Here is a 144179-nt window from a genome sequence, read left to right on the forward strand (position 1 = left end):
GTTTGTGATGATAGTTTTTATACAGTCTTCTTCGTGTGAAACTATCAAGATATTATGACCCGCCAAGTTTTTACTGTGTGGTCACATGTGATGGAAAGTTAAGGAGAATTATATACTGGGAAATGACATAAGCCGAAATATTTTTGTTATATAAGGCGGGGTTCAGTAGTACCGGCTTTATGGCTCTCCCTATTGTTTTCACTTATTGTTTTATGTTGATAGTATCAAAGATATTCCATTTTAATCAAAATATTTGGTTTCTTTATATGTTCATTTTTCAATTCAGTATCACTCCAGCTAAGAATCATTCAAAATATGATTCATGGTTGGAAAGCCTACATATTTTTATTTTTGACATTTTTTACAAAAACGTTATAGTAAACAGAAATTAACTCGTGGTTTTTCATATAACCCATGTTCATGAGAGATATGCGTTATATAGAGTGTACTGTTGATTGAATTCAAACTAAAGGGAGATAACTTTGTAAATGACACTAAAATACACTGGAAACCATTGGATTTTCAATGTGAATTATCTTCTAAGAGCAGGCAGATTGGAATGAATGAATATACATTTCATCATATAATCCTATCAATAAACTTAATAACAAAAATAAATATGTGTAGCCTTTTTGGGGTGTATCACGTATTACAGAATTTGCATGATTCTTAGCCGAAGTACTACTAAGTTCGCTTATGTTCATGTTAATGAATATAGCACCAGTACAACAACGACGCCAATGAGATCCAGTCATCAGAACAAAACCAGAAATGTATAAATTTTTGAACACTTAACTATTAGTGCTGAAACACGACTTAGGAGTATGTTGAAACAACTAAACAAAACGAGCTACAGTTTCAATTATAAACGAAAAAGGTCATATTGCCCATAAAATTTCCGGAATGTGGGCCTATAATCTTATGTAATGTTTGCACTAGTTCTATAACAACTATTATTTCTAAATCTAAACATCCATCAACTCGGCATTATGTTGGTACTTGAACATTTGTTACCATCGAATTCACATTTACTCTAGTTTAATTCAAGAGGAACCATTTATCACAGAGGATTATCTCCCTTTTTATCCATAGATATTATTCAGATCCTGTAAAATGTATACGTATTGTTCTATATAAAGACCGAAGTGGTTGAGGTGTACTTTTTAACATCAACCTTTCGTCTTCCTCCTTTTTGACACTGTTTGGAAGACTAAGTTCGAGCAAAAATCAAAGGAAGTCCATGGATAAAGACAAGACAAATTAAGTTTAGTGTTTTCATGACTAAATACTCATTCCCATTCAAAACCTAAATTAGAATTTATTGAATCGACAACAATACCAACATTCTTTTATTAATTAGACTCATATTATTGTCGATTCTATCCGACGTACGCTTAATAAGATACAGTTACAATTCTGTGAATGGATAGACTTATCTTTTCTAAACAAGGGAAAAATGCCATATTTCCCGTACTTGCCAGTAATAATTCTTTTACATCAATATTCTGTTTAACAAGAAGGTGTATTTTCACGATTTTGTAATACTGGCTCTTTTTACTGTAAAAAGCAGTGTTTTTACAATTATTTTCTTGACCCAAATCACCTTGTATTTTCATGTTTTTACACGAATGAAATATTTCACAAAGCTCTATTAACCGTTTATTAGTCTTATTCTTATTTCAAATATTTAAGTTAAATAAGTACTAATGTAAAAACTGCAATTCATGGATATCATTTTGACAGAAAAAAGTATTTCAGTAATTAGTTTCATAATAGTTGTAACTTAATTTTGGGAAAACAAAATTAAAAGCTACATACAGTTAGATGAAGAATGCTCTTTCAATTGATTAAAATTGTGTAATACACAATCGAAGCGAAAACCCACGAAATAAATAAAGTAATTAACTGATTAACGAAACGAAAACTAATTAAAAATAACTTTATCTTAACCCAAACAAAAAATTTAAGTCACAAAAAAAAAAAAATGACCAATGTGCCTTGGTAAAAGACATCAGAGCATGCTTAGTCATCACCGGTACATCAAGACTATGTTTCTACTTTTGATGCAGTTCAAGTTAACCACCCATCTTTAACAAAATAAGTTTTCCTTTTCGATATTTGTTTAAAAACATTTCATTTACCTATTAAGTGTTTAAATTGGTTATTTTTCAAATCGAAATTTTCTTTGGTTTTAACCCAACAGCAATGTGCATATACTAGCATGTATAAACGTTGATATAGGCAGTTCGCATCCTTTTGTTGAATGCAAAAAGGTCACTTAATTGATTTTGCACTCTGTCAAAGTAAATCAAGGCTTTATGACATCATTTACATTATTATACTAGATTTGAATGAATACGACGAAAATACCCTGCACTTCACGACTTAGTCGAGAAATTCTAAACATGGCTGGAAAACGTGACTTACATATGCCTTTGTCGGAAAATTTTCGGCTATATACTGCTATTATTTCGGTAAGCAAAATTGAGTGGTTTGATCCACATTAGAAAAAGCTTGACTTGATATCAAAAATCAATGATGACAATACAATTTTTGGTGGGTTAGGACACACCTTCCTGTTATTATTACCTTCATTTGAATTGAAATGGAGAATAGAAAAGTTGTTGTGAAAAGTATATATTCAAATTCTAATGTAAGTGGTATTTTCAAATATTTTTACCCAGCAACGTAACCTTCTCACAACATCACAGGTAAATATCCTTATCATTTTTTGATTAAAAAAATCGCCCGTAAATTAAACAAACTGGGGCTTAATGTCCAGTGTTCTGCCCCTTTCCTGTTAAATTTGAATTAAAGGCTTTATATTAAACGTACACGAGATCAATTTGAATTGCCGTTTCTTACGCCTGAATGTATTCGTAAAATATTTCTGCATAGGAAATTAAGATTTTAGGGATAATCAACCACAGGTGGTCATATTTAAAGTTACATTTATTTCATTGTAACTTAATTTTTGCCATAAAAGATGAAATAATGAGTCCTCCTCTTAATAAGTATCAAAGAAGTCTCGCTATTATATATATCATATATTATATATAGGAAATGAGAACAAGTATGGAATATATTTCACGAAGATAAGTCAACACATACAACCTAATTGTCGTTGATATGAATTCATATCGATGGTATCAGATTTTGATTATTAGATGCAACCCCTTAAGCAAAGTAGTGGTAGGTTTAACAGAGTATAATAACAAAAGTCCTTCCAGAGAAGAACGAGATTTCAAAGTATAAACTTTTCTAAAAGGTATATAAATATTTTGAAAAACGATCCTTCTTCATTAAGTATTAATTTGCTTCACAGATTTATATTTATATAGATTGTTATATATACGACCCGCAGTGGCTCTAACAGACTTGGATGTAGATTTGAAAAATTTATATAGATATCCACAAGTCGTTTATTCATATGACTTTACTCTGTAAATAAAGTGAAGTGAAATTTGATAGATATTGGATATATTATACACAATGCTTCTTTGTTTTTAGATATTGACTCTATGGCATGGTCAACAGTGACCCACGAGAACTAGAACGTTGCTTTGAATTGAGTAGAATTAATATTCAAGGAATAATCTAGGGAACCAAGATTCTAGCGGAAATCAAAAGAATGTAATCCATGGACAAAACCAGACATGGGAAACAGACACACAACAACAACAACAAAAAAAAAATGTAATAAATAATACATACAAAGTAACAAAAGTAAATGAGCAAATCGGACTCCACTATAAACTGGGAGCATGGACCAGGTTCACCGGTAGGGTAAGCGTCCAATGCCTTTCTAGAAACAATTGCCGAGTTGCTTGAAAGGTCATTTACATTAATGTCCTCTTCTTAAATAAAACCGAAAAGAAAGTGTATATATCTTTGGGTATAATTCACATAATGTTGTTTATAAAAATTGACTACATGCAAATACTCACTACCACATTCTATTTATTACACAATATGTCTTAATTCTTTAATCTTAGGTCATGTCTTAGATATTGCGCAAGTTGGCAGAACCTGCTTTGACACATATTATAATCAGCTCGAATAGACGATACCCTTGACAAACTAGATTAAAGCTTACAAGTACTATATGAATTTTTTAACACTTTTAAAACTTTTTTCTGTCTTCGCTTACTTCGGTACCAGATGAACCATTTCTTGTTTTTAATTTTTTTTAATGTTTGTCTCTCTAACTCACTGTTTCAATTTTATGATTTCACCTTCCAGTTTTGGATACCGCACTGATTTCACTTGAATACAAAAACCTCATTTTGTATCTCAGAGCTATATAAATACTTATCAACACTATAGCATAGATTAGTATTTTAAAAATACAATGTTATGCGTTTTTGTGCGCTTAATTACTTGGTTCATAATAATCGACTAAATTTTACATTACGCTGTTTCATATTTCGTATCAGAAAGCAATTTACTTCATACGAAAAGTATAGAAACGTTATTTCTACCGCCATTGATCATAAATTAATTACCGGAGCTAGTATCTGATATTTCCATGGATTATGACAGGATTTTGATTTATCATTCTATAAAGGTAGGCAAAACGATCCACATAAAGTTCTAAATGAATAAATTGCAAATACTAAGAGGGCAAAAATGTACAGAAAAATGAGAAGTAAAAAGTGAAAAAAATCATCACGCCTATACAACTTCTTAATTTTGGAATGACATTTTAAGACGTGATCATATCTACTTATACGAAAGATTTTTTTTTTTATTTCAGACGTCAGGAACTTTTAAAAGATGCACCATAAACATTATAATAAGCGATGTATCGCAATCATTCAAATCTTTTTGCATCTTAAAAATAAAATTTCATTTTAATTGATTGTTCAATATTCAGCAACTATGAAATTATCATCATAATTGCACAGTAAGCATAAAAAGGCATTTCAATATTACTATGTGTAAATTGTCAATTAACATTAAAGTACTTGAATATTCATTTTTATTCTCTCCCTCGTTACACTCATCCGAAAATAAATCTTTTCTTCGCTAATATGAAAGTAAAAAACCAAGACGAAATAGGGTTGTGCGTTCGTTACAAGATCGTATGTCAAAGAAATGGGAGTGATATTAAAATTAAAGACTGAGGTTCATGGAAACTAAAATCTGTTGTTGAAGACTATCTTTAATATATCCGACTTTGGACTTGTCGGAAGTCCATCTACCGTGGACTTTTAATAGTCTATCTGGGACTTTGTTATTGGCTGCTGCAGATACGCCCCCACTTCTAAGGCTATGTAAAGCGCACTTAGAACTATCTAAGCCTATTTCTTGAAGGGCATTCAAAAGAACTTCTCTCGCTCTAGTATAAGAAAGAGATTTATCTTTATTGGTAGCTAAGTATTTCTGTTCACTTTTAAAGACATTTACATCAGTAAAAAGAAAATTATCTGAATGTAGATCTAATCCTGCAAGTAAAATATATTTTCTCAACCAGTGTTGCCAGTTTTAGGTATGATAACGGAATTACTACGTCGATAGATATCAGTCTTACTATTGGGAATTTTGATTTGAATGTGTGAACTATGCTATGAAATATGGGACAAACGGATAACTGACAATTCACTGAATCTTAAGAAACCAGAGAACCCTAAAAGACACAAAACGCAAATACGTAATCTTACAAGGTTGTTTTCATTCCGAAGTATAAAATTGTACCAATTTAGACAAAATCTCGGTAGTGATGGGTTCTTTTTTATTCAATGTTTTTGAAAGAATACGTTTACCTCCCTCAAGAATGAGATTAAGAAATTCATCAGAACAAGGGTTGTTAAACATTTTGCTGAACGAGACCGTCAAGGAAAAGAGCAACAGAGGATACCGAAGCTGGTAAATGCGAAAACCTATGAGCAATACACCATTGTTTAAATTTTAGAAAAATAAGTCATATTTTTTTGTTTGTAGAATCTGCTTTAGATTTTTTCACAATATGGGGCAAAAGTTTCAAATGTCCGAAAATTCTCTGTGGTTCCGAAAGGCCTGCAACTTATTCCAAGTGGCTCCGAATGGTAGTACCTGTAATAAATATCAGAATAATAAATGATACTAATCAATAAAAATAAGAAACGCAACATTAAACATCACAAGTAAAAGGACCCCAAATTTTGTCGAAATAAGCGAAGATATGATAATTCACACTCCAGTCATCAAAATTAAACAGTTTACTGTAAAAATCTGCTTCTTCGTTAAACTCACGTGGTACCCAAGCTAAGGATAAGTCTATATTAAATAGCAAACATGTCTTATAAATAGATACAGGGTTTCATACTACCTATATGAGTTATTCTGACAACGTTCTGATTATTATAATTTCACGAATTTATTACGGAGCTGTTCTCAAAAAGTAAGCAAAACTAAATCTACAGCTTTTAATTTTCTATTAGTAGAACTCTGGAGTTTTGTAAAATCGTCCCACATACAGTGGAAAGTCTGATTCACAGAACCTAGCATCACTCCTGCACCAGCGAGATCGCTTGCATCCGTATGAATAATACGTTCCGGTTCACGAAGCCAAGGTGAATTTACATGCGGTGGAAAGGAAAACACGCTACGAAACCAAAATTCTAACTCCGAGCGCGCCAAACCGTTAAGGTGAACCGGCTTATCCCAGAAAAGTTTCTGAGTAATTAACATAGATATTTGCCGGGTAAAGAACTGACAAATGGGACCGTACGCGAATCGTAATGAAATAATATATCGTACAACGGATGCAAGCTCTCTAGCTGTAACTACCTGCTTAGAACGTATGCAGAGAACCTTTTCACGCAAGTTTTCTAACTTTTGTTTTGGAATATCTATAGTACCGTCTCGAAGATTCCACCTAAAACCTAGCCAATCAATAATTTGGGAAGGCTCCCAATGACTTTTCTCTTAACCAGAAAACCTGCTTCATAAAGATCTTTTTGCATCACCTTAGCTATTTTTTGACAGTCATCTAAACTATCACAAGTCCGCCCATCGTCAAGGTAAACAATATCCTTTATCCCGTTAGATCGCCAATATTTAACTAGTGGTCTTAACACCTTAGTAAAAACAAACCTACCAAAAGGTAGAACGCTAAAGACAAAATATCTGGCCTTTGAACCAAATTTCCAGGAGAAACCCAAATAAGTATAAAATTCTGGGTGTATATTTATATGGTGATATCCACTAGTCAGATCGAATTTAATCATGTAATTGCCTTTCATTGCGAATGATAAACCTTCTGCTGTACCTTCAAATTTTACTTTTCTCTTTTCCAAACAAGCGTTAACATGACGCAAATTCAAGATTAATCAGGGATTTCTACCGTTTGGCATAGAAACAGATAAAGGGTTAACACAATAAGGAGGAAAGGAAGTTTCATGAACAAGATTTTTCTCTAATAGTTCTAAAAATAGCCTTTTCAGTAAAATCTGACTGATCTAAAGCGCGCTTGTTATTTTTCAATATAACTCTATCTGAAATAGTAAACAATTCTATCTTATACCCATTTTGGACAATATCTAGAATGAAATCAGAAGGTTTTAAAACTTCTCTCCAAAATATTACAGAATTTTTCAACCTGTCTTGCAGTATTTTTAATGTTTTTAACTTCACATTGTTCTTTGAAATTGTACAGTAAATACTCAACTTGTACAAAGTTTGTCGTCTGAACTGGAACTTCAATGCTTGTTGTCTGGACGGGTTGCTGTAGCACTTGGTGGCTGTCTCTGCTGATATTGATGGGTGTATGGACAGAATTTAGATATGTGACCCGTGAATCCGCACGAATAGCACAATCCGTTGAATGTAGAACCGAATGCTGGCCTGTAACTGTTGACATTGTTGTAAATCGGTCTTTGGGCAGGACAGGCTGGTTGACGAGGGTAGAAGCCTCCTGATTGAGCGCCAAGAAAAAGCTGCCTGTTCGACATTCCATCGAATACTCCTGGATTGGATTACGCTGGTGCAGACCTAGGATAAGGAGTATAGCTCTGTGTTTGTCGCTTTCTTGGCGGCTGCACGTTAAACTGCTGCGCAGATTTTTACTGCATCTTCGGGATCATCAGCAATGTCAGAATCAGTATATTCTTTAACTGCATCTTAACTGCATCGCAGCCATATGTCTTTGACGGGTCCTACACTGATTCATCAGAATTGGCATAACACTACACCCAAATAAAATTTAAAATAAAAAAAGTATTAGCAGTTTAGACTTTCTGCCATGAAAAAAGCAAGATAAACATGGAAGAGTTGAACTAGCTGAACTGGTTCGAAATACACTACAATAACAAAAGTGACAAGGTCATTCTCAATCCTGGGTTGGAGTTTTGAAAAAAAAGTTTTGCAGAAACGAATGGTTCTAGTTTTTTTTGTCAGCGGATTCCGAATATTCATTGTGCAAAATATCTCCACAGTAAGTAGAGTACAAATCAGTCAAAAGTTAAGGTGTGTGTTTAAATTCATCATCAAATGTCTTTGGTATAACACAGATTGTTTCAGTCATTATAAGACAGGAATACGTCATATAGACCGTTTTTGAACATTACAGAGTTAGCAATGTAATATGGGTTCATAACAATAAAAAAAACTATATATAAGCGTCATGATTTTTGCTATTGGTCTTTTTCATATCCAGGTGCGAATTGTAGTCGAAATCAAGCATGTAAAATCTCCAGAATAATACCTTATTTCAAAATATTCTTTGAATTTCTGTTATGGTACCATGATGTTAGTGTGAAGCATCAATACTGTAATATGCATGAGGTCTCCTTGTTACTGGGTTCTGTGTTAAGAAGAGTCATAATGCATGTAAAAAAAAACATTACCTTTGAAGAGTATTGACAAGTTTGATTTATTATCCACACGTCAAATATTGATTATTATGGTATATTTTTAACCAAGCAGCATGACACTGTCTTCAATGTTTATGAATGACGTCATTTACGTTTACTTCTGGGTTTTGGGGATGGCATTTCATAGACCCGTGCAGGTCCGGGTGTCAAAAGAATAGGCCTGCAGCAGCGCTAAGCTTGTCGTAAAAGGCGACTAAATAATGCTCAGAACCATAGCCGGGGGCTAGGGCGCTCTGCACACAGAGCAACTGGGTTGTGTGCCCCAGGTGGTGGAATGGGGTACCCCTGGCGTGTTACATGCTGGGGTTGTCAGGCTATAAAACGGAAAACCTGACCGCAAACAATAGTGGTGCACCGTTTTGGGTAAGATGCCACGTTCTTCGCACGTTAAAAAAACCCTACTGTAGTATTCTCCCGGAGTAGGAACCAGAGGGCTCTGCTACAGGAGGCTAAATTGCCCGACTCTACCCACCTCTCCCTATTTCCAGTGGCAATCAAAATTGCTCGACCCCATTGTCCTTGTGTCCCGTCCCATTTTTTATTTCATCATCATTTCATGTTCATTTTATCATCCACTTCATGTTCATCGCCTGAATATAGCTGAAATATTGCTGCTCGGGCGTTAAATCCCAACAAACAAACAAACAAACTAACAATCTTTTGATAAGTTTTCAAGCTAGGTTTAAGTTATATGTTGATCTTGATATTGTTTAATGTAAATGTTGACTCCTAGATTGATAGCAGTTTCGATATTTATTCCGATATTTCAAACCTATAGATATTTGGGACCATGGACTATTTGTAGTGATGTATTTCACCACTTCACATAGCAGCAGCGTCAATGGAAATGCTAGCCGATTAATTTGAGTTTTATAGAAAAAGAACGAGTTCATGGAAGAGAACCAGAGGGATCTTTACACAACTATGAAATAACAATAGGGACATATCATGAGTCAAGGTTCTTTTGTTTGCTTATATGTAATCATTATCATGAGCCAGTGTATGAATAATTTCGAAGGTATAAATACGGAGCAAGTTCGTCGAACATGGCAGATTGCATTTGGCTGCAGTGCTGTCAACATCATTTGAAATATAGGGAAACAGCCATGGGAAGGACTTAATGCTGCAAGAAACCATCATTAATGCAATCCCCCACCACACCGATAGTGTCGTTTGACGTTTATTGCGTTTTACAATATCATACGATATTTTCCGCCAATATAGGAGCACCACCGGAGGAATTCAATGGAAACCTGACTTGGAAATTAGGAACTAGGAACTATTAACTTTAGTTGGTGAATACCATTAGTATTACATTTGGACTAGGATGAGGGTAACATAACAAGTCACACAAGGCGTACATTTTATTAAAGAAACAGAAACTGCTATCACTAGGAGTCAACATCATTCTGTTATTATCCTGCTGAATAGAACACGCATTTATTGTAATAAATTAATCGTTTATTTTTAATTGGTTTGTTCAACATCCATATGCCTACAGTATACACAGAAACGTAATATTTAAAACCGAGAGCCATCTTATCCAACGGACCACTCGCCATACCTGTTACAATACAATAACAATCCCTTAAAAAAGAAATGTTTCATCATGCAATTATTGAACTTTTTACTATATGTTATATGGACCAAGTTGTTATACCTAGGACGCTTACCCAACCGGTGCATCTGGTCCATGCTCCCAGTTTTTAGTGGAGTCCGAGTTGCTTATTTGCTTTTGTTACTGTGTATGTACGATTTTAGTTACTTTATGTTCTTTGTTGTGTATGTCTGTTTTCTGAAGTACCCCTGAAATATATAGTTCTTGGTAGAGATTCCTCATACTTTGTAAGAAATAATTCCAAATCATCTTCCAAATATACAGAGGAAGATGTTTACAAAATGCTGGAATTTTTAATCGACAACATATTTGTCCAGTGTGGTGGAGATGTTTTTCAACAAACAGTCGGCATTCCAATGGGAACAGATTGTGCTCCTTTACTTGCTGACCTATTCCTTCACTCTTATAAGGCTGACTTGACAGCTGATCTGATCAGAAAGAAAGAATATCGTTTGGCTAGATCCTTCAATCTCAGTTGCCGCTATATAGATGACGTATTATCTTTAAACAATCCTAATTTCGGGGATTTGATACATCCCATCTACCCAAAAGAACTTGATATAAAGGATGATACAGACACTGTGAAGTCAGCCTCATATCTTGACCTACACTTAGAAATCGATGATAAAGAAAAACTATTGACCAAACTTTATGACAAACGTGATGACTTTTCATTCAGAATTGTCAACTTTCAACAATCAGTGGCAACATCCCTTCGGCTCCTGCGTATGGAGTGTTCATGTCACAACTCATACGTTATGCCAGAGCTTGCCGAAACTACGCAGACTTTTTGTATCGCGCTAGAACTCTAACAAATAGGCTTCTGGAACAGGGTTATGTTGCTACAAGATTGAAGTCATCACTACAGAAGTTTTATGGACGTCATCATGAACTCGTGGATCGTTATGGTGTATCCATCAGCACCATGAAAACTGATTTATTCAACGGGTCATAGTTTTCCTTTCCTCGTTTGTCTACCCCAGACTTGACTTTTTATGAGCAACTCGGCGGGTGTTTCTAGAAAAGCAGAGGACGCTTACCCTACCGGTGCACCTAGTCCATGCTCCCAGTTTTTAGTGGAGTCCGAGTTGCTCATTTACTTTTGTTACTTTGTATGTATGATTTTAGTTACTTTATGTTTTTGTTGTGTATGTCTGTTTTCCATATCTGGTCTTTGTCCGTGGATTACATTCTTTTGATTACCGCTATAAACTTGGTTCCCTTAATTACTCTTCCATGTCTGGTCTTTGCCCCTGGATTACATTCTTTTGATTACCTCTATAACCTTGGTTCCCTTGATTATTCTTTCTAGAATATTAATCGTCTTTCAAACTCCTGGCGTTCCAATAGAGTACCATTTAATTTAGATAGGGGAAGTAAAAAGCAAAACATACACTGAAATCCAAATATCATCTTGAAAAGAAAAGAAAATGCACTATTAATACATAAATGCCAATGGGATAACTTAATAAATGTCTTTTGTGTAACAAATGTCGTCTTTGGTATAAGATAAATATTACAAAACTCTTTTTCCTTCAAAAGGAACCCCGCAAATAGTATAATAAATTTTAATTCGCAATTGAGAAGTTAATTGATCAAAATTTTAGTTGTGTTTTTTCAAAATAAACCATATGACAAATGAAATGGATCATTAATGCATAAATGTCCATGGAATAACAAAATAGTTGCCTTTGATGTAACACAACCTGTCTTTGGAGTAATAAAAATTTTGCAGAAACATTTTTCTTCTAAAGTACCCCTGAAATAGGGTTAGGAATATCTGATTCTTAAATAAGAAATGTGTAGATCGATAAACATATAATAATTATGAAAAATATAAACTTATTGGTAATCAAAAGTACGTAATCCAGGAACAAAGACCAGACATGGAAAACAGATATACACAACAAAGAACATAAAGTAACTAAAATCATACATACAAAGTAACAAAAGTAAATGAGCAACTCGGACTCCACTAAAAACTGGGAGCATGGACCAGGTGCACCGGTAGGGTAAGCGTGGACAAACAAAATAATTGTCTTCGGTCAAACAACAAACAAAATTGTCTTACACAAAGTAAAATAATATACAATTACTGTATCAGCTTTGGTTTTATAATTTCTTCGGTGTTATCTATTATAAAGTATTGTTTCTTTGTTCATTTCTTTTTCCATCTTTAAATATACAGCAATTCATAAAAAGTCTTTCGTCTAATGTATTTAGTTCTTTGAGTAACATTTTTTCTTGTTACCAAGGACCGTCACACCCTGGATAAATATAAGAAAATTTCCATTCAATATTTAAACAACTGCACCCTTCATAAAAAAAAAACCACATGTCACCAATTGCTATCATTTATTGTGATATTTCATTAATGAGGATTAATTAATTTAGCATTTTATTGACTGTATACCAATGTTAGACCAAAGACCGTATAAAGAAGTACGCAGTCGGTTTTATTCACATTTTTTGACTTTGAATCATTGTAACATTTCTGCTGCAATTTGATTATGTTGGATTATGGGGTAGATGAAAAACTATTTTTTGAGTTGTTATTCAAAGCAAGACAAACCATGCCCCTCAATTTCCTTGGGTGCTATAACAAAGACAAAAAAATGGGGGCATGTTCAATGGCAAAAACATGTTTATAAGATATATAAATTTTTGGAATGTTACAAAATCAAATTTAGATATCAACATGCTAAATTATTGGCTTTATGTGTAATGTTTGATCCATTTTTAGATTCCTAGACAATTGTAAAGATTGAAAATGCCTACTTATCAGGGTGAAAATATTATTAACCATATATATGTTATGATTTCATATATTTTCCTCATATTTAAGCCAAAACACGTCAGAAAACATAAAGTTTGTATATTTATTAAATAATTTCCATCCACCAGCCTACAGGGACAACACCATTGCACTTTCTTTTTAGAATGACTCATCTCACTCTTATCTCACTAGCAGGTAAAATCAAAATGTCTTTTAAAAAAAACAGAAGAATTTCGGCAAACAGAGCCTCACAAAATTAAAAGAGAAAATTTCAAAAGAGAGAAAAAGTATCAAACATCGATAGAAATTTCAAGAGAAAGAACGCAAAGACATTCCAGTTTAAGAAATTAATGTTCATTTACACCACATACATGTAATAAGCTTGATGGGAAATTGCAATTTCACTGTATTTCGCTCTCACCGGGATTCGATTTCTCATGGTTAAACAAACGACGTTTGTGACGTAACATTTAAATTTTTATTTACGTCTTGTTTTTATAGACAGGGAAAGGAATAAACGTACAACAAATTTTGATTTATCAGTGAGAGAAAGAATCATACTCCGTAAAAAATTCAAGATTTTGAAATCTCAGTGCGCTTTAACGCACTACGAGCGAACATTCTTCGCTGTTCGCGTGCTAATGAAAACAGGAAAAAAAAATTATGTTAATAATACCAGAAAGTTATACCTAAAGTATATAAATAACAGCTGAAAAAAAATTAAAAAAAAACCAAAAAAACAAAACAAAAAAAAACAAAAACAATTATTGCGTTTACAAAAATAAACGAACGCTACTAACGTGCGTTTAATTGAACACTTTTGTCTTGCGCCATCATCCGTTTAAATTTACGCAAAACGCTAGGCAACGCACGATAAACGATTCATATGGAGAACGTAAACGTTTCAAGGAGTGTAACATGTTCATGTAAGTGGAAAATTATGTTTATATTTGAATTTATTATTGTCTTATGAGGTATGATTTATCATGTTTAAGGGGAAATGTGTTTTAAGTTGGATAACTTGTGCATGATCCCATTGTCGATGTTTTGACAATAAAATTTGTAAAATATTAACAAAACATCGTAATGTCGTAACATACTTACAGAAAACATTATAATCAAAATATATTTTATTCATGTTTTACAATAATCGAGAAAAAGAAAATAAATTTCACCTTTTGCTCAGGAATGACGTCAAAGGTGCTTATACCTGATGGTGTATGGGCGGCCCAACTAATAACAAACAAAGCATGTACAGGTATTGAACCGAACATTTACTCCTTTCGAAAAAATATTGACAGGCTATTACAACCATTACTGAACATAAACAAACTGACGGAAATAATATCAAATATTGCTAATTATTGAGCTATTCATTCGACGGGTTGTTGTTAAAAGAGTACGTTCCATAACTTTTATTGCACATTTATCATTACATGAAAGAGCTAGCTTTTTGCATATTTTAAGATAAAATGATAACCAATTACTGACGGTTATAATTTTTATCATTATTTTACAATTTCCAAAGAGTGCTTTTGAGTTAATTTTCTCATAAAATATAGCGACATGAAATACCGAAGCGTAAACATTTATCCAAGTATATCGAAAATACCTGAAAAAAGAAATCGAGTCCTTTCACATACACTTTGTAGCTAGAGACAAGAAAATGAAACGTAATCCCTACATATAGAAGTAAAATAGTTAGTATAAGAAACACAAGACAGCACACAAAATAAATAAATTACTAAAAAAAATAATAATTAAATAAATAAAGAACTTGCAATATGAACTCACTTATTGGTGACATCAGGTGCCCAGGATGGTGGGTAAGCATGTCTTTCTTTCTCGGAAAAACGTCTGGTTTAGGAAACAATAACGTTATGTATTACAACATATGTGAAAATAAAAATAATATAACGAAACTTTACCGATTGATATATTTATACATTTTGAGGTCCTAATAGTTGTCAAAGGCATACCACAATGCTTTATAAGTATATACATTGATGTTTTAACCACCTTCAATAGACAAAGATAAATATGAAAGTCTATTTCTGTCATCGTAATAAATAAATGTCGCGAAAAATTATCTCGAAAAGTCGTGATAATTTGGGTATTTTGTCGACATAAATGACAATTTTATCTCAAAAAGTCACGCTAATTTTTCGCAATAGTTAAGATAATTATGTCGACCGTTCGATATAATTACATGAATTATCGCGACTTTAAGGGAACAGACGACAAATTGTGCCTTTGACATTAAATATTTTCACGATAAATTATGACAACTGTATACTAATACAACGACTTTATGTGCTAATTATCATGACAAATCGTGATATATTATCTCAACTGGTCGTAAAAGTTATGAGGTCTAAGATATCTGTCGACATAAACTATCGCAATCTGAGAATTTAAAGTTGTGAAAATGCCAAGTAGTGTTAACAACAAAACATATGAGTTGCGATATATCATGTTGATTTTTTCGTGAATTAACTTGGCTTATTGACTTTATATCTCGACAAAAGCTAGTTTTTCGTGGTACGTTACGATAACTTATCACAAAATTTCGCGTTCGTCGAAATATTACGTCAACAATTTAAGTTATTTCACAAAAAAGTCAATATGATTTATCACAATGTATACATTTTGTAGCTGACACTACTTGGCATTTTCATAACTTTAAACTACAAAATTGCGATAGTTTAATGTCGACAGATATCAATACGTTCACGACAAGTTGAGATTTTATCACAATAATAAGCTGTTATGTCATGATTATCGCGGAAATATTTATGTCGAGGCTACATATTGGCATGACTCTCTATAAGTCGTGATAATTAACTGGAACGGTCGACATAATTATCTTAACTATCACGAAAAATTATCGTGACGTTTTGAGATGAAATTGTCATTTATGTCGACCAAGTACACCAATTATCACGACTTTTCGAGATAATTTTTCGCGACTTTTATTTATCTTGATGACAGAAATAGACTTCCATAGATAAATATTTAAATATCATGTTAATGAAAAAATGGTATCTTTAAATACCATTACACTCGATTACAAAAACTCCACGCTTAATTAGTAAATATGTCGTGTTTATTCCTAAGTACATTTTGCAATTCAGGAAAAAAAAGATAATGAAATAACATAAAAACATATTTTATAAAATTATAAAAAAGCAAAACAAAAACAAAACAGCATTTTAATGTCTCCCTCAAATTCTTTAACATTGATTTATAAAGATATGAAGGTATTAGAGCTTTTACAATGTCGTGCCAATGAAACAAGTTAAGGAAATAAATTTCAAGTCCAATAGGGCAGTCGGATAAGGGTTAAAACCAGCCAGAAGAAACTAGTAGGATTCGACTGACTTATTCATATCTTAAGTGCAATTAAGCTTCTGGAAACAGGGTTATATTTCTATAAGATTGAAATCATCAGTATAGAAGTTGTTGCTTTGTACGTATTATTTTGGTTATTTACATGTATGTTCTTTGTTGTGTGTGGCTGTTTTCCATGTCTAGTCTTTGTCCCCTGATTACATCCTCTTGATTCCGCTAAAATCTTGGTTTACTAGATTACTCTTACTAAAAATAACATTTGTAATATATGTGCAATTGCAGGTACATAAAGACCGTGATTCAAGCAGCTACAAGAGATTATTAAAACAATTTAATACCACTGGAACAATTTATTATATATTCTAATATGGCGTGTTTCAAGGCTTTTTAGACAACAGCCATGATAAAGATAAGTGATAAATACACGATAAACATTTCGTTCAACACGTAGGCTCCGTCTATTAAAAATATGAATAAATTGGTTCTTTTAGAATCGAAATAAATAACGGAAATTCTATTTTATCATTGTTTTACCACGAGCTGGTAATTTTATCGTTATAAAACCCTCTTAAACATGTGAATCAGTTTATTGTGTAAAAAGGGGAATCGTTTTTCTTCATCTTGACCTTTAACAAAAACTGGTTAAACGAGTCTATGGCAATCAACATCTAAAATGATGGCCACATGTCTGTATAATGATCAGGAAGGTTAAAAAAAAAACTGGTTCAGAAACTGGAGTGTCAAGAATTGTTTTGTAAAGGGAGTGTAGTAATGTAAGACGTATAGAATAGAGTTTAGTTCGAATATGATGAAGTCCAAGAGATTTTTGCATGAAAGGAAGAAGACCATCTTTGGAGACATTATGCATGTTAGGATATGTACAGTGGCGATGGCCATTACTCCTTATCCATCTTTGTTATTTGTCAAATAGATTACGTTATCGTTATATTTGCTTGCAAGGTTTCCTAAACTTTGACGCTTACCCTACCGGTGCACCTGGTCCATGCTCCCAGTTTTTAGTGGAGTCCGAGTTACTGATTTGTTTTTGTTACTTTGTATGTATGATTTTAGTTACTTTATGTTCTTTGTTGTGTATGTCTGTTTTCCATGTCTGGTATTTGTTCCTGGATTACATTCTTTTGATTACCGCTGTAACCTTGGTTCCCTTGATTACTTTTTGCTATACTTTTTATGGTTGATAAAATTATTTAGAGTACTTTCTACACAAAATTTATTATTCTTTCACACACTTCAGTCGTATTCTGGATGTCATACGTTAATGGTAATTATTACCCCCTTTTCCTGTTTTTTTTTTGCCCTTATTTCCTGTGTATACGTTTTACTTGTCACTTGTGTCATACGGCGACATAGTTATTACACACTTCTTCCCCATATCCTCCTGTGTTTATTGCGCCAATTTTCTATGTATAGTCTGAAGTCCTACTTCACGGGTATACCGTTAGATATATTATCTATATGACCAGTGTCGCCTGTTTTTCCTTTTCTACTTTTTTATGTTTAACAGTTCAAAGCTAATTGTAATTATTGTAATAAATTACTAAATAATTCATTATTATTATTATTATTATTATTATTATTATTATTATTATCATCATCATTTTATTCATTTTGTTTAACTAAAGCTATAAATCTGAATATAACTTTTTATACTTTATTATATTCACATGTTTTTATTCTGTTCCGTTCAAAACTATTTTTATTGCAGTAATTATTAATTCAGTTATTGTTTTTTCTCTTTTATCTTTTCTTCATAAAACATATATTTTATCTCATTTTTTTAAAACAATAGTCTTAAATCTAAATTTCTTTTTTATAAAGCACTTTCAAAATATTCCGTGCAAGACCTGTCAGGGTAGTCAAGGACGTTAAAAACCCTAAGTGGTATAGAACTCTTCATCACTAGCGCTCTCAAGAATGGAAGACCACATTTCTTTGACTGCACTTAGCCAAGTCATGCTTACAGGACGTCTCGACCTTTTAGTGTTATTTACAGATCACTCAGATCCCAATTACTCAAATAGACCATTATTTCTGGATTTCCTTGAAGTAAAAGTGTTAATTAATTGTAATATATAACAATTACCATCGGATTGCTTATCTTTTAGACACACTAACGAGTCAAACAACAATAGTATTTCAAATTTTCATCATATACTAAAGAGTCAGCAGGTCATTAAAAATATTTTAACATACATGTACAATTCATGTTAAACCATAGTCATGAAAAATACGTTACATCATAATTTTACAGTAAACGTATATCATTTTTAAAGTTAAGGATAAATTTAAAAAAATATTTAGTTGCACATTTTGATGCTTGTCTTGCCGAAAATTAAATACTTATTCAAAATTCAAAATCAAATTACTATTTTAAGAAAAAAAAATTAACAAGTGATACTGTGTTTGCAAGCAAAACACAAATTCGCCAAAAACCGGCAAATGGTCGGGTTCAGTCAGATTCTCAAGCCGCCATTGAATTAGGAATGTAATGTTTATCTTAAAAATCAATTTTCATTGAAATCCAACAAAGTTTAAATTTTGTCTATTTCGGAGGGCATCTTGAAAAAAATGGCGGATGTTAGACAAAATCTGAAGCAGCCATTGAATTAAGAATATCATGTTTACCCAAAATATCAATTTTCTTTGAAATCGAACAATGTTAAAACTTTGGCGGCCATTTAAAAAAATGGCGGCTTTTTAGACAAAAAAATTATGCCTATGATGTCAGCTAGTCAAGAACAGGATTTCAATTATTTTTCATACATCTAATGAGTTCCACTAATTTCATAGATTTCTTTTTCATTTTTCCGGGTTTTATTTTGGTGGCCATTTTGAAAGCCATAGCCATTTTGAAATTCCGGAAATGGCTCGCACGTCCCCTGATCTTGCTTGATTTTTGAGCCAAGTTTGGTATGAATCGAATAAACCGTCTCCGAGGAATCGCCAGGAAATCTTTACGTGCAGAATAATAATAATAATAATAATAATAATAATAATAATAAGAAGAAGAAGAAGAAGAAGAAGAAGAAGAAGAAACGGATCAAAAACAATAAGGCGACTTAAGTAATATTATAATCAATATTATAAAAAAGTCCCCTGATCATGTTTGATTTTTTTACCTGCAGAAGTATAATAATAATAATAATAATAATAATAATAATAATAATAATAACAAGAAACGGATCAAAAACGCAAAAGTTCGTTTTGGCGACTTAGTTAATATTATAATCAATATTATAAAAAAGTATATTGGAATCCACGGGAAAAGTATATCATCAAAATAGCCCCACCCCAAAAATGTATATTAACTATTAAAAATGGTCTATGAAATGTAAAATTTACTGCCAATTTACATGTATCTTCCCCCTACCATTTGATAACAATGCAAACTTGTGTTTTCAAAACAATTTACACCTACCCCTCGAACTCCAATAACATTTTTCAGGTAAATTTTCGGCAGATCAAAGCATTTGTCCCCAGGGAATTATCCGGTCGTTAAAATAAAATTTTATTCACAAGCTAATTCCGACATGCAGGTAAACAAAAACACGGCTTGTTAGCGGTAACCTTTTCTAAAGTACACTCTTTAATTAAGGATATATGTCATATCAGAAAATATTTTTTTATTCAAATTTCAAGATACAAAAATATCAATAAACATATATAATAGCATTACACAAATTGTTTAAAAAAACAAACATAGTATTAGCGAGAATTTACAGGAGTTATTTTCCCCTGTCTCAGTGCTTGTGATGTCATAAACATAAACAATGGTGGACGAAACCGAGACTCTATATGTGTCATACCACTATTTTCTGTCTCCGTTACTCTCTATGCTAAATTCAGCTGTTTAATAGGCTCAAAAATTGTTTTACATCATTTTTATATCAATTTTAGTTTTCACAGTAACCATGACAGCAAATTTTCAATACTTGTATGTGCAGGCGACTGGTTCCCGAAATAGTAATAATACACATATACGATAGAAAAAAGTCAATATGCCATTTCTTTGCGATGTAGTACCTTGCGCATTCACTTTCCACTGTCTGAATCGATTTAACCATACTTGTAAAAATCGCAAACTTACACACTTTAAATTTCTTGTACTGAAATTTTAATGACAGCGGGGATTGGAAAAATAACTTTTTATAGGAGGCTCTAAATCCAGATATTAATTGTATATAAAAAGTACTAGAAATCAAATATTGATAATAAAATAATGTTTGAATGAATTCGGAAACAAATTCTAACTCTGCATTCCAAGTTAACGTAATACGTAGGTCTTATTTCCAGAAGCTTGCATACATATTTGAAACAATTGATACATATTTCACAAAGTCGCGCTACAATATATTTGTATATAGGCATCGTAAAATACCGAAAGAAATCTACAATCACAATTGTATCTAGTTGAACTAAACTGTAATTGAGCAATAACAAATATGATCATAAAAGAGACAAGTCTTTGATCATGTCATGCGATTCCGTTTTTGTGTCTATACCTAGACTATACCTAGAATCAAAATTTAATACTAAAAATATTAATAATATCTACGTACTCTTATAGCTTACCATTCCGGTCAAAATTGTGGGTTTCAACAATGATTGTGTAAAATAGATTTTTATTATATGATAGAAAATAAAATTATCTTTCAGAATATGTAAATAGATATTCACCAGAGCTTATGAGTTTTCATGAAATTAAGTTCAAAGATAAAATTTTGTTCTCCCCTCGAGCGAATTTCAAACCCTTTGGTAAACTTTTTGGTACCTTAATAACACTATTTCCTAATATTTTTATACAAGTAGATAAATCTTATCAATACCTTTCATATTCAGATTTTTATTCTAGGTATTGTACTTTTCAAAATATGATCTTTAAAACTGTCAAAAACCCTTTCGTTTTTTCAACCCTTCCGCGTTTTAGACCCTCCCCTGCATGCTTACGCATTTGTAAAACATTATTTTTTGAAACATGAAACGTCCCCAAAGAAACAAAATGTATCTGACACATAAACGGATTTTTAAGATGATATGATTTCATGTGTAAATTGACTCAATTCTTCAAAATGATGGGCAAAAATAACTAGAGACTGTAGAGAGCCTTAATCGTTCACCTTGTCAACAAAGTCTTGGAAGCCTTAAGCAGTAATTCATAACTGAACTCTTGACCCTACTGTTCTTTCGCCATAAGTATTGTTTCATCGGTAGAGAGCATCTTATGTATCCAGTCGGTTCTCAAAATAAAAAAAAAATAGTTATCTCGATGGTCATTTTTGGCTCCTCAATGACAATAAATCCGACATCGGTCAAAAGATCATTATGAAAATTTCGGCATGGGTGTGTCTCATTGTGGTGTTTAATTTTACTCTAGCACAATCAATTTATTAACGAGTTATTTCTAAAAAGATATTCCATTTCATCTTTATGCTTTATTTATTAAAACAGTGGCCATGATTTTAGCCAAATCCAAAATCCCCACGCAATAATTTTTAAGGATATCGTAAGGAACATTCATCTCAAGTTTGGTTACAATCCATTTTGGATATTCAGAGGAGAGGATTTTCAAAGTTGAGAATGTACAATTCGGTAAAAGTCCATTTCAGGAGCCATAACTGAAACTGTTAATGGATTTTTCTGAATATTTCGCATAGATCCATCTCATAATGAAAAACAATTTTACTTCTTGCCAGATTTTTGCTAAACTTTTATGAGTTATTTGAAAAAAAAAATTCAATTTAACTTCTATGGTCTATTTTTAGTAACGACAGTCACGTTTATTCACAAATCAAAAATACAAATGGTGATTTTGTGCGGAAAGCTAAACCTAAAAACAATCATGCCAACTTCCAGTCCATTTTAATAGTTGCAGAGATTTAAAAGAGTTAAAAAAACGAAAGCATTAAAAATATAAAAAACGTAAGAGAACCTCAATAACTCCAAAATCAGTCCATGGATATTCACGGAAAATTTTCCACAGATAGATCTCTTCACGCTGAACACTGATAGTTCATGTCAGAAGTTGGCTCAACCTTACGGTTTTAGAGATATTTCCTAAAACTTATGTTTGACTCCTATGTTCTATTTTAAGTGACGGCGGCCATACTTTCTCTCATGGATAAAAACACAACAGTCATTTTATTAAGATCATACTTAATTTGGTTGTAATCGGTTCATTAGTTTCAGAGGAGAAGATATTTGAAAATGCATCAACGGATAACAGGCGACGACGACGGAAGCCAACCAAGTAATGGCAAAAGCTCACGTAGCCTTTGATATAGAAACCGCATCAGGCTATACGTTTTCTGGACGAAGAACGCAGTGAATCAAGTTGCATTGTTGAATTAATTTCTTCTAAATTACTGACTATGCAGTTACCTACCTCATCCACTTTGCAAACGAGGCGCCTAACTTTCAGCTACCTGATCTGGAATATATAAAACTTCTGATGGACGGTAACTGTTCCATCCGAATATAACAACGACCTCTGTCGATCAAAATAGCTCCATCCTTTGTTTCCACCTTACGGTAAAACAAAAAAAAAAAAAAAAAAAAAAAAAAATGGGACAGCTTTCCCAAATATGTGTCCTTATTTTTTTTTTATTTTCCTCACAATAATAATTACCCCAGCGCAATTTGAGTGACCTGTTATTTATCTGAGATTTGGTTGATTCAGTGTCTTAATTATTTACTATGCATATATTAAGAATCTATATCAAGTTGTTGAGAAATCTGATGATGAAAATCCACATTTTACACGAGTCTTAGCAGGTACTGTAATTTTAATATTTTTATACTTGAATGTTTTGAATCGTTCTTAAACAAACGTAAAGTACGTGAAGACATGTATTTCGTTTCCAATTAGAAATTATTGTTGTAATCTATAAATAGAAATACACTATCGTTGCCATCACTTGGCGTCCGTCGTCGTCGTCGTCGTTAACAAATTTTCAAAACACTTGGAACCAAACTTGGTATGAATGTTTCTTGGGTTTCTTGCATAGAACTAATGTGGGGATTTTTGATACGTCGAAAAACCTGGCCGCCGTTACTAAAAATACGAAATAGTGGTCAGACAGTAGTTTTCTCATATATCTCCAAACCCGTTAGTTTAAGCCAAATTTAATTAGATAAAAGTGTTCAACATGATGAGATCTATCTGTGGTCAAAATTCCAATTTAATCTGTTAAGCCATGTTGGAGTTGTACCATTTTTCGACGTTTTTTTTTTCGTTATTTTAATATTATTTCCTTAAAAAATCTTCTTTTCTGACACTACTTGACCAATTAAAACCAAAATTGTAATGAATGTTCCTTGGGGTATTCTGCATAGAATATATGTGAGGATGGCGTTACTAAAAATAGTACATAGGGGTCGGACAGTAGTTTTTCGCATATATCTCCAACACCGTTAGGTTTAGACAAATTCCTTGAACGAATTATTGCCCCTTGAAATGGGAAAAATAAATTTTTTACAGTTGTCTGTCAACATCTTGAAAACTATGATAGACAGAAAGAAATTTTCGATTGCTAAAATGATCCTTACGATAAGTCCTACCAAAGCCTTCTTGAGTCGAAATTGCTGGACATTTTCTTGTTAAATTCATTGCCCCAGAAAAGCAAACTTTAATCAGGTGAGAGATTCAAGCTCATGGTAGCCTCTTCATAAAATGGTTTCGTAATACTGTTGTTAAAATGTGTTTTTAATGAACTTGCGTACTAATTTTTCAGAGATGCAAACTTAACGAATGTCTTAAATGATAACAGAGAAGGTAAGGGGTGTGCTTCTATTCTAACAATTTAAAGTTTATTTACATAAATCAGGTGAATTATATATTTGATATATGATGTTTCCGGTTTAAAGTGTGTGTGTGGGGGGGGGGGGTCGCAATGGTCTGTTTTGTTTGTGTATTTTCTGAATACTTTAGAATTTGTATTGTACTTTTGATGATTTTGTGGTTTTTATGTCAAATAACTTCACAATATAATTGACATTGTCGACATTGTGAATAATATCTCTTTATCATAAATGTCAGTTTCAAAATAAACAAATTTGAATATTTGAAGACATGTAGATCGATTTATGATACAAAACGCATGTTTGATTGTGTCCACTTCATGTATAAAATGAACACAAGTGTCGTTTTTATCTAGTGAAAAATAAATGAGTAAAAAAGACTAGACATCATTTGACAAACGTGTATTTGTATGAGCAATTTAACGGTGTTAAACTGATACTGTCAAAAATTATTGAATGACAGCAAACGTTTAGATAAATATGAAAGGAATAAAACTAACGAGTCAACAGCAAGTCTCCTGGAAAAAAACATCATGCTGATCGTCACGTAAATAATAAAAAAGGGCGGGCAGAAATTCACAGAAAGAACTTCATATTTAAAGAAACGAAAAATAATTCTAAGTGGAAGAATCTCTTCAACGGGGTTATACGACTCCGTTATTTTGTTGATAAATAGTAATCAAGGGCACCAGGATTCTAGGGGAAATTAAAGGAATGTACTCCAAAGACAAAAACCAGACATGGAAAACAGTCACACACAACAAAGAACATAAAGAACCAAAATGAAAGATTAAAAATTTTTAATGAATAGAATTTAAAAATCGACCATTTTTACCAAAATTTATACAAAAGACGACGTGAATGTCATAAAATCGATTACTTTACTGGAAATCACAGAAATATTCAATACGTAATATATTTCACACACTCACGAATACTGTATGATGTAAGGAATTACACGCTTGGGAATTGTTTGTCGAACGATATACATTTCGCGGTCAAAAGTTTTGTATTTAAAATGAAACATCACTTGATCAAAAGAAACACCCAATACAAACACCAGTCCCTTTATAACACTTTAAGTTCACTTCCCAACCAATGGAGTCAACAAAAGGAATGTCTGTCAAAATATCAAGGGATGGTGATATCATTTCACATCTGAAAAAAAAAAAATAAACCGTCGATAAAAATAAAGTTCCGTAGGCATAGTTTGTTATTTTAATTGTTTGAGGGAAGTTAAGTTAATGTCATTCAAGAGAAAAAAAACCTAACAAAAAAAGTAGAAAGTAATTATGTGTTTTGTTGGAGACAAATCAATACAGGTACATTTATTCGAATATAATTTACAATGATTTACCTGTGATTACTTTTACTGTAGTTAAACCCAATACACGAAGAATCCATACCACACATCAAGGCACAACCAGTTTGGTTTATAGACATTGATAAAGTAATGTACGACTCAACACGGACGTTCAAACGTTGGCAGTCATTGAAGAAACCTTCAAAGTTATCTGAAACTGCAACAATATCATTTTACTGTGAGAGGTTACGGTTTAAAACACGTGTAGAGAATCTCGAAAACAATATTCGTATAACTGGTATACTTCTATTTAGCAACAACTTGGTCGATGCCACTGTCGTGTACCAAATATCATCAATAGTGTTCATCAGTCTCGTACTCGGATTTTTTCCCGATATTTGCAGGGTAAAAAAAAATTCAGTCCTCACAATTGGATTTTATTCCTTCCTTTGAACATGGTAGAACTTCTCGGCGCTGCTACGGTATTTTTGGGTTTTGAGTACGTCATAGGTAAAATTCATTTTCTTAATAGATCTTCCTATGTATGTGGTTACTATGTATACAGCACAACGAAATTTGCATTATAGTTATATATAGTGTGTGTTTTCACATGCATTTTAATATCTGTTTGACTTAATTTTTGATAAATACCAGATCTTATGGATATAGCCCTTCACATTATTTATATAGTTAAAACGACCAAGATAGAAAATACCATAAATAGTAATTCATGTTCAAACCAAAAAATCTTCTTGTATTAAACTTGATAAAATAATATATCATTCACATATGAATAATAAATTATTTAAGACTTATCATTGTATTTGTTTGTGTAGATATACATATTTTGTTATAGTTATGTTGAGCGCAAATCTGCAATCGAATTTCTCCTATCGATCGATATTTACTGAAGTGAATTATTTGATTGTTGTCAAATCTAGGTCAATCATTACATTATATCTAATATAATCGTCTTTTTTGAAGATAATATAACATTTATAGTTCATATATTGGTTTCACATAAAAGATCCTTTAACAAAAGTGCAAAAATTAAGAACATGCTCTCAGAATCGATGATCAATTACAGAAACATGTTTTATTCAGAAGTATTAAAAGTCATAACATTTAAAGGAGCATCCGTTTATGTTATTGTTATGGCACAAGACTAAATTCACTCAAGTTATAGTTTAAAGAAATACTCAAGTTACAATAACTATGATATTGATTAAGGTTTGGCTAGGTCGAGATTCAGGATACTGCCATGTATGTTTAGTTATATTTATAAAACCTGACATAAAAATAAATTATAATAGATGTCAAAGCACATCACGACGCAAAGTAAGGCATAAAACATTTCACCGTAAAACATGTGCTTAAAGAACATATAATTAAAAATAAAACGAAGTTTTATGAAGCAAATAATATGTATGCAAATATTTTGTAACTTCAAGTGCTATTTACTATTGGATTGCTAAGGGTAACTATATTTACCTTGGGCTTTTGCAGTTTTAATTGGCAGATGATTTCAACTATAATAACTTTAATAAGAAAAAAAAAAATGTGTAAGTTTGTATACATTTGAATCTATTCCTTATTTTGGTGGTCACAAATCAAAATGTAACAATTTTCATTTACATATGCCGAAATGTAATGTCATACTAGATCGCCAATTATATATATGACTCGAACTCGTACCGCGGTGTTGCCATAGATGTCACAGCGGTACGAGTTCGAGTCCCGCGGAGTGAACGACCAAAAAATTGCATCGCAAATTTGACAGTTCTAAAATCGTTAGGAGTTTTTCAGACCTTTCTTTACGTTTACATATCTTCCCTGTATCAATTTGATCCGATGGAGCAGTATAGCGAATAGAGTCGTCACATTCTGAGATGTTGTATAATATTGATTTGTTGTGACATGCATCATTAATTTGATCCTCTACCCTACATAATAACATCTAAATGAGCTGTCTCGTACTACCATACATCGTGTACTTAGTTACAGCCCTAGATTAATCCTACGAGGAGGAATGACCTGGCCAGCGAAAGCTATATTTTTATATAACCTAGCTGGCCGAGTGGTTTAAGGCGCTGGACAATGTGCAGGCGTTGTTGCCATATATGTCACAGCGATACAAGTTCGAGTCCCGCGGAGGGAACGACCAAAAAATTTGCATCGCAAATTAGACACTTCTAACATCGCTGGGAATTTTTCAGACCTTTCTATACGTTTACATATCTTCCCTGTATCAATTTGATGCGATAGATCAGTGTAGCTTATAGAGTCGTCACATTCTGATATATATATATATATATATATATAATATGACAAACCATTTATAGGTATCTTCCACTTTCCAGTTCCGCCATATCCAGTGGATATTCCTATTCCATTTATATCGAAAGGCTCAAGATCTTCCCATTCTGCAAGAATGTTATTTCCTACAACATCCCCAGTATCGAAACTTACAAGACCTTGTGACCAACTTGTCCAGAAAGGTTTATACTCAGTACATCCAAGATGACTTCCGTCTACAAACTTTGAAGTGTTCAACGACTGTTTCCTAATGCGTATCGCAGACCAAGTGTTTATACTTCCCCCAAGATAGATGTTATAAAAAGATAGTGATGAGTCAAAAGTTTCTGAATTAGCAAGATAAACTGAAGTGTCTCTGCACGATTTCACCTCAAATGTTAATGAATTAACATTTTCTGCTTCTAGACCATAATTTTTTAGATCAGTTGCATATTTTAGAATATCCTCCGTATTTCCGTAGCCTTTAATTCCAATGTCCGGCGAAACTATATGAAAGACTACTTCTATGGCACCAACAATTAAATGATGATCAATATTATCTAAAACAAATAGTTTTGGATTAGATAAAACTATCAACATTAAAAACATGAAAATTGTTCATTGTAATAAAAAAGGTCAACATCGTATAAAATTTTAACAAAAATATTGATCTTGACCAAAAAAAAGAAAAAAAAACAAACAAACAAAAAAAAAAAAAAACAAACAAAACAAAACAAAAAACAAAAGATAAAAAAAAAACAAAAAAAAGGAAATGTGTTCTTTTAACGATAAAATATGGCATGGTGTATAATATTCTTTTTTTAATATTCATAATCAATGTGAAAATTATTTGTGAGACGACAGTGAATAAGATAGTGAAAATTATTCTTACCAAATAAGTCATTGAATCCAATAATGAGAACCAAGCTCCACCATATTAACTGCATATTTCATTTATAAGCATCACTAATTGCTAATGTAACGAGAGCAATTAAATTGAAAATGACAAGGAACGAATTTTGAAGTGAATAAACAATTCAAATTGACAACTTTATACTATTGGTATTAAGACATACTGATTGGTTCTGATAACTTTCTACCTAGAAAAGAAACGAGCTTATTTGTATTGATTCATGGAGCCATTGTAAACACTTTTGACACAAAATACTAAACACGACAAGTGATATATAGAATATTAACCTCTTATTTCTTTTAATTAAAACTTAAAAAAAAAAAAACCCACTGAAGCCAAATATGCAGAATGAAAATAAAACACATTGAGTAACATTATTATACCATATATTGAAAGAAGAGAATATTTGGACCTTGAACTAGTGCACATGTATAAGATACTGACAGTATATTTCATCGAAAGAGTAGCCAACATAACTTTGATACATTTATATGCCATGACAAAAAGTAAATCCGTAACCTTTTTTTAGAAGGGTAAAAAAAAAACAGTCACAAAAAAATACTATAAATTAATAAAACAATAGATTTTCCTGGTGGTTGCAATTAAAATTATGTATTCACTCAATATTTAGATTTTTGATTGGCCAACTATAGTTTCCAAGTTAAGTGGTAGTGTTTGTGAGGAATAGGCAAATGGGAAAAATAACAAACATTCATGTGAAACCCCCACCCCTCTAACTTTGTAATATCATGCAAAGACCATTAGTTGATCACTGCATCGCTGGCTTTGCTCAGAAATTGTTCAATAGAATTTTAGAAAAAATGAGGATGTTGACAGAGTTATCTGCCCTTAAAATGTTCATTTTCAGTGCATTTCAATGAAATTGTTACTCCATGGTCCATCATGTATGAAAACTTTGTCTATTTTCCTTGATTCTGATGGTGCAAATAGTCAAGTTACACTATCAAAATAATGGTTTTTTATACCATGTTTCACCTACTGTCTGACTCTTACAGGGACTGACAATTTGCTTTGCTAAGTGAATTTTCCTAGAGATAAAACGTTGTAAAGATTGTGGCGAAAACCTTAATTCTTATGGACAACTCAGAAAGAAATTTTATTGAATGAACTTGACAATATTTGAGATAACATTGAATGAAGCTTTTAATTAAACCTGAATTATTTATATATACAATTGTACTCCAACGAAGAAATTTTCTTTGTACAGAAAATAAATAGTTTGTTTGCACAATGAACAAGTAAGTCGATAAAAGCTTTTTTGTCGGGTAATAAAAATAAAAAATAGAAATAACTAAGTAAATAGATAAAAAAATAATTTTTTAAAGTCAATGGTTGTGTACAGACTAACAATCCTTAAATATGGTATGTAAATAAATCAAAGAAACAGGAATAATACTTCAAGTAGTCATTGATTACTATAAAGGTAAAATGAGGGAAAATATGTTTTATATTTTAATTTGTCAAATCTTCTGAAAAAGGATTTTTTGTTAATCTGACTTTCCATAGGTTATTCATATGACACATGACATATTTTGGTCACGTGATTGTTGTTTGGGAAGCTTTGCAAATTGCAGACCATATCGATTGATTGCTTTTATGTGTATTTTCTACATTTCTAAAAAGGGTTAAATAATATGGCATACAGAGGTTTTGAAAAAGTTGGAAATATTCTATGTTGAGCTTAAAACTTGAAAATTACCTGGAATACAGGCAATCCGATCTTTGTTGTTGTTTTCATGAAGCAGGCCAGGTTCAGTGTCGGTTATCTCTGACCCAATCATGTACAATCAGTTCCATACAAAAAGGGATATACATAATATATCAGAACTATTTATTCCTTGGGAAGATGGTACAGCAGTATAAAAGGATTTTAATTTTAGGGTTTTAGTAAAACGACCCACAAAAGTTCCAAATGTATCAATTGCAAATAATAAGAGGAACAATGTACAAACAAATCGAGAAGTAAGTGGTAAAAGGTAGAAAAAGGTCTCGCTCAAACAAATTCTTATTTTTGGAATGGCCTTTCAAGACGTGATCATATACTTAATTGCTTCGTATATCAAGGTGCACCACAATTTTAAGCGATGCAAATCTTTTTTGTAATAATAAAATTTCATTTTGATTGTTCAATATTAGGCAGCTATGAAACTGTTACCTTTATTTCACAAGAGGGCGATTTATTTTTCACCGTGTTTGAAAGATGAAATGCATTTTGTTCATATTAAGAGTAAATACTCTCTACATATTAACGTTTTATAATATGCATTTATAATGAATACGCATGTCATCAGAGATAAATATGTTTTTGAATCATTTAAATCACTATTAATGCAATGTTTGGATCTAAATAATGTTTAAAATATTATAAATTTTCCCCTGAAGAACACATAGGTTAAATGTTACTCATGGCATACCTAGATGAACAGAAAAGAATAAATTTGAGATGCATGTTTCATAATAAAAAATCCAAATCCGAAATCATTCTTTGACTGATTCTTAAGCGATTCAGCAGAATTGACATAACACTACGCCCTAAAGATATAAAAAATAAATTTAAGATTAATGTATCAACACATTTTTTACTTTCTGCTATGAAAGTGTAATCAAGGGAACCAAGGTATAGCGGTAATCAAAAGAATGTAATCCAGGGACAAAGACCAGACATGGAAAACAGACGTACACAACAAAGAACATAAAGTAACTAAAATCATACATACAAAGTAACAAAAGTAAATGAGCAACTGACTCCACTAAAAACTGGGAGAATGGACCAGGTGCATGAGAAAGGCGAGACAATCATAGAAGGGTTGAATAAGTTGTATTGGTTCAATAGCTCCATCTTCCCCTAGCAAATATACTATTTTAACAAAAGAGACATGGATATTCCTACTTTTAGCCATGTCAAATTTTCGTATCTTACTCTTATCTCACTTTTGGGTAAAAAACAAACGTAACATTTTACAAGGTCAAAAATTAATATACTTTTGTGAATTTGGGATGACTGTGGTCAGGTTAACTCTTATATAATAGAAAAATCAACTTGAGGCAGTATAATAATAACTTGTATGAGCTGTTACTTTCAGTACGATGGTGGTTATAGAAAAATCTGGCGGAAGTCATTAAAATTAGAGGGAAAAGAGAAAACTAATCTTATATATAAAATGTCTAAAGGTTAAATTTCAGAACATTTTGCAGATTTATTACCGCAACTCATTTCCGAGACTACTAATTATTTCAAAACAATCCTTCTTACCAGTAACATTTAAGTTATGGAACAATGTTCATACATCACTAAGAGTGTCCGCTTATTTTGAAATATTTAAATATGATCTTAAAGTCAAATAATAACAATGAAACAACCCTTTATCCATTACAAAGTGGGAGCAAAATATAACAAATACTAAAAACAGGAAACACGTGTAGTGTAAATAAATGACCTGTATCATATTTTTATTATCATTCAAAGCTTTAGAACTTGCTGAATATTTTTCTGTATATTGGTACAAATAATTTATTAAACAGGCCGCTTTAATTCAATTTGTAGAGATGCTATTCTAATTGGGCATACAAGTAAACAATATGAAATTAATTGTGCAATTTTTAAATTGTGAAAACAGGACTCTGTACCTTTCACCAGGGAGTGTTATTTCCTTATAATACACGGACCATTCGTTCATTCATTTCTTTATTTCCCCATTATTGGGGAACATGAACATCGATAGAACATATTTAAACATAAGTGAACTACACATATAGAAAAATGTTACATGTATGTATGTAATATTATAAATGCAACAAAATTTATCATACATACAAATATCACATATGTATGACGAGGTTGAGTGAAGTAAGAACATATAGAGAGCATGCTGACAGAGGTAAGAAACTTACAAACAAAATATAAAACAAACAAAAAAAAAACAAAAACAAACAAAACAAACAAACAAGACAAAACAAAACAAAACAAAACAAAATAAAAGACTAAGTCCCAAGAAATGCTGACAATATCACACCGTGACTTAACAAGAACGCAGTTCTTTATCGTAGGCTACAGTAGCCCTTACAACGTGGGTATAACACAATCATTGGAAGGAATTCAATTTACCTTTTCTCAGGACTGTGTCTGGCTATTTTCTGAGCAGAATGCAGTATAGTGACTCGTCATCGCTCTCACCCAATTCGACATAGAGTTCAAGAGGAAGATTCTCGATAAGTTAATCCCACCAAATGTTGGGTAAAAGAAATGTAAAAGTACAATCTATGCATGCATGAATCATTATATCAAGAAAAATTCTGTTACATAATTTGCAATGCTAAGTGTTTCTTTTGGTGTAGATAAATTAGTTTTGCGATGAAAAATGTATTCTTCACTTCCATACAGTTTGAGGAATAAGACCATATTCTAGCGATTGAGATTGAATTGTGTATTTGTTTAAAGCGAGAAGAATCGTCATGATCTGAAACTCTGTTATTCAAATCAGAATCGTGCTTTGGTTTATTGCATTTTTCACTATTCGTTTCCATTTTTGTTTGCTTGGAAAATGTCCGTCTGATATAAATTCTTGTAAAAAGTTTAAAAGATAATATTTTTGGATAATATCCACAATATCAGGAATGAATCAATATGACTGCTTCCAAGTAAGAACGTGTAAAGCCTGTTCAGAAACACTTTCTTCAACAGATGGAAATATTTAAATTTCAAAGTTAACCGAAGAAGTACAATTTACGTTTTTTTTTCACATATTATGGTACGAAGTCCAACCATACTTTCACATATATCCGAACGAGTAGTTATAGGAAGTCTCTGACCATGTTTCACAATAAAGTGTTGTGGCCTATTCAATAAAATGATATCTTTTGACTTCAAATTATTCCACATTTCACATTCATATAATAATATGGGAACGATAACAGATTTATATAAACTTATATATACGATAGGGCTTGAATGTTCTGATCTTATCTTCGCTATACTAAAGTATGCGTTCTGTGCTTTTTTACATTCAGCAGAAGTCCTTGATACGGCACTAAATTAACAATTCAGTTTTATTTCATGTTATTATTTGATCATTCTCTCCTTATTTTTCTTCATTACACTCCATGAGATGTTTAGGTTTCCCGCACACTCGAAATCACAACGCACACAAAGTGCTAACGAACCGCACCTGTGTATAAACGAACGCTCATATCGTGATTTTTAAACGCAAGATTAACGAACGCTCTCAGCGTATATTTAAATGACAATAAACGAAGTCTTATAGCGTACTTTAAAACGCACCATAGACGAACGATAAAGAATAATAATACTTACAATTAATAAAGAAAGAAATTATAATAAGAATATTTTATAGATAAATAGTACCAAAAGTAGAAGTTAAAATAAATAAATAATACTGAAAACAACAAATAATGAGTTTACAAAAACAAACGACCGCTAACGTGCGTTTAAACGTGTTTAAGCGCACGCAAAACGTTCAACAAACGCGCAGGGTTGATAAATTGTTTCTGTTCCCATTGTCAAAGTTTTGACAATAAAATATGTTTAAAGTAACCATCTGGAAAACATACATATGTATGAAAAAAAGAAGACATCGTGCATCTTAGGATGTGTATAGTGGCGATGGCTATGACTCCTTATCCGTCTTGAATTTTTGTCACATAATTTCATTACAATAACGATTTTATTATTTTTGCTTGCAAGATTTCCTAAACTTTAAACGTTGTAATTGCACAATGACATAATCGCTACGTTCAAAATAGATAAATTTGCATAACATTAAGTATTCAGATAAAAAAAAATGCGATTCATTTTAATCATTTTATTAATAAGAAAATTATAACAGCATCAATTAATTTTGTTTACTAGAGTAACAAGTCAGAGCACACATGTTCAATTAGTATCAGTAATATTTTTGAGAAACATGAAATAAGTGAATGAATCAATTGTTACAACTGTACATACAAATTGTACATGGTTCTGTGAGTTACTTAAAAGTGAATATATTAGCTAACACTTATTCTAGAAATAAACAACCAATACAAACACCAGTTTTATTAAAACATTTGAAATTGATATCCCAACCAAAGGAATCTTCAGTAGGAATGTATGTTAGAGTTTCCCGGGAGGGGGATATCAACTCGCATCTGGAACAAAAGCAATGACAAAGGTTAAGAGAAAAGGTGCTGCAATGGTAATTTCAAATCTTGTTCATATTGCTAGTATATCATAACTAATAATAGGACCGAAAATGATAACAATAAGATAAAGAACATTTTAGGAATTTATGTCAAGCACAAAAGAGGGTTAGCTGTATATTCTGAAAAGTGGCCCGTTCCAGTAATTTTCAATTAATTCCTATCAGCATCCAACATTTGCTATTAGTTTATTCTATGTAAGATAAGTATTGGATTGCGTTCGAGATTTTTATTTGTATAAATATTATATTACCTATATGTACATGTACATGACGCTTGGAAAAAAAAACTGTGCAAAAATTTTTAGACATGGGGGTTGTTTTGCCTTTGTTGATATCATGATCACAAAAAGTGTTTTAGTGATCGATATGAACATTCTATCTCAAAGTTAATACTTTCACAGTCACTACCGGTTAGAAAAAGTCAGGTCAACTGGGGTAAACAGGTGTAAGATGGGATGACATTATCGTCGGGACCAGGAATTGAAATTTTTTTCGATTACCACAATGAATTTTCAAATGATATCTATATTACAGAACGTGATAAGAATGAATATGATGAATAAGTTGACGAGACCACACAACGTATTCATTCACTTGTAACATGACGGATGGCAATGGAGGAGAAGTATATACTTACCCATCTGGAACGCTTAAATTTGCTCCCAATTTTTGTGAGAATAAAAATTGCAAGTGCTTAGGTTTTATACCTCCTGTTTTATCTTATGTATGTAAATTTCGTCTTTACTTTTATTCTACATCGTGTATGTAAATCGTTTATTTTGTTACGATTTGGCTCGAACCTTGGTTTAAATGTCTCTGAATATGTCCTTATGCTTGATTATATGGAAAGTTCAGCTAATAACCAAAAGGAAAAACTGTACAGCTTCGTTCGTAACTTATATTATGACGTTATGACTTTATACCTTCTTACATTTGTTTTTATATAAATTAAATAATAGTTAAATCTGTATTCATTTTCCGGATTATGGTATCGCCTTTTTCTTTTTTTTTTTTTTTTCATTTTGTTAGCTTTAATGAATTTGAGCGAAACTTGCTTATATAGTAAAAGGAATAAAAAGGAATACACCAGTAAAACTTGGACAAAGAACGTGAAAACTTATTTTATGGATTGTTAATTGTTAGTAGTGATTCTACTTTATTATTTGTTGACAGGCCTATCTATTTTCCTAAATGATTGCATGTGCAATCTGATAATTTCTGAAAAGTTTGATTATTCATGCTGCGCATATTTAAGCTAAAGTGGATCCTTCAACATTATGAAACATTTTTTTCTATTCGAACAAATATAGTTAACCTCTAAAATTACATGACTACTGTATCAACTTAAAGCAAATCTTTATATTTTATTAAAAAAAGTCAATGACAAACACCCTTTGTCCTAATACTTGTAATTTCCGTTTAAATTGTATATTTTAATTTCAGTTGTAGGTAAACATTTCTGAATCTAAAGAATGAATTTCAAATTTAAACTGAACAACAATGATTGATACTATATAAAGACATGTATACCTTTGTAAACTTTCGCTGTAGTTAAACCCAATGCATGCTGAATCCTTTCCACAAACCAAACCGCAACCAGTTTTGCGAATCAGCGTAGTTAGAACGATAAACGAATTCACACGTAAGTTAGATCGTTGACAATTTATAAAAAATCCATCGAAGTTATCTGTGACTGCAACAATAGAAAAAAGGATGGAATAAAAGACCGAAAAGAAGCCCAAACTCGTACCTCTTCAGAAGTCTACATTTGTGAAACGAAAAGATTTAAAATATAAATAAGTTTTCTAATATTCTTGTTTGAACTGAATAATACTCACAAGATATAGAAACAAAATAATTAAGTTACAATGCAAACACAATTAAATCATTAATACAAAAAATGGGACGTTTCCGAGTTTGGAAATTTGATTATGATCAAGTTAATATACTGTTTCTGATTTCAAAACATACAGAAGTGAAAAAAAATTGCAGTAAAACGTCAATGAGAGTTGGATTCAAAACAAATTAGAATAAAACAGGCGTGCACTGTTTTCTCTTCAAAATATTAGGGTTGCACGGAAAGGTCCCTCTGTTTGGCTTCTCTGTAATTCGGTGACCAACCTTTGATATGTTGTATATTAACGGACTTCCGAACATGCATGCAGTTTATCAAATGATCATTCTTAAATTTTAGCTTGGTCGTCAAAAATTAGTACCGTGGGATTTTTCTAAAAAAAAAGGTTTGTCTGACAAATAACTGCTCATTAAAAGCTCGATTATTGCCTGTATATTAATTAAGTCTATCTTATTTTGTATGTGGCATGTACGCAATTGTTTTTTGATATTTCAGTTTTAACGATTTATTGTGTCCTTTCCCGTAAACATCTGTTTTCATACCATTTAAAGACCTTTTCTCTTAATTTCTGTCCCTCCATCATTTTGATATTTTGTAAAGGAAAGTAAATTCACTTGTTAGCTTTTGTTTTATCGAAAGGTAACACTATAATAGAACAACTTGAATAGACTTTCACCAAAACATCTTAGGCAAAATTTCAATCTGTATTTTCTTTGACAAAAGAAATAAAAAAAAAGAAAAATCGAAGTACCAATTCTACTAATCTACTATCAAATTAATTGTTCCGATAACCTTCTCATACATTGATATAACTTAATAGTTTGTAAGTACCGTTGTTTACAGTTATTTCTAACGTAGTCATACCATGTTTTCTCAATAAAAATGGAAATGTCTTCATAAAATAAAGCATTTATTCGCTAATATCATGCGACATGCAACTCTAGTTTCCCCTTTTTCTACATGACATCTAATCATTCTCGACTGATATTTTATAGTGACTTTGTAAGTGATCTTGATTCGTAGCTTCACGAAAATGAGATATAACTGAAACCATAATTTGAACTTTTACCTATAAAGGTCGTACATCTTCTGTTTTAAACCATTTTACTCTTGAATTTATTTTTTTGGTTTTAGTTATTAAAGAAGCAATATTGTCATCATGTGTATTCTCATTTAACCTGAATTAGCTTCTATTTAGAATAAAGACGGATTGTATTTCCCTTTTCTGTTTCATCACAACTGTTTTCCATAGAGAATGAAATACTGAAATTACATGTGCATGTATAACCACCTAACGGTTTACTCCCTTCAGTCACGATATGCCTGAAATGTGACCTTTTTTTTTAAATAAAAACATATACTTTAATTCCACCGAAAATGCCGTATCGTCGTCTTCAATCTGATTAACTGTGTGAGACTTAAATCAGAGGTATCACGGTCTTTGAATGGCAACAAAACTAATAGAACACTTTCCAGTTTATCAAATCAAACAGGTTACATGTATGTACATACATGGTCTGTGTATTTGGTCTTATTTAACAAATATAGATCCAACAGATAAACAAACAAAATTCAAATCAGACAATCAATATCCTCTGTTACACTGTTAATAGCAAGGAATATATGAGTTTTTTGCTGAAGAATGATATCAGTTATCCGAAATATTCAATGTAAATTTTACCATCTTCTGGTGATGTTAAACATATTTAGACGTTTATTTAATTTATTGTTATGTTTTGCATCGTTTTTAACGATCCGTCACCCCCGTAAGAGTAATTGTTGACTTTTAATTTGACGATTAATATATATATATATAATATAACAAACCATTGACGGGTATCATCCATTCTCCGCCTCCACCGCCATACCCAGTTGAAATACCTATACCATTAACATCAACAGGTGTAGAATCTTGCCATTCGTCAAGAATATTTTCATCCACAACACTTCCATTGCCGAATTTAATTAACCCTTGTGACCAACTGATCCAAAACGTTATATATTCTGAACATTGCAAATGACTACCGTATATCCTTTTTATGAATTTTTTTGTACCTATTTTTTTACGTATCGCAGACCATTTATTATCACTACCACCTAAATAAATAACATACAATGGACTAGAGCAGTCAAATATGAGCGAATTAGTCAGATAAACAGCAGTGTCTCTACACGACTTTACTTCGAACGTGAATGAGTTTATGTTTTCTGGTTGCAAGCCATACATTTTAAGATCGATTGCATACTTCAGAATGTCCTCTACATTGCTTATCCCTATTGGTCCGATATCAGGTGACACCACAGGATAAACGACTTCTAAAGCCACCACGAAAGTTGTATATTTTGCATTGTCTACGAATAAATACAAAATATTGACTTTTTTAAACAATCATGACAGTTGTACATTTTCTATCGAAGCTTTTTTCTTTATACTTTTAGAGTACAATATCTTTACGCGTTTATTTTCGAGTTTTAATTGCATTTTATTCTTTATGTTGTATACTTGGTACATATATACAGGACCATATTGTAAACTAGTCCACGGACTAAATATGCTATTCTGTTTTAAAAAAAGAGATTATTATTATCATTATTATTTGTTCTAATGTTATGAAGCGAAATCAAAATATATAACGATACATATTCTCAAAGTCACACCAAATTGTTGTCAGATCTGTAAGTGATGAGAATTATATATATACAACAAAAACCAACTTCTACGTTTAAGTTAGTGCATTACTAAATTTCAAAGCATACTACAGACAAAAGAATACTTAACTAACCTCATATAACAGACTTCACTGTACACTTGTTTCAAGGAATAATCTCTCATCAACAGTTTGTACATAACTTGCCGTTTGTGTCAGAAATATGAATTGAAGACTTACATTTAATGACAGTGGTGATCGGAAAAAATATCATTTTACAGGGCAATCTAAATCAAGATTTTAATTATACAAAAAGTACTCAAAACAAATATTATTTATAAAAGAATGCCTAAATTTTGGGAAAAAAACATTTCTTACCCTGTATTCCAAGTAAACCTAATACAAGGACATGTTTCCAGAAGTTTGCATTCATATTTGAAACAGTTGATACATATTTTACAAAGTCGCCCTATAATATATTCGACATATATAGACATTGTTAAAAACCGGAAGGTAATTGACATTGACAATTATATCTAATGAAACTAAACTATAACTGATAACTAAAATATGATCATAAAAGATACATTAAGTCTTAGTTCGTGTCATGTCGTTTCCGTCTTTTTATCGTGTTGGCCTGTAGCAAAATCAAACTATACGGTTATTGAATACTTTCTAAGACAAACAACAAACAACAACAACATAAGGGAAACAAAAACAACCACCCCCCCCCCCACAAAAAAAGACAACAAAATAGGAAGCAGAGCAAAGCGTGGTAAAATAATACATTTGTTATTTGTTCAACGGTTGACAATCGTAAAACGAATACTAATTGAACACATCAATCTGAAGGATATATATTTTTTCACCTACACTAACCCGCACTGCATGCTTACGCATTTGTAAAACAATCTATCATGGCAGACACGTCCCACAATGATGACAAAATGTAGCAGACACATTAAAGGACACATTAGATGCTATGATTATATGTTCAAGAATTTAAATGGATTAAATTCTTCAAAAATATTTGGTAGAAATAAAGATACATAAACAGAATCAAACTATATTTTTCCTTACGAGAAAGCAGTGAATCTAGATGCATTTCTTATAAATTTTGAATCTATGTATCTTACTATGCAGTACCTACCGCACCCCTTTTGCAAAAATGCGCCTAATATTCAGCAAACTAATCAAGAATATATTTTTATAGTTTGAACAAAACTTCTGTTGTCGTAAGCATGACAAGATGGACAACAATGGTTCCGTCTGAATAGACGACCTCTGTCGATTAAAATTGCTCCATCCAATGTTTAGGCAAGCCCTGCAAACAGTAATACGATTGGCGTCATATTGCATTATTCGTTTCGTTATTGCTGCAAATGACTTACGCTCTTCGTGTTCTATCTTTGATGTTCACTTTTGCAAGTCGGCTTTAAGGTGAACAGTACGATAGCTTTCTTAAATACATGTATGTGTCCTTTATTTATATTTTTTTTCACATCGTTATGAATAGTATAGCTCAATCTTTAGCAATACTATTGCTTTAATGTGTTTTAATAAAAAGATGTGTACTAATACTTAAATGATGGGAAGAGTAATTGTAGGAACTTAATATAGGGTACCGTGCTTCGTAAGACGCATTTGAAGTTGGCTTGTTTTCATTTGGTCATTGTTCGACCCGTTCTCATGACGTTAATGTATATCATGAGTAAATTTCCGAGTGTGCAAATTTACCTAAAAGTAGATGTGCTCAGGAATAATCAAGGGAACCAAGACTATATCGGTATTCAAAAGAATGTAATCCAGGGACAAAGACCAGACATGGCAAACAGACATACACAACAAAGAACATGAAGTAACTAAAATCATACATACAAAGTAACAAAAGCAAATGAGCAACTCGGAACTAATAACTGGTTGCATGGACCAGGTGCACCGACACCATAATGATCCACGAGTTCATGACGACCATAAAACTTCTGTAGTGATGGCTTTAATCTTAAGCTACAAAGCCTGTTCCAAAAGTCTTTTTTTAAATTCTAGCACGATAAAAAAAGTCTGCGTAGTTTCGGCAAGCTCTGACATTCATACATACAAAGTAACAAAAGCAAATGAGCAACTCGGACTCCATTAAAAACTGGGAACATGGACCAGGTGCACCGGTAGGGTTAGCGTCCTCTGCATTTAAAAAAACATAAAAAAGTCAAGTCCGTGGTAGACGAAAAAGGAAAGGAAAACTATGACACGTTGAACAAATTAGATTTCATGGCGGAGATGGATACACCGTAATAATCCACGAGTTCATGATGACGACCATAAAACTTCTGTAGTGATGACTTCAATCTTGTAGCAACATAACCCTGTTCCAGAAGCCTATTTGTTAGAATTCTAGCGTGATACAAAAAAGTGATATGTAATTTAAGGGCCTGAACGGAATATTTTAAATGACCATTAATTGTATCAGGTAGTTTATTGTGTACAACATGTAATTAAATGTTAGAAATTGTACAACAAATGAGGGTTTATCAAAAGTATATCTAAACAATTTTCTTAGTAATGTCATTGTTATTATGTTATACATTATTATGTCATTTTACTGTGTTACTTTGTATTGCATTTTATTCTTTATGTTGTGTACTATGTACATATATATATAGGATCATATTGTAATCTAGTCCACGGACTACATATGCTATTCTGTTTCAATAGAGATAATAATAATAATAATAATAAAAATAATAATAAATACTATTATTTTTACATCATCACTCGATCAAAAGAAAGACCCAATACAAACACCGGCCCCATTATAACACTTAAAGTTTACCTTGCAATGGAGTCAACAAAGGGAATGTCTGCCAAAATATCCAGGGATGGTGATATCAATTCACATCTGAAAAAAAATAAAACGTTGATATCTGTGGGCATATTTTGTTTTATTTTAACAGGTCAAGGGAAGTTAAAAAAAGAAAAGAAAAGCACACATAACAGAAAAGTACAAAAGAATTATGTATTATGTTGGAGACAAATCAATACAGGTATATTTATTTGAATATAATTGACAATGATTTACCTGTTTACTTTTACTGTAGTTAAGACCAATATAAATATAATCCATACCACACAGCACGGCACAACCAGTTTGGTTTATAGACACTGATAAAGTAGTGTACGACTCAACACGGAATGTTCAAACCTTCGCAGTCATTCAAAAAACCATTGAAATTATGTTAAACTACTTCAATATATACTTTACTATGAGAGGTTACTATTTAAAACACGTGTATAAAATCTATAGAACAGTATTGGTACGATTGGTATTCTTGAATAAAGGGCACGGAGTCCAGCGCCCTAAACCACTTAGCCAGCTAGGCTATATTAGAATATAGCTATCGTTGGCCGGGTCATTCCTCGTAGTAGGATTAATCTAGGATTGTAACTCACATGTAGTACACGATGAATGGTCAGCTCATCTAGGTGTTGTTATGTAGGATAGAGGATCAAATTAACGATGCATTTCACCACACATCAAGATAATCTAGGCATTTTCAGACCCTTATATGCATACATTATCTTCCCTGTATCAATTTGATCCGATGGAGCAGTGTAGCGAATTGAGTCGTCACATTCTGAAGTGTTTGTATAATTTAGATTTCTTGTGACATGCATCGTTAATTTGATCCTCTATCCTATTTAACTTGATGAAATAATATATCATTTACATACAAATAATAAGATATTTAAAACTAATCGTTGTATTTCTTTGTGCCGATATAATTTTGCAGAATTTTCAAATCTAGGTCAATCATTTTAATATGTATTATATAATTATCTTTTCAAAACGTAATATAACATTCATAGGTCCGATATTGTTATCACATGAAAGATCCTTTGAAAAGGGCGATAGTTAAAAGCATGCTCTCAGAGTCGATGATAAATTATAGATAGATGCTGCATTTTAAAAGTAAAATTATATTCAAAGGAAAATCCATTCCTTGTCATTGTAATGGCTCAAGACTAATTTTACTCAGAGTAAGGGTTAAACAAAATATTCAATTTACAATAACTATGATATTGGTTTAGGTTTGGCTGGGTCGAGATTTAGAATGCTGCCAATTATATTTGTAGTCACAGTTATAACACCTGACCTACAAATAAATTATGATGGACATCATAAAATTATGTATCTCACAACGCAATGTAAGACATATGGTTATATCATGCTTTAGGAGATATATTTCACATTAATAACACTGCCAAGAACGAATGATGAAAATAAAACGAAGTTATACGATATGAATGCAAATATTTTGTAATTCCAAGTGCTATTTACTATTGGATTGCTAAGGACAACTAGATTTACTCATTGACATGACAGTTCAATAATTCGGTATTAAGCTTGACTAAGAATGAGAGTACATAAGGCGCTGTAGTGCCTACTAGAAAGAGTATTCAAGGGGATCAAGATTCTAGCAGAAATCAAAAGAATATATTGATATTTATACTGGGTTTACAAACACGGGATTGACAATCTAATTATTGAATGAGTAACCGACATAACTTCAATACACTGTTGGAGGAGGAATGACCCGACCAGCGAAAGCTATATTTTTATATAGCCTAGCTGGCCGAGTGGTCTAGGGCGCTGGACTTAGTGCAGGCGGTATTGCCATAGATGTCACAGCGGTACGAGTTCGAGTCCCGCGGTGGGAACGACCAAAAAGTTTTCTTCGCAAATTTGACAGTTCTAACACCGTTGGGAAGTTTTCAGACCCTTCTATAAGTTTACATTATCTTCCCTGTATCAATTTGATCCGATGGATCAGTGTAGCGAATAGAGTCGTCACATTATATATATATATATATATATATATATATAAAGTCTAAAGGAATCTACCTACCAGCAAACTTAATGGGTAATTAGTTGACTAAAAATTTTGCCCATTATATACTTTATTATAGTGTGTTAACATCTTTATCGGTATCGTTGTACAATCCTTTAGACTTATATATATATATATATATATATATATATATGAAAGAGTACATTGATTGATAATGATTATATTTAAGCACATTTATATTTAAATTAAAAACTTGCTCTATAAAAAATAATAATAGTAATTCACTGTGTAAGCTATATTATACTGCATAACTTTTGCATTATTTTCAAATTAACTCTTTTTTTTTACATATTATCAGTATACATTTTTTGTAAACATTGATGGATAGAGTTCAAAGATTGAAAATCATTAACTCGATCTTGACAAAAGAGGAATTTTATGCATATTTTATGTTTACTAGATATCAAGCACGGATCACTTCATTAAGGCAGATGGAATTGATTTGAAATAAATTTTAATATCTAGCAATAATTAAATTAAAGTGCATGATAGATATATCATTTATAATGCTGGTGAACTGATCAATAAATTAGTATTTTTGTTATTAAATATACAAGTGTGGACACAGACTGGCATTGCCTGAGGGGCAGGTATAGACGCAGACTGGTATTGCCCGAAGAGCAAATTTGAACATACATACGATTTGTCTTGAACGTGCTTTTGCATTGTCTAGAAAAAGTTCTCCGTTTATCGATATCAGTGATTGAATTATGTACATGTTGATAAATATCCATTAAGATGTAACATCTAAATGGGGAACAAATTCCACTATGGATTGCCATAAGACAGGTCATATACATATTATAATGCTTCTTCCTTGAAGGTGTACTTGCATCGATGTGTTGAACTTGCTATTTCATGTTAAGGATTGGCCATTACACTTTATACAGGTTAGCTTGATAACTGGACTCTCAGTTTTTTATATTAACAGAAACCTGCAGTATGGTATCTGTCAGTTAGATGGATGGCCTTTACTTTAAAATGGTAGGGGCCATAAACTCAAAATCAAATAAGAGCATTTCTTTAGTACGCTCCTGAAGGGAGCGTTTAAGGTTGTATTATCAACTTGGTTCTGTATACTTATGGCAAGAAAAAGCATCAATATCTGGTTTGTACCTTCATTTTCAGGAGCTGAAAAACAGCATAATGGTAGCTTTATTTGCGTATACTTGTACATGTATATATGCTATTGAGAGCCAAACCAGTCTCGGAAAATATTCGCTAGTTTCGATAATTAAATACAAATCGAATCACAGCTTTTCCAAGATTTAGTATGTTTACGAAAATTACCTAATCAATATTTCCCATAATTCTCGGGTCATAAAAATTGCGAAACGAAAACGAAACAAAACGAAACGAAAATAATCGATAAAAGAAAGAATCAACGCGAAACAATTCGAAAAAATGCGGCCCTAGAAAACACACAACGATAACGTATAGAGACTTCCAACATCTTGGTGAAGCTTTTCTTATGGAAGATATGCTTAAAGTAACTGGGAATAAAAAAAGGCTATAATGATGTCAATCAGATGCGGTCCGCATTTAAAGATAAATTTACAGTTAAGAGTAGGTAAACATTTACCATATAGGGAGTGGAGGATCAGTGTCAACCCAGAGAACTGGATAAATGATGTCATTCTATCAGTTATGTACCGAGATAACATACTACATATATACCAACGCATTGAAATCAAACTCTGACGTTATTGGGCATTATATAAAAGAGCAAGTAACATTGCTATATCCAAAATCAACAAGAACATTTGTGGATGAAATAATTGAACAACATCAACGAAACCAAAATATACGAGGAATCGTTTAAAGCAGTTTATACCATTAGAACCAAAATCAGTTCACTCTTATTTTGAGATAAATGGTAAAATTATTTCACGAAATGAAGAAATTGCAAATGTTTTCAATTAAGTCTTTTGTAACAATGGTCATGATCTTGGGAAACACTTTGATAATTCTCTGCCTGATTAAAGCAACTAATGGATCCAAACTCATTTGTAATAAATATGTCTGAAACTTTTGTGAAAAAGGAAATGTCTAGTATATCTATAGCAAAAACTACTGGTTTAGCCAATGTTTGTGTCAAATTACTGAAATTACACCTACTGTTATTGCTAATATTTTGACTCATAATTTAATTTTTTAATAAAAAGTTTTATTGTTGAAAACGACAGGAAGGTAGCAAGAGTAACCCCTTTTTAAATCCAGAGATGAAAACATTGTAAATAACTTTAAACCAGTCACGGTGTTACCTATTGTGAGTAAAATAATAGAACGAAGCACTCACGTGAAACTGTTTTAAACAGTTTAATTAATAGTTGGCTTAAAATATAGATGAAGGGAAGTTAACAGGTATTTGTTTAAAGACACGAGGAACGCGTTTGATACGGTTAATCATATTGCATTGTTGCATGAACTTAAAATGTTTGGCGTTTGTGAAAATATTTCAAATGGTTTAATTCATATTTGTCTAACAGAGATGGAATGGTGTTTTATCAGAGCCAAGACGTATTACTACAGGTGTTCCTAAAGGATCTATAAAATTATATGGCAAACTGAGACAAATGCCAATGACTGATTATTTTATATATAGACAAACTATACAAGTGTTGAAGTCTTTCAATCATAATTGCTTATATATTTTTAAATTTGTTCCTCAAATACGTTCTAGAAATTCTAGACAGAGTGAAAGTAATATGTTATTTGTGCCAAGAATCATCAATTATATCAAGTAGTTCATTATGGAACAACATGCAACCAAATATTAGAAATTGTACAACAACTGAGACTTTCAAAAACGCATATCTAGAAAATTTGTTTATGTAATGTCACTGCTAATATGTAATATATCATTATTTGTAGTATTTTTTTTTCATTTTGTCATGTCACTGTGTTACTTGTATTGTATTCTTTATGTTGTATACTATGTACATATATACAGGAGCAAATCTAAATCCAGATATTAATTATACAAAAAGTACTCAAAACCAAATATTAATTAAAAAAAAATGCTTTAATTTGGAAGTTAACTTAATACAAGGACATGTTTCCAGAAGTTTGCATTCATATTTGAAACAGTTGATACATATTTCACAAAGTCGCCCTACAATGAATTCAGTATATATAGACATCGATAAATACCGGAAAATAATTTACATTGACAATTATATGTAGTGAAACTAAACTATAACTGAGCACTTAGATATGATCATGAAAGATACATTAAGTCTTAGTTCGTGTCATGCGGTTTCCGTCTTTTTATCGTGTTGGCCTCTGGCAAAATGCAACTCCACGGTTATGTAATACTTTCTATAGTCGGCGTCACATAAATAACATACTGTTAAAATTTGAATAAAAATATTTTCTACGACTTTATTGACACCTACCGTCGTTTAAATTGTCTTAAATGACTTGCTCATTCGTTTAGCCAAACGGCTTCTCCCTAAACATTGAATCGTTAAATTCCGGTCAGATTTAATTCTAGGTGCCAATATTTACATTGTTAGAAGTCGGCCATGTTTACAGTGATCGGGTTGCTAGGAGATGTTGTTTACGTTTAAATGGTTTGTCCAAAAACCGAAGAACCCAGAATGCACTTCGGCGTTATTTCGGATATCTCGGATTTATTTTACGCGAACAAAGTACAATACCGAGAAGTTGATCAAGCAGACGATTGTCACCGGAGTTCGACGGGAACTTACGAACTTCGTTTGTAAACAAATCGTCCCGTAAAAACCAACATGGCGGATATTAGTATGGGATTTTCCCGTAAGGATTGGTTACGCATGATTTAAGCTAATAAGCGATTTGTTTTTGAGAAGCTGTTTGGCTAAACGAATGAGCAAGTCATTTAAGACAATTTAAACGACGGTTGGTGTCAATAAAGTCGTAGAAAATATTTTTATTCAAATTTTAACAGTATGTTATTTATGTGACGCCGAGTACAAGAGGAAAAAACAACAAACAAGCAAAGAAACAAATAATAATAATAATAATAATAATAATAATAATAATAATAATAGTAATAATAATAATAATAAAATAAAAATAAAAACTTAAATAAATAAATAAATAAATAAAACAATCCCTCCTACACCCCCCCCCAAAAAAAAAAAAAACAAACAAACAAACAAAAAAACAAAAACAAAAACAAAAAAGGAAAAAGGAAACAGAGTAAAGCGTGATAAAATGATTAATTTATTATTTGTCAACATTTTGACACTCGGAAAACGAATATGAATTGAACACAATAACCTGAAGCATTCCGTTATGTATTATTCCCTATACTAACCTACACTGCATGTTTACGAATTTATAAAAAGATTCTTTTTTTTTTAATACTAGAAACGTCTCACAGGTATAACAAGACGTATCTGGCACATAAGATGCTATGATTTTATGTTTTTTTGTATAAATTGATTCAATTTTTCAAAATATGTTGTACAAAAATACAACAGAGTCCAAAATACATAAACAGAATCAAACTATATTTTTGGCAATGGAAGAGGAAGGTTTAGCGCGCTGTAAATCCTAGATTTAAACCATCACTATCATTTCGTCTGACGTGCCTGTACCAATGCAGGACCATTGAGGTACCAGTTGCTCTGATGTTGTAATATCTATTTTGCTAGATTTATTTTGCACTTGACCTGATTATTAATCGAATTAGTGTTTGTTAATTATGATCTTACCCTTATTTCCGGACGAAAACACAAAGAATCATGCATTTCTTTTAAATCTTGAACCTCTGTATCTTACTATGCAGTTACCTACCACACCCTTTTTGCAACAAATCGCCTAATATTCAGCTTACTGATCATGAATATATTGCCAATAGTTTGAACAAAACTTCAGTAATCGTATTTGTGACAAGATGGACTGCAGTGGCTTAGCATAGCAAGATGGACTGCAGTGGCTTAGCATAGCAAGATGGACTGCAATGGTTCCATCTGAATATACGACGACTTCTGTCGATTAAAATTGCTCCATCCATTGTTTAGACAAGCCCTGCAGACAACAACATGATTGGCGTCATGCTCCATTATTCGTTTCCTTTTTGTTGTTAATGACATATGCTTCTCGTGTTCTATCTTTGATGTTCACTTTCGCAAGTCGGCTTTAAGGTGAAAAAGTAGGATAGCTTTCCCAAATATGTGGAAAACAATTAAGAAAAGTCCAATTATAGTAGTACGGTGTATTGAAGTATAGCATATAGTGTTATACCAGCTTTAGACCAGGACCTAACAATGAGTTATCTTTTCTCGTTAATTCCATCTGGAGACATTACTTGTATTTTTTTCATCCAAAAGCTTTCCCGAGACATTATTTTAATTTTTGACCAGTTGTTATTATGATCTATAATTCTATATTTTTAGTTTCACATGAAATTGTGATATTTGTAAGTCTTAGGTTGTGTTAAATAACATACATTATGGATATAGCCCTTCAGATTATTAGTATCGTTAAGATGTCCAAGATAGAAAATATCATAAATAGTAATTAATGTTCCAACCAAACAACATCGCATTTATTAAACTTGATAAAAGAGTAATCAATGGAACCAAGATTATAGCGGTAATCAAAAGAATGTAATCCAGGGACAAAGAACAGACATGGAAAACAGACATTTTCAACAAAGAACATAAAGTAACTAAAATCATACATACAAAGTAAAAAAGTAAATGAGCAACTCGGACTCCACTAAAAAACTGGGAGCATGGACCAGGTGTACCGGTAGGGTATGCGTCCTCTGCTTTTCTAGAAACACCCGCCGAGTTGCTCATAAAAATAATAAATCATTCAGATACAAATAAAAAAAATGTTTAAAACTTGTCGTTGTATTTGTTTGTGCCGATATAATTTTTTTAGTTATGTTGCGCGCATATCTGAAATCAAATGTTTCCTAAGAACTTTCATCGATATTTACTGAAGTGAATTTTTCCGATTGTTTACAGATTTAGGCCAATCATTTCAATGTGTCTGATAGAATTATTTTTCCAAATGTAATATAACAATCATAGATCTGATATTGGTATCACATGAACGATCCTTTGAAAATGGCGAAAGTTAAGATTATGCTCTCAGAATCGATGATCAATTATTGAAACATGCTGTATTCAGAGGTAAAGTCAATACATTTGATGGAACAGCCATTCTTTGTTATTATAATGACTCAAGACTAATTTCACGCAAGGTACAGTTAAAAATACTCAATTTACAATAACTATGATATTGATTAAGGTTTGGCTAGGTCGAGATTCAGAACACTGCCAATTAGAGTATTTGCAGTCACATTTATAAACCTGACATACAAATAAATTATGACAGACATCAAAAGTATTTCATAACGCAATGTAAGACATACTGTTATATCATGCTTTAGGTGAAATACTTCACCTTAATATTACTGCTAAGAACGAATAAAAAAAATAATAAAACGAAGTTTTACGATATGAATGTAAATCATTTTGTAACTCCAAGTGCTGTTCACTATCGGATTGCTACGGACAACTAGATTTTCTTAGTGACATGACATCTCAATAATTCGGTTTGTATTAAGCTTGACCAATTTAAATATTTCTTAAATAATTGAAATTACTGTTTGCTATAATAAATCATCTTTGATATGCATCAAATATCATATTTTAGCTCATTTAAAGAAAATGCATTTTACAGTTACGTTTTGACGGTTGGAGTTCATTCTATTTCATTATGTGTTGTTTACACATGTTGATGTTGAAAAAAAAACAAAACACATCATTACGCTTTAGCAGAATATGTTTTATAAATAATAATAATAATAATAATAATAATAATAGTAATAATAATAATAATAATAAAAATAATTATAATAAAAAATAACAGGATGTTTCCAGTATTTCACACACATATACAAAAAAACTCACAACAACTTTTGACATGCCAAGATTTTTTATGAATTAACTTCCAAAGAGAAAGAAATAGTTGTATAGAAGATATTATGATATCAGGAGAGAAGAAATGGAGAATATGTCAAACAAACATTTACGCCAAAGTGGTGAAAAATCAAATGTCAGTTTAAAGCCACCAGTGTGTCTGATGAACGACGAGGAAACCCTTACACCACAGAGCAGGCTCCATCTGGCCTCAAAACAACGTTATACACAGGTACAGCAAAATAGTTGCCCCCATACACTCCAGCAACATAAAAGTAAAGTAAAAAAACGAATTAAGACATAAAAAGCCAGAAATTGCTGACTTAGGACAGGCCCAAAAAAATTGGGTTAATCTTTACATCACAATCCTCTCCATTTTAAAACTGAGCATTGTGAAAATTTTTACACAATACAATAAAACATACATTAAATTCAGTGCATCACTCAATTGTAAAACATTAATAAATTTACAGCAGTAAATGCTTTGGAATTACATGTACCAACATAAGTCGTTCTTCCTTTTTTAATTGTCAGGCGATGCTATAATAATAGAAAAAATAAGTTATTCCTTAACTATTCTTAATTTGACAGGGATGATCACAAATCAAAATAAGGCACTGCTTTAAATCAAAGACAGAAAAATAAACAAAGTGAAAATATAACAACAATTTTCATTCACATACTCCGAAATGTAATGTCATACTTGATCACTTGATCGGCACTTATATAATGTTATAGATAGTATAAATATATAACATGACAAACCATTTATTGGTAACTTCCATTCCCCAGTTCCGCCATACCCAGTTGCTACACCTATTCTATTTATATCGAAAGGTTCAAGATCTTGCCATTCCTTAAGAATGTCATTTACCGTGCCAAAATTACAAGCCTTTATGAAAAGCTTATCCAGAAAGTTTTAAACTCAGTATTTACCAGATGACTTCCGAATTCAAACTTTGATGTGTTAAGCAACTGCTTCCTAACGCGTATCGTAGACCAAGCGTTTATATTTCCCCCGAGATAGATATTATTAAAAGGAAGTGATGAGTCAAAAGTTTCTGAATTAGCAAGATAAACTGAACAATTGAATGATGTTCAATATTCTGTAGAAAGAACAATAATTCCATGGGTTACACAAAAACTATAAACATATACATCAATAGATTCAAAGGTACAGATTTAAAAAAATGTAATAAGAAGATCAACTTTAACAAAAAATACGTATCTTGACCGAAGAGACCAGCTTATTGATTCATGGTGTCATTGTTAATACTTTAGGAAAAGAACAATCATTACAAGTGATGAATATAATACAAACGTCTCATGTCGCTTAATTAAAACTTACAGAAAATACTGTAACTCAAATATGCATAATGAAAATAGAACACATCGAGCAACAAACATTGAAAGAAAATAAATACTTGGACCTAAAACTCATCAACTTATATATGGATGTTTACTGGGTTCATAAACACGGGATTGACAGTCTTATTATTAAATGAATGACCGACATAACTGCAATACATTCGTTTTCCTTTGACAATAAGGTTATTTCTCATATTTTACTTTGAGAAGGATTGAACTGGAACAGTTTTACGATAAAGGAGCAAAACAATAAATCATTTTTCAGAAAAATTGTGATCGAAATTTAGTATTTAGATATTGAACTTGGTTTTAATTTTTAATCTATTTTTGTCAATGAAGTCACGACAGCAAATATCATATTATACAGTAGCACTCACAAGCTTCCGCGATCAAGTTTCTAGGCACAGACCAGAATCAATGGAAAAGGATTAAAAAAAAACAGAAAATTCATAGTTTATCTGAATATAATAGCATCAAAACCTATGGTTTTTCAACACTGTATACTTCTATTCCCCATACTCAGTTAAAATCACGACTTAAAAACATTATACATCGTTTTTTTTCCAAATTTTCCAAAGAGATGGTACACCTAGATACAAATATATAGTTCTTGGTAGAGATTCCTCATACTTTGTAAGAAATGATTCAAAATCATCTTCCAAATATACAAAGGAAGATGTTTACAAAATGCTGGAATTTTTAATCGACAACATATTTGTCCAGTGTGGTGGACGTGTTTTTCAACAAACGGTCTGCATTCCAACGGGCACAAAGTGCGCTCCTTTACTTGCTGACCTATTCCTTCACTCTTATGAGGCTGATTTTATAGCTGATTTGATCCGAAAGAAAGAATATCGTTTGGCTAGATCCTTTAATCTCAGTTTCCGATATATAGATGACGTATTATCTTTAAACAATCCTAATTTTGGGGAACTGATACATTGCATCTACCCCAAGGAACTTGAGATAAAGAATTCTATAGACACTGTAAGGTCAGCTTCATATATTGACTTACACTTAGAAATCGATGGTAAAGGAAAACTATTGACCAAACTTTGCGACAAACGTGATGACTTTTCATTCAAAATTGTCAACTTTCCTTTAATCTGTGGCAACATCCCTTCAGCACCTGCGTAGGGAGTATTCATATCACAACTCATACGTTCTGCCAGAGCTTGCCGAAACTACGCAGACTTTTTTGTATCGCACCAGAACTCTAACAAATATGCTTCTAAAACAAGCAGAGAACGGTTACCCTGCCGGTGCACCTGGTCCATGCTCCCAGTTTTTAGTGGACTCCGAGTTGCTCATTTGCTTTCTTTACTTTGTATGTATGATTTTATTTGCTTTATTTTCTTTGTTGTGTATGTCTGTTTTCCATGTCTGGTCTTTGTCCCTGGATTGCATTCTTTTGATTACCCTATAACATTGGTTCCCTTGATTACTCTTAGATGTAAAACGACCTTAGAGACAAAGATTCTTATGTAGAAACTTAACATTATTTCTGCTATAATGTAATGCAAAATTGTGGAAATATGATGCTGCATATATGAATATAAAAGGTTTTGTTTCATAACATACCATTTAAATAATTATCTAATTCTGTAAAGAATGTCAACTTCAATAAATAGTACTGAGATTTATTATGTGATCTGATCTTGGATCTTTAAACAAAAATATGCAATTATAAAATATCCAAAAGTACCAAATGCAATAATTTGAAGTACGTGTTTCAGTCAGTTCATATTTTCAAATGTGATTTAATTTATAAATTTTAAATCATTAAGGTACAGTCGTTGTTAAGTCCTCTTTGTACTGAGTAAGCTTATGATAAATAAATGCTTTGCCCTTTTTTGCTGTTTACATCATGATTATAGTCATGTTACTAACTTAAAAAGGTTTGAACAACAGAAAAAGTATAGGTATTGCATGACATAACTGTGTACCAAAAAATACTTACAAGATGATGCCCAAATCTCTTTTTTTACACGATGTTACTTGTAAACAATATCAAAATTATTGTTACAAGCTAAGTTTCTATCACTGTATCCCCATTATATGTACTATTTGTTATCTTAATACTAAGCACGTAACAATTAACAACAACCGTTGAAAACTGTACCATAAATATTCTAGTTCTTTTCTAGGGTTTTATTCACCAAAAGTCTTCAGTTTATGTTTAGTTTGAATTTTTCACAGTTTTGTATTTAATTAGATTGGGAAGGACTTCCTTATTCTCTGATTTAGGTGCCGAACAATTATATCGAGTCCTAAGGTACTGAAAGATACAAGTTATTTGAAAACCCTTTTGAGTTTTCTCAAGCTGCTCCTTAACGGGATTGTTTGAAATGATTATACCGTTGCGGTATCAGCTATTCGGAATCAAATTGTATATGTTACTCTCCATTTCTTTATTCTCAGCATCATATCTTCACCTGAAACTGCAAGATCTTGATGGAAACCTTTATTAATGACATCAATTTTAATTATGCGAAAATATATCACCATCAAATCTATTTTAATTGATCTTAACTGAACAGGATACATCTTTACTTTTGTTTCGCCTAAATATAATGACTATGAAATGAAAATCTTGCTTATTTAAAAATGTGTTTTCTCCGTTGTAAGACCCATGTCTATGTAATTGTGACTGAACGGAATATGTCACATGAGCTATATAATTGTTCTGTAGCTAGGCAGCGCACAATAGGGTATGTAAGTCTCGTTCTAGTTTCATTTTCTTTTCCGGAAATATCGATGTAGAAAGTATTGAAAACCGAAGACCAATCTGCATTTTATTTTTACTCCCGGGTTCTCGAAACGCTGTATAACTATACAAAATCGTCTATTTCATGTTTTTCTTTACAATTATATCATGTAGAAATAGATATTTGTCATTTCTTATCGGTATTCTTACACAATCAGATGTTTTACCCTTAACACTGAATTCAACACTCTCTACATGACAAATTTCCATGCTCTTGTAGACTAGGATCCATTCTCGTGAAATCACGGAGTCACTTGACGAGACTTACATTCACTCTATAAGACAGATGCTAAACTTATACCTGGTTTTACTTGCCTTTGATTTCCAAGTATAAATCTCTGTACTACACTATGTTCAATACTATGAATAAAGACAATGTATTAATTTGAAATTAATCTTCCTTTAATAGTTGCCGAAAAGAAATATCAGCTAATTGGGTACTCGTACTTAGAGTATTGTATTTTAAGGTTGACAGTGTATTCTTCAGCAATTATAACAAATGGGAATATCGGAATAAAAATCGGAAAGTTGTAAACCACCGCAAATAGTTCTGACTTGGTACAGATATATCAGAATGAAAAGTGGGTTAAGCCAGGTTTTATAGCACAATAAACATTCCTGTTTTTTACGGTTCGTTATTTCAACCCGAATGGCAGCATGAAATTGCCACTATTCTTTATTGGTAAAATCAGTTGTCTAAAAAGTACAGAAGATATGTACATTAAATAGATAAAAATGATAATAATAGTAAAAAACACTAATAACAATAAAAATATGTAAATCCAAGACACGAGTTTCAAAATACGAATTTAACATTTAGATGAAACAATGATATAGAGTGAAAGCTGCAGAAATACATTATGAAGATCCATCGTGTATGATATGTTTGTCAGAAGCTTTTTATTGAGATCACTTTTGTCGTCAAATTCAAGGTGAAGGTCTAAAAATGACATGGAAGAAGCTATGTCAGTAGATCGTTAATTCTAGTTCTGGTGGATAAACAAACGGTAGATTATTGATGGAGAGAACATCGTCAATATACCGATATGTGAAATTAAAGGATCTTGTCTCTTTTACCGTTTTTATTTTTCACAAGATTTTGATGGGACTCCGATTCACAAGTGTAAACAAACATATTGAGGAGGATAGGGGCATGTTAGTCCAATGCCAAAAACTTGAAAAATAATCCCTTCAATATTGACAACTATTTTGTAGAGGAGAAACTTGCCTACTGATCAACTGTTGCTTGGTGTGGCAAATTAAATGTATATTAAACAGCTAAAAAGTACTTTTTACAAAAATAAAACGTTTTTATCATCATTTTCGGGGAAATTGTCTGTCTTATTGCGTAATAAAAATACGAGATAGATCTCTAACAAATTTACAACATAGAATAATTTTGTTAAAAGTAACACTCAATGCGTACATATTTGTTAAATCCGAACACCAAATTGCCATTACAGTAGTAAAAATTAAAGATTGTTTTAACCTAGACTGCTAGTCAAACTCCAATACACAATACAAAAAGTAAACATTCTGAAGTATTTGATGTCTACTTAAGAAAAAGGCAAAATATATATAAGGTATTTGCAGTCAGAAAGTATCCACGTCAAAGATGCTTTAGGGTAAATGTAATCGGTTGTTTGCTTAGATGTGTTGAATTATTTGAAAGTAAAAAATACCAAATTGAGAAATATGAGGTATCCATGGCTTGATTCTTCCACAGAATGGTACTTAAAACACGTGCAACAGCATATAGTTGGAGTATAACAAGTGTTCCCTTTGTTTTTTCTCGTGTCAATGTCAAGATTATTCTAAGACAAATATATCTTTTCCAGTAACAATGTTAGAAAAAACAGCCGATGCAAACACTTGTTCGATTATAACATTTAAAGTTGACTTCCCAGTTCAAGTCAACTACTTTCGACATTTCCGCCAGAATTGTACTGGGAGACATGGTAAGCAACTCACATCTGAAATATAATAAAAAGGGAAATTCTAATAGTCATAGTACAATATTAATAGGTTTTAACGATATTTGTAAATTACAATATAGATGTGTATTTATTCATTGCGAAAATTAATGTCGTAATTAAGAAAGTATATTTAAATGAAATACGACAATTTAAACACATTAAATGCTTTACAGATGAAAAGGCATGTTCGTCGAATTCTTCTTAAAAAAATATTAACATAGGAAATTTAATTATTATACAATTGATCGAGTACATAGTGCATAGACATTAAATGAGGTGAGAAAAAGTTGTGACGTAAAGTTTCATATAAAAAACCCTTTTCCAAGTCCAAACCAATTAACACAAAAATATACAAGTAAAAAATACTTGATTCATGTTTCAGTCTAAGGTTGGATCTTTGTTTATAATAGCTTAGAAATCCTTTTACAACAATAGTTTTGTATTTAATTTGTAGGCGTCGTCATGACCGTAACTTTTAAATATCGTGAAATTTGGTGTACCTTTGTTCTGTTGTTAAGTAATTAAACCCAATACATCCTCTATCCGTGCTACATAGAACTGTACATTCATCCTTTAAGGTTACGATTGTTGGGACAATGTACGTCGAAGTAACGCGACCATTGAACCGTTGACAGTTACTGAAATATCCTTCAAAGTTTTCTGAAACTATAATTAAGGCAGGCCTATGAAGTTGAAGATTTGGCTTCTTGAAACGTACTTGTAGTTTAACGGAAATTTATATTCTCATATTGTAAAAGAAACCGACATAATTTTTCTCAGCAATTTGGCTCTTTATTGCTACTAAAAAATTAAATCAACAAATACAAAAAATATAAAAGCATACATACAATTTTCATTTGTTTGGCATAAATCTTACATATTTTCTTATATATGAAAAGTTAAGTTTAACAAAGCGATATATAAAAAAATGAAAAGTGACCCGAAGTAAGTTAATTTTTATTTGGACATATTCCTAATGGATGTTTTTAATGCAAACTAGTCAAAATATTTAAACTGATTCGTAATCAAAACATTGCGGGTTATATGAATCAAGGAGTGCAGGCTAATCGACGTTCATGACGTCACAATAGAACTCCAGATTATAAAAAGTAAAAAGAGAACCAATAAATCAGAATACTTGTTACAGATCAAATTAAATTATTCTAAATGAACTCAACGTACCCTCGATGGGTATTAACCATTCGCCTGAAGCTCCATTTCCTGTTGATATAGCTATGCGGTTTATATCAAATGGTTTCATGTCTTGCCATTCTGCTACTATGTTACTATTTATCACGAGTCCTGTTCCAAACTTTATAAATCCATTGAACCAGCTTGCCCAAAAAGGCATCAGTTTACTGCAGTTGAGATAATTGCCGTCTGCAATTTTTGGTGTAACAGGGTCTACATTCTGTTTCCTAACTCTTATTGCTGAATACTTATTCCAGTTGCCTCCTATGTGAATGTTATAAATAGGAGACGACAAATCGAATTCCCGAGAGTTAACCAGATAAATAGAAGTATCTTTGCAAGATTTAACTTCAAAAGAGATATTTGAGATGTTTTCTACTTGTAATCCGTACTGCCCAAGGTCGGTGACATGCTTGAGAACATCAGTGTGAAAGATATCAATATACCCGATATTAGGAGTCGAAATATTGTAAAGTACCTGTAAAGCTCCTGAAAAAATCAAGAAACAAATGCTGATGCCAAAAATGCCAAACTTTTTACATCAGATCCGCTCAAATTCCATCCCATTCAAGAATCAATAGCTATATTTAAGAAAAACTAGCAAATAGTGATGTCCGGAGGAGTTTTTGGTAAACATGCCAAACATTTTTAAATATTAGCGGCGAGAAATGAAAGGGCGACCTTGATCTTTGAGGTATCAAAATGTAAAGATGTAAAAAGTAGAAAGTAAATATTGAAAAAAAAAAAAAAAAAAAAAAAAAAAAATATTCTGAAATAATTTTTTGATATCTAACATTTGCAGTAAAATATCGAATTAATTCAAAAACAAGTTTCCATGTTGTCCATTGTATGAACATTACGTATATTTGCAAAGATAATTATATGATACTAAACAAAACTGTTAAGTTTTATGTAACCATCTCAGTTCTTGATAAAATTTAAGATAAGCATGGAATTTTTCATTAACTTAAAAGAACATCCTTTAACCTGTCTATAATTTCTTCTTGTCCTGAATAGTAAATGCAGTTCAAAGAAAATAGCAGAAACAACACCCTCTTATTGGCCAAAGTTGATTTTGTTGTACAGAACAAAACAGTGCATTATTGTACTTTAATTGATTTGGTCTTAAATTGTTTGTGATTCCTTATTGCCGATATTCGTCTTAAACTTGCCACTGCAAACCAAAAGAAGGAAACAAAAAGACTTTCATTGTATTGTATAGCAGAACCAGGTTTTTGAAAGGTCACGAAATGCGACAAGACACTTTTTTTCTGACCAGTTTGATTATTTATGTCAGCAACAAGTTTGTTTTTTTTTCGGTTTGAATAGCTTATTAGTCATTGACTTGGTTAGCAGAGGTAAGCTGTCTTAAATTAAAAGCGAGTAAAAGTATTGAACATTCTGGTAGGTAACCCCGTATCCTTCACACGGACCTGTTATGAATATAGTTTGTGACTGGATGATGTGATAGTTTTTGATTTGAATCCTGGCAGGTTATAAGTAGTATCTTGACGCAAAAGAGAGGATATTTCAATTTCTTTGCACCGGCCGCTTGGGGGAAATCATTGACGATAGCGATTTGTTCTACCCCTTTGTTTACCAACCTGCCATATTTCATATTGGAATAGTTTTTCGTTCCAAATGAACTAAAACAAAGTAGGGAACTTCGTTAGTTTGGCTCAGTGTTCAGTTTATGTTCCCTTTGAGTCTGATAGTAAAGCAAAATGCCATTTGCTACATGTAGCATCAAGTGAAAAGAAAATTTCGATTTCAGCTGGACCTAGGTCTAAAAATAATTAGTATGGTTGTTGACTGCTTTGTGAAGTGTTCATTTCACGATCTGTTACTGCACAGGGGCTGACTCCGACTATCAAATATAAGCAGCATACTAGGATATATAACATAGTATATACTATATATATATATACAACGTCTCAGAATGGGACGCCTCTATTCGTTACACTACTCCGTCGGATCAATTGATACAGGGAAGATAACGTAAACTTATAGAAGGGTCTGAAAAATTCCCAACGATGTTAGAACTGTCAAATTTGCGAACCAAATTTTTGGTTGTTCCCTCCACGGGATTCGAACTCGTACCGCTGTGACATCTATGGCAACACCGCTGCACTAAGAAAAGCGCCTTTAGACCACTCGGCCAGCTAGGCTATATAACATATAGCTTTCATCTGGGTCATTCCTCCTCGTAGGATTAATCTAGGGATGTAACTTAGTACACGATGTATGGTAGTACGGGACAGTTCAGACAGTTCATCAGTGAAAATTTGACAGTTCTAACATCGCTGAGAATTTTTCAGACCCTTATATATACTGCATGTATAAGCGACAGAGAATTTTTGAATTGACTTGTTTCTTTGTTTATAGATTTTAGAATGAGACAAGATTCGTAATTATGTTATATTATACATTTATAATTGCAAATACAATTTTGCAGTACATTATATCACTTAGCCCTAATTTAATTATTTGGAGTCCCTGTTTTTAACGGGGTACAAAGGAAATGGTGTGGGTCAAAGTCGAAATGTTTTATCGGATCTATACAATTAATGAAATCGCAACCTTTCAGTGTGCCTTCTTATAAGTAAGAAATGAACATTCCCATTTGTTAAGCATATGTACTTCTTTTCAAATATTTGGCACACTTATGATTTCTTATTTAGCAAAACCACTGACCAAACCCTCTCTTTTCATATACTTAAATGTTTTATCGACTAAGATTTCTTTCAACCCCATTAAAATCGCCTCTCAAATCTATTAGTCTTAGTACTAGATGTTGAAAGTTTGAAAGACTATTATAATTCTGAATTAAAAAATGTATCAGATTTGGTGCGGGTCTTATAAATGTCATCTGAAAAAGATAAGCGGATATCCCAATGAGAACACAAATACAAAATTATGTCGAAGATTTCTTAACAAAAATAACCCAGCAGAATGAACAGTATACAACATATCATTAACAAGACGCAGCAACACAAGAGTGTAATTTTGACTTCATGTAAGAGTACTAGTTATTGACTGGCCACAATAAATTGTACTCGGAATACGTCAAATTCCGCATTAATGAGGTAGCTTGTAGGCTAAAAACCACTAATTCCACTTCCCATAGGCATCTATGCTAATTTCACAATATTCAATGGCTTCTCTGGACTTTACCTTAACTTTAACCTGCAGATGACTATATATCAGCATGATTCTACATATGTCAGCTCACAATCCTCAGAATGGCATGTGGGGTTAGCAGACTTGCAGTGCAGTACTGGTCACCGGAAGTGAAGGGTCTATAAATAGCATGGGAAATCCCAGTGTTTTCACAAGATAGGGGTATATTTAAAAATCATTATGGAGATTAGGCTTCACATCACAAGAAGCAAAATGCACCTATAAAATGTACAGAAATGTTTTTCCTTTCAGAAACTGTTTAAATTTTTTAAATAAGATGAGAACTTTTTTCACAGCACTATGAGGAACAGGGGTAATTTCTGCGTAGGACTATTTTTGCGTACGTTCCAAATGCTCATTGGTTGAATTGGTGGTCTGTAACCTAAAGAGTCACTTTTTGTCTTAGAAAAAATAAATAACTATACAGGTATCTTCCTACACACATACTGAATGCATTTGCAAAGTTTCAGTGAAATGTGACAAGCACTTTTTTAAATATTTGATTTTTAAATATAGGGTAACCAAGTTGTGCGAGCAAAAAAGTGAAAATATTCTACCATACTGAAATGCATTAAATATTTGCAAAGAACTTTTTCTGACTTTTCAAATAAAAAATATCAATCACAACTTGTTTTTTAACAATATTAATGAAGAAATAGTTTTAAAAGTAATCATTTTCTGAGAAATTGGTCTATTTTTAAAAATTTATTTCTGACATGCCTCCCCCTTTTTCTTGATCACATGTCAAACATCCTTAATGTTTAAATTTTCACAAAAGGTGATATATTTGGCTTTAAATTTGTAAATACAGTGTTTTCACATTAAAACATGACCAGTAAAGGGCACCTAAAGCAAAAAAAGTGCTCAATAATGGATTTTCCATGTTGCCATAGGGGAATGCTTATATGGCCTTAACCGCAGTAATGAAAGTGAGTTTTTCCTCATTTCTAACCTAATTTTTGCTCAAATCTACACAAAACTTGATTTCAAGTGCTTATTACTACCATATTTAGGTAAATATAGCCCTCAAAGTTTAATATTTGATATTTTTACTAAATTTTCTACACTTTTTACAAGATAGGACATAAAAATCAGCCAAAAAGACCAATTTTCCATAATTTGGACCTATAACTTAAAAAAATGCATATTTTGAAGGATTTTTGTAGTGTATTCCTCTCATGGCAAAGTTAACAAGATCTTCAAGTAGTTTAAAGCTATTTCAAGAAACTTTTCATTTTGCCATGGCTTCATCTTAAGGCTAAAAACCACTAATTCCACTTCCCATAGGCATCTATGCTAATTTCACAATATTCAATGGCTTCTCTGGACTTTACCTTAACTTTAACCTGCAGATGACTATATATCAGCATGATTCTACATATGTCAGCTCACAATCCTCAGAATGGCATGTGGGGTTAGCAGACTTGCAGTGCAGTACTGGTCACCGGAAGTGAAGGGTCTATAAATAGCATGGGAAATCCCAGTGTTTTCACAAGATAGGGGTATATTTAAAAATCATTATGGAGATTAGGCTTCACATCACAAGAAGCAAAATGCACCTATAAAATGTACAGAAATGTTTTTCCTTTCAGAAACTGTTTAATTTTTTTAAATAAGATGAGAACTTTTTTCACAGCACTATGAGGAACAGGGGTAATTTCTGCGTAGGACTATTTTTGCGTACGTTCCAAATGCTCATTGGTTGAATTGGTGGTCTGTAACCTAAAGAGTCACTTTTTGTCTTAGAAAAAATAAATAACTATACAGGTATCTTCCTACACACATACTGAATGCATTTGCAAAGTTTCAGTGAAATGTGACAAGCACTTTTTTAAATATTTGATTTTTAAATATAGGGTAACCAAGTTGTGCGAGCAAAAAAGTGAAAATATTCTACCATACTGAAATGCATTAAATATTTGCAAAGAACTTTTTCTGACTTTTCAAATAAAAAATATCAATCACAACTTGTTTTTTAACAATATTAATGAAGAAATAGTTTTAAAAGTAATCATTTTCTGAGAAATTGGTCTATTTTTAAAAATTTATTTCTGACATGCCTCCCCCTTTTTCTTGATCACATGTCAAACATCCTAAATCTTTAAATTTTCACAAAAGGTGATATATTTGGCTTTAAATTTGTAAATACAGTGTTTTCACATTAAAACATGACCAGTAAAGGGCACCTAAAGCAAAAAAAGTGCTCAATAATGGATTTTCCATGTTGCCATAGGGGAATGCTTATATGGCCTTAACCGCAGTAATGAAAGTGAGTTTTTCCTCATTTCTAACCTAATTTTTGCTCAAATCTACACAAAACTTGATTTCAAGTGCTTATTACTATCATATTTAGGTAAATATAGCCCTCAAAGTTTAATATTTGATATTTTTACTAAATTTTCTACACTTTTTACAAGATAGGACATAAAAATCAGCCAAAAAGACCAATTTTCCATAATTTGGACCTATAACTTAAAAAAATGCATATTTTGAAGGATTTTTGTAGTGTATTCCTCTCATGGCAAAGTTAACAAGATCTTCAAGTAGTTTAAAGCTATTTCAAGAAACTTTTCATTTTGCCATGGCTTCATCTTAAGGCTAAAAACCACTAATTCCACTTCCCATAGGCATCTATGCTAATTTCACAATATTCAATGGCTTCTCTGGACTTTACCTTAACTTTAACCTGCAGATGACTATATATCAGCATGATTCTACATATGTCAGCTCACAATCCTCAGAATGGCATGTGGGGTTAGCAGACTTGCAGTGCAGTACTGGTCACCGGAAGTGAAGGGTCTATAAATAGCATGGGAAATCCCAGTGTTTTCACAAGATAGGGGTATATTTAAAAATCATTATGGAGATTAGGCTTCACATCACAAGAAGCAAAATGCACCTATAAAATGTACAGAAATGTTTTTCCTTTCAGAAACTGTTTAAATTTTTTAAATAAGATGAGAACTTTTTTCACAGCACTATGAGGAACAGGGGTAATTTCTGCGTAGGACTATTTTTGCGTACGTTCCAAATGCTCATTGGTTGAATTGGTGGTCTGTAACCTGTACCACTGACATTGTCGTTTTTGTTCACAAATTAAAAATACTCATTATTATTACCCAAAATTGAGAGTTAATTCAGAAGTTACCTGGTTACAAAATCTATACATTTAAACCCACTGTGGTCGATAAACAGGTACGATTTTCATACGATAAATTACAGTTGGCTTAAAATTAATGCAAAAAAACGGTCTGCAAAATATACGTCAATATTTTCTGCATGTCAATATTTACTTTACAAATACAGCCTCATGTAATTATTAATGCTTACTTTGAAACACACTTAGATCATTAACAATATTTTTTCATAATCAAAATTGACTTTTCAGCCTGTATATGTGAAGGTAAACAGAGTGCCCTCACAAAAAGGAAAATTTTACAAGTTGTGACCCAATACGTTTTTACGACAATTCTAATTTGAAAGTAGAATGATTTTCCTAAAATATGATACCAAATTTTGCCGTATTATATTTCGGTGCATTAAACTTCGTAATTTGAAGACTTTTTAAACCTCTGCTATCCTACTATAAAGGAAGCGTTAGTGAGCCTTTTAACATTTATTAGCTTGTTACATGTATCTACATTTACATTCAGAGAGGTATCGTTACACGTTTATTAAAGGTACTTAATTTGAAACGACAAAAAGACATATTCATTCAATACATATTATATATGGTAATTTGTTTCATCATAAACTCTACAAAAACTATGTCTGCATGTTAAACAGGTGTTTAGCTAATCAGAAAAAGTTATATCCACACCAAGGTATTGTATTAATAATGCATCCCTAACATATCAGTATAGTGCTTATCAACATTATCCACATCCTGCCAAAGTTTCCAGCCAAACATTTTCCAGTAAAAGCCCCATCTTCAACGGTTGCACGATGATTTAGTACTGAGGGTAATGACTTATTTAATGGAAGATTTGTTTACTTAAATTGAGTGAAATTATTTTCAAAAGTACTTGACCTCATGTCTGATATTAAATAATTACTTACCTGATAAACTCCAAAGAAATTCAATTACGAATATAAACCGTTGCTGTAATAACATGTTTGGACTATTTTACAGATTTGTCTAATGTACCTAATTGGATGAATAAACTTATAAAGTATTCATGAGCATAAAAGGTCAAATATGATCAGTTGCAAAAATGAATTCATAACGATATTTTTTGTTGTATTTTGTATCTCATTTAATCTAAGTACGACTCTAACGTTCAATTAAATACTCACTATAACTAATGGAATTCATTTAGAAACAATTAATACTAGTAATTACATCCAATTTCAGAATTACTTTCTATTTACAATTACTTGAACAGACGAAAATCAAAGAAAGAAAAATCGAAAAACAAAACGATTTAATTCTAAGCTTCAAATTGTTAATTATTTGTTTGTTATAGGGGTTATCCATTACGAATGTAAAAAGTAAACCAAGATTAACAATGGTTGAATTTTTATTTTTAATGTCATTTGATAAAACCACACCTAAGCTATTAAATGTTGTTGGTTTTTCTTCTTAACGACTGTTGCTTAATGATTAACGGTGTTTTATCCGGTTAGATAAAACACATTCTTCGGTTAAATAAGTGCCCTCAAAACGAAACGTGATATGCGTATTATTTTAAAGTCGATCATAAATGGATGCTTAATCTTAGATGCTATTACCTTGTATCTGTTGTGATTTTGTCTATAACAGCATGCCATATAACAAATAATTTACAGATACCTTTATATTTCTTCTTAAGACGTAATAATTGTATGAACTTAAGCTTATGCAAAACTCTTCCAAATCTGGTAGCATATAGTAGGCACACAGGAAAACTTTTGATGCCATGGTATTCAATATCGTTACCTATGTCAATGTACATCACTCACAGTTGCAGAAGAGAGTCCCTACTACAATATTTATTACTTATTATTTAGTGGTATTGATTCAATGTGGATCCAGCAAAATTTTCGAAAAATCTCCAAGAAATCCTCAATTTAAAACTTTTATCAGCATGCAATTGCATTAAAACCTATGATTTTTCACTATAAATACTTCTTTTACCCATACTCAGTTAAATCCGGGCTCAAAAACATTAAAGGACTGTTTGCCTAGATACAGGAATGTATTTCTTGGTAGTCATTCCAAATACTTTGTAAAAAATGATTGAACATCATCTTCCAAATATTCCAAAGAAGATATATTCAAAAAGCTGGATTTTATTTATTGACAAAATGTTTGTCTTGTTCAATGTGGTGGACGCCCGTTTCTACAATCCGTCAGCATTCCAAAGCAAACAAACTGTGCTCCTCTCTTGTGACCTTTTATATCCGCCGTTATGAGGCTGACTTTCTGGCTGATTTCATCCAAATGAATGGACATCGTTCAGCCAGACTTTTAGATCTTAGTTTCCGCTATATATATGACGAATTATCGTAGAACAAAATGTCATAGCTCAACCAATTTCTGTAAAATTAAAACAAAATCCATAGCATAATCTATGTATATATGTTTCAACAAAATTTCATATTAACGACTTCTTGAAGAGAACAGAACTTTGCAAGCTTTCAATGCTAGATTTCATGCCTTTTGCACATTTATTTGCACCAGCTATATTTGTGGCACTGATATATCGCACACCTGCATACATTAAAACTTTAAAACCCTGAAAGGAAAAGCATAATAAATAGGACACAAAATTCACGCCATTATTTATTTACAAATCCTCCCAGCATATAGGTAGATGCATATGGGAACTACTTCTCAATATTGGTGCTCTACTCAATCAGCAGACTATAATTTCAGATTTAGTGATTGGATAAAACATGTGACACTTTTTAAAAAGTTATCTTATGATACTACTGTCGAACTTCACTCGCTCGAACTCGGATGGCTCGAACACCCGGGATTTCTCGAACACAATTCAAAGTACCAAAATTTTCTCCTATATAATCAATATAAATAACCTTGGATTTCTCGAACTTCGATTTCTCGAACACTCGATCTGACTAGTCGGTCCGTTCGGTAATAAATCTTAGAGAATAACCCTCACTCGTCAGCAATTTTGTCAGCTTGGATAATAAAAGGTGTGAAAAACTGAAACCCTATCATTAATTAGTGTCATTTTAGTTAATTACAGGTAAAATTTAAGTCATCACTAATTAGATAGTTTTGATCTTTAACATAACACCGATTGAAGTTCGAGAATGTTCCGAAGTCGGTATGATAAAAGCATGAAAGAAATTCGGATGAAAACAAATTGTTGACCAAGTAACTCGAACTCTGAACGTTTTTAAAAGCGAACACAGCATTTTTAATGTCCACAAATCAACATAATATTCCAAAAGCGAACGAAAACGATCTACGAACTAACAAAACGTCGTAGGAAGTAGGCAATTTCTAACGATAAAGTCGAACTCGGACCGGCACCGAAAAAATCCGGAAATAGACGAACTTCAATTTCTCGAACTCCCAATAACTCGAATACATTTCAATGGTCCCTTGGAGTTCGAGCTACCGAGGTTTGACTGTATTAAAATATTATTGGAACATTTTTTAACTGAAAAGAATCTTTGCTCTGCTTTACAAAGGACGCTGCATGACTTTACAGACCATGAAAAGTCAATTGCCATACTAAAAAACTTACGTTCCAGCTGAAAAATATTAACCGTTTAGAAACTTAACAATGTCTCAAAGGGGGAAAAGATAGTGACATTATATCGAAGACTACACGACACGCAATCTCCATTCGTAGTGAGGAAAAAATGCTCAACTCTTTTCCAATTAGCATATAGTTAAACACGAATAACTTGTTAAAAAGAAATTCTCAATTTTGCTACTTTGAACAATGCCAAATTGTTTGCGGTCATCATGTAATAACCGATTGAGGCCATTGTAATTTTTGGATAATATCGCTAATTTGTTGATGAAAATAATAGTAATCTGTTCATGGAAGCTGAACAGTCTGCTGTTCATGGAAGGCGAACAGCTTGTCGCATCCATCGATTCGACCCTATAATTACTTGATTAGTACATCTACTAATTTTAATATTACAAACTATTTAGTTATAAAAGGGTCGAATTGAGGGAAGTTACAGCTGACGGCTGTTGCAGTGAACCCCAAAAACTGCCTTACTTGATTTCATTCGACCAACTTTTGAACGTAACAAGATAAAGTTTCACCTCAGTGGGACGAGCATATCTTCCTCATCTTTATGAAATTAACTCAGACATACTGAAGTTTACCACCTGTATCTAACAGTTCCATTTCTTGCGGGCGTATATAATCAGACTCAAATACATGTAGATGTAAATAACCAAGTATGAGCTCACATATGGCACCCATTCTGTTTAAATTGAATTCACACAAACATAATTTGTAATCTATTCGATGAATTAGCATCCTTTTCAAGAATGTACCAGGTACTTATGATGTTGTAAATTCACGGAAATTAATCTATTCCTGTAAAGTTTCAACAAAATTTCATAGCTTAATATCTTCCTGTAAAGTTTCAACAAAATCCCATAGCTTAATGTCTTCCTGTAAAGTTTCAACATATTTCGAAGCTTAATTAATCCATGTAACGATTCTTCAAAATTTCATCGCTTTATCTATCCCTATAACTTTCAACAAAATTCCATATTAATGGCTGTTGAAGAACAGGCCATGAATATTGGATTATTTCCCTTCGCAAGCTTTAATATTTTATTTCTAGTCGTATGCACATCCATCTACATGAACTATTTATACATGTGGCACTGATATAACGCATATCTACAAACATTAAAAAGTGTTAAACCCTGAAAGTGGAAGCATAATAAATAGGACACAAAATTCACGCCATTATTTATCTACCGATCCTGAGTAACATATAGGTAGATGGGAACTGCTCCTCCATGTTGCTCTACTCAACCAGCACACTAAAGTTTCAGACTTAGTAATTGGATAAAGTTTGCGAAGTTATTAAAAGAGTTATTTGAACAATGTTTTCCCGAAAAGAATTATTGTTCTGCTATACAAAGGGCGATGCATTTTGATTTCCGCTATAACCTTGGTGGGTTCCCTTGATTTCTCTTTCACAGACCGTGAAAAGTCAATTTCCATACGAAAAAATTACATTTCAGATGACAAAATGTTAACAAATCAGAAACTTCCAAAGTTTTAAAGAGAAAGAGATAGTGCCATTCTACATAAAACGACACGACACGCAATCTACATTAAAAGAAAAAGTTTTTCCCCCGAAGTTGTATATAATTAAACACGAATACTACTTAAAAAGAAATTCTTAGAATTAACAAGTTTGATCAATTCCAAATTGTACGCGGTCGGCATGTAAAACCCTATTGATGCCAATACAGTGTATGAAAGTATCGCAATTTTGTTTTAAAAAGTAATCTGTTCATGGAAACTGAACAGCTTGCCGCATCCACCGATTCGATTCTATAATTATAGTACATCTACTAATTTTAGTATAACAACTTATTTAGTAATTATAGGGTGGAATTGGGGGACGTGACAGGCGATGGCTGCTGTAGTGAACCCCAAACACTGCCTGACTTAACTTCATTTGAGCCATTTTTGTACGTCACAAGATATAGTTTCACCTAACATTGACGTGTGAAGCACTTGAGCACATCTCCTTCACCTTGGTGAAATTAACTTCGCCTGACGCCTCCATGCGGTTTCTAACAGTTTAATTACTCGCATGGCGTACATAATGATACCCATTCTGTTTAAATTGAACTCACACAATTTTAACACAATTTAATAATGTAATCAATCAATGTAAAGTTTCAACAAAATTTCATATAGCTTAATCTCTTACTATTAAATTTGGACAAAATTCCAAAGCTTTATTTCTCCCGGTAAAGTTCAACAAAACCAAAGCTTAATCAATCCATGTAAAGATTCATCAAAATTCCATAGCTTAATCTATCCCAAAAAGTTTCAACAAAATTCGATATTAACTGCTTTTGGAGGGGAACAGGCTTTGGAAGTTGGATTTTTCCCTTCGCAAGCTTTCAATGATAGACTTGTAGCCTTATGCACATGTACTTGCACCAGCTATAATGTATATATTTGGCACTGATATATCGCACATCTACAAATAGCATCGTACTTAAACCGAGGTACCTGTCGGTGAGCCACCTCTGTATTAACTTTTCTACATATGATCATGCCCAACCTTTGGACTGAAATAGGAGTTCTGTTCCTGAGGCATCTCGACCCTTTCTGCACATAATTACACATTTCTACAGGAAATTTTGGAAATAATTTTTAAAGGTGTTGGCAAGAATTTTCACTATTTTGAAAACCTTTCAAAACTGGTTTATAGAATTTTAAAAAAAAATTATATAAAGAACACTGAACTGACATTCTTTCACGTTTCAAAAAAAAATTTCAATTACATTTCTGTAGAACAAATTCCTGCCTTGAAAGATTCTACAATTCTAAGTCAAATAATCCTTTGAAATCATTTAAACATCATTTTATCATTATTTAAACACTGTTTCTCATTTGAAAGCAAAGGAATGACCAGTAAAAAAGGTGCGATCTACTTCCATAAAAAGATTAATCTCTTATGATCTTGGTCTTTTGATAATACCTTGGTTGTTAGGATAGATGTGGGAATTCGCACCAAGACGATAGTCTGTCCAAATCTTATCACTGTAGCTTTGTAGTTATTGCCTTGTTTCAAGTACTGCAAATCTAGTTGGTGAAATTGTAATATAAGAGAGAATAATATTGTATAACTACAATGATGATGTCATACAACAAAATAATGTTTATGACATGAATTTCTTGACTTGTCTACTCTGACTCTGGGTAATACAATCAAGCTCATGTCAAGTGCAATCTGCTGTCATCATCTCCTTTGCTGTTAATTGACCTACTCCAGAAGTTTCTGGGCCTGCCTCTGGGGTCAATTGTCTATGTATTCTACTAGGACAGTCTCTCGATTGTTTCTGGATTTTCAGAGTGTATGTCTTATCCATGATCAATTTCTCTTCAAAATCAGCGTGGGAGGTGGAAGTTGCTTTATACCAGAGATCATGGTTTGAGATGGGGTTTAGAAATTCACTTTATTGTTCTCTGTATCAGTCTACATATAATCCTATCCGAGGAAGCAGTTGTTCTCGTATTTTCTGCTTTATAAGAAGGACTGCTATCATCAGTTGAATATAACAGTTGATAGGTAAACAGGAAGTAAATAAAATAACCTTAAAAGGGGATACACAGATATATACACACAGCAATGTAATAATCAGGTTAGCATTCCCTCATATAGAAGCTGATAAACCTGTTAAGAAAATTTCCATAATGTAACATCTTAAAAATCTCAAAAGTAATTTGGTAAATAGGAAGTCAATAAGAGAGCACTGTTAACCTTTAAAGGGGATACACTGTGAAAGTTGTCATGAAAAGCTCTATTCCAAATATGTAAGAATTGCCTCATATAGAAGCTGAGAAATATTACGAAAAGTGATGAAAATTGCAACTTCATGTGATGACTAACATTACCACAAATTTTAAACATATCTATTGAGCAGTTTCTGAGGAGTTGCATCCAAACAGTCAAATGCGACAGTTCAACATACTTACAGACTGAGAAGAGTTAATATCATATAGGTATTTTAGTCAAGTGTATATATCCAAAGGTGAGAGACAAATCTAATTGTTGAAAATTACCAAAGTTTCATTACCAAATGTGCAAGCTAATTTTAAGTGCCAAAAGGGATAAACCATTTGGTTACCACTGCTTCATACTTTACCCTGTGTGTTACAGATTATGTCGTCACAGGGCTCAGCCTTGGCATATGGCATACACCTTCACACAACATATAACTTCAGTAATTGTACAAGTTCAGCTTAAAATTGGCTATAGCCAAACTTCTCTATACATTAGCATCTTTCCAGTAGTTACTAATCACAACCTGACATATATGACATGAAAATCTTTTAGAACATTGCATAATATATGTCACATGCATACCCTTCATATCGCTGCAATTTGTGAGCAGCAAGAGGCTGAAGAGAACCATATACTTATGGACAGACAGACATCGCGATTCCGCGGACAAAAAAATAGTAAAGTAATCTGTTCATGGTAACTGAACAGTCTGCTATTCATGGTAGCTGAACAGCCTGCCACATCTCCTGATGCGACCCTAACTGAAACTGAACTCAAGCAGACATAATTTGCAATTTATTAGTTGAATTATCCTTTTCAAGAAGCCACCTGGTATTTACAATACTGCTTAATGTAAATTTACATAAACTCAATTTATTCCTATAAAGTTTCAAGAAAATTCCTAACTTAATCAATCCATGTAAAGTTTCAACAAAATTCCATAGCTTAACCTATCCATGTAAAGTTTCAATGAAATTCCAGTTAATGGCTTTTAGAGGAGTGCAGGCTGTAAAATGGGAAACATGAAACTTGGATTATCTCCCTTTGCAAGCATTTCTTGCTTTATGCACATCTACTTTATTTATGCACCAGCTATATGTGGCACATATATATCACACATCTGAAAACATTAAAAAATGTAAAAACCTGAAATTGAAAGCATGATAAATAGGACACAAAATTCACGCCATCATTTAATTACCGATCCCGCGTAACATGTAGGTAGATGGAAACTACTTCTCCTTGGTGCTCTAATCTATCACCACAATTTCATTTGTAACTTGGTGATTGCATAAAGCATTTTGTCATTATTAAAAGAATTATTTGAACAATTTTGAAAGAAAAGACTTATTTTTCTGCAATATAAAAGGCACTCAATGATTTTGTAAGCCATGAAAACAAATTTCCATAAATAAAAGTTGTGTTTCAGAACAATTGTTTTCAGATGTGAAAAAAAATTGTTTCAATATTTTCCAATGTTTAAATAGAGGATAAGATAGTGCCATTCTACCTAAGACGACACGACACGACACACAATTTACTAGTATAGTTTTGAAGAAAAAGAAATTGCCCAAAGTTCTTTTCCACGTAGCATATAATTAAACACGAATAAAAATGAAATTCTTAAAAATTGACAAGCTTGAAAACTACCAAATATAGAGTTACGCGGTCAGCATGAAAAAAAAAAAAAACACGATTGATGCTAATTAAGTATGTTTTTGAATGATATCGCGATTCTGCAGACGAAAAAAAAATATAGTAAAGTAATCTATTCATGGTAACTGAACAGTCTGCTGTTCATGGTAGCTGACAGCTTGCCACATCTCCTGATGCGACCCTATAATTACTAACTTAGTATAACTACCAATTTAGTAATTATAGGGTCGAATTGGGGGACGTGGCAGCCGATGGCTGCTGCAGTGAACCCCAAACACTGCCTGACTTGACTTCATTCGACCCCTTTTGGTAAGTAACAAGATACTTTCACCTCACACTAGCGTGTGAGGCACTGGAGCTCATCTTTCTCCTCTCTTCTGAGTAAAAAGCTTGATGGAATAAGCTGTAGCCGGACTCCTCCATAGATTAAATACAAATTACTTAACCTAATGTACTGTTAACCATTTCGTACTGTAAATGCATGCTTCTTACAGTTTCATTACTTCCATGGTGTTGATAATCAGATCCACATACATGTACATGTCAAATATTATGAGTAAGCTCACAGATGGTATCCATCTTGTTGAAACTGAACTCAAGCAGACATAATTTGCAATTTATTAGTTGCATTATCATCCTTTTCAAGAAGCTACCTGGTATTTACAATACTGCTTAATGTAAATTTACATAAACTCAATTTATTCCTATAAAGTTTCAAGAAAATTCCTAACTTAATCAATCCATGTAAAGTTTCAACAAAATTCCATAGCTTAACCTATCCATGTAAAGTTTCAATGAAATTCCAGTTAATGGCTTTTAGAGGAGTGCAGGCTGTAAAATGGGAAACATGAAACTTGGATTATCTCCCTTTGCAAGCATTTCTTGCTTTATGCACATCTACTTTATTTATGCACCAGCTATATGTGGCACATATATATCACACATCTGAAAACATTAAAAAATGTAAAAACCTGAAATTGAAAGCATGATAAATAGGACACAAAATTCACGCCATCATTTAATTACCGATCCCGCGTAACATGTAGGTAGATGGAAACTACTTCTCCTTGGTGCTCTAATCTATCACCACAATTTCATTTGTAACTTGGTGATTGCATAAAGCATTTTGTCATTATTAAAAGAATTATTTGAACAATTTTGAAAGAAAAGACTTATTTTTCTGCAATATAAAAGGCACTCAATGATTTTGTAAGCCATGAAAACAAATTTCCATAAATAAAAGTTGTGTTTCGGAAAAAATTGTTTTCAGATGTGAAAAAAAAAATTGCTTTGATACTTTCCAATGTTTAAATAGAGGATAAGATAGTGCCATTCTACCTAAGACGACACGACACGACACGCAATTTACTAGTATAGTTTTGAAGAAAAAGAAATTGCCCAAAGTTCTTTTCCACGTAGCATATAATTAAACACGAAGAAATTCTTAAAAATTGACAAGCCTGAAAACTACCAAATATAGAGTTACGCGGTCAGCATGAAAAAAAAAACACGACTGATGCTAATTAAGTATGTTTTTGAATGATATCGCGATTCCGCAGACGAAAAAAAATATAGTAAAGTAATCTATTCATGGTAACTGAACAGCCTGCCACATCTCCCGATCCAACCCTATAATTACTAAATTAGTATAACTACCAATTTAGTAATTATAGGGTCGAATTGGGGGACGTGGCAGCCGATGGCTGCTGCAGTGAACCCCAAACACTGCCTGACTTGACTTCATTCGACCCCTTTTGGTACGTAACAAGATAGTTTCACCTCACACTAGCGTGTGAGGCACTGGAGCGCATCTTTCTCCTCTCTTCTGAGTAAAGAGCTTGATGGAATAAGCTGTAGCCGGACTCCTCCATAGATTAAATACAAATTACTTAACCTAATGTACTAAGTTAACCATTTCGTACTGTAAATGCATGCTTTTTACAGTTTCATTACTTCCATGGTGTTGATAATCAGATCCACATACATGTACATGTCAAATATTATGAGTAAGCTCACAGATGGTACCCATCTTGTTGAAACTGAACTCAAGCAGACATAATTTGCAATTTATTAGTTGCATTATCATCCTTTTCAAGAATCTACCTGGTACTTACAATACTGCTTAATGTAAATTTACATAAACTCAATTTATTCCTATAAAGTCTCAAGAAAATTTCAAAGCAAATCTATCCTTATAAAGATTCACTAAAAGTCCAAACTTAATCAATCCATGTAAAGTTTCAACAAAATTCCATAGCTTAATCTATCTCTGCAAAGTTTCTACGAAATTCCAGTTAATGGCTTTTGAAGGAATGCAAGCTGTAAATGGGAAACATGAAACTTGAATTATCTCCCTTTGCAAGCATTTCTTGCTTTTTACACATCTAATTGCAACAGCTATATGTGTGGCACTGCATGATAGATGGCACATCTAAAAACATCTAAAATCATTAAAAACTGTACAAAACCTGAAATTGAAAGCATAATTAATAGGACAACAGATCTTGTGTATAGATGTTGACAAAGAAAGGTTTAGTATAAAGATGTATTGTTTAAACTGTTTGCATTTAAATTGATAAGCTGGTATCATTTCTTGAACTGGCTTACATGTATGTGTGGTTGTGAAGGTTTCATATTTTATGAAATACTTCCTTTAGATTTCAAATCATGCAAGTCCTATCCTGAATGGAACTGTTAAAAAATGCATTTATGTTTCTGATCAAAGTACTGGTGTTCCAAATTACTGGTATAAAAAAAAAAAAAAAACAGGGCAATGTATGAAGAATTTTAAGTGCATCCCACTTCAAGCTAAACTTGATAAAGTGAAGTCAAGTTGTGTAACAAAACCCATTTGGTTGCCACAGCTTCATACTTTACCCTGTGAGTTACATACTGATGATGAAGTCACAGGACTCCGACTTGGCATATGGCATACACCTTCACACAACGTATAACTTCAGTTCAGCTTGAAATTAGCTATAGCCAAATTTCTCCATACATTAGCATTTATTTATCCATAACATAAAAAGATTTCTAGTTTCTTTATACTAATCAGAATATGATTAATATGATATGAAAATCTGACAGAACAATTCATTAAATATGTCACATGCACATCCTTCATACCTTTGAAATTATTGTGGATACACCCATGCAAGTACATGTATATCACTTTCCTACCAATTAGATCATTTATGAGGTCCATCACCTTTCTTAAGCCATTATATGCAATCTGAAGCTACTATACATGTATCAGGTCAACTTGTCTTGTTTATAGATGCTTGCAAAGAGATTTAGGTTTAGTATTAAAGAACCTGTGAGCGCGCTCACATACCCCATGAGTCCCCATGTTGGATACTCAAGTAAATTTGTTTGTAAGAGAAATACATGTAGAAGGACTCTGATAAAAAAGGAATTAGAGTGTTTTTTTTTCAGGCATTAAAAAAGATTGCAACAAAAAGAAAATTTAAAAAAGATTTTTGAAAATGATTTTTTCTTTATCTTCTAACTAAATTCTATTGCCCAGAATGGTAGCTTCAAACTCCAGACTGTGATTTCTTTGAGTTTTATTTAATCGCAGTAAATATCATCATAGCGGAACAAAATTTACTTTTGATCTGTTACTTATCATAGTGAATTTATATACCAAAATCATGTCATAATTTACAAGCATTAGAAAACAAAGTCCGGAAAAACTGTTATTTCTGTGAATTTTGCTAAGTTCAAGACTCTTAATTTCTGTTAAAATCATAGGAGCAAATCAAAACATAAACTCGACATGTAGCTTATCATGCTGAACTTATGTACCAAAAATCATGTCAATATCTATAAGTGTTTAGAAAAAAAAAAGCCAGAAATCTGTTATTTCTGTCAATTTTGCTAAGTTCAAGGCCCACAATTTCGGTAAAAATCATTTGTGCAAAACGAAACGTAAACTTGACGTGTAACTTATCATGGTGAACTTATATACCAAACAATCATGTCAATATCTGCAAGCATTTAGTAAAAAAGTCGTAACTGTTATTTCTGTGAATTTTGCTAAGTTCAAGGCCTGTAATTTCCGTTAAAATCATTGCAGCGAAACAAAACATGAACATGCATTATTACGCTTAACTTACATACCAAAAATCATGTCAATATCTACAAGCATTTAAAAAAATATGCCAGAAAACTGTTATTTCTGTGAATTTTATTAAGTTCAGGCTCGTAATTTCGATAAAAAATTATCTGAATGGAATGAAAGTTATACTTGACCTGTAATTTATCATGGTGAACTTATATACCAAACATTATGTCAATATCTGCAAGCGTTTAAAAAGAAAGAAAAACTGAATATGGACTGACGGACTGAAGGACAGACGACCGGGTCAAAAACATTATACCCTCAGCAACTTCATTGCATGTGATACCTGTATATAAAGATGAATGTTTAAAGTGTTGGCATTTATTTGGTCAAAATGGTATCATTTCTTTAACTGGCTATCAATTAGTACTTCATGTACATGTGGTTGTGCAGGTTTCATATTTTATTAAATACTTTCTGCAGATTTCATATCAAGCGAGTCCTATCCTGTATGGAACTGTTTCATAAAAACATTTATGAACAGAAGTTTTAAAAATCCTGCGCTGCTGTCACAAAATCATGACAAAACAGGGCAATGTATGAAGAACTTAGGTACATCCTAACTCCAAGCTAAACTTAATCAAGTGAAGTCATGTTGTGTAACGTAACCCATTTGGTTACCACAGCTTCATACTTTACCCCGCGAGTTACATACTGATGATGTATACAGTCACAGGGCTCAGTCTGGGCATTTGGCAGACACCTTCACACAACGTATAACTTCAGTAATTAGACAAGTTCAGCTTAAAATTAGCTATAGCCAAACTTCTCCATATATTAGCATTCATTTATCCATAACAAAAATTTGTTTCTATAAGTTACTTATCAGAATATGACCTATATGATATGAAAATCTCACAGAACATTTCATAAATTATGTCACACGCACACCCTTCATATCTTTGAAATTTATAAGCAGCTAGACAGCTTAACAGAATAATAACATTAGGTGTCCTCCTTTGCAAGCATCTAGTAACAAGTTTTATATTTATTATTTTGTTATTTTTAATGTTTATATCTGTTTTGACCAATTTAAGAATTCCACCAATCATATAATATTAATGTACTTACTGAATGAAAAAAATTGTATCATTGGCATCCATGCACTCACTCCCTGATTGATAAAACATCATAAAAAAACATCAAAATTACTGTGGACAAAAGTATTTGTTTAAAGTGTTATGAAATAAACTGCTATATGATTTGTCTGTTGCACATAAACTCTATTACAAGATAATTATTAGTGCCTGTGGGGCATATGCATGAAAAAGATTTGGAATTGTAAATTTAACTGATGATAGTGCAACTCTACATTTAATTCCATTAATTTGTTCAATGTGTCATAGTTTTCCTTTCTGGGCCTTTCGTATACCCTTGACTTGACTTTTTATGAGCAACGGCTAGTGTTTCTAGAAAATAAAAGGACGCTCACCCTACCGGTGCACCTGGTCCATGCTCCCAGTTTTAAGACGAGACTGAGTTGCTCATTTACTTTTGTCTCTTTACATGTACTATTTTGGTCATTATATGTTCTTTGTTGAATGTGACTGTTTACAATGTCTGGTCTTTGTCCCTGGATAACATTCTTTTGATTTTCACTAGTACCTTTGTTTCCTTGATTTATCTTCATGGACCTAGCATACAAGTCATCGTTGGGAGCCAAGATGTTTGCAACAGAAATAGTCTCTTTCAGCATCAAATTTTAGATAACTGTGACAAAATTTAGACAGATGGAATGATGGACAATTTTATAACTTCCATTTTCACATTTTTAAACCAAATTTTGTGAATTGGTGAGTGGCTTTATAAGTCCCATGTCTTCTATCCAAAAAAAAAGTTTTGCCAAGTGCAGCATGATATGACCTCAATGGTCCAACCCTGAAAGGAGAATAGATAATATAAGTTTTTGAAACACTTCAGCATAAAGGCTTACAATTTATTATGGATACATCAAATGGTTTTGGACATTATATTGCACAAATTTTATATTAAATTAAATATTGTCAAAATCAGACCAAATTAAAATAAAAAGTCGATTTTATAAGGTGTGGCCCATTTAACCCTTTATACCGGTAACTAGAAAACTCCAAGAGCTATCAGAAATCTGATTGAAAAAAGCAGGCAGGGATTTTTGTGAGAAATCCAATGAAAACCAATTTTTTAAAATTTTGCCAAGAATAAAAAAGTCAATTTTTTCAGGTATGGCTCTCTGACCCCTTATACGATCCCTGAACCAATCTGCACAACTATTTGATGGTTTGATGACCACTGAATGATTGATCCCTGACAGATCAATAACCAATAACTGGTGACAGATCTGATCAAAATTTTGTTATGTAAATGTTGGATGACCAGTTCATGTAAATTTAGGAATTTCCAATGGAACGACTCCAACATACTTTCATATCAAATTTACCTTAAATTTAATGTAATACATTCACATATTGTATTTTGTTAAAAATGGAGTAAACATAAAATAAAAATAATTAAATGATGTTTAAATCTTTGCATTATGTAAATATTTGTAAAAATTGATAAACGAAACAACAGAATCCTTAAAATAAATAAAATACATGTGGTCACAATTGATACGATTACTGGTTTAGTGGATCTGGTTGATGGATTGATGACTGATTGGAAACTGATCAGTGATCAATGACTGACCTCAATTTTAGTTGCATTGATTGGTTCAGGTACTTTAACTTCAAAACGTAAGAGATATCTAAAATGTAACTGAACAGCAGGAAGGGATTTTTATGAGGAATCCAATGAAAAAAAAATTTTGAAGTCAGACCAAAAATAAAAAAGTTGATTTTTCAGGGTGTGACCGCTTTGACCCCTTAAAATTTGAAAACTGTACGAGATATCTTAAATCTGATTGAAAACCATAGGCATGCTTTTTGATGAGAAATCACAACCAATGAAAGCATTGTTTTAAAATTGGACCAAAAATAAAAAAAGTCAATTTGTTTGGGTGCTTGCCCTTATAATTCAAAAACATAAGAGATATCTGAAATATGAAAAATAAACAACAGGTTCCCAGGAGCCTGAATCACTCCCCTGGGTAAATGTTTGCCTTTCAAAGGGCAATAACTGTAACAAGGAGTTGCCAACAACTTAGGCTCAAAAGAAGGCTTTGGTAGGCCTTATAGTTAGGATTATTTCATCAATTGAAAATTTCTTTCTATCTACTTAATAAATAGGGGTAAATGTTGTAATTGGGCAAAAACTCAAACAATTCTGAACAGATAAAAATGAAAATTTGAATCAAGCTAAACACTTTAACTCTATGACAGACTAATGTGAAACCTAATGGTTTTGGAAATATATACAAAAAACCTTATGACCCTAAATATGTTCTATTTTTAGTGATGGCAGCCATGTTTTCAAGGGATCAAAAATCCCCACATCAGTTCTGTGCAGAATACCCTAAGGAACATTCTTACCAAGTGTGATTCATATCCATCAAGTTGTTTCAGAGGAGAAGATTTTTTTAAAGTAATAACATTAAATAGCCAAAACACATTGTAAAATGTAAATTACTCCAACATGGCTAAATGAACTTGCGCACAGTTTGGCCGCAAATAGATCTCACCATTCTGAGAACTTTAACTCCTGTCAGAATTTGGCTAAACCTTACAGTTTTGGAGATATATGGGAAAAACATTTGTCTGACCCCTATTTTCTATTTATAGTAACAGCAGCCATTTTTTTTGACAGAGCAAAAATCTCCACTTCAGCTCTATGTAGAATTCCCCAAAAAACATTTATACCAAGTTGGGTTCTATAATTGGTCAAGTAGTTTGAGAAGGGAAGAGTTTTGAAAAATTATTAACAAAGGTGACGACAAAAGATGCCAAGTGAAGGTATAAGTCGATTTTATCAGGTGTGTCCTGTTTGACCCCTAAAAATTCGAAAATTGTAACAGAAATCTGAATCTGATTAATAATAGCAGGCAGGAATATGTATGAGAAATCCAATAAAAAAGAGAATTTTTAAATGGGACCAACAATAAAAAAAAAAGGCTCCCAGGAGACTGAATCACTAACTTGGTTGAATTTTGTGTTTCAAGGGTAATAAATTTAACAAGTTGTTTAACAATTTTGACTCATGAAGACTTTGGAAGGATTTTTTCATAAGAGTCACTCTATCAATTGAAAGTTTCTTTCTATTTATCATAGTTTTCAAGATACTGGCCGAAAACTGTCATTTTTCCCCTTTCAAGGGCAATAACTCTTATAAGGAGTCGTCTGACAACTTTTATGCCTGAAGACTTTTGTAGTCCTAAAAATAAGGATCATTTCAGCCATTGAAAGGATTTGGCTAAGCCTAACAGTCAGACCTTTATCTTCTGTTTTTAGTAATGGTGGCCATGTTTTTCCACGAATCAAAAAGTCCCATATCAGATCTATGCAAGATACCCAAAGGAACATTCATACCAAGTTTGGTTACAATGGGTAAAGTAGTGTCAGAGGAAAACATTTTTGAGAGAAACAACATGAAAAATAGCCAAAAAAAATGAAAAAGGGCAATAACTCCAACATAGCTTAATGGATTATAATGAAATTTTAACCGCAGATAGAACTCAATTCTATGCAGGATACCCTAAGGAACATTCATACCAAGTTTGGTTCAAATTGGTCACGTAGTTTCAGAGGAGAAGAGTTTTGAAAAATTATTAATGACGATGGACCACTACGGACGACGAAGGCCTGGTGAACTAAAAAGTTGAATTTTTTGGCCATTGCCCAACTTTGACCCCCTATAACTTGAAAACTAGAAAATGCAAATTTTTAATAAACGGGACTATTATCAAGTCACAATAGTTTCACCAATTTACAATAGTTATAAAATATATATATGTTCACTTGATTCACTGACTACCACTTATACATGACTACTCTATCTATCACTGACAAGTACTGACTGCTGACATATATAAATTTGAGATCCAAAAATGTAATAGAGGTAATACATGCAGGTCTCTTTTAGTTCTCTACATGTCACCTTTTCATCCTTAATTTTTTTGTTCAGCTCTACTACAGGTTTTATTTTTTAAGTTTCCATCTCTGAATCTGGTTTGCTCTAAAGAGTAATTACTTTATGTACTTGGATTTACAGGGGTGAGAGGTTTGGACTTGCCCAAAGAACATCCTGCCCTTGTCTGTGGTCCAAGAACCTTAAAAAAACCACATCAAATTTTTATTCATAACACATATGTTGGATGAAAATGGCATATTTTTTATGATGGCCTTATGCTCATTAAATCACCACTCCCCCATTCGATAACACCTTTTGACCTACAAAATGTAATTGATTATAATCTATATCTATAATAATAGGTGCATAATGAGAATATAATATAAAAGTTTCATTAAATTCCATCTAGTGGTGTAAGAGAATAAGATACATGATTGGTGAACCTAACGCGGGAAATAAATACTGCTATTTTTCCTATACCTCCACTCTTCTGTATGAACAAATAGGAAAAGTGATTTTTCACTAAGTACACCCATTTTACAACACAAATAAAAAGTTGAAGTGCTCTCATACTTTGGTTTGATCCTTGTCAGGGCATATTAGAATTATTGTACACATCATGCAACACAGTTTTTTTTTCTCCTAAAAAAAAACAAAAAACTCAATGCAGTTCACATGGTTCATTCCATAAATTATAAAAAACTGAACAAAATACACCCTTGTTTCATCATTAGTTTACTAAAGTAGTGTATTTCTTTAATAAGCATAGCCCAAATACTTAGAAAAAACTGTAAAATTTGCTTATTTTATTCACTTCTTGCTATTGGCCTAAGGGAAATTAACTAATGAAAAACACATTTTTCACTAAAATGCAGTTTTTTTTTTCTGGTAAAGGATAAAATCAGCATTCTAACTACACAATATTATTGTGCAGTACATGCTAACAAATAAAAATGCTTACAAGAATCTTCTAAGTAGGTTAATTTTTAAATCAAAGTGTCCAAATTCATTAGGCTGTGGTGCTTCCACAGGTTACAGTTGTTAAGTCAAACCTCTAAAACCTTGCAATTGTCATGTATTCTTGATTGCTTAAACCTATAAAAGACAGAATATTACATTTAATACATAAAAAAAACACAATTTCCATCATACTATTACAATACATGAAATTCATATCTTCTATGCTATGAAAATTAGGCCTTGGACTAAGTCACAGATAATTCAAGGTTTACTGGAAAAAACGTGATTTAAATATGATAAAAAATTGCTATTCCAGACTTGTTGTAAACTACAATGTTTATCGTAATAGTAATTTGCACCAAAACAGTTCAATAACATGGTTAACATGAATGAATCTGATATTAAGTGACCATATGTAAGGAAAAATAACTGTTTTTCTCAAAATTCTCAAGAACTGCATAAAAACATAGTTTTTACCAATATATCAAATGAAAGTAGCAAAAATACACTAGGTGAGTGATTCTTACATTCAAATATACATAATATGTGTGCATCTATATTGATATCTTCTTTATTAAGTCATGCAGGTGTGAGTGTGTGTTTACACCATGAAGTGGTGTTCCCAGAAAATTATATTTTTCACGCTAACACACTTATTTCTATAATTTTTGTGTCTCAAGTTTTAACTTATTGATACTATGCATAAAAATGTTACAAGTATCAAGATGTTGCATTGCATGTGTTGAAAAATTGAAAATCACCATTCAGGTATAGTGAAAACGGTAATATTTATTTTCACCATAGCCGACTATACTAACCTTTCCAAGCTTTTCAGTAATTTCCAACTAAAACTAGGAATCAAAAACCATTTTTTGTTGTAGTACTTTTATTCAGAAATAAAATAATCACTATGCCAATAGGGGTTGACAATCATTTTATTAAACCACCATCGAACATTTTGCACTTTTTTGGGTTCTGCACTTATTTGTAATATGCAGTCTTTTTGAAAATTTCATAAACTATGCATTTTCAAAGATAAAAAAAAAAATAAAATTAATTTTAATCCTATAAATAAGTAATATTGATAAAAATACTGTAAGCAAACTCACTTTATGAGTATACCTGAGTTACTGTTATTGATTTGGTTTCATTTGGTTGATTTTAGTGGTAGATTAATGCATGATTTTCTAAAAAGTGCAGATCTGAATGCAGAAATGATAATTGTTCTGTGAAAGTATAGCATATGTAGACTGAAAAAGCATCGTTTGTTTGGTGGGTTTTTCTTCACCATGAATCACTTTACCATTGACAGTGTCTGAATTTTATATGGACTGGTACTTAAAAGGAAAGTATGAATAACCAAAATATGATCATGAGTGCCGAAGGACATCAAGATTTAAAAAGTGTGTTCCATGCACAAAATAAATCTTTATGTTTCTCAGCACAAGTGATCATATTTTGGTTATTGACAATAACCAATTATTCTATTTATTGTATAGATTACTTACATTATTCATTCTAATTTCAACATCAATTTTTAAATTGTGTAAACGGCAGATTACAAATGTAATATGTGATGTTATGGTGGTTCAAAGTGTGAGAGTGAAATTACCGAATTTATTTCACAGCGTGAATTATAGATAATTTTAACACTGGGAACATTCAGAAATCATTGCTATCTAAATAATAACAATACTTCATACACATCTACATATGATACTTAACCTTCCTGTGAAATATCATCAAAATCCTTTGAGCAAATTAGGAGGAGTTGCATTTACAAGGAATGTGGACAGACAGACAGACAGAAGGACAGACAGATGGGGTCCCCAAAATTTTGTTTGCAGGGGGTATGATAAAGGAAAAACAATGCCAGTTGCTGATACAGGACATTTAAACTCTCTTAGATTGTTTTTTTTTATGTTGTGTACAAAATTCAGATAGAAAAATGCTGATTCATTGAGTATGGATATTATAAAGTGAACAATATAGTAAATATTGTTACAGGGATTGGAACTATAATATATAGAAAAATATTTAAATACACTTTTTTTTTTATTTTTGTCACTTGAAAAAGTTGGAGATTCCAGTTCTGTAAATAGTTTTAAAAACGCTTGTAACAATCATTAGAAAAATAACCAAGTGAAATTTGTTCCCAATTTCTATGGACTGGAAGCAGGTTTTAGACCACAATTCATCAAAATGGATCTGAGATGGTGATAAGATCCGGTACTCACTGTAAACTTACAAATTATCTATTTCAGATGTCTAAAAAATTCAAAAATGACTTCCTCCAACAGGGTCTTTCTGTGTCATACATAAATGACATTATGACTGTGTAAATATATTTTGATATTGATACTGAGTTCCCATTCATAAGATTGATTAATTGTTGGGGTTTAATGCCCGAGCAGCAATATTTCAGCTATATTCAGGCAATGAACATGAAATGGACAATAAAATGAACATGAAATGATGAAATGAAAAATGGGATGGGACATCAGGATAATGGGGACAAAAAATTTTGATTGCCACTGGAAATAGGGGAAGGTGGGTAGGGTCGGCAATTTAGCCTCCTGTGGAGGAGCGCAAGGGTTCCTACTCCTATCGAATACCACAGCAAGGTTCTTTAACGTGCGAGGAATGTGGCATTTTTCTCAACATGGTGCACCAATATGGTTTGCGGTCGGGTTTTCCGTTTTATAGCCTGACAACCCCAGCATGTAACATGCCTGGGGTACCCCATTCCACCACCTGTGGCACACATCCCAGTTGCTCTGTGGGCAGAGCGCCTAGCCCCTGGCTAGGTTTCTGAGCACTAGTTAGTTACCTTTTATGACATGCTTAGCGCTGCTGCAGCCCTATTCTTTTCACACCTGGACCTGCACGGGGCCCCATTCATACGAAGTCATACAGTACCTGAACCGATCCGTGCAACAAAAATTGCAATCAGTCACCGATCACCCATCAGTTTCCAGTCAGTCATCGATCTGTCAATCCGATCCATTTAATTGGTGATCACATCACGTGACCACAGCGTGGTCAATGTATTTTACATTTTTTGTTGTTTTCATTGTAAATTTTACACATATTTATATAATGTAATAGATTTAAAAATCAATTTATACTTTTACTTAAAACATCATTTAACGTAACAAAACTGCGATCAGACCAGTCACCGGTCATCGATCATCGATCTGTCAGCGATCAATCAGTCAACGGTCATCGACCCGACAAATCGTTGCGTAGATCGGTTCAAGGACTGTAGGCGGGGAAGCAAGCTAGAGGAGCCCAGCCCCCACCAACGTTATTAATTTTCAAATATTAAATACAGCGAATTTTTGTCTGCAAATGCGTGCAATAAAACATGTTTCTCACTAGTTCCGCCCCCTTTTACTAAGGTGGTTCCTCTTGTAACTGATTAACATAAAGGTTTTAATCGCTAGAGGACTTATAACATGTGGTTTATATTGGGTAGTCATTGTAAACAATGTCATTATAACAACGATAATAAATACAGGAACCAAACAAACACTGTGCTTTAACTATATTCTTGATATCCATTTTGCAATCGGAACTCCTCAGTCTTCGATCGAGTTACACAAAATTGATGCACATGCGCCAAATGTATTACTGTTTTTCGAATTCGCGAAAAAAATATATTTTGATACTTTAATTTCTTTTCCCTTTCGATCGATGCTACCATAGCCCCCCATAGTTTATTTTAATATTAAAATGACAAGTGACTCGTGTACATTATTTTCATGGAGATAAAATATATCGGAAAGTGGTTTCCGCGGATTGTTCGAGTAGTACACTCAGAAAATCTTTATTATCATCTTTTTCGCTCTTTAATATTTTTATCTGTAACCGACACGTCATTTTTATATCTAATAAAGGTAATGCTTGTAGGACACATACAGTTACTGCTTTATTGCTGCTTTATTTTTTTTACGATTAATTTTCTATGTTGGGTGTGTTTGATTTGTGGTTTGTATAGATCAAACTTTTTTCCTTCAAAATAGTTCGACCACTTTACTTATGATATTTTGCACCCAACAACGCTGATAAATCGAATATTCCAGTTTTTATTTCAGTTCCCTCTATCTTATATTGAGTCAAATATATCGCAATCGAGTAGTTGTCTCTATATAGGATATGTAAGTCTCGTCACGTGACTCTGCGATTTCATGAGAATGGGTCTTCGCCTACCATTCAAATGCACTGAGATTCGTAATGAACATAGCACTGAGTTCAACAAAAAAAGCAAAATATATTTCTGGGTAAAAATACTGTTAAAAATGACAAATATCTAGTTACTCAGGATAAAAATGTTAGGAAAGCTATTAAAATAGAAGATTTTGCATTGTGATGCAGCGCTTCGATTTCCCGGAAGTAAACAATAAAATGCAGATCGGTCTTCGGATTTCAATACGTTGTACATCGAAAATTCCGGAAGGGAAACTGAAACTAGAACGAGACTTACAAACCCTATACTCCAGCAACATAAATTAAGGTGAAAGTAAAAACAAAGACACACAGAAATAGAGGCCAGAAATTCCTGACTTAGGACAGACCATGCGAAAAAAATGCGGTGGGTTTATGTACTCTGGGCAAGGTCACAACCCACCCCTTTATAAAGTTGAACACCTTGAAAAATATGAACAAGTTATAAGTTATATAAGTGTCATCACGTTCCCTAAATGGACAGAGAACCCAACATTTTGAAATCTGCCCAAGATATTGCGCCAAAAAAAAAATCAAGTTTCATTAAATATTTATGACTTTAAATAGAAGCCATATTGGATACTTCAAAATATGCGTTAAATAACGCATATATATATATATATATATGTAGAAGTGTCAAATTTGCGAAGCAAATGTTTGGTCGTTCCCTCCGCGGTACTCGAACTCTGTGACCGCTGTGACATCTATGGCAACACCGCCTGCACCAAGCCCAGCGCCCTAGACCACTCGGCTAGGCTATATAAAATATAGCTTTCGCTGGCCGGGTCATTCCTCCTCGTAGGATTAATCTAGGGCTGTAACTTAGTACACGATGTATGGTAGTACGGGATAGTTCATCTAGGTGTCATTATGTAGGATAGAGGATCAAATTAATGATGCATGTCACAACAAATCAATATTATACAACGTCTCAGAATGTGACGACTCTATTTGCTACACTGCTCCGTCGGATCAAATTGATACAGGAAAGATAACGTAAACGTATATAAGGGTCTGAAAACTTCCTAACGATGTTAGAACTGTTAAATTTGCGAAGCAAATGTTTGGTTGTTCCCTCCGCGGGACTCGAACTCTGTGACCGCTGTGACATCTATGGCAACACCGCCAGCACCAAGCCCAGCGCCCTAGACCACTCGGCGAGCTAGGCTATATAAAACTATAGCTTTCACTGGCCGAGTCATTCCTTCTCGTAGGATTAATCAAGGACTGTAACTTAGTACACAATGTATGGTAGCGACTTTTTTGCACTCGTAATTTCAGTACTTTATATTCGCATACGATTTCCATAATTATATATTAATACTCCACGTAATGCTACAGATTTGTGCCGTGTTTACCGTCACAGTTATATCTTATCCGAGATAAAATGTACCTCTTAATATCATTCACGTGTTTTCTGTCTATATATCTTCATATTTCCGCACTCCTTTATTATGCCGACTATTACGTGCTTGTGAAAGAGCAGATCTATAAAACTGTCTACTGTGGTACAGAGAACTGCAGATGTTGGTAGCATGTTCCACTGATGGTATATGGATAATATGACAGTTTAAAAGTGTCTATCTTTGTCTTATTTTTTTTTATGGTAGGGATGCTTATTTCTGGTTCTATTGTCTTATGGTACAAGTAGATTTGTTAGTGATATTGCCAGTTGATGGTGAATAATCTTATAAGACTAACACTGCTAGTTTTGTCTCAATACACACGTTTGAAGTTAAATTGTTTATGTGTTTTTTTTCCCATTTTGTAGATCTGATTGTATAGTTATTCCTAGGTATTAAGTACATGTTTCTGTTTTCATTGTATGCCCATGAAGGATGTAGTCATGGTCAACTTTTTTATGACATTCTGGTAATTGAGTATTTGTCAGGGTGGAACAACATTAAGCAGTCTTTTCTCATTTTGCTGTCGCGTTTAGATCTTCTTGGAGCTTACATGCATCTTGTGCATTCTTGATGTTTTTGTAGATAATGCTATCGTCTGAAAAGAGTCTTAATGTACTGTTTTGTAACTATTCTGGGAAGTCATTTATATGTATGAAAAATGGTTTAGGTCCCAACACACTGCCCTGCGGTACTTCTGATGGTACTTCATTTTTTTTATTGTTCATCATCAAAATAACTGTTTGTGTGCAATCATGTAGCAAATCGCCATTTCATTTTAAAGTATTGTCTTTTATACCATAATGTGTCAGTTTAAATAATAGTTTTTTGTTAAGGACTTTGCTAAATGCGTTGGCAAATGTCATTACAAAGATATCAGTCTGTATGTTTTGGTCATTGTCACTTCAGTTGAAAGATCTTGTAAGAATGATATTAACTGGGTTTCACACGAACATTTGAATAGAAAACCATGTTGTAAATCATATAGTATAATGTTCGTTTCAAGATGTTCCATTACCTGGCTAGCTATATGTTCCATTACTTTACAGAGTATACATGTAAGGGATATTGAGCGGTAGTTAATAGCATAATGTTTGTTTCCTTTTTTGATTGCTGGACAGACGTTTGCATGTTTCTAGTCTGTAGGTATGAGTGTCTATTGATTTTTGGAAAATAAAAATGATTGGTGTACAAATATATTCTTTTATCTCTTCAAATATTCTGCTACATATTAATTCCATCTAGTCCAGTGACTTAGTTTGGATTGATGTTGTTTAGTAGTTTCTTTACCCTTTTATTCTGAAATTTTTATACTTTTCATTTCAGGATGATTTGATGGTTTTTAATTGGTACTGGATTAGCAGTCGAGTCGGTTGAGAATGCTTTCTGAAACTGCTCATTAAGGAGTTCGTCTTTTTTCAGTGCTGCAAACCATTAGTTATCATTTCTCAGGGGATGCAGCACTGAAAGAAGATGCGTGTTTCTTGCTTGAATGAGAACGAGACGTTTACATGAAATGATCGGTTAGCATTAAACACTAGTTTCCGATTCAGGCACAGGGGCTCGTTACAAGACTATAAAAGTCATATACATTTGCAGGGGCCCGATATCTATAGTCATCGCCAGTTGTTGTTGTTGTTGTTGTTACGTATATTCCTCCACTTCCTGGAGAACTGCAGATCCGGTGCTTATATCCAACGGATCTGCATAAATCCCTATCTATAGTTTGGGTTCGGTCAAATTTATAATATAACTACAATACACTAGAGTAACTCTAGTCCCTGGTGAGACTCAGCCAACCATCCAGGCAATATCTCCTGTTTTACAGGGTCAGTATATATATATATATATATATATATATATATATATATATATATATATATATATATATATATATATATATATGTATATGTATATGTATATGTATATGTATATGTATATGTATATGTATATGTATGTATGTATGTGTACTTGATTACTTATAAATTGTTAATAGTTAATATCACTACTCATCATTCAGTTAGTTATGATATATCTAAGCTATTACTGCAGCTAGCAGGTTTGAGCGTGCAATATGCAGAGCATAGCAGAAAGAGTAATCAAGGGAACCAAGGTTATAGCGGTAAACAAAAGAATGTAATCCAGGGACAAAGACCAGACATGGAAAACAGACATACACAACAAAGAACATAAAGTAACTAAAATCATACATACAAAGTAACAAAAGTAAATGAGCAACTCGGACTCCACTAAAAACTGGGAGCATGAACCAGGTGCACCGGTAGGGTAAGCGTACTCTGCTTTTCTAGAAACACCCGCCGAGTTGCTCATAAAAAGTCAAGTCCGGGGTAAACAAACGAGGAAAGGAAAACTATGACCCGTTGAATAAATCAGTTTTTTCATGGTGCTCATGGATACACCATAACGATCCACGAGTTCATGATGACGACTATAAAACTTCTGTAGTGATGACTTCAATCTTGTAGCAACATAACCCTGTTCCAGAAGCCTATTTGTTAGAGTTCTAGCGCGATACAAAAAGTCTGCGTAGTTTCGGCAAGCTCTGGTATAACGTACGAGTTGTGATATGAACATTCCATACGCAGGAGCCGAAGGGATGTTGCCACAGATGAAAGGAAAGTTGACAATTCTGAATGAAAAATCATCACGTTTGTCGTAAAGTTTGGTCAATAGTTTTCCTTTACCATCGATTTCTAAGTGTAGGTCAAGATATAAGGCTGACTTTACAGTGTCTGTAGTATCCTTTATCTCAAGTTCTTTTGGGTAGATGCGATGTATCAAATCTCCGAAACTAGAGTCCAGTACTGATAGTTTCAATTTCGTTACGGCAACTGTTTGAGATATAAGGGAATAAGGTAGTATCAAGTTAGAGCTGGAGTAAGTCACTGTCATTATTCACAGAAAGTTGTTCCAGTTCAAGCACCGAGTTTAAAGACTGTATAAAAGGTTGACGGACATAGTGTTGTGCAGTACAGGTCACAATGAAATATAATCGATCTTCTACACCATCCCTGCATAGTGGGCAGGTCGGTTCTACCTCATACTAATTGAACTTATAACGATTTGACTGTAGAATATATAGTCCAAGTAATATCTTACATTTAACATGTGCTTTAGTAACTAACATAGGCTCAGTTCCAGCCAATTTCTATATGTTGTGGACTTTCCCAGCAGCCAAATTGTCAGCGTTGAGATATTTTAGCGATAATTTACATTTTGCTTCTTCCTTCAGTTTTGTTTCCCAGTATCTATCAACTGATCTGTAAACCATATTCTTCCAGGTAAATTTTCCAATAGGTGTTCCCAGAAGTTCAAAAGCTGACGGGAGGCTGTATTGCACCAATATATCTCTAACTAATATGAACCATGAGATTTACTGTCTTTAATAGAAAGTTGCCTCCAGGCAAGTTGATTTTCAACTAAATTGTAATCCCTGCAGATACTTCCATATGTAGTAACGATTCTCTTATGCAGTTCAGCAGTTAATGGTAATTCACCAAGTAGTAGATATGACGCACAGTCTGCAGAGCGATCTGGAAGATGCTGAATATGCTTAAGTAGTCTCTTATAGTAACTGTCAAGATTATTTAAATCTTTTGTATTCAGACGAGTGACATCCAGCCCATAGATTAATCTAGGCACAATGTGGGTTCTTATCAGGTGCACGGATACAAAGGGACTGAGTCCATTAATACCATGAAGGCCTGCGCCCATCAATGCATAGACAGATTTTCTAGCAATACTGATTCTCTCTGTAGAAACACTTGATGTACCATATTTTGATTTAGAGTCCCTTGTTATTCCAAGATGTGTAGCTGTATCTGATTTTGGGAGTTCACAGTCGTTAAACCTGAATGAATAATTACTGGTATCACTATTGGAAACACATAGCACTGTTGATTTAGTTTCATTGATAGAGTATTGTTCTAGATTTGCATAGTTCTCCTGTATTGCTAGCATAGTCTGCAACTCATATGGACAATTTGAGACTAAAGTAATATCATCCGCCACTGTAGGGGTTCCACAATAGATTGGTCCTATGTAACTACCAATACCACATGATTCCAACAAGTTAAGGAGTGGATTAATGAACAACTTATATGCAGAAGGGAACCAGACTCCACCTTGTCTCACACCAATATTCTGCCGCATCTAGGAATCCAAAAAATATGAGAGATCGATTATCTCTTGCCTCTGCTCTGAGCTCTGTTACTATTAATGCCGCCTTAGTTGGTGATACACCATTTGTGAAGCCACGTTGGAGTTTAAATTGTCCAGAGACAATCTTATCTGTTACTAAATTGAGATGTAGTTTCTCCACCAGTTTCCCTGCAATACTAGCTAATGTGATCTTGCGATAACTATTAGGATCATGTAACGGTTTCCCCTTATTCTTGAATAACGGGTGTCACAGTTCCAGTTCGAAACTGATCTGGTATCAGTCCTTTGTCAAAGATTTGATTTATCGGTTTTGTTAAGAACGTCAGTAATTTATATCCGCCATACTTAAAATGTTCTGTCATTACTCCTAGACAATCTGGGGACTTGCGATTTTTCATTGAGGAGATTATATCTTGCACCTCAGATTCCAGAAATATTGGTGTGATATCTTTATTATTTTTACATATATCTTCCAGTAGTAGACGATCAAGTTCGACTTGGGAGTTGTATGAATCATCTGAGCAATCGGGACTATTTGGCGTAGCTAGATCTTTTAAATATTCTGTCCACCCCTCACGAATCTCATCATTAGTTGTAAGAGTTTGGTAATTCACAGTGAGGTAGGTAGTTCCCCTATTTCCATCTTTTCTCTGCTCGCCTATGAGTTTGTAAAAGATAGTTTGATCTCCCTCATAAGCTGCCATAATATTTTCATATGTTGATCTCCTTTTTCTTGCCTCGTGCTGACGTTGTAATTTACGGAGATTCTTTTTGGCTTCATTCATGAGTTTAAAATTATTTAATCTGGTTCCCTGATCAATATCATAAGCGAAAAAAGGTCGCTAAACATGTGAGAGAATCTTGTGAAACGAAAACATTACCCGCACTTCCTGGAAACCAGTTGTTTTGATCGAAAAACATTCGGGGCGATCATCACGGTTACGAAAGATAAATCACAACAAGGGAACCAAAATTCTAGCGAAAGTCACTCGATTGAAGAGAATTAAAAAAAATAACTCATTGGATTTTCAATGTGAATTAACTTCTGTAAGAGCAGGAGGATAGGAATGGATAATTATACATTCCATCATAAAGACCTATAAAGCAACTTAATGACAAAAATTTAAAAAATGTAGCCTTTGGGGGGGGGGGTATATCACATTTTACAGAATTTGCATGATTCTTACAAAGACTACTACTTAACCTCCATTTTGATTTTAATCAAAATTGAAAACAAGAGGTCACAACGGAAACATGTAAAAAATATTTCATTCAATTCATTCGTTGCAGTGGTATATGAGAAGTAAGGCCTAAGAGATGTCCCCATATTCACAAATGCCGGACAAATTAAGTTCATGTTTTGCTATGTACCCAAATTTATTTGGAACAAAATATAAAAGAGGAGGTGCACAATGGAACATGAAATAAAGATTCTGTTAAAAGTTTCATTCAATTACATTCATTGGAATACATGTATAAAAATGTAGGAGTAATGGATAAAAGATGGGTCCCCTCCATTTGCCCACATTAACTTAAACGTTATCACAGAGATAAGTCTCGCCTGTTCGATATTGTCAGGGTAAAGGTGTGTTTGTTAAGTATGATTTTTGTGTTGCTTTCATATATTGTGCAGTAGTATGAAATTACTAAATTTTGATTGTTGTGTTACCATTGTATACAAAATGCATTAGGCGACAGATGGATGAATATTCAACTAAACTTTTCTGGAAGCCATCACAAAATACCTCGCCACTTCGTGTGGCAGAGTATAAAATGTCACATAATTACAACATGTTTGATGAATAAATGCATATGATGTCATGAAACGGGAAAGGGCTGAGGAACTGGAACAGCTGACAAATTGAAGATGTGAAATACTTCAAGTGGAAAGTTCTTTTTTAAAGTAGCTTGTGATTATGAATGGCAAAAATGTGAGTAGCTGGGGATTAATTTTTTTTATTGATCGCATTGAGATGGTAGGGATTTAAGTAAAGATGGAATTCAAATACAAATGTGCACATGAATTATACAAAACCTTAATGCTAAACTTTTAACATTAAATTTTCTAAGTCAACAAACAAGACTGCAGGGGGTATATGCAAAAAATTGGCATGCATTTGGGGCATAAGAAGCGACAAGAAACTTGAATTAGCGACAAGAAACTTTGAATTAGCGACAAGAGGCTTGAATTACCGAAAAGAAACTTAAAAGATACCGACAAGAGGAGATATACTGTTTACCATTACATATATTACATCTGTCTATGTATAAAAGCTTAACTACATTTAAAGAATATATCCACCAAATTTCAACTTTCAATTTTAAGTTTTACATGAAAATTTGACTTGGTGTGCGAAACAGTGCACCTTAATGTAATTGTAAAGCGCACCCTTAAGGAGAAAGGGACTTTTTAAGTTATGCATTTCTTGTTATTTTTGGAAAGCTCTATTTGTATGGCATTAAAAATACCAGATTTATTAAAATTTAACAATGGATATTGATTCTAGAGCAAATCTAATACTTGGTCTGCTCTTCAAGATTGAGGATAATTCTGCCTTATGTTCTGCTACATGCATTCATAAAATGAAAAAGATTGTGTATATGGAAAAAATGAAGATAAAAAAACACATTAAGACACAGATTTTTTTCACACACTGGGCGCTGAAAACAGTATTTATTTGACGTTTTTATCTCATCATTGGTTTTCATAACCAAAAAATATTAATGTAACTGTATAGTGCACCCGAACATTCGTACCAAGTTTGTTGCTGATTGGTCTTGTAGTCTCAGAGGAGAAGTGCTTTGAAAAATTGTTAACAACGACAATGGACAACAGCGACGGTAGACGCCAAATAATGGCAATAACTCACATCGCCTGTGAAGCCAAAATTCGAAACAAAATCGTATATAGGAAGTGCACAACAGAAACATGTAATAAAGAATTTATTCCATTCAGTGGTGTGGAAGAAGTAACGGATGAGATATGGGCCTCCTTGTGTAACAGGATGAAGGACGGACGGAAAGATACCAGGGGCGTATCCAGAATTTCAGATTAGAGGGAGCACAGTTAAAATTTCGTGTGATTAAACTTTTGAAATATTCTCCTAGAGTGGGTGCATTGTAGATATCTATTGTGGTAAAATTGGCTTGAAATTAAAGTTTCAACCTAAAACGGCCTAAATTAATCTACCCCTGACAACCCATGCTTTGCAAATTTTAGGGGGGCACACGCCCGCCACAATCTGCCCTTGGAAACACTTACAAGCTAATCACTATAAAACCCCACATTGCAAGTGGGGGTTTAAGACCAGAACTGCTATCCAATTGCCAATAACAAGCCCAAGGCATTAATTTCAAACTATGTACCCCTCCAAAAGAACTAGTTCCCCTTGAGTGATTTCTCAGTTCATCAATCTCATTCAAATTCTACTTACAAAGTTGGAAGGAAATCTGTCAACAAAATTAAGGCTTTCTAGAGAACAATGTGCTATGATTGATGCACAGAGCAACATATTGAAAGATGGGCCAGAAACTGTATAGCCTTGCAGTTTGTTAGGGTATAGGGGGTATATAATACATGAAAGCAACTCTAGACTTCAGAACAGAATAATGATGAGGTTTGAACCGATATAGATTTGTCTTTATGTAGGAAATTTCTTTCATCATAAGATGTTGTGTCCCAGGAACCTGAATTGCTCACATGGTTGAATTTGCCTTTCAAGGGCAATAAATTAAACAAGAAGTTGTCCAACAATTTTGACTCAAGAAAACTAGGACTTATCATAAGGATCATTTCAGTAAATTAAAGTCTAAATCTATTACAGTTTTCAAGACACTGACTGAAAACTGTAAAAAAAAAACCCTGTCATTTTCCCCAGTCAAGGGCAATAACTCTTATAAGAAGGCGTCGGACAAATTTTCTGCCTGAAGATTTTTGTAGTCCTGAAAATAAGGATCATTTCAGCTATTGAAAGAATTTGGCTAAAACTAACGGTTTTGGAGATATATGCGAAAAAACTACTGTCTGACCCCTATGTTCTATTTTTAGTAACAGTGGCCATGTTTTTGACGGATCAAAAATCCCCACACCAGTTCTATGCAGGATACCCCAGGGAACATTCATACCAAGTTTGGTTCCAATAGGTCAAGTAGTTTCATTGGAGAAGAGTTTTGAAAAATTGTTAATGACAACAACCGACGCCAACTGATGGCAATAGCTCACTTGTCTTTGGCCAGGTAAGCTAAAAATGTGTAATTAAAAAGTGCTTTCCACCTGTATTTAGAGGCCGTCCATGCAAACATCAGGCAGATCTTATCATATGGTTGGCATAGGGTAAATTTTATCCCAATAAATATTTTGCTCCAATGTAATATATATATATATATATATATATCATAATTTATGTATGTCCAATTGTAAAAGTTGTTTTAAAAGCAACAATAATTAATGGATGGCCTGGAAAACCATTTTAAAGTTCCCTAACATAGCAATCTAATTTTGCACAAAAATAAAGAGTTATCTCCCCCTTTTAATGAATTTCAATGCTATCTATGAATTTGTTTCTCTTTAACATTTTCAGTTTGTTAAAAACCAAAATTCAACTTTTAGAAAGTATACATTTGTGATATGAAATGGATGACAATTTTTCAAAACAAAATTTGTCTTGTGCAACCAACTGCCTGGTTTTTGCATGGACACCATCTTAAAAGGATGAGCTTTGTCATGGTTATTCTGTAGTTACTTGAATTGGCCTGCATATGTCCAGTGACACATTGACCAGGTGGTACATACACAGTTACCATACCAATTTACAATTGTGAATGAAGCTGTTTGTGGAAGGTATGCAATGATTTTTTTAATTCACTAGTTTATAGAGTCAAAATATGTACAATTATATTTTAATGCTAAAACAAGTAGTTAACATAACAAGGCATGTAAAAGATACAGAATGTAATACAGTGAAATAAGATTAATTGTTTACATATCTAACATATAATTACTATAAAATATACATATGTACTTCACTATTGTACAGGAAGATAGAATAGGTCTTTCTGCATAGATTTTAAAGTAAAGGGTTCTAAAAGTATTTTGCGCAGCTAATACATCCTAAAATAGAACATCCAATTTAATTATCTTAACCTGAATCACATTAAAAAAAGTTTTTTTTCTCTTAAAACAGGACCTAACTCATGAGACTTCATGTGAAAAACAAAACCCTACTGAAATCAACATGTCATGTCATGTAACTGCTGCAATACTCAGTTGAATAACCTAACAAATAAATTTAAAGTTTTGTCTTAAACTAGTTATGCACACAATTAATACAGATGAGCCAAGGAAAGTATAAAACAATGCTTTATAATTACCAGTCACCCCTATCCCACAGCTAAATGGCAGCTTCTTCAGTAAGTGCAAACAATATGGAAATGAAGTCAAAATGGAACTGGAATGCAACTGTGGTAGAAAAATACAGAAATTAAAGCAGAGAAAGATTATTGTTTCCATCTGAATTTGATTGAAAATTAAACCAGGTATATGAGGCACTAACCATTTTATTAGCAAGGGAAGCCTTAGATTTCGCTGAGAAAGAAATTTTACAAAATTCTAGCAAAGTTTGTTTTATTCCACAATGGACAGATTAAAGATGTGATTAAACATCCCCAGCCCCCAACCTTTTGAGAAAAAAAATAAACTGCTTGATGCCTAAGACATATTAGAAAGACAAATTTTGATGCTACTGGAGAGGGAGCACTGTGAATAAACTACAGTGAAACAAAAACACATGAATTGATCTTTATTATGTTAATGAAAGAAAGTACATAAGTAAAGGTGCAGTATGCCCAAAAAAGATCCTCCCATTAGACTTTACTTTTCCCTTCAATGCCCCTGCATCAAACGGCAACCTGAAGCCCCCTCCCCACCTTACTTTGTTAACAAAGTTTGTGTACGAACTACAGGTCAACAGTGCCTATATAAACAGATATGATTGAATAGTTTAATGTATGATATGTAGATCATTTTGGTTTCTTGTTTCCATGTTCAAACATTGTACATTAATTTGATGTTTTTTAATGATCCCATTGTTGAAGCTTTGGTATTTTTTTTGCTGATATTTATTAAAAATAATATATAAATTTAAGAGCAACTATGCACTGAAGTAAAAAAAAAAAATCCATCATTTTTAACTAAGTCCAATAAAGATTTTTCTCAAGAAATAATTCACTATACTTCTGTGAAAACCCACTTAATCCAAGATTATTAAGTTAATGAAGTATGAACAGATATTATTTGAAATTTGGGTCCCTACCCTACAATTTCTAGGTGAGAATCAATCTGTTTCACTATTCCCCGCCTCACCCCCCCCCCCCCCTTTCCTTTGCAAAAAAAAAAATTAGTCTCCTTAATTTATTTCTGTGAGAAATCAAGATATCAATTGATAAGATCAATCCCATACAAATTATTTTAAACATGCTATAAAGTTTGGAGGAAAATTGTAAAACGAAAACTGAAGACATATCAGGGAAACAAGCCAAAATCAATCATTTTATAAGTAAGTCCACTCCAAAAAAGTCCTCCTAAACAATTTCAATGAAAACAAACCAATCTAAAAAATGTATAGCTAATATCACTGGCATAAATGTACCAGGTTTTCATGATACTGTCTTTATGTCTGTATGAAGGATATGGAAGTCAATAAATACATTGCTGTCAAGAGAATAACTGAATAAAAATAATGTGAATAGAAAAAAAAACATAATCCATTAAAAGTCAACTGATTTTCTATGTAGATGTATAGTCCAACTAAGTCTGTATAATATTCTAAAGTGTTTGATCAGTATTGTTTTGGAAAACTATAATACTGTATGTTCCTAAAATCACACCTTTACCAATGACATTTGTTCAAATTTAAAAAAATTTGAATTTGAAAGATTTGATTCCCAACCACTTCCCTAAAAGCAAAGCCAAAAGCAAGATTTGATATGCAGCAGGCCAAGTTTACGAGCTTATTCCATCCACGCCAGGGACTTACAACCTTACGGCTTTTCACAGCGCGCCAGAGGGTTGCATCCTGTTCTACATATCATGTTATGCTGAAATTAATAATGAAGCCCCTAAAAATGTCATTTTAAAGGTATACTTAAAGGATCAAAAGATAGAAGTGTAAAGACAACAAGTTTGAATTAATCCTGGCTCTAAAGCAACATTTTGTGAATAACAAGGGCAAATTTAAGGGAAAAATTCTAAAAAAAACCCTAAGGATTTTCACCTGTATTATCAAATTATTAGGAAACCCCATTTCCAAGTAATATACAGACATGACTGGACTAAACATTAAAGTGATTTAATTTTCAATCCAGGAGATACAGGGAAAAAATCCATCATTCATCAAAAGGTAAAGATGTTATAAAGGCAACAAACATAAATCAGTTAGTTATAACCAAGTCCCCCTACAAAAGAATCAGTCCCCCTTAACAAGCCTACGTCAACTATTTCAAACTAAGTCCTCCAAAGAATCAGTCCCCCTTAACAAGCCTTCATCAACTATTTCAAACTAAGTCCCCCTCCAAAAGAATCGGTCCTTCTTAACAAGCCTACATCAATTATTTCAAACCAAGTCCCCCTCCAAAAGAATCAGTCCCCCTTAACAAGCCTACGTCAACTATTTCAAACTAAGTCCTCCAAAGAATCAGTCCCCCTTAACAAGCCTTCATCAACTATTTCAAACTAAGTCCCCCTCCAAAAGAATCGGTCCTTCTTAACAAGCCTACATCAATTATTTCAAACCAAGTCCCCCTCCAAAAGAATCAGTCCCCCTGAACAAGCCTTCATCAACTATTTCAAACTAAGTACCCCTTCAAAAGAATTAGTCCCCCTGAACAAGCCTTCATCAACTATTTCAAACCAAGTCCCCCTCCAAAAGAATCAGTCCCTCTTAACAAGCCTTCATTAACTTTATCTAATTTATTTTAAAATCCAAGTACATTGCCTTAATGTGAAAACAAGAAAGAAAGATGATCTCACACACAATGTAGCTAACAATAAAAACTGAGCAATGCTCACTTGTTGATACCCACCACTCCTCTCCCTAGAAACTTTAAAGAAAACCTTATAAGTAATTCAAATGAGAAAAAGGCATTATGAGATAAAGAATAATGTGAAAGTTTCATCAAATTCCATTCAGTACTTTTTAGGAGTTGTAAATTTTCTATTTTTTTTCTAGTTTTTAATTTTTAAAGCTTTAAAGCCTAGATTTTTTAATTTTTTTTTTTTTTAAATCTTTCTAGACAAATAAACTTAAAAAGCTTTTAATTTTTATTTTTTTTTTTAATTCTTATTTTTGAATTTTTTTTTTTAGTTTTTAATTTTTGTTAGATACAAAACTGACTTCTTTACCCCGCAAAAAAAAAAAAATGAAAAATGGGATGGGAGAAAAAGAAAAATATGGTTTACTAGTTTTGACTGCCACTGGTAAAAAAGGAGAGGTGGGTAGGGTTGGGCAATTTTGCCTTCTGCAGCGAAGCCAAGGCTCCTACTCTTGTCGAATACCACAGCAGGGTTCTTTAATGTGCCAGGAACATGGCATTTTTCCCAACACGGTGCACCACTATGGTTTGCGGTCAGGTTTTCCATATTATGGCCTAACAACCCCAGCATGTAGCATGCCAGGGGTACCCCATTCCACCACCTGAGGCACACAACCCAGTTGCTCTGTGGGCCGAGCACCCTAGCCCCTGGCCAGGGTTCTGAGCACTATTTAGTCGCCTTTTACGACAAGCTCAGCGCTGCTGCAGGCTTATTCTTTTGACACCTGAGCCTGCACGGGACCAAAAACAAAGAAAGAGATTTCATGAACAAGGACAATTCACTTAAAAAGACGTAGATTCGGGGAATTGAAATTGAGAGGTATTACAAGAAGAGGGGATCTTGAAAAAATTAAATACATAATAGAGTGCTTTAAATTTTGTTTTCTAATTTTTAAAATGGGGCTTCAAATAGTTTTTTGCATTATAAGATCAGAAAGTGAGGGTGAAATTTTATCAAATTCTGGAAAGAGGATTTTGAGTTTTTTTTTTTTTCTACATGGAGAGATGTTGAAAAAAAAGTTGAGAACATAGAAAATTTCCTCCCAACCCAAACCCATAAAATCAAAATAAATGACCAGTCAGACCCATTGAAATAAACTGCTAATTTATCAACATACCACCTACACCCAAAACCCTTTTCTAACATTTTTTAGAGTACTTCTTACATTGTTTTGTTTTGTTTTTTATTTTATTCTTATTTTATATTTTTTGTTTTAGGTTTTAATTTTTGTTAGATACAAAACTGACCAAAAATCCCTTGACTTTTTTTTTTCTAATTTTTAATTTTTAATTTTTTTTTTAGTTTTTAGTTTTTGTTAGATACAAAACTGACTAAAAACCCCTTGACTTTATTTTTTTTTTAATTTTAATTTTTCTTTTTTTTCTTTTTTAGTTTTTAATTTTTGTTAGATACAAAACTGACTTAAAATCCTTTGATTTTTTTTTTTAATTTTCAATATTTCATTTTTTTTTTAGTTTTTTAATTTTTGTTAGATACAAAACTGACTTAAAATCCTTTGATTTTTTTTTTTTTTTTTTATTTTCAATTTTTTTTTTTAGTTTTTAATTTTTGTTAGATACAAAACTGACTTACAATCCTTTGATTTTTATTTTTTTTTTTTTATTTTTAATTTTTTAATTTTTTGTTTTGTTTTTAATTTTTGTAAGATACATAACGGACTTAAAATCCTTTGATTTTTTTTTTATTTTCAATTTTCAATTTTTTATTGAGTTTTTAATTTTTGTTAGATACAAATTTGACTTAAAATCCCTTGACTTTTTTTTTTAATTTATATTTTAAATTTTTTTTTAGTTTTTAATTTTTGTTAGAAACAAAACTGACTTACAATCCATGGATTTTTTAAAAAATTTTTGGTAGGTGAAACAACTTTAAAGTATTTAATTTTTAATTTTCTTTTCAACTTTTAATTATTTATTCTTTTTTTTTTTGTTTTGTTTTTTATTTTTGTTACATACAAAACTGACTTTAGTCTTTGATTTGAAAAAAAAATTGCTAGATGAAAAACCTGAGTGGTGCTGAAATTTGATCACATTCTAAAAGGACTGTTTCAAGTTTTTTTCTTTCTACATGGAGAGATGTTGAAAAAAAAAGTTGAGAACATAGAAAATTTCCTCCCAACCCAAACCCTTAAAATCAAAATAAATAAACAGTCAGTCCCATTGAAATAAACTACTAATTTATCAACAAACCACCCACACCCAAAACCCTTGTCTAACATTTTTAAAGTACTTGTTACATTGTTTTGTTTATTTGTTTTTTTTTTTTTTTATTTTATTCTTATTTTGTATTTTTTTTTTTATAGTTTTTTTAATTTTGTTAGATACAAACTGACTTAAAATCCTTTGATTTTTAATTTTTTAATCTTAAATTTAAATTTTTTTTTGTTTTTAATTTTTGTTAGATACAAAATGACTGAAAATCCTTTGATTTTTTTTTAATTTTCAATTTTTAATTTTTTTTTTGAGTTTTTAATTTTTGTTAGATACAAAACTGACTTAAAATCCTTTGATTTTAATTTTTTTTAAATTTTTAATATTTAATTTTTTTTTGTTTTTAATTTTTGTTAGATACAAAACTGACTTAAAATCCTTTGATTTATTTTTTTTTAAATTTTTAATTTTTAATTTTTTTTTTGTTTTTAATTTTTGTTAGATACAAAACTGACTTAAAATCCTTCGATTTTTATTTTTTTTTTACAGTACAAAATTGACTTTAATGCCTTTGATTTAAAAAACAAATTTTGCTAGATGAAAAATCAGAAAGTGGTGCTGAAATTTGATCATATTCTGGAAGGACAGTTTTGAGGTTTTTTTCTTTCTACATGGAGAGATGTTGAAAAAAGCTGAGAACATAGAAAATTTCCTCCCAACCAAACCCATAAAATTAAAGTAAATGATCAGTCAGTCCCACAGAAATAAACTGCTAATTTATGAAAAAAACAGCCAAAACCCTTGTCTGATATATTTGAAAAACTTCATACTTTGTTTTTTTTTATTTTATAATTTTATATTATTTTTTTTTTAGTTTTTAATTAAGATACAAAATTAACTTTAAAGCTTTTGTTTTTGTTATTTTTGTTTGTTTTTTTTTTTTTTTGTTATTAAAAAATTATTAGATAAAAACTTTTGAAAGATTTAAATTTTTTATTTATGTCTTTTTTATTCTTAATTTTTATTCATATTTTCAAATTTTCAAGTTTTGTTAGAGATAAAACTGTCTTTCAATTGAGATCAAGGTGTTTAAAGGAGATTTATTCATTCAAATATTTAATTGAAATTATGTCTTAGCAATTTAAGAGTCAAAGAAATGCAAATTCAAAGAAAGAGGTTTCATGAACAATTTACTTATTTACTTATTAAGAAGGAGAAGAGGGGGTCTTGAAATTTTAAGGTACCAACAGAGGGGGTCTTAAAAAAAGGTATAAAAAGAAGGCTTTGAGTTTTGTATCCTGATTTTCAATAGGGGCAATATAGCTTTTTTTTTATATCAAAAAATCAAAAGAGTGGGTAACATTTTATTAAATTCAGGAAGGAGGATCTAGATTTTTTTTTCCTATATACATGGAGGAGTGTCAAAATAAATTGAGAACACTGAAAATTTCCTGTCAATAGGTGATGTCTTAATATAGATAAACAAATGGGGCTTTGAATTGTGTTTCCTGATTTTTTAAAGGGGGCACTTAACTTTCTTCCAATACAAAGATCAACAAATAGAGGGTGGAACTTCATCAAAGTCCAAAGGAGGGTTTTGAACTTATTTCCTATTTAAATGGTAGGATGTTGAAAAAAATTAGAACATTTCTTGCCAAGGGGGGTGTACTGAAAAACAAACTAAATATACAAAGGTGGGGTTTGAATTTTTAAAAAGGGCATTATTTTTTTCTAATCAAAAGATCAAAAGGGGTGAAATTAATTAAATTCTGGAAGAGGGTCTTCTTGAAAACAAGTTAGGTGAGTATAAAAAGTAGATTAGCACAAAGCAAGATCACAACGAGATGCTTTCAAACGAAAACAGGAATCCAACAACACTAATCTGCTAGTCCTTGTGTACCAGGTAATCCGAGCGGTAATAACATAAAGCTAACTGAGTCACATCAAACATGCATGCTCCCTTCGTAGGGGCACTGGGGTCAACAGCCCAACAGAGGTACAAAACATTGGCACCTGTGGTGTCTGAGGAATTGATCTCAGAAAAATGAAGATCAAATGATTAAATAAACAACGGTAGCCAATTCATTTGATCAAATGTACCCAGAAAAGTATCATTTTTTACATACATAATTCCTGCCTTCTATGATAAAAACCATCCAAAGTTGAACTAGCCAAACAAAATGTTAAAAAATTACAACAGTTGATGCAAAATGCAGCCAAAAACTCAATTAAAAAATGTTTATCGAACAAGTGAAAGAGAAAGAGCTATGAGCAAAGACCAAAGAGAAATGATACATAAATGTTAATATAAGAAGTTTGGCCACAATTGACTTCAAGCAAAATTTGTACCAGTTTTTCTAAAATAGTAAAGTAAAACAGTGTTATGGTGTAAATCGGCCACAATGGACCCAAATCGGACCCTGAAATTACATTATTAGTAATCCCAGGGTAAAACATGAGCAGTGGCAGACCAATGGGTTATTTAACACTGCCTGACTTCACTTCATTGGAACCCAAAAAGCTCCAATTCTTTTGAGGTATAAGCTTAAAATCAGTTGTGGTCAAACTCCTTCACACATCAATATTTATCTACCACATTCCGTTTTTTACAAAATTTAGTCTGACTGTAATCTTTTTACACATTGTTTAACTAACTCTAAAAAAAACCCCAAGATTGCTATGCTTAGCCATAATGTCCCCTGCTGCCACAAAAAAAAATTGAAGTGCAAAAACCAAATATTGCCTGTAACATTTGTCATAACAAAATTTCAAGCCAATGATCAACTACATATGGTGACTTAAATAATCCTACTAAATTTGAACAAAACCTATTGAGCGATTTCTGAGGAGTTGCCCCCATAAAGAGTCCATATAGTGTAGAATGTACAAATTCAATAAAGTCCCAAAACCTTTGTAACTTTTGTCAATTCAAAATACGGGGCAATATAATCAACTACAAACGGTGACTAACAATCCTACAAAATTTGAACATTATCTGTAGTGTGGTTTCTGAAGAGTTGCATTTGTCAACTGTTCCTATAGTGAAATATGTATGAATTCAACAAACTCCCATAACTTCTGTAAATTTTGGTAATTTAAAAAAGAGGGCAATATGATCAACTACATACGGTGACTAACAATCCAATAAAATTTGAACAAAATCTGTAGAGTGGTTTGCGAGGAAGCACCACAAAATGTTCCTATAGCAAAATATGTATAATTCCAACAAAGTCCCATAACTTCTGAAATTTTGGTAATTTAAAAAGAAGGCAATATGATCAACTACTTATGGTGAATTATCCTACAAAATTTGAACAAACTCTGAAGAGCAGCTTCTGAGGAGTTGAGTCCACAAAGTGTTCCTACAGTGTACTTTGTACGAATAAAATAATGTCCCATAGCTCCTATCAAATTTGCTGAATCACAATGGCTGCACAATATGATCAAGTATTAATAATGACTAACAATCTCATAAAGTTTGAACAAAATCTGTAGAGCGGTTTCCATGGAGTTGAGTCCACAAGTGTAATTGGGCAGACAGACCCTTCCATGAAGCAGCAAGGGACGAAAATTCCTATGGAGTTCCTGCCCAGGGAAGTACTCTAAATATTTTTTACCATAACCCCCCTGAAAAAAACCATTTTGGGTTTACCCCCCAAAAATACCCAAATTTGAGAAAAAAAAAAAAAAAAAAAAAAATACCACACTTAAAATATTGATACCCCAAAACTTCCAGGTTTAAAATATACGCTATAAAAATACCAAGTCAAATATCCCTTGCTTGAAATATCATCAAAACATTTTGCAAATTTATCTTGTCAAAATATGAAGTTACTACAAAAAAATACCTTAATCCCCACCCCCCCCCCCCAAAAAAAAAAAAAAAGGTATCTTAGTTATTTTTTTCACAACCCCAAGAAATACCTTATACAATAAGATGTTGCACCCTACATCATGCTAAGAATACCACCACTCAACCATTTCAGTCACAGCTGGGAGAGAGAGACACAGTACAAGTCATCATGCAGAAGCAATGTACCAAATATACAAGCATTGATCTAACAGAAGCTGAGAAAACTGTTTGAAAATTTCAATTTTGTACATATATAACCTGAAAAATTACTAATGCATTGATCAGTAATCAGGAAGTAGATAAGGGACGAACCTAAAAAGAGGAGACACAGTATAGGTCATCATGCAGAAGCAATATACTAAATATCTAAGCATTTCAAAAAGCTGAGAAAATTTCCATTATCCACCCCCTGAACAGGAAGTAGATGAGTGAGAACCTGAAATGGGGAGATACAGTACAAGTCATCATGCAAAAATAATGTACCAAATATCAAAACATTCCTTACAATAGCAGCTGAGATATCAATTACGAAAATTTCCATTAAGTACAACCTGGAAAAGGCGAACAGGAAGTAAATGAGCAAGGAACCTGAAAAGGATAGACAAGGTACAAGTCATCATGCAAAAGCATGATATACCTGATAACTAAGCATTCCCTCAACTCGGCGGGTGTTTCTAAAAAAGCAGAGGATGCTTACCCTACTGGTGCACCTGGTCCATGCTCCCAGTTTTTAGTGGAGTCCGAGTTGCTCATTAGCTTTTGTTACTTTGTATGTATAATTTTAGTTACTTTATGTTCTTTGTTGCGCATGTCTGGTCTTTGTACCTGGATTGGATCCTTTTGATTACTGCTGATAACCTTGGTTCCCTTGATTACTCTATCAAATAGTAGCTGAGAAATCTGTTACTATAAGTGTAACCAACAGATAGACGGACAGACAATGTGATTGTAGTGATTGCAATACTCTAATGAGTGGTGGTATAAAAAATGTTGCCCTAAAAATAGTCCCAACTTATTATAGCAAACATTCCTGAGTATCCCCCAGGGGTTTTTCTTAACCCACTGACCCTATTTTACACTACTGCTGTGATTTTGATCATAGTAGTCAGAATAATGTATGCAAGAGCCTCTACAAATGATACCTTTCTGGTTCCATTTGATCAAACAAACTGATTGAAATTGTTTATCCAATCTTCCGATTTTCATTTTTCCAAGACCAACCTCTGAAACCACAAGTGCCAGTGTTCTGAAACTCTATTGAGATGTTAATCTCAGTGCCCCTTACAAAGGATGCACACATGTTTGGTGTGACTCAGTTGCCAATACATTACTACCACTCAGTGATTTTTCCAGTACTGCAGGGCTAGCAGATGAAGTGTTGCTGGATTACTGCCTTCTTTGAAAAGCACCTTCTTATGATCTTGCTTCATGCATGTCTATTTTATAGACTTACCTAAATATAAATCAAAATATGACAATAATTTTTGTTAGATAAAGAATTGTGTTTAAAGCTATTTATTTTTTTAACTTCCTCTTTTAATTTTTTTCTTACCTTTCTTTCTTTTTCTTCCAAATTTTTTACAGTTTAAATTTTTTTCCTTTTATTTTTTTTTCAATCAGTTTTTTATTAAGAATTGTCTTTTAAGCTTGTTAAGTTTTTTATTTTTTTTCTTCCTTTTTTTAAAAAATTTTTTAGATAAAGAATTGTCCTTTGAGCTTTTGTTTTTTTGTTTTTTAATTTTCAATTATTTTTTTTTTTAATTTTTGATGAAGAATTGTCTTTTCAGATTTTTATTTTTTTCCTGTTTTATCTTTTCTTAGATAAAGCACTGTCTTAAGTTATTAAATAAATCTCTTTTTTAATATTCTTTTTTTTAATTTTTGTTAGATAAAACTGTCTTTTGAGCTTTGAATTTGTTTTTCCTATTTAAAATTATTATTATTATTTTTTTTTAATTTCATGATAAAAGAATTGTCTTTCAAGCATTTCAATTTTGTTTCCTTTTCTTCTTTAAAGTTTTTGAATAAATTTTCTCTTTCAAAATTTATCTTTTTTTCATTTTTTCTTTTTTTCTAATTTTTGTTAGATACAGAATTTTTTAATTTTTAATATTTTAATAATTTTTTTAATAATTTTTAAAATTTTTTTTTATTTTTAATTTTTTTTTATATACATTTTTATTTTTATTAGATAAAAAACTTTCTTTCATTTTTGAATTTTTTCTATGCTTTTAAAAAGCTGTTAACAATTACTGAAGCGTATAAAGTGTTATGTGGGTTCTGAATTTCTGATGAAAAATAACATGTACAGTGGATTCTTGTTAATGACATAGACTAATTGTAAAAGAAATTAATGCAATGAAGAGTCAACTGAAGAGAAAAAAAAATCACTAGTTTTTAATAAGAAATTGTGTTTTAGAGAGATTAATTGCAAATGTTATTAAAATCATGCCTTAGCTATTGAATGAGACTAGAAGAAAAAGCACCAATGATAGTATTCTAACAGACAGTGATCAGAACAGCACACTGGTGTTCTGTCGTAATTAAGTAGGTCATATTTGAATTATATGTAGTAAGGCAGATTTCCATCTTAAGAGCTTTGAGTCTGCACCAAATTCTATTGCATGAAATGATAAAAAAACTACAATACTTTATATACACGAGAACTGTTGACCTGTAGCATATTGAATAACTTACCAGAAACTACTTTAACATTAAGTTGTAATAGTAGTGCTAGGTAAACCCCCAACACTTCAGATATTCCCCAACTACATAAAGCCGGAGGCCAAATTTGAAATCAATTGATCCATGATTGTAGCAAATTCAGACAGACAAATAAAGTGATCTTATATACCAGTCACCCATTGAGTGGATGTGTAACACCTGAAATCATAGAACAATAAGCCCTGTAGAGGAATGAAGATGGGGCAGACTTATGGACACAGTGCATTCCAAAAAATCTTACATCTAAAAGAGAACGAGCTGTTTCATGATCAAGGTCTCATTTAAGTTCCAAACTCATATATATATGAAACAGGGAAAGAATACTTACTTTAGAGGTTAGAGATTTGAAGCACTTTTCAACAGAATAAAATACTTTGTGATCTTAACAATTATCAGCTTACCATTAAATTCCTTATTGTATAACGTCAAAGTACTCATGTACTGAGTCAATGAATATGAAAAGAGAAACTTATACTTAAACCTAACTACCAGATTGAATATGTATTTCTAAGGAGAACTTGATACTGAGCTTAACTGACAAAAATGATAAGTAGACTTACAGTGAAAACTTAATTTTAACTAATGTTATCAAAATGAAAGTACATACTACAAACTGTACTATGAAAAGTTTGTTATCATGACCTGATTCTTATCATTAACTTTATGGGATATGATTATTATAAATCTCTTTATGATTTATTTATACCAAAGGATGTAAATAGTTGACATTAATATTGGGAAGTTTTATGTGGGATCATTAAAACTTGAGATATTGTTGCAATTTCAGACAAGTTTGTTGTTGGCAGATGAATGTAAAATAAAACAATTGAAAAGTCAAGGTACATACAATTAACTGCATTCATTTTGAAGAGAAAATATACACAAAAAAACCCTACAAATATCCTAACAATTATTATTAAACCATTCTTTTTCAAATCTGGTAAGAAAATGAAAATCTTTTTAAAAAAAGAGAAAAGAAGACAAAGATAAAGCCAGAACAAGGATACGAGACTGATAATTTGTTACTCTCATGTAATAAAAGGAAAATGTAAAAAAATAAAAATAGATTTACAACAGAAGAAAACATATCAAATTATAACTAATCCACAGTGAAACCTGCCTATAAAACTTTAGAAAAAAACCCTTAAAAAATTGAAATTGATAAAATTGAAATTAAATATACAGCAAGAAAAAGAAGCATAACGGTAAAATCTGAATTTGAAAAATAAATCATGTCTGTTGATGTAAAGGGAGATCAAAAAGTGTCCTATATAGGCAGGTTCCACTGACATTCCTGGGACTGGATGCAATGTAGCTGATTATGGTCAGTCCTGTGATATAATAAAATGACTAAATAACACAGCCAAAAAATCAAAGAACTTACAATACAGCATACAGATACATAAACAATAATTCAATACTGAAAATAACCAATGCATTTACAAAATTGATGGATATGAGCTTAAACAAAAATACCTGACAAAGATAAATATATAATAGTCTGTGTATATTCAAGATCCTTCTTTTTTCTAAACTCAATAATTATGGAACCACATGGAATTGGCAAATATCACCATTAAACTCTGGAAAGTTCTCTTCTAGTAGCTGTCACATTTGGTTAAGGGCCTTTACATCATGTCCTACACAGACCTGGACAAAAATCTGGAAGTAAATCATTTATAAGGTGCAATAGTTTATTCAAACATCATTGTAGTCTCGTCTTATTTCATTTGCTGAAAAAAGACATTCCATAGTTATCGTTTACCAGAATTTCTGCAAGTTTTTCAAAATGGTCAAACAGTAAACTGATTAAATCCACTTTTATGCATCATGTAGATATTTTCATTAAAATCAATTTCATATGCTGAGAAAACCAAAAGGTTTTTGGAACTCATTTATAACAAAAGGTTCCTATGACCCTGTATTGCTCACCTTTTCACTTTACATTGACAATAACTAGAACAAGGAGTATTCCTACAACTTGAACCAACAAAGACTTTTGTACGATTTTTTTCGTAAAGATCTCTTCCAGAATTGAAAGTTTTTTTTTCTATCATAGTAGTAGTTTATTGGCTAGAAATGACAAAAAAACATCCTTGTTTCACTTTACAAGGACAATTACTCTAACATGTAGTCATCGTACAACCCACCCAATGAAGACATTTTTTTATAGGCCTTATAAAACCATTTCATCAATCAACAATTTTTCCTCTCTATTATAGTTTTAAAGATATGAATAAACAACAGGATTTCAAGAGTCTGAATCGCTCACCTGGATAGATTTTTGCCATTCAAGGGCAATAACTCTAAAAAGGAGTTATCTAACAAATTTTGACTCCAAGAAGACATGGTAGGACTAATCATAAGAATCATTTCATCAACTGAAAGTTTCATCTATCTACTATAGTTTTCAAAATATTGGCTGAAAACTTCTAAAAACATAATTTTTTTGCTTTCAAGGGCAATAACTCTAGCAAAGAGTTGTCCAACAACTTTGATCCCCACAAACTTTTTAAGGCCTTATCATAATGATCATTTCAGGGATTGAGAGTTTCATTCTATCTATCATTGTTTTCAAGATATTAGCTGAAAACTTAAAAAACGCCATTTTTCACTTTCCAAGGGCAATAACTCTTACAAGGAGTCATCTGTCAACTTTTGGAGACTTTTGTAGGCCTTATATTAAGGCTTATTTCAGCAACTGATAACATTTTGGCTAAACCTAAAGGTTTTGGGACATAAATGAGAAAAACCTATAATTGACCCCCTTGTTCTATTTATGGTAACAGCAGCCATGTTTCCAAAGAATAAAAAATCTTTACGTCAGTTCTATGAAAATACCCAAAGGAACATTCATACCAAATTAGTTAGGTTCCAATTGGTATGGTAGTATCAGAGAAGATTTTTTTAGAAAAACATTAAAAATAGCAAAAAAATGTGGAAAAAGGGCAATAACTCCAACATGGCTAAACAGATTAAAATGAAAGTTTTAATGCAGATATATCTCATTATGCTGAACACTTCAATCCCTCTCAGAACTGGGCTGAACCTTATGGGGCTGGAGACGTATGTGAAAAAGTACTGTCTGACTCTTACATTTTGTTTTTAGTAACTGCACCATGTTTTTCAAGGGATCAAAAATCCCCACAACAGTTCAAAGCAAGATACCCAAAGGAACATTCATTCCAAGTTTGGTTCCAATTGGTCAGGTAGTGTCAGAGGAGATGATTTTTGAAGAAATAACAAAAAATAGCCAAATAATGTTGAAAAGGGGCAATAACTCTAACATGGCTCATTAGATTAAAATGAAAATTTAGATGCAGAAAGAACTCATCATGCTGAACACTTTTAACCAATTAAAATTTGGCTAAACTTAATGGTTCTGGAGATATATACAAAAAACTATTGTCTGACCCCTATGTTCTATTTTTAGTAATGGCAGCCTTTGGTCTTCAACGGATCTAAAATCCCCACATCAGTTCTATGCAGGATACCCAGAGGAGCATTCAAACCAAATTTGGTTCCAATTGGTCAAAAGGCCAGGTGAGCTACTGAAAACTGATTTGCCTAACTGATGGAATGTAAATCTAAAGTTCCCCTCGGTAGAAGGTCTTGAAAGTGGACTAAAAAAACTATTGTCTTTTCACAAAAAAATTGGGTATTAACATGATTAACTTTCCTGACAAATAAAGTTAACTTTTCCTTGAACTTAGCATTTTTTTTTTTTTCAACTTGTTACGGGTGACAGATAACAGGAATCATACAAGCAATGGTCCAAGAGGTCCCTGCTTTTCTTATCCATTTCTTCTTTAATGCAAAAGTTATTCTTACCTTAGAAGCTTGCCACTTAAGAAGAGAAATAAATTCTATCAGCATGATCAATTTGCCTCTCCTGAATGTGTTCATTGAAGAAACATCAACAAATGACCTCATTTGACGAAACAAAGAGAGCAGATCGATAATGTCTTGAATCAATAAGTACATACACATGACCATGAACAGTATCCAAACTCTGAAAAGGAAGTAAAATTACATAAAAATATATATTATATAAACACATATACATATACACATGAAATTCATGATAGCAAATTTGGTGTCAGTTCATAAAAGTTTTCAGTGACGTTGAAGTAGAAATTAAATTTAAACTCCTTCCTAATTTTCAAGTAATAAATAATATTAGTGAAACCACAAATACCCCAGTATCAACGAATGTGGTGAGAACTGCAAGTATTAATAGTTAAATAAGATCTTTCTGCCAACTTTTAGCGTTTTAGGAGAAGTTTTGACAAGTAAATGACCTTGTATTATTGTATAGATAGTGTTTTATAGAATTTTTACAGTGTAATTAATTTCAATAATTCACATTGTGAAACAAATTCAGTAATTTCACTCCCGGACTTTCTCCCGCCAAAACGGCAAAGCTTTAATATCAATCCGTCAATCACAGAATTTAAAATTCGTGTTGAAAATATCAATAGATTATGAATAAAATCTATATAAAAATACAATAATCAATTGATTATCGTAAATAACCAAAATATGATCACTTATGCTTGAGAATACTAAAGTTCCACACACTCATTAAATCTAGGTGTTCTTTGACACTCATGATAATATTTTGGTAATTACTCTTTCCAATTAATTATCCTATTATTATCTCCTCTTGATTTTGTTGAAATAAAAGTGAAACCTGTGCAGAAAAAAATAAAAGAAATGAAAATGCCTACCTACAGCTCCAATTTTTTTGCAGAATGTAACAATAAATATCTTCCTTATTATAGTCTTGCTTACATTTTTTTCAACTTTTTATGAACGAGAAGGAATAGGAATTATAGAGCTCTGGTCTCCATGGTCTCTGGTCTCCTTATACCCGTCTTTAGAACAATCATTTTTTTTACCATATAAGCTTGCCACTTGAAAACAGAATTAAATCAATAATTTTGTCAGCATGATCAGTTTCCTTGTCCTGTACATATTCCTTCACTGTGGTAAGAAGTATCAAGGACTCCCATCAACAACATGTGTAGACGTACAATCACCTTACAGCAATGGGTACATATACATAAAACGTATCTTCAGACTCTGAAATTAAAGTAAAATTTCTTGAACATTGACATCATGCATGTATCTGAACATCTAAGTGTAAGTGTTTGTAAGAATCAGGTAAAATGTGAAAAATCAGAAACATGCATGTCAAAAACCCACTGATCTAACAATAAAATATTACTCAAGAATGCTTTCCCTATTTGAAAAGACCATTATTCACTTTCTGCATCACTGGTTTTGCTCAGAAATTTTGGGATAGAATGTTAGAAAAAATGAGGTTTTTGACAGAGTTATCTACCTTTGACATGTTCATTTTTAGTGCATTTCAATAAAATTATAACCCAATGCGCCAACAAGATATGGAATATATTGTCTTTTTTTTCTTGATTCTGATGGTGCAAATAATCAAATTACACTATCAAAATGATGGTTTTTTTTCATACCATGTTTCATCCACTGCCTGATTCTTACAGAGACTGACACTTAATTTATATACATGAAATACAGTATAGCAAATGTGGTTTCAAATCAACAAAACCTTTCAGTAAGGACAGTTGAAGTAGGTTCTCAATTCCTTGTTTTCAAGAAATAGTAATAAATGATTTCATTGAAATTATGAATACCCCAATAGCACATCACTGTGAAAGTGCTATATTGTTCGTGGGGATGGGGTATCAGTTATTGTGGTTTTCGTGGTTGAACCAGACCACAAAATTTGGTTTCAAACAAAAAGGAGATTCTCATTGGTGTAGTTACTGAAAACTTCAAAGCCAGGAATTCAAGATTCCATGAACTTGTGTATGCTGCCTAATCCACAAAAATTAGTATCCACTAACTAAAGTACTGTCACAGTATATGGTAAACATCTAGACATACATGTAACAATGATTAAGTTTAGTTCTTTCAACTAAATTTTATCATAAAACTTTAAGTGTTTTAGGAGTTGGCCTTAGGACTTTTTGACATGCAAATACTTAGGATTATCTTATTGTACAGGTATTTGACAATAATTATCTATCTTTAAAACCCATGTACATGCCTAGCCTTACTGTATTATACATTTTTTGTAAAACTGTTTCAAAATCTGTTTAGAAACCAGTAAATGATATTACAATAAACAGAAAAGACATACTAGCAGATTCCATAATACTCATCAAAACTTTTGTTTGCTTAGGGTATATATTAGAAGAGACTTTACTCTGGAAAATACTGTAATACTGATAAGGCCAAATAAAAAAAAAAAAGAAAAACTTTGAGCAATTATGTTGACTAACTTGATACCCTCACACCCCTGTTTGATAACATGCCCCTATTGACTTCCATATTGATTTGGATCAAAATCCAAGGTGCACAATGAGAATATGTATAAAGATTCGGTGAAAGTGTCATTCAATTCCAGAAACAGAGAAACAGAAAAGCTCCCCCTCCCTCAAATGTTAGCCTCTGTACGTATTGTTTTGTTTTCACTTTCAGTTTAATTTGATGTTGCTGGTGTATATGGCAGCAACTATTTCACTGTACCTGTGTGTAATGTTTGGGGTCAGCTGCAGCCTGTCCAGTGGTGTGAGGATTTCCTCGTCCTTCATTGAAGACCCACGGGTGGCCTTGAGCTGACATTTTTCATCCTGTAGGGGTTGTTGTCTCTTTGACATATTCATCATATCCATTCTCACTGAATCTGCTATTTGAAATCCCAAAATTGATTCCAATCAAAATCTAAAACAGAAGATGCACAATACAGGCAATGAAATGGCAGGTTAAATCTATGTTTTAAAGTGCGCTAAACCTCACTTTTTCCATTGGGGTGTGAATATAACGGTGGAGATAAAACAGCATAATAGCATGCTATTGCATCATAATCGGAAAACCACAGGTCACATCAGCACAAAAAAACAATTTACAAAAACAATCATTACTCATAATATTTTAGAAGAAGCTGAGTATTTTTTAACCAAGGACTGATATAAAAAAAAAAAAGAATATGGTAAGAGACCTTTTGAGACACATTTCCTCATATCCCTGATTCAGGAGTCTGTTACACAGATATTTATGGTGTTCAATTAAATCAGAGCAGTTAGTACTTACTCTAGTGTAGTGAATCAATTGTGAAATATAAACACATTATGCAGGTGATGAAGGCATATTGCTGCACAGGTAAGGAAAATTTATGATATCAGAAATAAAGTTGTCTCTTGAATCATAAATCTTAGTGTTGAGATGACCACCGTTGTCAAATTTGAGGTGAAGGTCCAAAAAAAGATGCAGAACAAGCTGTTTCTATTGTCTCCTTTATCTTGAGCTCTGGTGGATATATTGACAGTAACCAAAGACAGACCCTTGTATTTTTTTTAGACTTTTTTTACAAAAATCAATAATAATAATAAAAATATTACCAATCCAAGTCTATAGGAACTGTTGTAGTAACTTATTTTTGGTGCTGGTTGACAAGACGTGTGCCATGCTGACTTCATGTTTACGACTGGGTGGCAGATACACTTTGATGAAAGCCAATGCCAGAATGAGTTAGCTTGAATGTAATTCCATTTTTAAAAAAATACCAATGATTTTTTTATACTTTCAATAGCTTTGGTTCAGTCAGGTGTAAATAGACACACTTTTTATGGCCTAAATTATTAACAGCAATTCTTTGGAAGGACAAAATATGAGAAAAAAATTAGAAAACACAATTAAGTGTCCAATATTGCTTATTTTTACTGCATGAAGTCAACCTGGCATGTTAATGTGGAAATAATAACAGTTTTTTTCTTTTTTTGTAAGCAGCCCATTGCCATGGTTACTATCAAATCAATTTCACTGACAAAGGTCATACAATGCCATTTTCAGTTGTTCTGTTTCCATTGAAACCACTCATAAATTTACTTTATACATGTAACTGTTTGCAAGAGTCTATAATTACCTTTCAAAAACCTGGTCATTTTCCCATTACATTTATAAGAGTGCAGTTTTAGTAAATTTCAATTAGAAACTACAAAAATTACACCCATAGACAAGTAATTCCTTTAAATGTTACATCATATAAACTTAATTCAATAATAGAAGAGAAAATTAGACATGTGCTATTTTTCAAGTCTGAGAAAAACAACCATAAATATAGTTACCATATGGCAAAATAAGCGAAAACATGAATTTTTGGACGTTTTCTATCCCCGAACTTTTGACCTTCGAATAAGGTACATCTCTTTTCAATTTCTAAAGTGAAAAAAAAATGATATTGTAAGATTTTGTGTTGTGTTGACCACTCGTGATTGGATAAAACTGTTTGTCCAAATAACTGAAGCAGCAATACATGCATGCAAATTAAGAAAAATCCATCTGCCATTGATGAAAATATTTGAAGGATATTGGCAAATGACCATAAAAGGAAAGTCCATTCACCAATGATAACAATAGTTGCAGAATGACGCTGAGACTGATGTAGCTCTATCAATGAAACAACACATATTTTAAACAATTTGACCTGAATAATTCAATCACACTACTGGCCTGTGTGTAACCTGGATGCCAAGACAAAAATAGATTTTACCTAGTAACCACTGAATGATTTTCAAAATAACTTCAAAGAAATATAGTTCTATACATAGATTAATAATTTTCCCATAATGTTGATAAGCAGAATGGTACAAAAAAGTTAAAAGCTCTGGTAACTGTCAATGATTATTTAGACAGTCAGTAGATCAGTTGGGGGAAGACACTGTGCATTAGTCATCATGCAAGAGCAATATACTAAATATCTAATCATTCCTTCAAATAGAAACTGAGAAATCTGTTACGAACATTCCCATTGTGTACAACATGAAAAATGACAATGTCGATTTGTCAACAGGAAGCAGGTGAGTGAGGAACTTAAAAAGGGGAGACGTCATGGTACAAGTCATTGTGCATTTCAATACACCAAATACATTGTATCTAAGCATTCTCTCCAATAGAAAATGAGAAATCTGTTAAGGAAAAAGAGTGTAATGGGTGGATTGACAGAAAAGGTGATTATAGGGGTATAATATATTTCTTGGTGAAAATAAATTTCAAGGTCAAGGAAAAAAAATGCACTTTTGTAAAAACAGAAATTGTGAAAATGACCTATTAAATAAGAATATGACCTTGAAGAACTTCTGGTTTTAATTCGAATTCTTTTGTAGTTACAATTTTACCTAGCTGCTTTAACTAAATGATTATCAATAAAATTCCCTGTTCAAAAACACTAAAAACTGCAATTTTCTAGAAAATTACCTTAATAAATGGCTAACAATTTTCTCTTCAAATTTCTCAAATAAAAAATATTACATTCTCCAGTTTTATATATATAATTTTCTTGTGCAAGGACAGTTCTATCCACTCTTGAAAGAATTATGCATGTATCCACAGGTGCAGTTTAGTACAGTTTGAAAATATTGATGTAACTACTTATAAAAACTGGCTGTACCATAATCATGGAGTTAAAATATCTAAAGCATAAATCTATTATGTCTGTATCAATGGTAACGAGTCCATTAAAAAAAGTCCTTTTGATTATAGTAAAGGTTAATGCTCTTGGTTTCCAAATCAATGGGTTTCCATGGTAACGAGTTCATTAAAAAAAGTCCTTTTGATTATAGTTAAGGTTAATGCTCTTGGTTTCCAAAGCAATGGGTTTCCATGGTAACGAGTCCATTAAAAAAAGTCCTTTTGATTATAGTAAAGGTTAATGCTCTTGGTTTCCAAAGCAATGGGTTTCAATGGTAACGAGTCCATTAAAAAAAGTCCTTTTGACTATAGTTAAGGTTAATACTGTTGGTTTCCAAAGCAATGGGTTTCCATGGTAACGAGTCCATTAAAAAAGTCCTTTTGATTATAGTTAAGGTTAATACGGTTGGTTTCCAAAGCAATGGGTTTCCATGGTAACGAGTCCATTAAAAAAAGTCCTTTTGATTATAGTTAAGGTTAATGCTCTTGGTTTCCAAAGCAATGGGTTTCCAAAAAGAAAATATTCTGCTAATTTTTATGTTACAATGTTATATGGACTTCTTTTACTGATTATATAAAAAACTTGAAAGTTAGAGGTTTCCAGATCAATTTTGATCCATATAGAGAATTTAATACATAAATCTTAAGGTAGGGACAACTGTTGATGCTGATGGCCATTTGCATTCTTGATTTTTAAAATTTTTGCCATTCCAAAGGAAAGTTTTGCATCAAAATTAACTTTCCCATAATAGAATTATGTCAAACCTGACAATATAAGCAACTCTCCTAGCATTGCTCTCAGCTTGTTTTTTCCAACTTGTTAAGCAAACGTTATAGGTGAGTTAAGAACAGGGTAGAGATCTAGCTATAGGCCCAGTTGTTCAAAACTTTATCCATTGGATAACTTATATAATTTCTGTAAGACATATCTTGTGGATGACTTTTGTCCAGTAGATAAATCCATTGAACCAGGCCCTGGTTGGTCCTTATTTCTCTTTAAATTAATTAATTCTATTCTGCTATTCTTACCATATAAGCTAGCTACTTGAGAACCGAAATAATTCAATAATTCTGTCAGTGTGATCAATTTGCCTCTCCCGCATGAGTTCACTGAAGAAGCATCAACAAGGTTGCCACCACCAACAACATGTGTAGATAGTTAACATTTTCGCAGCAATGGGTACACATACACATGATCCAAGAGAGCTTCAAAATCTAAAATAGAAGTAAAATTATGTACATGAACATTTACATCATCTAAACATTAATTTTGTAATATGAGATCCTTTATAAAGCAAATTTGGTTTCAACTCAATCATGTCAATAAATGCTTTCAGTGACATTTGAACTTCTTGTTATTTTTCAAGTAAAAGAAAGAAATAACTTCAGTAAAACTACAAATACCCCAAGAGCTACATATGCAGTCTGCATGTAAACATAGATACATGTACATGTACAAATAGTTAAGTTCTTTCTACTTAATTTCATCAGTTAAGGAGTTGGGTTTAAACCGTCGAAACCACCAGATGGGCAAAAGAATGTAAAGCCTCTGTGACCAAATAAGGCACAAAACAATGTACTCTTATTCTGTTCAAGTCAACTACCCAATTTCTTCAATTACTACTATCCACTACTATACAGTTGCAATGACAATTGGCCACATGTAAAATGTAAAATGCATTAAGATTCTTTTCCATTTTCTGGTCATGATTTAGTTCACAATCTATCAATTCCATGTACACAGATGAAAAATATAGAAATTTTATGACTGACTACGAGAATTTTGAATGAACCAGCCCCCACCTGAGATCCTGTATCCGCTCCTGTAAAGGTCCATCTCCTCTTTTAAAGAAATCATTTGAAGGCTATTAGTTCATGTGTGTCTAACCGAAGGCAATGTCAGACAAAATTTCATACAGTCCTGTAGAATTATTCACATTTTCTTGTTGAACAAAAAGGGACAGCTATCAAAATATGTAACTCCTTCAGACAGATCATAAGATCTATTTTACCAAGCCTACTGATTGATTGATTGGTGTTAGATGCCCAAGCAGCAAATAATTCAGCTACATGTACAGTATATCAGGGCAATGAACATGCAATTGATTGATGATCAAGTAAATAGGAAACAATGATGAAATAAAAAATGGGAACTCACACGAGAAAACAAGGATTGACTAGTTTTGATAAGCACTGGAACTTGGGAGAGGTGGGGCAATTTTGCCTCCTGTAGCGAATGTCCCATTAAATACTGTAGCATGTTATATTTAACATGCCAAGAATGTGGCATTTTTCTCAACAAAGTGCACCACTATGATTCGCTGTCAGTTCTTGTGTTAAAAGTTTAATTGGTATTAATAAAGGAGGAGGGGCATTCAGGGTTCTTCTTGGCCCAAAATACAACTTAAAATTAATCATAAAGAGCTGAAGTTTTAATTGTTACTTTGGAGAATTGAATCTATGACACCTGAGAAAAGAAAGTCTTTATGAATTTCTTATAACTTATTACAAATTCTGGAAATTCTTGCATTAAAAGGACATAGAATGAAATGCCTCTGGGTGTGTGGTACCTAGTGAACTTTCCCAGAATATGGCAGGTTATAGGTTTGATTCCCAGCCAGTTTCGTGAAGTTAAACAGAATTCAAGGGTTTGATCGATAAATTCCGACCTTTAGGGGGCAGCTTCCATGCATGGGTTTCTAAAGATATGGGTATATTTAAATACATATAAGATTACAATTTACATCACATGAAGAAAAATGCCATAATAAAATGTGCAGAAATGTTTAACAGTACTTTAGCAGATTTCTATCCGACTTGGCTCTGGAAATGTACAAATGACGGATAAAAAATGTAAAATTTAAGTCCCTCAACTCCAAGCTCTGATTTAATTAAACCTTCTTACCAATAATAAATTAAATATATCTCTTCTTCAGCACGGACAAGGAGTCACAACTTTATGGTCGAACCGATGTACTACAGGTGGGTGAGCAGTGTTCAGAATTTAGGCGCGAAATCGGGTATATTTTTAATGTAGCACTCCGTGTAAGAATCATGCAAAATGTGATTCATGATTGGAATGAAAGCCTACGTATTTTAAAGATTAGCTTACAAGGCAACAACAACAAAAACGAACGCAATTAATTTCTAAGTTCGAATTCTGTAGTTATTTTTTATGTACACTTGTTTACAAAATACAAATACAAATATTTTATTGGCTCAAACTCCGATATAAGAAATGGTTAAGGCCCATTATATGCAAAGATAATACATGACATTATCAATATACATATATAATGTTGAGACTATAACAATAATTTGGCAATTACACCGAAATATGAAATAATTATAATAAAGTTTTCCTTAGATCAAGGCATTTAGATATGAAGGAGGACAGGCGCGTAGCTGAAGCCAAATTGAAGTGTAGGCAAAATTACGACAGGGGGTCTGGGGGCCCAGCAGTTCCAGGGGGCGAAGATTCCCGAAGCTCCGTGGAGATAGCGTTTTAGAGCATCATTTATGCCTCTCCTGGATGTATTTTATCTCTTCCTGGAGGAAGACATTTTAAGAACAGGAAGTGAGTTGCTATTTAAAATTAGGTTTACTTTTATGGTTACATCTCTATTATTAAAATTTTTATAGTTGCAAATTTTATTTTGAAATAGATTTCTTTGCGTATTATATGCACTACAACTAAATAAAAAGTGTATTTCATCTTCAATGTTTTCAATATTACAAACTGGACATAATCTATTATTTCTAGGAATGTTTAAATGTCTTCCTTTTTCAATCATTAAATGATGTGCACTAATTCTAAGTTGGCACAGATTAGATCTATCAGATAAACAAGATAATTTGTCTTCGTAAGCTGGTCTTATACCCATTTCATAGACTCTTGGGAAAAATGACAATTTGGAAGAGCTATATATTCTGGAATTTTGTTCTTGGGTACACTGGTCAATAATTCTTTGTTTGATTTGCTCCAAGTGTAGCTTAAGCAAGCTTTGTTTATTTATTAAGTAACTAAATCCCAGGGAGTTTAATAATCCTTCAATTTGTTTTGTCCATAAATTTGACAGTCTGGTTGTATTATATATTTCATATATTAGAGTGTTTTGATCAGATAAAATGTGATTCAAATACCCAATAGCTGCAATGTTTATTTTACTTTTCAGGGGAAGTCTACCCAATTCAGCTCTACAAGCATCATTGAGGGCTTTACAGTGGACCCCTAATATCTCTTTAATAAATTTGATATGTATTTTTCAAATGGGTCAGAATCTTTCAAAGATACACCAAAACCCCAAATTTCACTACAATATAATAGAATGGGAGAAACAAGTGAATCAAATAATTTTTCCAAGAGTCTACAAGGGTTATTCATACCAACAGTTTTTCTAATTTTAAAATTTGCTTTTCTTGCTTTTTCTGTTAGTGAATTTATCGCTAAATTAAAATTACCGTTATGTTTCATAGTGATGCCCAAGTAGTTATAGAGTGACACAGTTTCAATATTCAAATTATTATATAGGAATGTATTTTTATGACTTTTCCCATTTGAATTAAACACTATAACTTTAGACTTATCAGTGTTTACTTGAAGATTCCATGAATCACAATATGTATATAATTTGTTTAGACAATTTTGTAGCCCTGATTGGCTCTCAGACAATAATATAATATCATCAGCATATAACAGTATATTTATAGAAGAGTCTTCAATGACAACTGGATCCAAACTAGGTTGGTTAAGATGTCTTACTAAGTCGTCAATAAAGAAATTAAACAGAAGAGGACTCAACACTTACCTTGTTTAAGACCGCGTTCAGAGGGAAATGTTGAGCTGAGTTCAAAAATTAAAAATTTTATTTTATATGATGTGTTAGAGTACACTGAAAATAAAATTTTAAATAATATATATCCAGGAGTGTTGTTTTTTAAGAGTATGTAAAATAAACCAATCCTCCAAAGGGTATCAAATGCTTTCTTTAAATCAATGAAAGCAGCAAAAAGTTTTTTGCGTTTGTGTTTGAAGTTGTCGACGATGGTTTTTAGTGTAAAGATGTAGTCTGCTGTGCGACTTTTTTCTTTATAGCCAATCTGGTTTTTGCTAATCAGATTGTTACTGTGTATAAATCTGGACAGTCTATTAATTACTATTTTATTAAAAAGCTTGCCTAAATTGGACGTAATAGAGATTCCTCTATAATTACTTGGGTCTAGCTTGCTACCTTTTTTGTATATTAGTACTAAAAGGCTTTCATTCCAAACTTTTGGGAAAAGACCATTTTTTAAAGATTAAGTTGAACAGTTTTTTTAAGTGGTTTCAACAAAACTGGAATAGCATTTTTCAGCATTTCATTTGATATCATATCTGATGAAGATGATTTTCCATTTCGTAGTGAGCGAATAGCTTTCAATATTTCCTCTTCTTTAATGTCATCATATGCTGATAGGACAAACTTAGAGTTTAAATTTTCAAGTAAAAACATGAATTCTTTATTAATGTTGGTTTGAAAAGCATTATTTTATCACTTGCTTTATTAAGCTCTTTGTAAAAGTGAATAAAAGCATTATCATTGATGTTTGCTTCATTAGATTTAGGGTTTGTATTTTTATCAAGTTTATGCAATAAGTCCCAAAAATCTTTGGGATTTTTATTGCTTATTTTATTAAGCTGGGTACATATAGAGTTCCTATACTGTTTTTCTTCAAACTTACATAACCGTCTCAATTTAGACCTAAGTGAATAAAATTTCTTTCGATATAAATGATTATAAGGAAATTTGTTTACAAGTTTTTCATAGTTTTTAACTGACCTATGGAGATCTCTGCAGGATTCTGAGAACCATGGCTTCTTTTTGATTTTTTACATTTACTGGTTGGGGATTTTAAAACAAATTTAGCAGATTTATTGGCACTGTCAAGGAGAATCGGGTTAAAAGCCTCTACAGCTGTATTTGAGTCTTTAAAATCTGTTTCCAAAAAAAACTTTAAATTTCTTACAGCTATCTTCACTATTTATTCGAGTATTGTATTTTTGGATAGGTTCAGAGGACCATATAAATTTACCAGGTAATGAATCCAGATGACGCTGTTCAGTATATTGAGGAGTATATCTATATATCTATACGGTTGGTCTTGTATAACATATTTGTGCCATTATTTTATGGGATCAACCATCTTGATTTTAATAAAGAGGATAAAATTTTCTACCAGGCACGCCTTTACAAGGCTTGGGGCAACTTCCCTAGTATTTTGTTCACTGTCGAATCAGTTAAGCTACGGTACTACGTAAGAGTATGGTCGTAATCAGCGCTAGCTAGAACATAACGTTAAAGTAACTGTATCAGCGTTTTATATTTTGAGGTAAATAGTTAAAAGTTCCTTTTTCACCTAAAAGCTCATTAACAACCATCTTGTGCTTATAGAAAATATATTTTTCTTAAATCACACTACGCAAAATATCATACGCTGATATGCTTATGGTTGATCCTTCTATAAGAATTCCCGACTCCTAAGTCCCGGGCCAATTAGACAAAAATGCCGAAAACACCTTTTCAACGATTGGTTTTTTTTTGCATTTGTTATAAGCTGAAATGATCTGGTATAAAGTTGCTAATAAATGAAAATGAAGCTTAATACTGGATTTTGGAATGTTCTTGGGTCAAATGAACATAAAATCCTATGTAGATAGTTATGATATAATTAGGTTTGCCGACACGGAGAAATCTCCCTAATCTCTTCTTTTATCAATTAATCAACTAAGCGCAGAGGCAGACTCTTAGGAGGAATCGCAGTATACTGAAAATTGCAGAAGTGCAGAGATCCGCATTTTCAATATGGCTGAAAAATGACAAAAACTTCTTTGATTTAAAGAAAACCTCTTATTTATGCGTCTGTTATATTAAGCCATATTACACAAAAGATGACTCCGATTTTTCATAGTGAGATATGAAATTTAAAGGAATAGCTAGGTTTAATTCTACTGAGTGGTGATTTTAACGGACGGACGAGCTGCCTCCTTGATTTTATCCAAAATGACAACAAAATCGATAACATAGATCGAATGTCCAGTCCCCACTGACTACTATGTCGATTCTCCGACAACATCTTAATGAAACCAATATAATTTGCATGGTAACCTTTTAACTAATATTTGTAAGAATAATCAAAGGAACCAAGATTCTAGCTGAAATCAAAAGAATGTAATTCATGGACAAAGACCAGACATGGAAAACAGACCAACACAACAAAGAACAAAAGGCAGCTAAAGCAATACATACAAAGCAACAAAGGTAAATCAGCAACTCAGACTCCATTAAAAACTGGTATCATGGACCAGATACACCGGCAGGGTAAGCGTCCTCTGTTTTTCTAGAAACACCCACCGAGTTGCTCATAAAAAGTCAAGTCTGGGGTAGTGGAAAGGAAAACAATGACATGTGTAAAGGTTTCCATTTACGAATATTAAATGGAAGATTCATCGGAGACTCATTTGCTACTTTACTTTTTATAATATATAGCAAGCATAATTATTGTTCGACAACTTGAGCTTGCATGGTACTTAAAGATGCTTCTCACAATATTTTTGATGACATTAAATTGTCCTATTGAATTTAATGAAATCTAACACACAAAGAGACATAACTCCAAACCAAAATGTAACACATACATGTCATTATAAATGGAATGAAAATCGAAGTCTTTAACCGAAAAATACTCCATTTAGGATATTTTTACTCATAATCCATTGATTGAAGATGACAAATTTAATGATATTGGTATCAAAAGTGAGTGACATATAATACCTTAATGCATTTCCCAAAACTAATTTACAAATGTCCAAGGAGACCTAATAATAAAAACATAAGATGTCAAATGATTGTCTTATGATGAGAAGATCGTTTGGAAAGAAATTACGAAAGATCCTAGTTTTCTTCTATTCTATTCTTTTATCATACCATATGCTATACAGTATATAGGTCAATTGACATGACAGAATAATATAGCAGAAAATTTTTAACACATAACTTTATGCTAATCATGTACGTATAAATGCAATATAATAAACTACCAAGTACTGTAGTTCAGTAACAGTAGTACACAAGTAAAAAGTAAACTCTTTTAAAGAAAGTCACTCCGAATTTTAAAAGCTCTATAAATAAATTTTCCATGATTGCACAATTGTCTGACACATTATAAATTACATAGCTGTAGTAATTTGTAAACAGAGATTTTTTCCCCCCAAAATAACGAGTAATAAGCACCTTCCTTAAATCTTGATAAAAAGGACATACTAGTATAAAATGGAATTCGCCTTCAATATCATTAAAACAATATTGACAAATAGGCTTCTATTGAATTTCGTATATATTATATGTTATTATATATATGCTCAATCAAAACTGTTGTATGTAAAAGAAAAAATATATTGTAATCATGCCCTTTATGGGCCCTTTATTGGTGAATAAACAGCTCTTCTTCTTCTTTCTTCTTCTTCTATATACCCCTTTCAATTGCAAGTCTATGGAAAAGTAATCTCATCTTGGTTAAGATTTTCCTGTACATACATGGTATAAGTTTGTATAGATATGATTGTAGACAATAAATAGAAATCATATATTTATACAATGAACACTTGCTAGCAGTATTTAAGTTTGCATCAAATTCTTGTAAAGAAACATCGTATAATCTTTGCTTTATAATAAATATACAATTTAACACCACATTGATTGTTCCATATATCATTAAGACCCAGTTTATGTAGCTTTTTTCGTATTGAACACACACAATTTTTCTTATTATTAGGATACTCCAGCGCCTGTTCGCATATATAAATATTTATAGCAATTAAAAAGAATACAATTGTTTGTAATAATCAAACAGTACAAATATTTGGATACGTCACACTTATTGTAACTGTGTACGAAGATATAAAATAAACTTAAAACACAATTATAAAGCATAAATTCCTTTCATCCTTCATTGATGACATTAATAATATTGCTCCTATCAATTCCAAACAAATCTGGCAGTCTAAATAAAAGTTAAAAACAGACAAAATGGGTTATCAAACTCAATGTCAAACTCTGTTTGGGTTGAATACTATAAAGCTTTACTGAATAATAATTCAGAGGACATAAACTGAGGTGACCCAACTTCAGGGACACCTCAACCCTCCTCCCCTTTAGACTTCTCTTTTAAATGTATTTGAGGTTAAAATCGGCATTAAAAGGCTAAAAAATGGTAAAAGGAAGGCATACAGACTAAATTTAAATGAGTTTATATCGTTAATTATCAAAACAGGAAACCTAGCTTTAATATCAACTTTTGTCAAATTGTTCAAATAAGTTTTAAACAATGGAAAATTCCCCAGACTTTGGAATCACTCGTTGATTTCATTTATTTATAAAACAGAGGGCCCAAATGATGGGGCCAACTCTATATAGTAACACCATTTCCACATTGGTCTGTTTTAGAATAACGTAGTCGTAGAAAAACGACTACTTTACCTAAATCAAATCAACGTGGACATCATTTGCAGAAATAATAAGATTAATATTGTTTTCTTTTTACAAAGTTATCTCCCCTACTATGAATAAACACAAAAATGCCAATGTAAATGCTGCTTTAAACTGGGTTGTTTCATACATATTCTTACACGAACCAGGCAGTCGTAAGAAGAAAACTCAAAAGGTTTTCACTAATAGTTGCATGCTCAAGCAAATTGTGTACAATAAAATTCTTATTTACATATATATGCGAGAAACCTAAAATTTTACATTTGTAACCAATAGCAACAAGATATGATTTAGCCTGATGACCGGAAGTCCTTTCAATGAGAGGCAATGTCAAGGTAACAATTTTTCAACAGTAAAAAAAAATGATCATTTTGTTCTGTAATCGGCTACCCATATCGCTAAAGCAAGGACGACATGCGCAAATTCCAGCAATGCCATATCCTTCAAAATATCTGTTTGAGCCCACGATTTAGGCCATGATATGCACGTCCATTCCTCTGAGAAGTAAGCCCCGCACCCAATGCATCCGCTGCTGTCAGAAAAGAAATTGAGAACAATTTCAACCATTCCGCTTCAGAAAAATATGTTTTGTCGTTGTAAGAGTGCATTTTTTTTTTTACCAAACTTCCATGTCAGCTTTGACATATTACTTATTCTGATAAAATGATATGGTAGTTTTGGCTTGACATTGAGATCATAAGACTGTTAAATGCCCTCACACCACGAATAGCTTTGGAAAAGTAATTTAATAAATTAACTAATGATTGTAAATTCTTTATAGTGATTTTGTCTTGATTTAGATAAAATTCAAGGTCTCGAACTAAAGCTTTTAGTTTTTCTTCCGGAGTACGCACAAGCTCATCTGTGCCGATTTCAAAATCCAAATATGTAAGGACGGTAATGGGCCTCTAATTTTTTCTTTGGCAATCAGAATGCATAGCTCATCGATAGCTCATGAAGTACCCTGCAATTGTTTGAGTGTGCTTCTCCTGCAAATATAAAATCATCTATGTAATGTTCCAGAGTACTTAAACCGGATGTTTTCTCTACAAGCCAATGTCAAAAAAAAAAAAAAAAAAAAAAAAAAAAAATTCAAAATAATTGCAGAACACAGTCAGCACATCCTATTGGTAAACATTTGTCAATATAATATTGTTCATCAATTTTAAATCCGAGAAGGTCAAACCTCCTGGAATAGACCATAAGAAGACGAAACGCGCTTTTTATATCGACAACGGCCAGTTTTACATGTCGCCCTAGCGTACCTATCATTTCAATAACTTTGTCAAAAGACGTGCTTTGTACCGTGCGAAATATTTCGTCAATAAAGCAACTAATTCCTTGCGATTCTGTGTACGAGAGATGAGTTAATAATATTAAACGCCAAGATACCCCGTCCTATTTGAGAACAATACCGGGGATGTCTGCAAATTACTGATGAACATCGTGTCGAAGGGACATGCTATTCTTCTCAAGTTTAATTCTTTTTGAACTATTTCTTTAAGCTCTTTTATTATGTGACTATCTCTATGTCGCCTATGACCAATGTAGTTAAGACAAAATCAAAATAAAAAATCATGTATTACTTCTGTTGTGACCTCTTTTAAGCGGATATAATTTCAAATACTGGACAAACTGTTCAATTTTGATAGGGGAATCTCCTAGGGACCATATATCTTGTAAATTAGTTTGTAATCTTCCAGAAAAGTTTGACGTGATTAGCCTTTGGGAAGTGCTTTGAAATCTTGGAAGAAAGGGCCGATTTAGGACGTTAAATTACAGTGTTTTGCCGCCCCAAAAGTGCACAAATAGAAAGGATGGTTACCTAACCACCTGCAACAGATGTGTTTATATACATGTATGGGTTTCTGTCACACACCCCTTTGTAGTTGTAATTGTAACATTTATTTATGGATGTTCCGTGAGACTGTTGCAACAGGTGGAATGTTTACATTGTTTTGGTTATGAAAAGGACCATTGTCATTAACCATAAACATGATAATTCATGATCAACAGAGTCCCAAGATTTGTTGGAGTCTGCTGCAACTTTGAGTCGCAACTGTTAATCATATACTTTCCAACATAAACCCTTACTGAGTGTTGCCCCAATTCGTACTGTACTCAGATATTTTAACAGTTCCTGATGTTTATCAGAGTGAGCTGAGAGATACATGTATATACTTATATAAATGACAAATTCATCTGTCCACTTTTCAATGCAGTTAGTGATATATTTAGGTTTTTTCTTTGTTGCGATAATGCCATCTATAACTGTTAGATGTTTTCATCTCTTTGTGCACTTTTGTTTTCTAGGAGATAAGCAAGCTCAATATACTCAACATTTTTATTTTAGTTTTATTTCTCTCAGAAACATTTAGCCCCAACTTTGCATGGACACTGCGAATTTGATCAGTTGCAATGGTATGTGAAATCAGAGGCTGTGGAAGGAGCTGACAATCTAGTCAATAATATTTTAAGACCTTCATTCTGAGTTAGGCCGTTATTTGCTACAAGGGTATGAGACTCTGATACAGAGGTCGAAGATGTCTCCATGGAGTACAACAGCGTGTTTTCAGGAACCGGGTTGCTCTAATTTGTTGCTGATATACCACGTCCTTCTTCTGGGATTTACGCCCGAATTCTGCAGACTGGTCTTTAGGAGCAGCAATCTTGGTGGTAGATTTCCCATTCGTCCTTGTCATATTTTAACTGGTTAAATTGCAACCGTACAAACACAAATTTTAATCACTAACTGTTAAACCATCATATTTTAAAATTGCTCTAGAGCTCCCCATCTCCCCGAAGACCTCCTTTACCCAAATTTATAGACAAGAGCACATGGAATAAGAAAGTACTCTAAAATATTATTTTTAACGCCATATTATACTGTTAGCAAACCGTACATACCATAAATCCCCATTGTACCATGTGGTCTTACGAACAATGTCCTCTCAAATCCCCTGCCATCTAACGAAAATATCGGAAAATTGTAGCGTAAATAGTTGGTTTCTGTCTTTTTTTAATCGTTGTATTAGACCGACTAAGGGATTTCTTAACGTCCTTGGCTATTATTTGTTCATGGAAATCGTTTATGTACTTTAGTAAGCGAGAAATTTTTATAGAATTAACAGAGTAGCAATTTTTTTTAAAATATGGATGAAATGTACCCCCTTTTTCCCCTGCCATACCCTCTCTCTCTTTATAGTAAAGCAGTATTCGGAAGAAAGGTTATTTTAATGTTGAAGTTTTGTTGTTTCAATACCATAGTCGAAAATCATGTCTGTACTTTTAAAAGTAAATGAAACCTTATATAATGATTTTTATTTAAAAATATGAATGGAATGTATGTACACCACGGTACCCTCATTTTATGTTGAAAAGCAATATTTGAAAGAGAGCTTATGCATGTAAAAGGGGTATACAAAGATGACTTCTATATTTTGTTTTATAATTGCGTATTAATACCTTATTTGAACATAGTTTCAACGCCAATAATTTACATTTAAGAGTAGTTCAGTTTTCTATGTTATACATCTGTGTATTTCAAAAACAATACGTTAAACAATTATGAACGTTGACTGGTATACCCTGAAGAGCAAATTAGTTTTGTCTTGAATGTTTTTGCATTGTATAGAAAATAAAATGTTGTGGTATTAAACAGCAGTTGATGCCGATGGGGGATAGGGTGGGGTGGGGTGTGTGCTAGGGCACGACAATACTTTTTTTATATAGGGAGTGCCCTATTCAAATGCAACATATCTAATTTTCGTAACAAAAAAAAGCCTATGAAAGTTTCATTAAAATCCATTTAGTTGTGTAGGAGGAGTATAGATAGGACAAAGGAACTCCTCTGCGTAACGGAAGAATGGAAGGATGGACACCTCTATCACCATAAATCCCATTAATATTAGGGGGTAAAATGAGGATATTTCCTGTACTATACATAGAAAAGTTGGAAGGTACTTGTTCTTTTTTCCAAAGTTTCTCAGAAACTAAGGTTTAGGTTTATATATTACAAGACAAGTTATATACATATAAATTGAAATGCTTTTTTCCCGACTGTGTACTTGCATGAACTTTGCTATGTCATATCACGGATTAACCATTTCGCGTAATGTAGGTTTGTTGCTCTTATTATATTCTGGACTCTTAGATTTTTTAGTTGAACAGAAACTAACAGTGTGGTATCTATCAGTTACATTGAATAAGGAATTTTCTGTTATATGTAATAGAACTTCTCTAACCTATCATGCTCGTGGAAAAAATAAAGCAATAAAAATGGTGCCATTTTCCTGACATTTTTTATCCTTAGGAGAAAGAACACAAAGAAACTTCTTGCAAGCAATGATTTATTATAAGCAACAGCTTCCTGTGCATTTCGTCAGTACACTGTCACTTCAGAGCTTCAAAGAAAAAAAAAACAAACAAAGAAAAAAAAAAACAACAAAAAAAAAAACAAAAAAAACCAAAAAAAAACAAAAAACAAAAAAAAACAAAAACAAAAAAACAAAAAAAAAAACCAAAAAACAAACAAACAAACAAACAAACAAATTAGTATAAGATGATACATTTTTCTATAACAAATAAATGTGTAAACGTTGGGACAATCAATGGGTCCTCAATATAATCTCAGTGTGTTGTAGTTTTGTTTAAAATTCCCATACACTCGATGCCCAATGAACTAGTAATATTACTACAAAGATTTTTAAAGTAATACATGGTAAACAGTTAAAAATAAATTTGGATTGTATGGTTAAATTTAGTTCATAATGTACTTCAATTTAATTGATTGAAAATATTAAACTGCCCTGGTATCATAAGAAACATACCTCTGTTGGACTTTATGTAAGAATCAACCTCTACGACAGTTTCACATCACTGCAGGGATTAACCTTAAAAAAGTGGGGACACGCTATTGAAGGTTGATGCAGCTTTGAATTTTGATTGCATTGAAACGAGATGCGAATTTACCAGAATCAATGTGGCCCTTTTTGGCCCTAATTTAGTTCAAATCAGTCTAAACTTTCCTTTGGAGAAAAGGCACATTGTATTAAAGAATACAATACAAAAATATTCAAAAGCCAGCTTGCGATCAACATACTCTGCACAATCTTAAAATCTGTTAATCAAAATAGCAGAAAAGGTCTTACTAAAACATGATTCAGCGTGACACTTCTATACAATTCAGGAACAGATTTCGAACCTTTATTTTTATAAATGGTTATCATAACTCCGGTACTGTAGGATACTGTAACCGTGTCAAGTATAATGTTGAAAATTTTAATGTAAATTGGCATCGAATCTGTTGCAATGTTTTTGATATAATATTCATTCTATATATCATCAGTTCCTAATGCTTAACCGTTTTTTAGTTTCAATATGGCTTTTCTGATTTCTTCTTCGATTATCTGACTGTTGAGAAATCGCTCAACGTCATCATCAACATGCACATCGAAGTCCGGTTTAACTTCGTTATCGTCGTCCTTTTTTTTCGTAAGTTTTTTTTTAATGTTCAAACAGAGTTTATGATGTGATGTTATCATCATTTTCGCCTTTATTACTAGATTGAATTAATTCAAAGTTTCCATAATTCTTAAGTTTCTGTTATAGAAACATTCCGTAACTCATAAGCTGCTTTGTGTTGGTACTCATATCAAGAATATTCAGATATCCCTTACTAGCTGATCTCAAATTCCGTCAATTTTCATCGTTTTTCACATAGCTGTAACGTTTTTTTGCTTTATGGTTTTTTATTGCATTTTGAGCATTCGCAGTTATACCACGGTATTGAATCGTCGTGTTCATATTTAATTCGCTTCCCCAATTTTCAAAACGTTTCAATTGCGGCCATTATGGAGTTATTGTTTATATCTGAGACAAGAAAGTTTAGTTGGTCTTGAGATATATTTACAGATAAATTGTCTAACTTGCTTTTTCACCGCTATTAAATTACCATCGGCTTCTTCGCCTTGTATAATCAGATTTCTTTTCGCATTTCCATCTGATATAATTCGTCTTTAACCACCACTTGACCAAGCCTAGACTTGAACTTAAGACTAAAATATAAACTACTATGGCAGTCTGAATATAATGGTCAAAATTCGTCCATTATAAAGTGAGTAATATGAACAAAATCAGACAGTATACAGCGCTCGAGTCCTTACATGTTCTTTCACCAAATGAGTATATTTATCTGATTCATCCCTTGGGTTAGCAATATATAAATTGTTACGTTTCTGTTTATATTTACATTGTGAAGCCTTTTATAAAGGTATATTGTTAAGAACTCTAGAATTTCTGAATCTGCATAAGCATCGAACTATTAATTAATTAAACAATTGAGTTCATTTTCTCTCTGGTCAAAAGCGTCTGCTTTAGCGTAATTTGAATTTTCACGGTGTATGTATATACAACTCAAAAGTACATCCGAACTAGCTAACACCTTTTTTTTCACGAGATTTTGAAATAAAGTGTATTTATGAAGTTTCGAGTCTTTAGATGATTCTTTTTTAAAAACCAAAGCAATTTCACCTCTCTTGCAGTTGATTATACTGCTGATAGTATAATTATACCCAACTGGGAGATTTAACTCATAAAATAGGTAAGTTTTGTTTCTTCAAAAACACTATATTATGATTACAAGTAATATATTTAAATTCATGTGACAGTAACCTTTTTTTCAAACAACAAATATTTAAAAAGTAGATATTCAAATGATAAACAGCATTATGGGTGCATTTTAATTGTTTATGTGTTGAGCACTGAACCTCGAAACCGTCGACCCATTGCGTTAACGTTTAGGCGGCGCCGTCACAGACTTCTTTGAAGCAAATAAACCTGGTCCATGCTTCCAGTTTTAAGTGGAGTCCGAGTAGGTCTTTTACTTTTGTTTCTTTGTACGTACTATCTTGGTTATTTTATGTTCTTTTTGAAGCTAATTTGTGAGTAAATGAAAGCTGTACACTGACATCTTACGACATGCAAATGGAACGCTGACGATACTTAACTTAAAAGCCTATCGTGATTATTACCCAAAAGCCGACTACAAGAGTTAATCGAAGACGAAGAAAACAATAAGTATAACTTAAAATAACTTCTCGTGACGGCGTGTATTGATGAGGATATTATGAAATAAATGCCTAAAATCTGATATTGATTTTAATATTTAAGCAAAGACCAAACAAAACTGAATGAAATACAATAGAATAAAGCAACTGTTCGTTAATTTACAATAACAAAATAAATTATTATCAATAATAAATATTATCAATTTTTTCGTAACGTAACTATCAGACATAATTTTAGGGCATCATATTAAAAATTATAAACCTGCTTTTCTTTGCTTACATATATTTTTTTGTATTGCTTCATATCAATATTCAGAACACCTATCAAATGATATTAATGTTTTGTTTAGTAATAATGCTACTTTTTAGATAAGAACTTTTCAATATTAAAGTAAGTAATAATTTGCAGACTTAAATTTTTATTGATAATTATGAGTTTTAAGGGAGAAGTAAACACAAACGTTTATGATGTCAATTGGAAATTCGTTTTTCTTGAAAACTATTCCATTGGTTCTTAAATTGTTAATTAAAAAAAATCATCGTTTTCCAGAATTTATCTTTTCGATATACTATTACTTTACATTGTACATAGTAAGATTGTTGTTGTTGACAATAAATTGCCGCTTAAGTTACAGCGTGTGTATCATCTCTTGAGTAACATGGCTTCCATATACAACTCAACTGATTATAGAATTTGTTGATTTGTACAATTAAGGACATAAGATTTCAATAACAATTCAGTCATGTCAATACAATAGTTGATTGTATTAATTACGGATGAAGATTAAAATAATCTTTATTTGTATAGTATCATTGAATCAAATGACAATATATACAGTATTCCCGGTTAAGGTCCACTATCGTTTCAAAATAAATTTAACTCAATACTCAAAATGTTTGAGTAGTCAGTGGCAAATCAGGACATGATTGCCAACCTTGAGAAATCTGGTGTGATTCCTGTTTTTTTAAGTGCTTTATTTTTCTGTCTTGTTTTCCTTATGTCAGTTGATTAATGTGTAATGGTATTTTGTTCTGATCGTTACATTGTGAAAGTAGATCGTTTTCACGTTAAGGACATGTATTTGGATTTAGACGTCTCTGTGTCGTCCTTTCAATTTTATGGGTTGAAATGACAATATCAAACTGTACTAAAACTTGGAGTATGGACGAAGTGCACCGCTAGGGTAAGTGTCCTCACCAAGTGCACCGGTAGGGTAAGTGTCCTCACCAAGTGCACCGCTAGGGTAAGTGTCCTCACCAAGTGCACCGCTAGGGTAAGTGTCCTCATGTTAAGAAGCACTTGCCGTGTTGCTCATTCAATAGTTTATCCATGTTAAGTCGAGTGAAGAAAACTACGATATTGTGAACCTTCCTGTCTGGATATTGCAACGAATTACGATATTTCTTATATATACAATTGCTAATAGGTTTGAAAGATACTTGAGCTAGAAATCAAGTATGTCAAATTATGGAGACAGATAAAAAATCGGACTGAGATAAATTATAGCGTGAAGATCAGTATAAGAGCTATGTGTTTTGATTTTTTTTTTTTATAGATTTGTAGGCGTCAATTGTATTTTGACTGAGCTTACTGGTAACAATATACTTGTAAGTTATATTTGCAAACGTCAAATGAAATTTTCCAAATATCATTTGTCCAATACAATACATTTAAATCCTTTGTAATCTTGGTTCCCTTCATTACTATTTGAAATGCAAAGTCGAATTGTTCCGAAAGAGTAATCAAGAGTAATCAAAAGAACGCAATCCAGGGACAAAGACCAGACATGGAAAACAGACACACACAACCAAGAACATATAGTAACTAAAATCATACATACAAAGTAACAAAAGCAAACGAGCAACTAAAAACTGGGAGCATGGCCAGGTGCACCGGTAGGGTAAGCGTCCTCTGTTTTTTTAGAAACACACCGCCGAGTTGCTCATGAAAGGAAACGGAAAATATGACCCGTTGAACAAATCAGTTTTCATGGCGCAGATGGACAACGTCATTTTATTGTTTTCACTGTTACCTGGACTAGTTAAATTCCCAATACCTTTTATTTATATTATTGTTACAACCGTAAAGCAATGCAGTACCTAACTCTTTAATCCAAAACAACTCCCTATCGGTGCGGTACGGTCTACTAAGTTGAGGGTTAATTTTCTCGATGTCACAAACCTTCATGTTGAAAGATTGGTCATGACCTGGTGATTGAAATGATTGTAAAGAGCCCGATATTTAGGCTTCTTGGCATCATGATGATACGTATTCAAATAAGAAATTGAAATAAGAAATTGAATCCAACACCAAAAGCTTCCACCATAATAAAGGTTTAAGCTTTAAACTTTTTCTGTCTTCTCATAAATATAGATTACAAAATCAAATGTTAATACACACACACACACACACACACACACACACACACACACACACCAATCAAGTTAAAAAAATCATATCCAATCAAACATGTTAGAAATTTATTATACCAAATTATTCAGTCGATTTAGACCTTACATTATGAATCGGGAACATTCAATGCAATTGTCATTTTCATTTAAACATTTAACATAGAACTGCGATCCGGGGCTATCAAGGGTGTTGCTATTTTCATATACACCATCAATGATTCTTGTCAGTATCAAATCGCAGCTGAAATATATAAAGATAAGATTAAGTATAATCATGAAAGTATGAATATAATTCAAATATATCTATGATTGAAAAAAAAAGAAAAAGAAAAAAAAATAAAAAGAATAAAAAACCAATAAAATATGTAACTGTTTTGAGAAAATACAAATACGGTGTTTGTATCTTATCAATGCATGGAAATATAAAACATTTTAGTAGAAGAAAAGAACATTCTCTTTCATCTGACTGAAGTTAACAATATGTATGTGATCTTAGTAAGAAAAGTCCTACCTGCTATTCAATCGAAGAAAATTGAATCCAACACACAAGGAATCGTCACTACAATATCTGGCACATGAGACAGAAGATCGGGTTGCCATAGTTTGGTATGCTGAACCAGATATGACAAAGCCATTTATATAACATCTATGGAAAAATCCATTGAAATTATCTGTAGCTAAAATTTAAATATCTATTTTTTTAAACACGTCTATGACAGTTTATTCATTTAATTGTCTCTTTTGAGGACAAAGACAAGTTGTTTTTGTCAAGTAAGTCGTAGGATATGATGTCACAGTTTTTTTTTTGTTATGCTGTTATAATTTGGGACTGATTATCTTACTTGGATCATTTTTTCTACACGTTATTTTGATGAACAAGTTTTATTACACGTTTTCATTCCCCAGCTGGTCAAGCATGTTTTCCTTCATAATGCTTTGATTGATTAAAAAGGACAATAATTGTATTTGCAGCTTCTTTTAACAAATGAAAATGCAGAGTCGGTCCATTCTAAATGCCGGCATTCAATATACTTACCAACTGTGGAAAAATTCCATTCACCCGTTGATCCATATCGTGTTCCTAAACCAAAACCATTTACAATAAACGGTGTCATGTCTTGCCAAGAAATGGATACATCTTGATTAACAGCATCACCCCTTCCAACTTGGATATAACCATTTGTTCAACTGAACCAAACCTTTACAAAAGCGTCGCAGTCAAGTAGTGTTCCTATCGTTTCGACTTGACTTGCATAAGTTCCACCTGCTCTCCTCCCGATTCTAATTTCTGGAATTGTGCTATCATGAGTACCAAGTAAAACAGCATACATCGGTAACGCAGAGTTGTTAGTAATTGAATTATACAGAAGAACAAACGCACCATCACAAGCTTTTACTTCCAAATGGAATGAATCCATATCAGAAATAGAAATTCCATGGTCATAAAGATTTATAGTATAGTCGAGAAGGTTTGGGTTGTTTAGGTTGATAGGGCCAATGTTTGGGCTTTTAATGTTGTGTAGATATTGCACGGCTGAAGTAAAAGATAACATTTTTAAAGATTGATAATTACAGATACTCAATTACATAACATGTTGATGTATATTGAACTAGATAGTTACCCAAGTTTTCGTTTTTAAATATAGGGCGAAATATTAATACTTATAAATAAAAAGAAAGAAATAAAAAGAAAGCAACAACAATGAAAAAAAAAACAAAAAAAAACAACAAAAGACAAAACAAAACAAAACAAAATAAAACAAAAAAACAAACAAAACAAACAAACAAACAAAAAAGAATAAAAAAAACCTGATGTTCCAAAAATCAATTGATCTACAGAAAGTAATAATTCGTTTTACGAGACCTGCTGATTAAGTGAAAAATATTAAATAAAGACTTACCTTTAATGGCAGAGATGATCGAAAAAACAACTAAGTTTTTCATCTGTGACCAGGATGACAGACGACCTTTCTTCCGGAAAGGACGAATATTAACTTATCACAGGTAATTATCATATATTTTAACAATATGCAAACTGGAAAAAATGGAAACGAGCGTAAAAGTATGAATTAAAAAAAGAAAACGTTCATTATAAAGCCTTGAATTTGATCTTGAAAGTGTATGCAATATAGTTTCTGGACAGAAATGACATTTAGACAGCAGCCGAGTGTTTGTATATGACATATTTTATTTACTGTGTTTTGAAAATAAATTAATGTGTTATTTTTGAAATATGCCATATTCTATTAAACTTTCCTGTAAACAAAAGTGATTAAAACCATCCATCTAAATGCCCAATTGATATATAATTAATATGGTCTTCTCAATTAATTGTTCATCATCATGTAAATCAATGAAACGAAGTATTGTTGAAACAAGGGATGTAGTTAAAACCAATTTGCCAGTTAAGCTATTGTAAGACAATTTGTCACTTGTTTAATTCTAAATGCATTTTGGTGTATCAATCAATAGGCCGCGTTAAGGTAGTAGACCAAAAGTTTCCCAAAATTTAATTTTCGTTAAATTTGTACATATTATTGAAATAACTGTCGTACATATTCTGACAATTATTTAAAAAATTGGAGATTTTGAACAATAAGGACAAAATGATCGCTAGTTTAAAGAAATCTAAATAAATAGCCAAACTGAACCATAACTGGTATTTTAAGGTCATTTTGACAGTATATTTAAATAAACAACTGAATACTATGTCAAATTCACTTATAAAGGATAAAATAAAATTTAATAGGAAATTTGTACTATATTTATGTTGTGGCACTAAGCTTTTATCTAACCAAATATATCAAAATGGTGGCAATTTTTAGCAATTTTCCTAAATAAAAATCTCTTTTTTGCAAAAAAAAAAAAAAAAAAAGAAAGAAAAAAATACTAATTCAATATAAAGGTTACCTAATATCAAATTATGATGAATTATATAAGAGAGTAATCAAGGGACCCAAGGTTATAGCGTAATCAAAAGAATGTAATCCACGGACAAAGACCAGACATGGAAAACAGACATACACAACAAAGAACATAAAGTAACTAAAATCGTACATACAAAATAAGAAAAGCAAATGAGCGACTCGGACTTCACTAAAAACTGCGAGCATGGACCAGGTGCACCGGTAGGATAAAAAGGCATTGCCGACCACAGAAAAATGCAAAATAATGACACAAACAAATAATTATTTCCTCTATGGTGGGACAAATATGCTAAAGGCATCTACATAATGCAAGCAGAAAGCTTAAAAATTTCATAAATAAAAGTAAACAGAATCTTACATTACTTTAAATGAAGTCATTTACTAATTTTGTTGTATAAAAACACTCGCTATAATGTTTGGACAGTGTGAACCCTAAGTCAAATACGGGCATGTTGTAATCCATGAAAGCACACGGTCAAATTTGGCCATTTTTACATGTAGCAAATCGAACATATCTTTTGAACAATTTAATTATTTATATTGAAGTTTGAATTTTTCGACACATGTCAACTTAAACGATTTTCATGCTATTATTCAAAATTCAGTATTATTATCCCAAGGATTTTTTTGTTCCAATTTAATGTTTATATCATATATATGTCCAATATTACAAAGATATTTTTGAAATAGACAATGGATGGCTCATAAAACTATTTTACAGTGTACAAAAACGATAAAAATCTTTATTGTGAACAATTTCAAATTTTGAGGCCACAATTGACCATAGCCGAACCTTCTCCTTTTACACAAAATGAAAGAGTTATCTCCCTTTTTCAATAAGTTTCAGTGTTTTCTGTCTAATTTATTTCTATTTAACCGTTGCAGTTAATCAAAAACCAGCTTTCAACTTTGAGAAATGGGACATTTGCGATATGTAATATATGAAAATTGTTTGAAAACAAAATTTGTCATGTGCCACATGTTTGGTTTTTGACTGGACACCCTCTTACGCTCGGAAGCAATATTTAAAGATCTGCAAAGAAACACCGTCGTGTTGAAAAAAAAATGCACAGTCAGTTTAATTTTGTTTTGGAATTTTTGATATGGAAAACGCAAGCAAAAAAAAAGGGAGAGTGTTGGCAAAATTACAAGAGAAACCTGATAAAACATAGATCTCATTCAACAAAAAATTAACACCCTGATCACAATCTCGAGAGTATTAATTACAAAAATCTTCTTTATTGACCCCGAGAGTCAGTGGATCACTTTACAACTGGAAGAATGAGGAAGATACTAAATAAGAAAACTTTTTTAACACTTAACTTTTCCGACGTTGCTGTACATTTTGATTTTTTTGTCCTTTACGTTTTCAAACATATAGTTCATTTAAAGATTTAAAACTATAAAGAATTCGAAAAAAAAATGAAAGCAATGTATTTGGTCAAAATGTTTCAGCAATTTGGCATAATTGCATAGTACTCCAAAAAGTGAAATTGAATTGAAATTTAAATAATATTGATAAAAAAAATCATTCCATGTACACAATTTAAAGGTACAAGATGATTAATATTAATTATAAACGGATTAATATCCGAATTTTGTCAAATAAGTAATTTGGCCGATTTCAATTTTCAGAATGATAAGTGTTTCAATTCTAAAATAAAAATAAAACGTATACGGTACATTAAATTAAAATAATTTTCATCATATCATACGATTATACAGATACACAAATAGTTGATTTTATTGATATTAAAGGTAAAATATCATAAATATATAAATAAACAATGCTTGTTAATAATCGTTATGATGCAAATATCAACATACAACGCTAATTTCAACGCTTTAGAAGTGACATTAGTAATCAAAATGTAAAACAATATGGAGTTCACATTTGCAAATATGTGTGTACAATCTACAGAAAAGTCGAGTTAATTCGTAG

General features: G+C 32.3%; 3 protein-coding genes, 1 long non-coding RNA gene and 1 pseudogene across 4 annotated transcripts; all 5 read right to left on the reverse strand.

The window, feature by feature from the left end:
* Positions 1 to 5115: 5115 nt before the first annotated feature.
* On the reverse strand, positions 5116 to 5817 carry LOC148609616 (uncharacterized; annotated as a pseudogene).
* Positions 5818 to 25248: 19431 nt separating this feature from the next.
* LOC148609617 (uncharacterized) lies at positions 25249 to 30148 on the reverse strand. The gene is made up of 4 exons (XM_088541291.1): positions 28909 to 30148; positions 28055 to 28576; positions 25776 to 25938; positions 25249 to 25576 (listed from the first exon to the last, which is right to left on the reverse strand). Exons 1-4 carry the CDS (start codon positions 28961 to 28963, stop codon positions 25453 to 25455), a joined length of 864 nt encoding a protein of 287 aa, XP_088397417.1. The 5' UTR covers positions 28964 to 30148; the 3' UTR covers positions 25249 to 25452.
* A 4476-nt stretch (positions 30149 to 34624) lies between these two features.
* LOC148609618 (C3 and PZP-like alpha-2-macroglobulin domain-containing protein 8) lies at positions 34625 to 39356 on the reverse strand. Its single transcript, XM_088541292.1, has 3 exons — positions 38830 to 39356; positions 36678 to 36840; positions 34625 to 35094 (listed from the first exon to the last, which is right to left on the reverse strand). Exons 1-3 carry the CDS (start codon positions 39227 to 39229, stop codon positions 34965 to 34967), a joined length of 693 nt encoding a protein of 230 aa, XP_088397418.1. The 5' UTR covers positions 39230 to 39356; the 3' UTR covers positions 34625 to 34964.
* Positions 39357 to 56040: 16684 nt separating this feature from the next.
* Positions 56041 to 66115, reverse strand: LOC148609619 (uncharacterized). The gene is made up of 4 exons (XM_088540705.1): positions 66025 to 66115; positions 58777 to 59274; positions 58095 to 58260; positions 56041 to 57591 (listed from the first exon to the last, which is right to left on the reverse strand). Exons 1-4 carry the CDS (start codon positions 66077 to 66079, stop codon positions 57465 to 57467), a joined length of 846 nt encoding a protein of 281 aa, XP_088396831.1. The 5' UTR covers positions 66080 to 66115; the 3' UTR covers positions 56041 to 57464.
* A 44117-nt stretch (positions 66116 to 110232) lies between these two features.
* Positions 110233 to 115850, reverse strand: LOC148609620 (uncharacterized). Its single transcript, XR_015914500.1, has 3 exons — positions 115592 to 115850; positions 114629 to 114809; positions 110233 to 112459 (listed from the first exon to the last, which is right to left on the reverse strand). It is a non-coding gene; the product is annotated as an uncharacterized LOC148609620 (long non-coding RNA).
* Between the last annotated feature and the right edge of the window lie 28329 nt (positions 115851 to 144179).

Source organism: Perna viridis, chromosome 8 (assembly GCF_037379345.1).
Source record: "Perna viridis isolate PV_CMFRI_1.1 ecotype Kerala chromosome 8, ASM3737934v1, whole genome shotgun sequence".
Taxonomy (NCBI): Eukaryota; Metazoa; Mollusca; class Bivalvia; order Mytilida; family Mytilidae; genus Perna; species Perna viridis.

Excerpts from the sequence above, each read along its gene's own strand:
- LOC148609618 (XM_088541292.1), bottom strand. The coding sequence starts at position 39,229 with ATGTATGGCTTGCAACCAGAAAACATAAACTCATTCACGTTCGAAGTA. Across the intron at positions 36,841-38,829 it reads ATGGATGATACCCGTCAATG|TCACAGATAACTTCGATGGA; the intron begins GTTTGTTATATT and ends CTATTGTTGCAG. Across the intron at positions 35,095-36,677 it reads TACAGCGAAAGTTTACAAAG|ATGCGAGTTGATATCCCCCT; the intron begins GTATACATGTCT and ends CTTTTGTTCCAG.
- LOC148609619 (XM_088540705.1), bottom strand. The coding sequence starts at position 66,079 with ATGTTATTACAGCAACGGTTTATATTCGTAATTGAATTTCTTTGGAGT. Across the intron at positions 59,275-66,024 it reads ATTTCTTTGGAGTTTATCAG|GAGCTTTACAGGTACTTTAC; the intron begins GTAAGTAATTAT and ends TGATTTTTTCAG. Across the intron at positions 57,592-58,094 it reads TACTTAACAACAGAACAAAG|ATGTGAGTTGCTTACCATGT; the intron begins GTACACCAAATT and ends ATTATATTTCAG.
- LOC148609617 (XM_088541291.1), bottom strand. The coding sequence starts at position 28,963 with ATGCAGTTAATATGGTGGAGCTTGGTTCTCATTATTGGATTCAATGAC. Across the intron at positions 25,939-28,054 it reads GTGGAAGATACCTATAAATG|TTTCAGATAACTTTGAAGGT; the intron begins GTTTGTCATATT and ends ATATTGTTGCAG. Across the intron at positions 25,577-25,775 it reads TACAGTAAAAGTAATCACAG|ATGTGAAATGATATCACCAT; the intron begins GTAAATCATTGT and ends TTTTTTTTTCAG.